The sequence below is a fragment of the Eptatretus burgeri genome, chromosome 3 (genome assembly GCF_056783735.1).
Source record: "Eptatretus burgeri isolate ZD-2024b chromosome 3, Ebu_testis_v1, whole genome shotgun sequence".
NCBI lineage: Eukaryota > Metazoa > Chordata > Myxini > Myxiniformes > Myxinidae > Eptatretus > Eptatretus burgeri.
This window is the reverse complement of record NC_140963.1, coordinates 30,797,935-30,942,113: the sequence shown is the minus strand read 5'-3', so window position 1 is coordinate 30,942,113 and position 144,179 is coordinate 30,797,935. Positions and strand designations below refer to the sequence as shown.

The window sequence follows — 144,179 nt, the reverse complement described above, 5'->3', positions numbered from 1 at the left end:
ACAGGGTTCGTCTCTTTGGAGCAGAAGATTCCCCTTCTCAAAAAGCTTGTTAGCATATCGAAGGAAGAAACAATAGAGTTTTGTTTGTGGAGACAAGAACATCCTGTTGACACGTTTTTCTAGATTCCTGCACAGTGTTTGAGGAAGATGCGCTTTAGTTGTAGAACTCGTAGTACACTTAGCCGCAGGGAGATCACACTTGCGTTTACTGCCAGCAGAAGAGGTCAGACTCGTAGTACCAGATCCAATTTTACGTTTGAGGAGAGAGCTTGAGGTAGGTGCAGCCAAGGAAGAAGACCTCTGATTCGAAGGTTTTGCTGAGCTTCTGTCAAGTGATTTGGCAAAAGCAGAACTTAACTTGGGTCCTTCTTTGCCTGTAGATGGGACTATCACAGTCTTTCTCGACTCTGAAGGGATCTGCTTTGTAGATGAACGTGATGAAGGGCCGGTGATGCTACCTGCTCTCAGCATTGGTTTTGGTGCTGTCCCTGCTGTCTTCTTCGCAGCAGATACTGCAGTGGTAGTGGTGAATGCTGCTCCACTAGTGCTTGATCCTGCAGTGCCAGTACTGGCAGTAGATACAGTGCCGTCCTTCTTGCTCGTTGTTAGAGTCTTGGCTACAGTTGGTTGCATTTTTCTTCGGACTTCTTCTTTGAAGAAGAGGCGAAGTGGCTCCCACTGTTCAATCAGCCTGTCTAGGCACTGACCAAGGGACAGCCACCTTGTTGCTACATGCTTCAGAATCTTGTGTGTCGGGGCATCACAGAGTTCTTGCAGTGCTTTCACTCCTTTGACGCGTTTACTACTTTTGTCCAAGTAGTAGTAAATATCGATGAGAAAGTCATCTAATTCAATGGGGAAGGCCTGAGCCGCTTTCTCTTGGCCGTATTGTGCATCATATGGCAAGGGCATCCCATGATGTAGCACTCTGGATTTTGTTTGTGGATATAAGCAGCGACTCCTTTGTGCTTCCCCACCATGACAGAGCCATTATCAGCACAAAAGGAAACACAATTTCCCCACGGAATTTCTCCTGTCACTGAACTCATGATCAAGCAGTTTGAAAATGTTTTCTCCAGTGGAATCTTGTTTGCACACAGGCAAACTTAGCAAACCTTGCTTCACAATCCCAGCACTGTTGTCATAGTACGAAATCAGGACAGGATATAGCTGGGCCTCACCACTGTCATTGCTACCGTCTGTAGCTAGGCTAAATGGAGCTAGTCTAGCAATATCGGCAATAGATGAAGCAGTAACATTTGACAACTCACCAATTACACTGGTCAACAACAAATTTGTTGTCTGCATTTTTAAGCTGATTTAGGACGAATCTGGATGCGCTGAATCCAAAACTCACATTAGTTTTGTTCAATCAGGTCAAGTTTTTGAGATATGGCCACATGTCGTTTTTTTACATATTTGTTCACATGTACGCATGTGTGGAGCATTTTAGAAGAAGTTGGTGGGGTAAATGTCATGTCAAATAATTGTTTTGATTGGAAATAATTATTTTAATGACAAGAAGTATTCAGGTACGATAGTTCTGGGTGATTATGTCGAAAAGGGATCAGTTTGAAGTCATAAAACCTCAAAATCTTCCAAAATTGGTGAGGCAAAGCATAAAGTTCGTGGATCAAAACGAAAGTTAATGGGGCAGATTTTGTAATAATGTGATACAAAAAAAGTTGTATTTCTTGAAATAACGAACTCTGAAGAATGTACAATACCTACATGCGCCTAATTTATGACATGCGCTTCTGCTCAAGCTTGGAGTGCCACAGTACGAACCCAAAGATTGAGACTGTTCATTGACAGCAGCAAGCGATCACTGAAATGTGTTCTTGCTACACAACGGCAACCAGTTTGCCTCTGTACCCATCGCTCACTCGACTACACTGAAGGAGAAGTATGAAGCGGTGAAGTACGTGCTGGAGAAAATTGGTTATGATCAGCATAAGTGGTTTATTTGTGTTGACCTGAAGATGGTGAACTTTTTGTTGGGACAACAGTCTGGCTTCACCAAGTACCCATGTTTTCTGTGCATGTGGGATAGTAGGGACCGTGCTCAGCATTACACGAAGAAGGACTGGCCTGTGCGGGAGGAATTGGTGCCATGCAAAGAAAGAAACGTCATCAACGACCCTCTGGTGGACAGAGACAGAATACTCTTCCCACCGCTGCACATCAAGCTCGGCTTAATCAAGCAGTTCACCAAGGCTCTGGACAAAGATGGTGACTGCTTCACTTACTTGTGCCAGGCTTTTCCAGGATTGACCATGGAGAAGTTGAAAGCTGGCATCTTTGATGGTTCTCAGATCCGTCAGCTCATCAGAGATCCAGAGTTCAAAAACTCAATGAACGAAGTGGAACTGGAAGCGTGGAATACATTTGTTTTGGTAGTGAAGAACTTTCTTGGCAACAATAAGGCCAGAAACTACGCAGAACTTGTCAACAACATGCTGACTGCTTTCAGAAACCTGGACTGCAACATGAGCATCAAGATGCACTACCTATTTTCACATATGAACCGGTTTCCTGAGAACCTGGGTTCAATGAGTGACGAGCAGGGGGAGAGATTCCATCAGGACATGAAGGAGATGGAGACCAGGTATCAGGGTCGCAGTCATGATGGCTGACTACTGTTGGAATCTGAAGAGAGACCTCCCTGCCGCTGAACATTCCAGGAGTTCGAAGAAACGGAAGTTCAAGCCCTGAAGTTTGAACAGTGGTGACGCAACATGCAATTTACTTGTACTTACCTTTATCAATGCCCACCATTCAGATGACAGTAATCGATGTTTCTATCATGTAATCAATAAATGTTGTTGGCAAAACATTTTTTTTTTCTTAAAAACATGTTTAGGATGATATGTGTTGACAAAAATCAGCTGATAATGCCACAAAAATGTAATTGATTTTGTCACAAGATCTGATTTTTTTCAAATCAACTTAGCACAAAAACCTGACCTGATGGAGAGAAACGGATGCCATTTCCTGATTCAGCAGTGCCAGAATACCCTAATTCACTTGTAGAAATCTAGACAACATTCAGAAAGTAAAAAATTGTTGACCAGTGTTCTTTTTTTCTTCTTTGTTCTTGTTCTTTTTTTTTTTCTTTTTTTTTTCTTGCTTTTTGTTCTTGTTTTTTTTTTTTTTTTTTTTGTTCTTGCACATCTTGCACATCTTGCAAGTTTTTGTTCTTGCACATCCATACTTTGAAGCAACTTTTGAATCTGGAAACATCTTTTGAAATAGAGGTCCAGCATGATCTGAGACTGATATGGGCAAGTTATGTTCCACAATAAATCCACTAAAGAGAAGTTCCGCACGGGTACCATCCTCTTCCTCGCTTGTCCCTTGTTTGGTGAAATAATTCAGAAGTGTACCGGTACTCGTGCTCGAAGATCTCTCCTTTGCAATGTCTGTGTGCCGTTTGCTTCTAACGTGCTCTCCGAATATCATCGCGACCTCCGTGCTCAACTGAAATATCAACGCTGCATACTGTACAATACGCATGATGAATTCCTCTTTTTCAGACTTTCGAATACACGGGTATTGGAGACTGTATTCGGTCTTGTACTTCTGAGACCATTTCTTGGTCTTCGTAAGCTTCTTTCTGCCATTTCGTAATCAACATCGAGGGCTTGAAGCATCGGTAACTTCGAAGTCGATGTTCCACAGCTGCAGCGCGACTCGTAGAACTCTAGCGGCTGTTAAACACCGCACGGTGGTCGCGACCGCCGGGCTGGTACGGGCCCAGCTGCATGCAGTGAGCGTATCGCATGCATATACACTGTGCATACATACCGCATGCACTAAATCTCAGTGCATGATCGCATAAGCGAGATCCAGACCCAATGTTTCGCTGCTCCTCATTTGAATTTGCATTTTTTTACGTACAATTTGGTAGCAGCGAACGTTATGGAGTTACCACATGCTATACGTAGCAGACGATGCTTTTCATTCAATTCTCATACTAGTACATTCTGATTAGTGAACAGTGCAAAAATATCAAAATTTCGGGAGGATAAGGATAGTGATCGTAAGGGCGGGAGTTTGGGTGAATTTTCGGAAGCCTCCCGATGAAATCGGGAGGGTTGGCATTGCTGAAATTGGTGCACGAGTTCCCAGATGTGTCCACATCTGCAACGCATTGGAGAAGCTTCCAGCAGTGCACTCAGGAACGTCAGAGCAGCATAAAGACCTGCGTCCAGCCAGTGAGCTCAAAGCCAACACTGATCTTCGTTGCTTCATTCACTAGCTTGAGGCTCATCCAACATTTGTTACCTCCACCAACGAAGGTGAAGGAGGTTATGTTTTCACCCCTTTGTTTGTTTGTTTACAAGACATCATAAAAAGTTGTGGACGGATCCAGATGAAATTTTGTGGACAGGTTCGCTGTGTGACAGACAAACTGATTAGATTTCGAAGATCCGGATTCAGATCCGACCACTCGGATTTTTTTTAAGCGATTCTTCACCGTTGAAAGATCGTGCTAAACCGATCTCAAAAAGTTGTGGACGGATTCGGACGGAAAACTTGTTGGACAGGTTTGGTATGCAACAAGGCTGAATTGATTCGATGTTGGTGAAGATCCGAATCCGGATCTGGATACGATAATTATTCAATTTCTATAGCGATTCTTCACCATTGAGATATCGGGCCAAAAAACGATATAGTGCTATGTAGCATGATATTTCAAAAAAGTATTGGGGCCGATATGTTCTCGTGGATCAGGCATTACGTGGTGGAGGTATGCCCTCTACAGAGTGCCCTTCTAGTTTGACATGAATCTGGGCTCTTGGTGAGCATCGCTTCTGAGATTGTAGCAGATAGTTCTGTGAACTGTGATAGTGCTGTCCAAATCGATCAGACTGCAAATTGATCAAAAAAGATGTGGAAAACAAACACCGAGATCACTCTTCACTGAAAGGATAAAGTGAAACCACTTGGTGCCATGAAAAACAATCAAAATACAGGACGAGGGAAGACATCACACAAGGATACACAAGTAAAGTAGCTTTAGCGCAGGAGCAGGCCATTCGGCCAATCATGCCTGCATTGTACCAACCCCGGTATCATCACCTATCCACATGCAAGCTACCTACCATCCACACAAGGAGATATCCCCACAAGCCTCGACCTCCAATGCATTAGCACTGAATGAAAGACTCCCACCCCTGCCTTTACCATCCTAACCCTCATCTTTTTTTTTTCACGCTCAAGCTTTCCCAAGGTCCGAACACCATCCACCCTGCTAAAAAACTGCACTCAACCAAGAATTGTAAACATCTCCATCAGGTCCACTCAATCCTTCCTTGCTGTAAAGTCGGATAACCTGTATTCTCATCGTAAGTTTGGAGTTGGAAACTATCCTGCAGCATGAACAAGTTCCATAACTGCCCATACAACCAATTCTCCCTCCCTTTTTAGATGGCCAGGTGCAGAAAACAAAAAGTGCTCTGGGAATGATGATGAAGTCCCTGGTCAGCAGTCATAAAATAAAAAATAAAAAAAATCCCAATTCCATTTTTGCGTTGGATGGGGGTGCATCTGTTCCACTACGTAGCTTGGCCACAACCTGTTACCTCCCAGGAAGTTTGTGCATCCTACGAGTCAAACAGCGAGTCGTTACATAGTCAGAGCAACTGTTGTTTTCGATGGTCATGATGGGTTGTGTCAACCAAGTCAGCAGAGCAGAATTGAAGAGCGTAGACCTGCACTCATGCAGATATCTTGGTTTTATCCAATTTGAAAAATACAGCATCACTGAATAAATTCCTTGGAAATGGGAGAAAGAAGATGAGTCTTCTCCAAGTAGCAACATCACAGAATGAGTTATTGAGAATGCTGAAATCTTCAGAAAACATGCAGAGTTAGATGCTGACACTTGCTTTGCTTACAGCACTTCAAACGATTCCCCAGTGGTGGCAGTTGGAACCCACAGTTATATATTCATCATGCTGGCAGCCCAATGACACCACTGTTCAATGCAAAGGGACTCCAAGATGCATTCAAGAAGGAAAACGGAATTTGAAGGAGGTGGGTTTGGGGTGGAATTTCTCAAAACTTATTTTTGAAAAAGTGTTTTCGGAGAGAGGGACATTTAAATGTGTTCCAATTTTTAAGCACTAGCATCTCCTCAACGAGTGAATAAGGAAGCCAAGTTTCGTCGAAACAGATCACTAACTTTATGAATTAAAGTGGCCACAGACACTCGTTTAATGGTTGACTGGCGTTGGCTTAATGGTTCAGGTGGTGGGCTTGGGATCCTAGGATCCTGAGTTCAAATCCCGCTCAGCTGTTGAATTAATACCAGGTGGGGTTAACTTGGCCTGTCATCCTTCCGAGGTCGGTAAAATGAGTGCCAGCATGCTGGAATCTTGCATCGGAGTGGTGACCTGTCCAGGATTGTGCCCAATAGCCAAGGAGACTGCTGAGGCAGCACCAACGCTCTGCACAGAGGATGGTCCCAATGGATAGAGGGACGCTCACAATGAGCCTCATTGTGAAGAAAGCACACATGGCAAATTTGGGGACTTTTTAAATGTTGTTCAATCGGGAAATTTGCAACTATGCCTCTAAAAACACAAAAATTGGCTACTGAAGTAATACGTATTTTCATGTTCAACTTATAATGCTCCTGGACAAGTAAAGTTTTGATGCCAAGTAAAGCCAAGAAACCAGGGACCTGATTCACCTTGAATGCAGCGCTCAGTCAACATTTGCACTGACAATGCAGGAACCAACGGTACATTCGATGTACAGGTTTATAGGCTTCTGCCATGTGATAAAACTTTATTTTGGTTCAAGTTTGTGCAGGTTTATACACTAAATTATTTGGTCGCTTTTGCAACAGCTCAGCGTTCGCTGGAAATGGGATTCCGACTTGTCAAATACATCAATCAGATAAACTTCCAAACATACAATACTGTACATCAACCGAACCCAACTTTGTAATAAAGAGTGGAGCAATTCCCCCCCCCCCAAATCATGGGCACTGTGTACAAAACTGCTTCCTACATGTCAAGAAAACATGATCGCCTTTGGTTTCAAATGTGACGAGTCCTTTCGTGAACAGTAGCAGTTCCTTTACAGGACCTTTCAAGTCTATTTCCAGTCCTTTGGCGCGTTAATATGGCAGACGGTCGGTCAAAGGTCTCCTGACAATGTAATTGTTGTAACACAGGGAAAGTCCAATACTTTGGTTGGACTTGATCACCCGAGAGTTCAGTTAGTTCTTTAGTTCTACCATGCCAGAGACTCATCCCCGTGACACTGTTCGAGACAAGTCGTTACTGTGGGCCCTCGTGAAAACACGCCGCAAAAAAAAATTCAAAAAAAGATTCTTGTACATCAACTTGGATTATTAATAATAAACTACAAACGGTTAATTTTCCAAAAGTGGGTGGGAGTTGGGAACAAAGCCAACGGAGGCAAACTACAAAAGGTTCTTTGCTTTCAAATGTCAAATGTTACATTTCTCATTGACTGACATTCCGGTTAACAGCGGGGTTGGAGCCTTGATTCGTGCATGGAATGAAGTATCCCAGAGAGACAGAGACAGAGACAGAGTACATTTTACACAATGACGATTCAACTTGCTATATAAATTCAGGTGATGTTGTGACAGGCAATGATTTAAATACATGGGAGTTGATGAAATGGAAAAGTTTTGATCTTTTTAAAAGCTTCAGGGATGACATTTACCATGCACTGTCTGGCCTCGTCACGTGTGTGCTTTTTTTAAAAAATGCCAGATTTAGGTCATGGTTAAAATGAAACATGCACGAGATTTCGAAAATGCAGACTTACAAGATCTGCTCATTGGCCTCATTTTAATTATACAACCGAGGAGGCTATAACATACTGAGGATATTTACTGGATTTAAAAAGGAGACTGCCATATCTGATCGATGACTGGCTGCGTGACATTCGTGTCCTCACAAATCGCTCAAAAGATTGGATGTTGTGAAAAATTATAGAATGCAGTCATTCGGTACAACCATCACGTGTTATACATGTCTAAGTTTTGTATAGCTTACATTCATCAACTTATATATTATTTCCGAGTTTGTGGTTTCGTGTCGCGCTATCTTCGACTTTGTTCTGCGCTCGAGTAACGTGATATTCGGCTTTCATTATCTCAAACACCATATGAGGTGCATGGTACAAAAAAAAAAGTAAATAAAATGGTTCTGAAACAGTGAAATTGTATTCCACTTAGTGCATTAAAGTAAAATTACTACTGATACTCTGCATCAGTTCCTTTCTCAAACACACCCACCCCAACATGTCACGCAGAGCGTGGGTTATGTTAGTTGGACCATTAAATACGAGGGGTGTTTTGAGAATTCGAGGAACAACGTATATAGAATACTGTACGAACAAATAGGCCAAGACATACCAACTCATATTTTTAGCCCACCCATGACCGTCAAGATGGGCTCGTAAAGCCATAAAGATATCCTTCAGGCGGTCGGTCGGTCAGTCCATTGAAAACAAATTTTCGGTTTTTTTCTCCATACTCTTCAAAAGTGGCACAACGGATCACTTTGAAACCTGGCAAGACAATTCATGTCATCCATGTGCAAAAACTCATCTAGGTCTGTTTTAAATTTCCATCCAGGTGGTGATTTAATTTGCTAATTAACCCAAAATGTGATTTATGCTTCTGTGTGCATTACATCACAAAATTGTTCATATTTTTAAAATAAAAAAACAAAACAGATGATTCGGCTAATTTTAACCTCTTAATTTGCTCAACGCTTTAAACCATAGCGGCCGTTTTACCAGACGCGATTCAAACATCAACATACCCAAGTGGATGGTATACCAGCCAGGAGTCAAGCATCAATACACCTGAGTGGATGGTATACCAGCCACGAGTCAAGCATCAACACACCTGAGTGGATGGTATACCAGCCACTCGTCAAGCATCAACACACCTGAGTGGATGGTATACCAGCCACTAGTCAAGCATCAACACACCTGAGTGGATGGTATACCAGCCACTAGTCAAGCATCAACACACCTGAGTGGATGGTATACCAGCCACTCGTCAAGCATCAACACACCTGAGTGGATGGTATACCAGCCACGAGTCAAGCATCAATACACCTGAGTGGATGGTATACCAGCCACGAGTCAAGCATCAATACACCTGAGTGGATGATATACCAGCCACGAGTCAAGCATCAATACACCTGAGTGGATGGTATACCAGCCACGAGTCAAGCATCAACACACCTGAGTGGATGGTATACCAGCCACGAGTCAAGCATCAACACACCTGAGTGGATGGTATACCAGCCACTAGTCAAGCATCAATACACCTGAGTGGATGGTATACCAGCCATGAGTCAAGCATCAATACACCTGAGTGGATGGTATACCAGCCACTAGTCAAGCATCAATACACCTGAGTGGATGGAATACCAGCCACGAATCAAGCATCAATACACCTGAGTGGATGGTATACCAGCCACGAGTCAAGCATTAACACACCTGAGTGGATGGTATACCAGCCATGAGTCAAGCATCAACACACCTGAGTGGATGGTATACCAGCCACTAGTCAAGCATCAATACACCTGAGTGGATGGTATACCAGCCACTAGTCAAGCATCAATACACCCAAGTGGATGGTATACCGGCCACTAGTCAAGCATCAAAACACCCGAGTGGATGGTATACCTGCCACTAGTCAAACATCAATGCACCTAAGTGGATGGTATACCAGCCACAAGTCAAGCATCAATACACCCGAGTGGATGGTTTACCAGCCACTATTCAAACATCAATACACCCGAGTGGATGGTTTACCGGCCGCTATTCAAACATCAATACACCCGAGTGGATGGTTTACCGGCCGCTATTCAAACATCAATACACCCGAGTGGATGGTTTACCGGCCGCTATTCAAACATCAATATACCTGAGTGGATGGTTTACCGGCAACTATTCAAACATCAATACACTAGAGTGGATGGTTTACCGGCCACTAGTCAAATATCAATGCACCTAAGTGGATGGTATACCAGCCACAAGTCAAGCATCAATACACCCGAGTGGATGGTTTACCGGCCGCTATTCAAACATCAATACACCCGAGTGTATTACCTGCCACTATTCAAACATCAATACACCAGAGTGGATGGTATACCGGCCGCTATTCAAACATCAATATACCCGAGTGGATGGTTTACCGGCCGCTATTCAAACATCAATACAGTATACCTGAGTGGCCGGTTTACCGGCCGCTATTCAAACATCAATACACCCGAGTGGATGGTTTACCGGCCGCTATTCAAACATCCATATTCCTGAGTACCGGTATTCAAGCATTAGACCCTCCCCCTCAAGACCCATTAGACTGCTTCCACCCTTTGACCTTGGACACCCCTTCAACATTTGCATCATTTCGATCCTTTGGAGATCCTAGAGACCTAGTAGTACATAAGCTAAAAATCGTTCACTTTATGATAAAAGCAAAAAATTTGGAGTTTTCATTTCGGTCAAACCTTCTCATGTTAGCGCTAGAGCCCCAATGAAAAATGATTTCAAAAAGGAACCCTTAACCTCCCAGAAACGTTTTGATTTTACCAAAAGCACACTAGTTTATGTGATAAAACAACCATTTTTGCAAACTATTATTTTTAGGAACATTCTATATTGCACACAGCCATATTGCACCAGTCTGGATTCTGTATTTTAAATATAGCATCATGTTTTACTGGGATGGAACCATTTAATTTTGAAAAGGGGGCCTTGTGGCCGACATTGATAAGCTGGAAGTTGAGGGTTCCACATTTTTAAATCATAAATGTCTTAGCATCAAAAACAAGATTGAGATGTTTTCAGTAAATTCATGTGCGAATGTACTTGTCTCGTGAACACACAATGAAGGCCTCTGCCATGATTGGAGTTTTCTGTTTTCTGCTTTAGGAACATGGTGTTAAAAGCTGGGGTCAGAAGTGACCTTCAATCCCAATGTATAAACGTACACCATAAGCATAATTAACCTATCCATTGCTAAACCAATTTGGAATTTCCTTTCACATATGCATGTAACTATCAAGCAAGGAAAGGAAGCAAAGGACAGAGGACATTAGTGCTTCGTGGTGGTGGTATCGGTGGTTGGGGTCATTGTTGTAGTTACAATCACATCAAATTTATGCCCAACTTGCAAAACCTAAGTGCCATAACCAGTCAGCTACTTCCCGTGCAACAAATAGAATGAGCACAGTTTTCTGTGCCAAGAAGACCAAAAAGACAAAGGTCCCTGTTATGTCCAGAGAAAGCTTAGACTCGGACGTCTGGCTCCATGTCAATTGCAAACAACTTGGAAAATTTTTTTTTTTTAAATTGAGAAGCGTGGCCTCGCCCCGATGGGAATCGGCCTCAGCAGGATAGACTATGGCGATGGCATTGCTGTTTACCATAAAACTCGTTACCGAAAAATCGAGACAAGCTTCAAAAGGCAAAAAAAAAAAAGAAAGAAAGCCATCTCTCCAAACATACATTATATGAACCCAGCCCAAAGAAAACAAGACACAGCCTTGATATTTCCACCAAAGTAAATTATCAGCAACCAAAGTGCTTCTTTTATGATCGAGGTCTCATGTGTAAAGCAAGGACATACAACATTGATGCCCATGTCAAAGAATGGCAAACAAAACTCCGCGATTCCAAGCTCAGGGCAAAGTTCGCATTGTCAGGTGTGTACACGAGATACACAGTGTGATAAATTGTCTGGTTGATGAACACAACCAAGCGCGTCATGCTGACAGCAAGGTGCATGGTGGTTCTTCCTCTTCCAGTGAAGCATTGTTACGGATCAGGCAGCTTTTGCACACAAACAGACAGCAGTCCCTAAGCTTAGTTATTTCGATAAGTATGTGTATATATAGTTAGAATCCATCCCCAATGTCTAATGGGAATTTTGTGTGTGCGCTGCTAGTTATTTTATACATCTACTCCAACAACAACGGCGTCGTCGTCGTCCCTCACTCAACCCGGTCACCATTGCCCACGTATTTTTGGCTGAAGGCATGGGCGGAGCCTCCATCGCCTCAGATCGAGGCTCTGCCTCGAGGAAGGGCAAGGAACATTTCCTCCAACCAATGAGCGAAGGGCGAGCATCGCACGCACGCTCCAGCCAATGGGAGGCAAGTGTGCCAAAAGCTACTACGGAGCCTCTTCGGGGGTGGGCCTCCGAGACGCCTCGACAACCCTCTCCTCCCCCCCCCCCCCGTGTTAAATGTTCCAGTTTGTTATCAGTGTTTTCTCCCATTGACCCAGCACGGTGCGTATTGAGAATTAGTAAGGCCGTTGGTGCCGTAAGTTGTCATTGGGACCGGCGCGGCTCTGGTAACTCCGCTCGGTTACACCGGATCCGAGTCGGTACCTGCGACTCGGTTTGGACAGAGTCGGCCGAGGGTGTGATTTCCCCGGTAATTTGACGACGTGGGTACTGAGGTATATTGAAATGTGGCTATTGACCCTACCCCATGCCATCAGAGAATTGGCGATCATGGTCCTTTAAGTGGCCCGTTGACTGCGGAGTTATCCGGGGTGACGACCTATTAATTCCGGGTGTTCGGTGGGAGACGGCTCGACTGCTCCACCGAGTGGTCGTTTATCGCCACCGAACCCCGGCCCACAACAGTATATGCTGAGGCCGTGGCCTTGGCAGAGTTGGTGGCATACATCAACGAGCAGTCATAACAAATACAATCCCCAGTGTTTAAACTGTCTGATTTACCCAAAATGCTTGATGCTACAGTCCAACAGATGAGTTCCGATTCAAAATCATCAAAAGCAAACTCAACCAGGCTCAAAGTAAAACTGTTAGAATTGTTCCCAAATTTCAAAGAGTTCCTCAAGGAAGGGAAGTGCTTTTGGCCCATGACAAAGATATCGGGGAAGCTTCGATGCACGTTTGTGACAATAGGGACTCAGATGCTGTGGTCCTGGACAAAGCAGCAAAGATAGTCTGAAAGAATATGATGCAGAAACAGGAGAATTTCTGTGGTTCCTTCTCCAAAGATTGGCAGAAGGAATCAGTGCCAAGTAACTCAATAACACTGGTCAAAATTATCTGGGAAGGGCCAAATATTGAGGACTAGACAAATATAAAAGGTGGGAGAAACAATGCAGACGAGAAGGCCACTCAGTAGAGGGCGTACCTCCGCCAAGCTGATTGGTTTACGTTTTGTATCCGTGTCAGGCCGGATATGGATTCAGACCTGAGATAAAATTTAATTGGCTTGTTCGTCTCGTCACCTCACCAACTTGTCCACCAGGTTTCATCTGAACCCGTCCGTAACTTTGAGATAACCTGTTCACAAACAAAGACAGACAGACAGACAGACGTGAAAACATAACCACCACCCACCTTCGGTGGCAGAGGTAAATATGCAACACATCAGCTATTAATCGACAACAGTGGAAAACATAGGTCATCCCATTCAAACACCGAGCAACAATGGTGACAGAGAAGCACATCTTGCAATACACAATTGCTTGAAACTGCAAATGAAAAGCAGAAAGGAGTCTGGTTGAAAACCAGCACAAACTGGGCAAGTCGTTAATCGTACAACCGCGATACACATATCCACAGACTTTGCCAATCGTGTATGTGAGCACTACGAGGAGGAAGCCATAGTCTGTCCACCTAACCTGCACAAGATGGTTTTCCAGTCAGGAGAACATTATTTTTCAAGACGGTATTACCAGAGATAATAATCCAAATAATCTACCGTAGCAAAGTGGTCATTTCATGCCACCGCCATTTCGTTGAGCAGCCACGTGGCTGAAGAATGTGCGAGGGAAAAGCGTGATGTGACCGTTTAGGGACTCTGCTCACCAGAAGACAGAAGCCAACTTGCCAGTCGAGTATGCTATTGTTCCTCCAGCTAGGCTACAAAATCACGTCGTCAGAGTCTCTCCTGTGCAAGGTCGCCTGAGGCTGGGTGGTGAAACTTACAAGCAAGGTGTTGTCACTTTGGTCATTAAATTCATAATCCAAACTTTATCATGACATTTCCACCATTTTGAATATTCAAATCATAATATTTATGATGCTGGATAACCATTTTTTTTTAAGGGAATCTAGAATGTTAGGATAATGTGATGTACAACTATATAATTTTTGATTTGGGTGATCGGAGGACTGGAGAGACTGACGCACCAAATTTTTCCAAAAACAACTGCCTTCGGAATCTTTTAACATTTGTGACCCAATTTCATTACGATTGGCAATACGAAGCTACAATTTGGCTCAGGGGATGTGTCTCCGTGATTTCAGTCCATTTATTGATATTTAGTCAAGAAAGACCTGTTTATGGGGGTGGGGGGGTCCAATGGAACATATTTGGATTGTTCCTAGTCAATGGAAGCCATTTTGAATATCTAATAAGGTCACGTGTCCCCAAAAAAATTTCCGCTGCTATTTTCATATTCTCTCGTCCTTGCCCTTTCTGAAAATATATAGTTTCCATGGGCTTCTTTGCTTTGTTTGGTCATTGTTAGCCTATTTCTCAAGTTGGTATTGACAGTGAAGGTTAAAAGGTGAACGAAGTACTTCCAGCCTTCAAAATGATATTTCATCATGGCTCTGTAGCTAAAATGAAAAGGAATGGCCAAAAGTACAACTCCACCAAATTTGCTTTCATCACAACTTGAATGATTCGAGGCATGTGGCCACTTGTGTACTCAGGCCCTTATACATGTCGACTCTTTAAACACTTTACTTTAGATCCCTTTTGGGGATAAAAGGGTTTAAGGGTCCGTTCACTGAACAAAAAACTAATGGAACATTTTTCATTAATTCAGGACCCACTCATCACAGTTTTCACTGCAAATACAATAATGTTATCAGGACTTTCAGCCCCCATGGACCCATCGCATCAAACTGAAAATCAACTTTATCACTGAATGCACCCCGACGAAGACTGCCCTCCATCGGGAGACGAGTGTCTGTCCCACTTGGGACTATCCATAGACTTCAATGGACTTTTGCTCAATTCGTCCTCCAAACTGTCTGCGCCGGTAAAACTGTTTTCAAATTCCACTTTCAACTACATCTGTGGCTTCGACGGTTCCTCGTAGTCGCCGAGTTGGCAGCTCCACAGGTTAGACTTCAAATTCCAAAACTGGAAATAGTCACTGGTTTTTGCAGAAGGCTGTCAAAATATTCCCACACAATTGCAATATTGCAAAGAAAACACTCAACTGGTAAGATTTAATAAGGCATTCTCCTCCTACCCCACCAAAAAAAAAAAAAAAAAATGAACAGGCAGATACGATGCTACATCCTTGTAATCTGAGATTTGGGAATAAAAATGTATTGGATGATGATTCCTGGTGTTTCCTTTACAAGGAGTGATAAATCTGGTTGGATTTCATTGAACATTTTGAGGACTCTTAACTTAACCGATATATAATGATAGTGTTGGTCTTTTATCGTTGTATTATACATAGTATATATATATATATATATATATATATATATATATATATATATATATATATATATATATATATATATATATATATACATATACATATATATATACATACATACATACATACATATACATACACATACATACACACACATACACATACATATACATACATACATATACATACATACATACATATACATACATATATATACATATATATACATATATATACATATATATACATACATATACATACATATACATACATATACATACATATACATACATATACATACATATACATACATATACATACATACACATACATACACATACATACACATACATACATATATATATATATATATATATATATATATATATATATATATATACATATACACATCTCATTCTAACTACTGATTCACTCATATTAAAGATTGGTACCTTACGGGTGATGTAGAAAGTTGAAATCGAGTTCCGATGGACATCGAAGCCAGGACACAAGAGAGGGGGGGAGTCATCACAGAACCGTCAGAAAGAATCCGTAAATGAATAAAAAAAAATAAAGAAAAAGAAGTAAATGAAAAAAAAATGTAAATAAAACTTTTCTCTTTTTTTCTTATGAATAATGAAAAAAAAATATTTTAAAGGCCAAAACACCTGACAATTGATCCGATTCAGTTGTGAATGACAGTCTTGATGTTTTAGAAGCATGTATGTTGGTGCAGCAATGCAGTCATTTACAGATGTGTGCGCAATCGAAGTTGAAGTCAAAAAAACAGACACAAATTTTTGTTTTGTTTTTTCTCGAAGCAAAGACCAGTGATGGATAAGCTGAAACAAATTACACACAAGGACATGCAGACAAATGCATGAGCCAACAGCAGATGAGCTTGCAGGATGTTGGGTAACTTCCCATGGCAATCCGAGTACCGGCAGCAACCATCTTATCTTTGTGACATCACTTTTCTCGCCATAGTCAGTTGTAAAATTGAGAAATCAGGCCACCCCTCCCCAAACCTCCCACCCAAACTCCAGGGGATTTATCCATACACTCTCTGCTCTTCATGCCAAACCTTTACAATATCATTGGAATTTTCAGTCATCAACAGAAGAACACAGAAAATCAGGGAAAACCATGAAAAAGAAAGTACAACATACAGACACCATTTCATATCCTCATGGAGTGACAGCAGCTACCAAATTTGGATTGTACCAGTGTGAATGAAGGGCTGCTTTGAAGGATAATTAAATAATGACACTCCAATCCCAGTGCATCATCATAATAATAATAATAAAATAAATCTCACCCCCCCCACCCCCTTCCCCTGGCCACCCCTAACCCGCTCTCGCCAAAACAATGAGATTTGTTGCATCTTGAGATGCTGTTTTCATTATCTGATGAAAAACTCAATAAAACCCGAAACAAACAGAAGTGATGAAAGAGTTCATGATTCAATCGGATTACTAAACAGCAAACATCCAATCGTGGTAGAATCAGGATAATAAAACCAATTAATAAATAATATTGTTTGGGGTTTTGTGAAGTTTTTATTTATTTGTTTGTTTGTGTGTTCGTTTCAGGTGGAAAGTGTTTGGGCAGCCGAAAACTATTCAAAACGGAACAGCACTCGGGGGAGTGCGTACCTCGGCCACGCTGAATAGTGTTGCGGGCCGGCGGGGTTGGGTGAGAAGACCACGAGGTAGGGGAAGCTACGTCAATTCCCACCAGACTCCCCAGAATTGTAGGCCGTCGCTCACGGATAATTCCGTGACGCGGCGGGTTGCTTAACCGACCGTGGACGCCACTAACTCAACCGCGTGACCTAGGGTCCTCCCGCCTATGGAATCGGGTTACCTAATTAACCACGCGGTTTAACCACCAGGGTACCACGCTGTCAGTACGCCTTGTCCAAACCGGATCAGATCACCTTTCCGGATCGGATGCAGCCGAGCGACACTGCCAAGGACGTACCGGCAAGAAGGAACGGACCATTGAGAATAAAGACCCGGCTAAACCTGGATCCGAACCATGCTGGACCAATGAGGGAAAAGACAAAGGCGAGCTGGGAACATTTCTACAACAATTATTTATTTACAATAAGCGAGGAAAAGCATGTGGCATAACAAAGGTTTATTGGGTATGTAACGCAGGGAAATATGAGAGATATGGGGTGCTGTAATTATACAAGCAACTTACAAAGCAGACAGTGCAGACTTGACGCGAGATTATTCACAGTAACAACAACAAAAGATGTTCTCCAGGCTTACTCATCAGATGGGCGCCAGCACACTCAGACAGACACACACACACAGAAAGAAACCCCAATGAAAAGGACTCTTGCAGCCAGGGAGGGAGGGGGTTGAGGTTGTAGTTTTTCGGTACCTGAGTGTTTCAGGGGAAGGGATGCTCCGTGGTGTGGTACTCGACAATGGTTGCGTAGTTCAGGCCACAGCCGCACGTGTCAAGATCGTGTCTGTAGGAGGAGCTTGAGTGGAGAATGGCGGAGTCCAGAGGGCGAGGGTGGAGCAATAGGAAGGATGCTTGGTCGACGTCGTGTGGTGGGAGACAAGTAGCAGGAACACGTACTTCACTCCTCTTTCAATTCCCTCAATTCACGGAGGACCCCTCAGTCTTGATAGAGTCCGGAGCTCGAGGAGGAGCCATGCCAAAACCGCAGTCATCGTCCGAGCCAGGCATTCTGACTGGCTCAGACCCTTCATGCGGTCCACCTTCCTGGGATGGGTTTCGGCCAGACGCCGGTATAGCCCGCCAACCTGGGTGCAAAACGTACGTGACACGTCGCGCATGTCTGGCCTTGGGCAGATGGATGGTGGTGCAGCTTAAAGCGTTTGTCCAGCCGAACGTGCGAGTCGGGATTTTGCCTCAGAAAATGAGACTCCGGGTAGACGGTGGTATGCTGTGGGAAGTGGGACGAGGGTAGCAAGCGAGGCAAATTTACCTCAGAAAATAAGAGGAGGGAATAAAATAAAAGGGAAAAATGATTTAATAACCTAACTCATAGCCCATCGCAACGCACTCCCTCGTCTTCCCACCAGACAAAAGGTCGGGACCTAACTACACTAACAAATCTAATACACAATAATATCTCGTTTTACCAGCAACATGCGTTGTTGAAAAGCAGTTCTTAAATTGAAAGCTCATTAAAAAAAAAAAAAAAATCGTTGAAGAGTTTGACTTTCAATGCAAACACTCAGCAAGCGCTCCATATTTTCCATTTGGAGAGCGTCAATGTCTTGGTGAATTTCTCTGCACGATCTCTGCAAGGTGTCACATTGAGCATGTACCATGATCTTTGCTTTGATGTTGAGTTTTGCAATCACTGTTATCTTCACAAGGCAGGAACCAACAAATCTTAGAATTTCCAGTTTACTTCCAACGACACCACTTTGCCATCTTTCTTTCCACTCGTATCACTGAGTGCTCACCTTCTTTTTATGAGCCGTAGTTGTGGACGGTTACAGTGTAGTACCGTGCTGTAATGCACGAGAACTTTTGAGGAAATAAAATGCACTTTAACTCTGCACTTCAGCACATACGTAATGACTTAGCTGCGTAGGCGAGAATGAGGTAAGCGATGCTCTGACGTCATAATCACCATACTGGATGTGAGCGCCGCTGTGCCGTTTAGTCGCGAGATTCGTGTTTATTTCAAATTACACGATAAAAAAAAATTTCATCTAAAAGATTACGAGGTCATGTTTTGAATTCGTAGTTGAAAACTTAGTCGACTGAAGTTGTAAAAAAAAAAATAATAATAATAATAAAAAAAAAATTTAGTTCGTAAGATTAAAAGTTAGTAAATCGGAGGTTCGTAAATCGAGATAATACTCTACACTACAATGCAATACCTGTCGCTTCCCTGACAGGAATACCAATCTTTTTGCAATTGCTTAAATAAATAAATAGAAATAAAAATAAAGGTTCTTGATAATGGGGAGGGGGGGGGAATTAGGCAGTGGGTAGATACGGTCGGAGCTATACAACTCGGAGCGAGGAGGGGGAGTGACAATGGGATGTACATCACAGCCTTTTTAGATGCTGAATTCCGAATAATACACAACACACGAACAGGAAGATCAAAAGAAAAAAGTTCTCGCCCCCCACCTCACCCCCCTTTTGATCAAACTGCCTAGGGTACATATTAGGCAGGGGCCATGCCAGGAAACAAGCTCATCATGCGTGTATGTGCTGCGTGTACGTTTGTGTACTGCCCGACTGCACATGTGCGTGTATGCTGTGATGCCGATTGTGTGGGGGTACCGTGATTGCTTGATTAGTGGTATCCCAATACTATAGGACAATTGTTGACAGACTGATGCATGCAGGCAGAGAGGGCGAAGTGATGGGCTGTACATTCTCGGATGAGAAAAGAACTGTCATCCTTTTCTTTTTTTGTACACATTGTCGAGGCTCATATGAGAGCAAACGCACAACGCACAGCAAGGGGGGCATGAGACAAGAGGGGTGGGAGAGGGAACGACAAAACAGTGGGGAACAGACATTAGATCTGTGGAAGGGAGAGGGATGGGGTGGGAAACACGGGGTATACAAGATGAACACTACAGGGACTTTCAGGAAGGAAAGCAGGGAATTTGAAGGAGGTGGGTTTGGGGTGGTAGAAAAGATCGAGGATTTGGATGGGGGATGATAGGTGATGATGGTGAATGGCTGTTTTAAAGGCCAGGAGGGAAGAATAAGAATGAAGAGAGTGTGGGAGTTTATTCCAAAGGTGGGAAAAAGAGGAATGAAAGAGTGAAGGTGAGCAGTGATTCCTGATTTTGGTAGTTTTACCAGGAGGGGTTTGATGGTGGACCTTGAGCACCCTGCAGAAATATGGTGGGGACATATCGCAGAGAGAGAGCGGGGGGGGGGGGGTGAGACCAGAGAGGAGACGGTCGAAGACAAAGACCACCGACCTGCCTGTGGTGAGAGAGTGAGAGGCCCAAAGACTAAGCCTCATCACGAGCGATATCAATGATCCTAAATGCCTTGGTTTCCACAGCAGAAGCCAAGAAAGGTGAGAGGCAGGAGCACCAGCCCAGAGGGGAGCACAGGACTCCATCAGTGAGATCTCTCCAGGAAGTGATACATCACAAATTTTGCAACAAGGAATGTTAGATTCCTTTTAAAGAAACAAACCAAGAACTGGACCCAAACCATTTTTTTTTTAAAGTATTAAAAGCAACAGTAAGTTGATGTCAAAGATCAAAACTGGAATGATCTGCACAGCTATTATGTTCATGAAATTTCAGTGCCAACTACATTGCAGCCAGATGCAATTTAGGTGGTTTTAGCAGATGCGGCTTGATGGTGGACCACGTGAGCCTTGCAGAAACCTGGGGGGGGGGTGAAGGGGGAGGAGTGGCACAAAGCAGGGAAAGAGCACAGGGTGCAATACTAGAAAGGAGGCGGAAGAAGACAGACCACCTACCTGTCTGATAGTGAAGTGATAAGCTCAGACTCAGCCTCAGCACAGCAGATTTGAATGATCTGAAAGGCCTTGGTTTACACAGCATCAAGATGAGCAAGGTGTGAGGAAGGGGAGCCAACCCAGGGGAGACAGCAGTACTCCAAGCTGCAGATTAAGGCCTTGCAGGTGGATAACAGTTTAGGAGTACTAAGGAAGGACTTTGTATGATGGAGGATGCCCAATTGGTGGCTGTCTTTGGAGGACAACTTTGAAATTGGCTTGCCGAAGAAAGATCCTATCTGATAGTCAGACCCAGGAGTTTGAATGACTGAACCTCCTCAAGAGGATTGTTAAGAAAGTATATGGGGTGGGGGGGGATGGTGTGCCAGACAGTCCTTTGGGAGAGAGATAGAGAGTGTGAGATTTGTCAGGATTGACAAACATATTCCAAGCCTTGGACTATCTTGTGATTTTTTTTTTTTAAAGGTCTGAAGAGAGGGAAGAGGCTGCAGCAACCTGACTGTCTGAAGGATGAGGAAAACAGCACAGGGTGGAATCATCAGTAAATAGATAAAGAGGATTTTCCAAAGAGTCAGAGAGATCATTGATGAATATCAGGAATCGGGCTGGTCCCAGAACACTGCCTTGGGGCACTTCAGCCTCGACAGGGAGAGGAGATGAAAGAATGCTGTTGAGTGCCACATGTTGGCTTCGAGAGTAGTGCAAGTCAGGAAGCTATGTGTGGAATTTACCTTGGATGCCAGAGGAAGAGAGTTTGGAGAGGATGCTAGACTATCAAAGCCCAATATATATCCAGAGAGATGGCCCTGAACTCGTGCCTGACATCGAGAGTTTGCATCCATTGTTGGGTAAGTGGAAGCACCATGTTCAAAATGGAGTGACCTGGTCTGAAACCAAATTAGTGACTTGAGATGAGGTTGTTGGAGAAAAGGAAGGTTTGCATATCAATTGCGATGAGGGATTCCACAATATTCCGAGTTCACAAGATTCGTCATAGTGAGATCACAAGATTCTTCTGCTGCCAATTTGTGTAGTTGCAAAACTGTTTCTCCATTTTGAAATGAGTTTCCTCATCTGGAGCAGTTGGGAGATTAAATTTTTTTTAATTGTTGGAAGTAAATCTGAGGACTGATTAAAGCTGAAACTTGGTACAAGTGGTATTGTGGTAATTTGCTAATGGTGAAAAAGTCAGCATCTCCTCACTTCTAGATAGAGGCTTTTTTTTTCTCCCTGGTCATGCAACCTCCAAAAAAAAAAAATTATTTCAATTGAATTATACACTTGAACAATGCAAGCAGGTAAGGTGTTCTACAAACTCTCCAGTTCACCACGTTTGATCTTTATATCGGTTCAGCGATACCACAGTGTAACTGAATACTGAAAGAACGGTTGGCTTTCATGAAGTTAAACGAGTCTGACAGTAAATTGAATGAGTTTGCCCATAAAATATGATTTATGAGATCCCTTTTTAATGCTCGTTCAATGTCCAATAATAAATAAATGCCGATTGGTGAGGCATATTTCTTCAGATCACACGACACAGGCTTCCAAGCCAAAGATACCGAATTGCTTCGCCTGGCTAAGAACGTGAACCCAATAAGCTCAAACATTTTTAAACCCTGCCGTCGCATCTCGTACTGCGGGGAATTTTTTTCCCCTCAAGTACTATTGTCTGCACACTAACGGACTGCCAATTTTGGAAGATTTATTTCGGATAATGACGGAAACATTGAAGCTCAAATTTATAGAAATTTACAGTGAATCATAATATTTTTTGATTGCAATCACTTTCACAGTTTTGCTGAACGGAGGATGCACCACGGCAAGCCTTCAAAATTGATTTGCCAGTCAGTCAAACTCAAGGAGGTCCACGATTCTCCAGAATTCCGAGCCCAAAATCCATTTTTAAATTGGGGAAAATACAGCAGCACTGTCTAGTGGATATTGGGGATAAAAAAAAAATTAAAAATAAAAAAAGGCATTTTTGCCTGGACATGACCGACTCTGACCTTGGCGTATGAAACTGGACACATTTCAGAGTTAAACTTTTTACACGTGGTCAGGCCTCAAATGATGAATATCAAGCAGTCCCCATAGTTCGAAACAAAACTCGTTTGTTTAGCAACATTTTCAAGTCTCAACTTGCGGCACGTATATGTTTATTGGATAAAAAAACACGTTTGAAGTGATGAGAATCTGAAGAATTTACCCAGCAAAACGATTTGAAGATTCAAAAATTGTCATTTTTTTTTCTTTTCTTTTCTTTTCCACGATAGAAATGCAACGATTCATGAGGCTTTGAGAATAGCAGTTCACTTAGGTAAGCTGCAAGCACATCTTCAGCTCAGAGAACAGCATTCTACTTGAGTACAAGTCAAGCATATCTACAACTCAGAGAATAGCAGTCTACACTGGTACATACACAAAGGATATCTCAAACTCTGAACAGCAGTACACTCTGATGAAAGCCAGACATGTTTTCACAAAAATGTGACTTATAATGGCTGCATTAAATTTTACAACATACCAAGAGTTGCAACATACTTTAACTGCATTGGCAGATGCTATATTTAACAATCACGGTATATTCACGGGTCCTCAAGATGCAGGGCTCGTGTCAATGTCAGATTATGTTGTGTGACAATCGTATCCATCCATCCAACAGGACCATACACTGTGCAGAGTGTTGGTGCTGCCTATGCAGTCTCCTTGGCTACTGGACACAATCCTGGACGGGTCGCCACTCCGACGCAGGATATCAGCAAGCTGGCACTCATTTTGCTGACCTCGGAAGGATGACAGGCCAAGTTAACCCCACCTGGTATTAATTCAACAGCCGGGTGGGATTTGAACTCAGGATCCTCAGATCCCAAGCCCACCACCCAAACCATGAAGCCAACATCAGGCAAACACTCGAGTATATCATCCCATGTTGTGCGACTTTTAGACCGAGATAAAAACCAGTACTCACCATGTCCTACTCATTTCAGGTGTAGGTGTGCGAGTGCGTGTTTTGAAAGTCAAATGAAGAGAGAAATGAGGATGGGGGACAGATGAAAAGGGAGGAGAGGGAGCATTTGAGGGAAAGTTTTGGAGGCAGGGAGGGGGGGGGGTGAGTTATCATTAATTTGCCCCAAAATCTGGCATTTTACCCACAAGACAAGGGAAACAAAACATGTTTATTAATGCCATCGTTGATTAAATTTGCAAAATTGTTGTCGTCTTCAAGACAGTGGGTAAGAAAAAGTTTCTCCCACATCAAAGTTAGAGCAAAGCATTTTCAGTTGACAAAAAGGAAGTCATTTGCCAGTTTCCTCGAGGAAGGAAGTCATTTGCCAGTTTCAGACAAACGCATGGCAGAATAACCCCGCATGTAAACACCGCCACAAGTTACGATTTCTTTAACACCAAGAGACAGCCTACCGTCGGTAAGGAAACGGAAGCCCCAGGATTGGTGGAAGCAAACGTCAGGAACTGTCAAACCCTCATTCAAGTGACATGGTAAGGTCAATGAGAACATTGCACCAAAAATAAAATAAAATTTATAAAGGGCCACTCTATTTTCATACACACCACACCTTGGTAGATGCAGCTTCTGTTAGCACACAAGGCCCACAGAAAACAATTACCACACTTCAACCATGATGCAATGGCACCCAGGCTGGTCTGGGGGTGGTTGGGGAGGAGGGGGGCGGTAGCATGAATGAATACACCAAAGCCACAGCCTGCGATGCACAAACCATGAAGACTTACAATTAAAAAGTCTCAGGAGTCATCTTGATGGGTTGAGGCTGCAATCGCCATGTGGACGACAAAGAAATGGACAAAAGATCCCCCCCCCCAAAAAAAAAATTAAATAAAAAAATAAGAGCAAAATCAATACTTGTTTATCAACGTTATAATAATACAAGTTCCCTTACAAGGAACTTCAGTGCAGGAGGAGGCCTTTCAGCCAAAAAATACAAAAACACACAATGGTTGCCAACCTATGGCTATTTTTCCATGCTTGATCCTGTTTAATACTGAATGTCAAGCAAAGTCTTTGGAATGACTCGGACCGACAACCTACTACACCCAGAGAGAGTCTGCTTAAGGAGACACAAAAATCCAAGCATAACATTTCTTTCAAATAAGGCTGACAAGATGGCCTCGATGTACGCACACTCGCCATTAAGCTGTCGAGCCCAGATTCGAATCACGGACCAGCGATAGACTGTCATCCGAGCGTTTTACAGGCAGGGTGGTTAATCCCTCGGATCAATGTGTGTATCATCCCTCGGATAGACGTTAAACGGGAATCCCAACAGCCGGCGTGCACTGATGGACGTTAAAGATCCCATGGTGTCCTTTGCAAAGAGTAGGCAAGCTATCACCGGCACCATGAACAAAGATCTCTGCCAAACAAGCCTGAAGAGGGCATTGCATCAGCGGCACAGCCACTTCCTCAGCCAATGATGCTACTCACAGCCTTGTGATGCACATGGACGAATAATAATAATAATAATTTTTTTTCAATAATGTATTTACAAAGCACGACTAAAAATAAAAACAAACTGGTTGATAATTTACGCAACCGATTTGAGCATAATGCTGCCACCATTTTTAGTGTAGAAACGTTTTGCTGCGGCGTTGCATTTGAACAAAACGTGCGACACCTCTCACCATGGAACACAAAAGCGATACATTAGGAGCAATGCGAAAGTTGTTTGTCCCAGGGGTAACAAACGAATAAAATGTGTACAAGATGCAATGCGTGCACAGACCTGCCATCAAAGTTTTGTAGTTTTACCCCACTGCCTCGCAAGTTAGCATTTCAAAAGGAAGGAGGAAAATCAGAACAAACGTACTTTATCAGGCAGGTGAACTGAATTTCCAAAAAGTGCATCAAACAGTTTTTTTTTTAAAAGGATAGAGATCATGTTAGAAAATTTTTTTTAATAAAAATGGCTGGGGGGAATATTCAATTAACCTACAATTTTTCATGTGCAGGTCAAAATTTAAAATATATCTATCAAACAAAATTTTAAAAGTTTGGAGACCAACAAATGGTCTTGCAGACCCTTCGAGGTTTAAGCATGCCAGAGGTTGCGAATCAATACTCTTCTTCATCCGTAAGCAGCACAAGGCTGCGAGGTCGGATCAAGATCACTGAGGGTATGGCTGCACCGGCGATGTCATGCCTTCTGCTAGTTGGGGAAGGAATTTGGGATTTAGCCAAAGTGCTGGCGATAGCTCGCCTACTCTTCACGAAGGACGACATGGGATCTGTAATGTCCACCAACGAATGCGGGCAGATGGGAATCCAGTTCAACGTCCATCCAAGGGGCGGCACACACATTGAGGAATCACCCCACCTGTGAAACACCAGGATGACAGTTTATAGCTGGGCTGAGATAAACCCAGGCAAGACAGCGTTGAGGCAAGTGTGCATACCTCTTGGCCATCATGTACGCCAAGATAAGGTTACGCAGGTTAACATTTCAAACGACGTACTAAAAAGAAACAAAATTTTCACAAGACCCTAACAAATCGAAGAGACTTGTCGAGGTTTTGTAGACGTATGACAGAGTTGTATTCCAGGACAATCAAACTAGTCAGCATGTCATTTATCACAGTGGTGGACTGGAAAGGGAGGTACTTAAAAGGAATAAACAGAATGTCAGGAAGTGACTGTGCACAGAGATTCCCCTCAAATTTTATCGAAAGGAAGAAAGCAGTTCCACTCCAGAAACACATTTGCTTTCCATCGTGACAACATGCAGGACTGATTCGCAACTCACAGGGAGGGTTATCTGTGGCCATGCAATGGGGAACAGTAAACAGTTTGTCGAGTTATTAACTTCAGCTCGCAACCTTAACACGAGAAAGGTCCACACACTCGGGAGTCTGCATTATTGCGCACACTCCAAGAAGACATGCAAAAATCAGTAGGAAAAACCAAAATACATTCTCAAGTATTATTGCAAGTCTAAAATGTTCAAAACACAATTGATGAAGCGACGTTCCGAATGACAAGTTTTGACCACAGTGATATCATCCAGGTTGTATGATCGAGGGTTTTATTGTTAACACAATGACATGTGACCTTGGACCATCCATGCCTTCAAAATAAACCTTTGAAAATAATAATTATATATTTAGATATATATGGAAACACCTGGGTAAATGAGGGATACCAAGCAGTCAAATATTGAAAACAACGGCTTCCACACAGGTGTGCAAATTCAGCAAATAACATTCCAGCATGCTTCGGGTCATGTATAAAAAAATGCTGCACAAGCCTGATTGCCTGTAATTATGGTTAGCGTGGCTGCAAGAGGAGACATCAGCGACTTTGAAAGAGGGGCGATTGTTTGGGCGCGTCTGGCAGGAGCTTCAGTGAAAAAGACAGCTCAACATGTTGATGTTTCACGAGCAACGGTGTCTCGGGTGACGTCGGCGTGGAACTCCGAGGGAAAGACGTCAGCAAAAGGCGTGAGCTGAAAAGACCAAACAGAAGCCACAAGATGCAAAGGGAATGCGTCCCTAACCGTGTGAAAAATGGTGGGTGGAATCGGGCATCGATGCATAATACCGTTTCTCAATCACAGTCGTTTAAAACCGAGGTGTACACGGCTTCCTTCCAAATGGGTACCCATAATATTTATTTTTATTTCATCAAATAACACAAGGACACACACATTTGAAGTTGAATATGGAACAGTTAGATTAACGTTTGAAGTTATGTTTCGTATTCGACATTGTCAGCTTCTCCTTCGTTACATGCCTGCAGACCCTGAACAAAAATTGTGCACGACTCTTACACAGATGGCAAGAGATATGTATGGCTTGAACAGCATTAGTGATGCCATCTCAAAGCTCATCCAAGGACTGTGTGCCAATGGCATACACTTTGTCCTTGATGAACACAAATAAATAAAAATTAATTTTTAATAATTAAAGCAGACTCAATCCAGGGATCTTGGCAGCCAAGTAATCAGTCCACCATGACCAATCCACTTGTTGGGGCATGTTGAATCAAGGAATTCATGAACAGCTCTTTCACAGAAGTCCCAGACAAAAAAAAAAAAAAAACCCTAAAAAAAAAAGTTTAAAATAAAATAAAAACCAGAAAGTTATTGAGAAAGAGAGGACGTCCATACAAGTTTCGACTGCAGAGGTTGTGGATGCTTACTCGATTCAACAAATAAAAATGTGTACCGATTTAAGGGACACCCATTTTTCTGCAGTCTGTGCTCGAGATCATTTAAGCCCATTTTCTGGCCATATATCAAGGGGAGCATGCATGGCTCTTTCCACAACTGCCTGGAATGAAAGCACGAATAAGTTACATCAGCATTCCACTAAATCCAGCTGTCAGCATGCATCGAGGGATTAAATATTGGCTACAGAATTTCCCTACATTTTTCCCAGCAGTGCTATCCACATCAACTCAGGAATAGTGGTGACAAGAATGCTGTATGAAACACTGAAGCAATCAAATTCAGGCTCACAGGATCGAGACGCAGCATCCTTATTCCTTACGTATTGTGTATTGTTGCGGCTCTAAAACCGCATGCTTCCAAGGCAATGGCACACAACATACAGCGATCCCAAGGCAGTTATTTCAACAGTATTCGTTCGTCCTTTCCGTATGTCTCGTGGGTAAAAGGGGAAAGATGCATTGCGTGGGACTCCTTCAGATTTCTTACACCTCTTTAATCTTCAACCCCAGCAGTTCTTCCACTCCTTCGCGACACGCCTTTCTCTCGCATGAAACACGCAAGCAAGAACACCAACCAAAAGGAACCAAGCAAGTGCGCCGCGAGCGCCTACTGTGCATTTGCGGCCAATTTTCCGTTCAAAACTGCTCGCCAATTCTCAACCACCATTTCGCCGAGCAGACCTTCATTCCACTCACCACAACCACTTTCTACGACTACTAAAAATATCCGCAACAACCCACGCTTACATTTTCCATTACGAACGTGACAATTATTCACAATCTCATGAAAAGGAATTTCCACCTCTTTCCCCACAACGCCACAACGTACTGGCTGGTACTTCACGACAAGCGACACAATGCGCTCCTGCTACTCGACAACCGCCTCAACTGCCACATCCTCATCGAACACTTACACAGACTCGAAGGGCACGCAGGTAGGTCGGGTTATTTTGAGGAACATCTCTAAGCGCAAACATGCGCGAGAGCTTGTTTAAAGACCTACGGGTGGCACAGGGATTTCCCTAAAATCGTACATTCTAATGAAGGACAGCACACGTTTGGGTCCAGAGAGCGCCTTCAAAAACCACGGCCCCATGGAAAGATCAGAAGCTGTTGTGCGTGGCTCTGTTTGGAGGTGACAGAGCCATTTTTTCACCTCTGGGGCCTGGCTACAACAGCTATTGACCAAAATGAGAGCTCAATTTCATTAGAGCTCCTTTTGATCCAAGGGTTGGATCCTCCGTCGCCCAGGGCTTATAAAAAAGAACGTATGCTGCTCATTCAAGAGAGACCATCTGGGGAGAGACCATCGCAGGAGCAGATCGTCGAGAGCATCGCAGGAGCAATTATCGCCAGACATCGGACGTGCTGGGGAGACAGATGGTGCAACGACAAGCATCGAGTCAGCGTGACCAGGTATGGGGTCACAAATTGCTACTAGGAGCCGGGACTGCTCTATTTAAACGCCACTCATTAGGTTACAACACTGACACGATAGGATCTTTTCTCTACCATCTATCTCTCATCTACTGTGGATGCAAAAGAGCAATCAACGTGGGCAAACCTGACCAACTGTTCTTTTCAGAGCAAAACCCAAGAGCGAACCAAAGTGACCTGCACCTCACAGTCTTCCTCTTAAACTTCTCAAACACACACCCCAAGCACCCTGAGCATTTCTCCCTCCTTCCCTTTCGTAAACGTCCAGGTGCACAGGTCTACCGGCCACACAAGGTATCGAGAGGTCATTAATCCTCGTGTGTGTGTGTCATAAGTTAAGACTGTATAAGAACTTTCAGGATAACCCTGCACTGTCTTCTTTTGCAATATTGTATGCCTTTTGCCACACCCCACAAATTCCTTTCTTTCCCTGATGAACATTCGCAATAAGCGCCATAACTTTCCTCACATCCTGGTTTAAATAAATGTTTTTAGGAATGTTCGCAGCTCGTATTTGTCTTCTCCTCCATTGGTCCGACATGGCCCACACCTGAGCTTAACCGGGAGGTTATTCCCCAAGAATCTGTTTCCATAGCCGGTACGTACTTGGCAGCTCCGCTCGGCTGCATCTGATCTCGTAGGTAATCAAAATAACCCAAGTACGTACCGAGGGCGAGATTTCCCCGATAAGGTCACGTGTGCTTAGGTAAACGGTTGTTAGATGGAGGACCTAAAGTAACGTGGTCAAGTTAATGGCATTTGCGGTCGATTAGCGACCCACCGCAACAAAGTTATTGGTGTGCGACGGCATGCCATTCCTGGCGAGTCTTGAGAGGAACCCGAGACAGCCCTCCATCATGGTTCTGTTGTGATGCTGGGTCCACGACGATATACTGTATATCTAAATGTTTGTGGACCATTATACAGTGCCTTCAGAAAGTATTCACACCCCTCGACTTTCATCACATTCCGTTGTGTTACAGCCTGAATTTAAAATGGATTATATTAAAATTGCCACCGATCTACACAAAATACCCCACAATAACAAAGTGAAAACAGGATTTGAGAATTTTTTCCAAAACAATTAGAAATGAAAAGCTGAAATGTCTTGTGTCAATAAGTATTCAACCCCTTTGCTTTGACACTCCAAATTGAGCTCAGGTGCATCCAATTTCCTTTGATCATTCTTGAGATGTCTCTCCAACTTGGAGTCCTCCTGTAGCCAATTCAATTGATTGGACATGCTTAAAAACATCTTTCTATACAAGGTGACAGTTGACAGTGCAAGTCAGAGCAGAAACTATGATGAAGTCTAAGGAACTGTCTGTTGAACTCCGAGATAGAATTGTGAGGAGGAATAGGTCTGGGGAAGGGTATGAAACAATTTCTAGTGTGTTGAAAGTTCAAGAATACAGTGAGCTTCAGCATTAGGAAATGGAAAGAACATGGAACTACCCAGACTTCTAGAGCTGGCCATCCAAACAAACTGAGCAACTGGGCAAGAAGGACCTTGGTCAAGGAGGTGACCAAGAACCCAACAACCACTTTGACAGAACTACAGAGTTCCTCAGCAGAGATGGGAGAACCTACCGGAAGGACAACAATCTCTGCAGCACTTCACAAAGTAAGGATGTATGGGAGAGTGGCCAGACAGAAGCCACTCCTGAGAAAAAGGCACCTGACAGCATGCTTGCAGTTTGCAAAAAAAGAGGCATGTGAGACCCCAACAGCATGAGGCAAAAGATTCTGTGGTCTGATGAGATGAAAATTGGACTAATTGGCCTGAATGCAAAGCGCTCTTTCTGGTGGAACAGCAGCACAGCTCATCATCCATCGAACACCATCGCCACCGTGAATCATAATCATGGTGGTGGCCACATAGTGCTACGGGGATGCTTTTCAGTGGCAGGGACAGGGAGACTTGTAAGGATAGAGGGAACAATGAATGGAGCCAAATACAAGCAAATCCTTGAAGAGGACCTTCTTCAGAGTGCAAAAGACCTTAGACTGTGGTGAAGATTTACGTCACATGACAATGACCGAAAGCATACAGTTAAAGCAACACTGGAATGGCTTCAGAACAAGAACATGAAAGTTCTCAAGTGGCTCAGCCAAAGATCAAACTTGAATCCCATTGAGAATCTGTGGAAAGATTTGAAGATTGCTGTTCACAAACACTCCCCATCAAACTCGACAGAGCTTGAGCAAATTTGCAAGAAACGATGGGAGAAAATCCCCAAATCCAAATGTGCAAAGCTGATACAGACATGCCCAAGAAGACTCAAAGCTCTCATCGCCACCAAAGGCTATAAAGTATTCACCCAGGGGGTTGGATACTTATTGACATGACATTTCAGATTTTCATTTTTAATTAATTTGTAAAAAAAAAAAAATTCTAAAAATATGCTTACATTTGGTCATTACATGGGGTATTTTGTGTAGATCGGTGACAATAAAAATTAAAAATTTAATCCATTTAAATTCAGGCTGAAACAAAAAAAAAACAAAAAAAAGCAACAAAAGTCAAAGGGTGTGAATACTTTCTGAAAGCACTGTAGATAGAAAGTAGACATGCAACTCGCAACTTGTTGATGGGCAGTTAACCTACACAATGGTACAATTTGTGCATAAACAAATTTGTATTCAATAAGCTGCATCAGACTGAGGTTACGTCCTGGCACAAGTCCGAGGTCAGAAAGCGTTGAAACAATGACAGGAACTGCGGCTAGGATTCCATATATCTCACTTCCCCGATTCAAAAACAATCGTGTGTGTATGTGTGTGTGTGTCGTGTCGTGTCGTCCCCCCTCCCCCTCCCGGTCTCAGTCTGTGTCCACATGCCAAGTTAAGAACTTCCACAAATGGTTGTCCATGTGGTAAGACACCAAAATAGGCCCAATTATCCCAGTCATACCAAAATTAGTACCCTTTCTAGGATGCTAAGCTCCAACAAGGAATAACAAGAAGTTCATTGGTGCAGGAAAAGGCCATTTAGTTCATCATCCAAACTCGACACGAACACCAGATACAATCACTCATCCACATGCAAACTACCTCCAAGTCCTGCCAATATACATGTACTTTTCAACCGCCAATGCTTCTGGGTACCTATCCAATTCAAATTTAAACCTATCTATTCTTTCTGCAGCCATGACCTTTCGAGGGAGACCATTTCATGCATCAACCACTCTCACTGAAAGATACCTGCCTTAATGCTGGGCCAAATCTCTTTAATTTCCAATCAACAAACCATTTGTGGAGTCACTTCAAAAGAGAAGAATACAAACTCCAAAAAAATAAAGCAAAATAAAAAGCTGCTTCGACCAATAACAAAAGGGGAATCTTTGCACCACTTTCATCAGGCAACAATCGAGAGGGGAAAAAAAACGTGTGCAGCGCATCACAGACACTGCTGACATGGATTTCAATGGAGGACTGGTGAAGCTTTAAACCAAGGACAAGCAAGCTTGTAAGGCTTAACTAAAGCCTCCAGAGAATGGAAAGAAGTGACATTTGAGAAATGATCTGAATGTGCAAATGTGAAATATCAGTTTGAGTGAAAATGGTTGATGGAACAAAAAAAAAAACAAATATATATATATATATTTTTTTTTTAAGAAAAAAGAAACGAGAAGGGCACTCAGTATAGCACATACCTCCGCCCTGTAATGCCTGATCCACGAGAACATATCAGGTCCAATACATTTTTGAAATATCATGTGATACAGTACGATATCATTTTTGGCCTTAACTCTCAATGGTGAAGAATCACTTAAATTCTGGTTGGCGGATCCAGATCTGGATCTTCACCAAAATCTAAGCAGTTCATCCTTGTCCCACACCAAACCTGTCCACAAAATTTCATCCGAATCCATCAACATTTTGAGATATACTGCACACAAACACACAAATGAAATTGCTCGTTGAGCAAGGAATTGCCGGAACAACTTTGTCATGTCTCCATGATCTCTGAAAAAACAAAAACCTGGAAATCAATTTGGTTCTTACAAGTCGATAGTGCTACTGTTTAATGAGTTATAGCACTTAGTTTGGTCATGATCATAACTTGGAAGTCAATCGGACTCGAAATGGCGTTTTAATCGCAATTTGAAAGTTTTGACCTGACACCTGACATTCGACCCCTGACCACTAAGGGTGTTGGTGTGACACCCCCAATGAGACATATGGTTGGATGCAGAATTGGAAGATGCACATTTTGGATTTGGTTTGAAGTCGATATGACCATTTTAGCGGACGTTATTGCGAAATTAAGAATTTCGGTTTTTCGGTGACCTTGATCTTGACCTTTGACCTACATTCACCAAAAAGGACAAGTGTCTAAGTTGGACGATGGCCGCCGTCTGTACCCAGTTTGGTCATGATCGCTGAAACGGTGTGGCTGCTACAGGGAAAACAACACACAAACAAACAGACAGACGCACACAACCGACCAACATAATTGCCGAAATCCGAAGGATTCTGGCAATTAACAAACAGACAGAAAGGCATGAAAACACAACTTCCTTCACCTTCGGTGGCGGAGGTTAAAATCCATCGCTTGGCTTAATAGGAAAAAGGCATGAGTAACAATTCAAATAATCATTCTCCTGCTCACCCCATTAGCCAAATAACAACTAGTAAATAATACTACCAACACGATATCTGCCATCACCCACGACCCAATAATGGCATATTTTGTTCGGACCGCCATTTGATCTTGACCTTCAACATTTAGTGATAGAGTGCAAATGAAGAAAATGCATCCCCATCTACAGTCTATCCAAAAAAAATTCAACATCATGAAAATCAGAAGACAATTATTCAAGTTGTGATCAAAAAGGTGTTTTTTTTTTTGTTGTTCATTGGGTCAGAATCCAAAAAAAGAGTCAGTACACGAATCAAATGTCACATGCACAACTTCAGTGCAGGTCTTCTATTACAATGTAAGAACATCTTGGAAGACAAAGCGGTCCTTGAGATTGAACGACAAAAAAGGTGTTATTTTATTCAGACCACCATTTGACCTTGACCTTCAACCTGGAAGGCTATTGTGTAAATTAAGCATAAATATGCACCTTGTGATTGCCGAGAGGACAATTTCATTCTGACAGACAAACCTCAGCCGAGTTGTGATGAAAAATGTTAAAATGTCAATAATTGCATCAGGATCTTATAATTGTGTCGAGGTCAAAAAATGTCAACCCAGCATACTTTTTATTTGCATCATCGATGCAGAATTTCATTCAGAAAGTCCCAGCCAGCTATGAGACAGCTCAGACATTGGAAGAAAAAAATAAATAAATAAAAATGAGGAAAAAAAAAATGGTGCTTTAGTATTCCAAGGGGTGCAAAACATTGACCTTTAACCCAGAGGGGTATGATGTAAATTAGGGTTAAACGTGCCTTGCCCGACGCTATCGAGAGGGGGTAATTTTGTTCTGATCAGCCAAACTTAAGTCAAGTTATGGTGAAAAATGTTAAAATCACTAAAATTTAGTCATGAACTTACAAATTAGGTCAAGTCCAAAATAATTAAGCCAACCCCACATACTTTCTATTCACATTAGCAGTCACCATGACAACCACAACCACTATTGCTGCAAAATTTAATTCTGATAGTCCCAGCTGAGTACAGATACAGCTCAGAAATTTGGTATGTTGAGAGTACAGGAAGAAAATAATAATAATTTTCTAAATGCCGGCTTTGTACTCTTCGGGGTCTAAAACTCTGTGGGTAGCATTAAAAATTGGGGGTGCCAATAGTAGAAATAAGCCTTCCCCTATGCTATGGGAGAGGCTTGACAAATTCAAGGTCGTGTATGTGTGTATGTATGTGTGTATGTATATATATATATATATATATATATATATATATATATATATATATATATATATATATATATATATATATATATATATATATATATATGCAGCAGTGATGGGAAAGTGTAAAAAAAAAAAAAAAAATAGATAATCCAAGGTTGTGTATCTTAGTCAAGCATCAGGCATGGTCAGCGGTTTGTGAAAAATTCGAGCCAAAGAACTTCCTGCAGTCAACCCAAGAACATGGGAATAATTGTGGCTGTTAATAAATAAAAAAAAAGAAAGAAAGGTGCTGGTATGTTCGTAGTGCAGATGGTATTAAAAAGTGTTTAAACCAATAACCAACTCAAGATGGTATGGAGGTTGTAGAATAGTAAAAGGTATGTGAATAAGTAATTCAGGGATACATGTCTGTCACGGTGATGATAAAGTAGATTGTTCAAAATTGTGTGCCGATAGTGAAGATGGTATTTGGTCTATATAAATAAATGTTCCCAAAAGCATATCCAATCATGTATTATTCTCTTCCAAGGATTAAAAATGGCCAAAATAATGATAATAAAATTAAAATAAATAACAATGTCCCATGACTTTTGGCTCAATCCCAAAATCATTGGAGTTGCCTCGTGCCCATATTTTATTGCATAAATATGCCAAATATGAAAGAAATCTGTCCGTCAACTTCGAGTAGAAGGACGCTCAGACTGACAGCCCCCAAAAGGTTTAACAATCATTGTTATTTTATTAGATAAATGCTAACGCAGCTAATCAGTCATTTACCTGTTGTGTCAACAATTTTTTTTTTATTGTTTTTAAAGGTACAAGCACTGCACCAAAATGCATAGCTATAAAAAATAGATATACACAGGGGGCTGCAAAAGAAGGTACACAGCAAGGATATATGTATATATTTTCATAACTGTATACCTACTTTTGCAGCCTCCTGTATATGAATTAAATAGTTAAAGAAACCAAAAAAACAACACATACCTCGATGGTGACGCATAGGTCGACTAATAATGAACACAACTCTCCCCTTATGACGCAGCGATGAAAAAAAATAAAAAGGCATATATGGCGAGGAGTAGACTTGGGACTGAAATGTCAACAACTGATAGCACATTGACATCAGCCTGAGCATGGTTGAGGACCAGTGTCACGTGTAAAGGAAGTGCTATTACTTGAGAGCACCCCACAAACAAAATACAAAGTAATAAAAAAGCAGCAACAGCATTGATAGGCTTGGATAACAGCAGCAGTCACCATGACAACCACTGAATGAAAGCCTTTGTTTGAGAAGAAGGATTGCTCATACTTCGGTCTGCCACCAGGCTGTTACCAACGCTCACAATGTCCTGCTGGCACCTCCTTCATACGTAATGATCCACAAGAATAGCAACAACTAGGACCTCGACGGCAAAAACCAGTATAATACCAGTTTTGAAGCGAAGCAGTTTGTCAATCGTTGCCATGCAAGTTGCACCAACATTACATTTGGCATAGTCATATTTACACCCACGTAATTGATTCATACAACACTTGTACAAAATATGAATCGCATTATCGCTAATCTGACCCAAAGACCTTCTCTCTTGTGAGATTTTGAACATCTGTATCACCTCGGATAATGAGCAAAAGCAAGTACCAACATTGTAGGTGATGCTAATTATCGATTTAAGTGCTTAGCGATAAATTCTAAATGCATTGCAACAAACATTAAAAAAAAAAAAAAAATTGCGCATTAAATATAAACAACTCGATGACTGCTAATGCAAAAGTCGTTTTCCCATGTTGAGTTTAAAACAAATTAAGCAAACTTTGACAACGTGTACAGGGGAAGAGGGTGGAAGTGAAGAGTGCGACGAGAACAATACTTGTACACAGCGAACCCTGCACAAAGCCCTGTCTCACTCTACACCCTTTTGGTATTGCACATGCTAAAAATAGGATACAAAAAAACAATAGGGAATCAGGATGTGTTTATAGCCAAGCCTTCAAACATGGTGCAATGGCAGGGTGTGGCGAAACCGGGAACAGCACAGAACAACCTTTAACCTCAACGTTCCCCGTCCATCCGTAAATCATTCCTTACTGGAGGCACGATGGGAATCTCAGGTGTGCCGACGAATAGCTACAAATATTAAGTTATAAACCAAGGGGATTCTCCAATAATAAATAATAAACAACACAAAGCTAAACCACTGATGCAAGATGTTCCAGAATTTGGCCGAAATAACCCAAAACGGACACCTTGAAACCAACAATCTTAGAGCAAAACAACTGGCTAAAAAAATAATTGTCAAAATTATGAGAAAGGATGGCGTCGGCACGAGTTAGTCGTGGACCTGCTTTCATCTGGCAAGAATGACGAAAATAATCATCCCACAAAAGTGGTGGGGAAACTGTGCAGTGAAGCAGAAGGTTTGGTTGGACCTCAGATGTCAGATGAGAAATTGGGAAGTACCGTACATTTTACTCCCAGCGAGCAAACAACATGGTGCTGTCGCCTCATGGGTAAGCGAGTCCGATGGAGACAAGTGAATCCGCTCTGTTCTTGTGTACGTTTGCTTTGGTTGTTGCCATCATTTCCTGGAGCGTGGCTGTGCCGCTGATGCTGTGCCCCTCCACCAGTACACTGGTACATATTTCGCCAACCTCGGAAGGATGACAGGCTGAGTCGACCCCACCTGGCGTTAATTCAGCAGCCAACGGGGCTCAAACTCAGGACCATAGGATCCCAAGCCAGTCACCCGAACCAATAAGGCAACACCAGGCTTGGTGAGTCCACTGTGGAACAGTGTGTGATGGACAGCACATCGTCTGGAGCAATGGAATAAATTTTGATAGGCAAGAACTTGGAGATAGATCGATCGCCAGAAAGACACGTGGTAGAACACCAAACAATGGATCCTAAATCTATTATTAAACGGAATTTCTAAGTTATTCGTCAAAAGCCCGGTGTTGGCGTAGTGGTTAGGGTAGCGGCTTGGGATCCAAGAGGTCCTGAGTTCAAGCCCCGTTGGCCACTTGAATTAATACACACCAGGAGGTTGACAGCCTGTCATCCTTCCGATGTCAGCAAAGCGAGTACCAGTGTACTGGGCCCAGTGTATGCCCCGGTTAAAACAGGTGTACCATATCGGTGTCGTAAGAGGTGACCAGGGTTGCGTCAGGAAGGGCATCCGGCGTAAAACCTGTGCCAAGTCATTATGCGGATGATCCACTGTGGCGACCCCTAACGGGAGCAGCCGAAAGAAGAAGAAGAAGAAGAAGAAGATCTAGATTATTCGTCGAGTGAAAGACAAAAGTCGGTTTTATGGATAAACTGACAAAGAAAACTGAAGTCGAAAGGAACTAATGAAAGATTACCCGGAGGTGCACACAATATCACACGAGGTCCCGGTGAGTGAAAACGCTGAAAGTCTGTGGGGAAGAGGAATGATGGAGTTGAATCAGGAAGGGTGTTCCAAACGTGGGAAACGAGAATGAATGAAGAGTGAAAAATGGGTGAATAACTTGGACATTGTTGGGAATGATACGATAGATATATATATATATATATATATATATATATATATATATATATATATATATATATATATATATATATATATATATATATATATATATATATATATATATATTACACACACAGACACAACAACAACGTCAGAACTTTACAGCAAAGTTTCGCACAAACGTGTTTACCTGGGGAACTGAAGCAGGAGAGGGTGGAAACAGCAGGTGGGGCAATTAAAGCTTGCATGAAGGTGACGAAGGTGAAAAAAAATTTTCAGCTCGATACCACCAATTTACTTAAGTTTCACAAAGTGTTGGTCATTGGATTTACCCCCGCAAGTCAAGATGTCTGAAGAAGACGAATAGCAGACCGTGTGCTTTTGTCTCAACAACTGACCAAACTCTTAACCATTCAATGCATCCTGGAATGTGGTGTGGGATCCAGAAACTCAATCTCACAAACAGCCATATCCAAACTCAGAACTAGCAAAAACCCCGTACGTCACGCAAAGCGGACAGGTGGAGGAAGAACTGTGTCAATTGAGTATCTCATCGTCCCATCAATTTCAGTGGAGCTCAAATGTTGAAATGAAGCAAACACTCAAGAAGATGCAAGTTTTCAAACAAGTTTACCACTCGTTAAAAACAAATGCCACTCATTCCCCCCGCCCCAACAAAAAAGCTGATGACAGTTAAATAATAAGCATCCTTCACAATTGTCTTCGTCTGAGCCGAGAAACAAAATACAGCATTTCCAACGACAATTGTATCGATTTGTTAAATTTGAAGCATCTTGATTCAATCAAAAAGATGAGCACTGGATCTGAATATATTCACCAGAACGAATAAACTTATCTTTGTACCGAAGTTTCATGTGTGCTTGTAAGAGCGTACAACGTATGCAACACTTTGTGGATATACGTGCCGAGGATGAGTGATGACGTGGAATGGAACGCGATAGGATGGGGGGGTCGGGGGGGCTCGAGATCAACAACAATCATGTGATCGTTTGGCAGGATGCACCACACACCAGAACGCACGACATCAGCTGGAATGGCAAGAGCTTCGACAAAAGTCTACTTTCGACCGGGTTGAACGGAATAGATGGACGACTTGGAAGTAACTTTGGATTCGGCAGGCTCGATGCTGCTAAGCGGCAGAAAAAATAAATAAAAAAAGCAAAGGGTAGTGCTGCTAAATTAGTTTTCTGCAGCATGTTTGCAACATTTAAATTCAAACGTAAAGCCTGGTGTTGGCTGAACGGTTAAGGTGGCCGACTTAAGATCTTCGGGTTTTGAGTTTTAGTCCCTGTTGGGTCGTTGAAATAACACCAGGTGGGTTGACTCGGCCATTCAAAAATGAGTGCTAGCTTCCTGGTAACAGGAGCACTGCATCAGCGGCACAGCCACGCTTCCAGCAGCCACAGCTGCATAACAAACAAGAAAAAAACAAAATTTACTTTCAGCTACAACTCAAAAGAAGCCCAGACGATGGAAGCAAATGGAATGTAAACATCTTGGAATAATACAAATTAATGACATAGTGGTGAAAGTCATTTGCAAGATTAAAAAAAATAAATAAATAAAAATACACAAAACTACCAGGCATTGGAGATCAGGAAATCAGAGAAATGTGCTGAGTGGCAGGCAAGAGCAGAGTTAAACATCACACAAGGAGAGGGTTATAAGGGATATCAAAGCACAGGCTCTGCGAGTGCACGAGAAATTGCCCAAAGTACAGTACCGAATGTGCCATGTGAGGACAAGACAATCTTGCGTGTGAGGATAAGATAAACATTAGTGATATCAAATGACTTTTTTCACTAATTGGGACAATTTTGCAGAAACGCAGAATTCCAACGGGAGCATTTGACGAGGGGAAAATTTGCCGACATCGAATCCGAGGGATTGGAAGAAAAATTCCGCATGCAATACAACAATGGACAGCAAAGAAGGAGCTGCATTATAAGAGCTGATGGAGAAGGACCAGACAGGATGCAAATGTTATGGAGACTTTAAAATCAATTAATGCTGAACACTTTGCATCGCAATCAGGCAACAGCTCACTGTGACGAGTTCAACTATTACACAAGTAGTGCACAGTGGGAAGCCAGGTCCAAGTCCCATTTACTGCGTGACCGTTTGTCCATGTTTCTCCAGTCTTGTAATCCATGCAACAGAACACCAACGTCCTCCATCTTCAACACATACTTTTATGGGCCTTGATAGTCCTGGTTATTAAAAAAAAATTTTGATAACAGGTTATAGGCGTCCACAACCATCCTTGACCAAGTAGTGGAATGTCAGCAGAGGCCCTTGCGCGAGCGAGATGAAAAAGGACAATCTCAAAGTTCCGGTCAACACGAAGTTCAGGATATTTTAGTGCTCATTACCTTCCATGTTGTCAATTGTGTCACACCAGCAGCAATTCCGCCACACACCGCTGACACGGCACGTACGATGGAGATTAGAGATGGTTCAAGCATAATTCGCTCGACTTAGAGATGAGAAAAGCTTTCAAACAAAGAGCCGAAGCTCGCATTTCTTCCCAGGAAATAGATTTGGGATTCCTACCTTTTCCCGGTTCAGGCTCAGAATATTTGGCCTCGAACCATCTCTATTGGCAAGTGTCGATGTACTTGTGTGGCGTGCTCTGTGCACCTCCTTTCCCAACAATATGGAAAAACTGATCAACTTGTAATTTTTGGCCTTCAAAGCCATCCCACAACCAAGTTCGTGAAATAAAAATGTGTGCAATGGTAAAAGATGCATGATTGGATGGAAAATGTGGCCAACATTCCAAAAAGATACATTTTTTTTTTTTCTTTAATCCGTTTTCTGCAGGCATGGGTTGCAGCGTTTCACGTAGCAGGAATTTAAACCACGCGGAGCCAACTAACTTTGCTCAGGCTCATTAATTATAAAAACAAGCAGTCATAGACTGGTACTTACGAAATAGTCAACTTGACCTCTGACCTTGTCTAATAAAAGCTGTCTCAAGAGAAGTAGCGACACAAACCAGAAGTTTCGATGATTATTCTGTACCAAACCATAAAAAAAAAAAACTGAATTTTTGACCTTTGACCGATTTTGACCAAAATCTAATCAGCACTCACCATCACCCTCCTGAATCACATGGTGTAATTTGACATTGGTAGCTTCTTCCGTTCGAGTTATCGTTCCGTACAAACACAAACACACAAACAGATTACGGAAGTCATCAATATACTGACGAAATCTTTCGATTTCGTAAGTAAAAAAACTAACTTGAAAAAAAAAAATGGTAGAGCATGGGACATCAGGTTAGAGGAAGGTGGGGGGGGGGCAAAATTTCTGCTTTTCAAGAAACCACAAATGAGCAAAGCTAAATGTAACAGACTCGTGACTACAATTTACAATACCAACAGGTACAACTCCGCTCTCATCGCTTTCACCTTAAATCAATGAGAATCAAAAACAAACTTGAACCCAGACATACAACCGATTAAATTCAATTGGACCATTCAGCAGAAAAGTGGAGGAAATCAATCAATAAGAGCCCAAGGCTGAGCTTGGTGGATGTCATCGGCATAATCATCACAGTCATCCTCATTCGTGACCTTGATCTGATCAAAACCTGGCTTTCGTGAAGCAGTGTGTGTGGACGAGCACCAACCCTGAAAGGTCACCGCTCTGTCGCAACATGTAAAAGGTTAGGGGAGCAACTAATAATGTCACTCAGGTACCGGTATACAATGGCCTATTTTAGGAGAAAATAATAATTTTAAAATGAAAAGGAAAGATGATCTTTTGAATCCATCAGCAGATGCGGGCAGATGAGACGCCTCACGTAAAACTCCAAAAGGAGGCAAATTCTCTGATGCAACGTGCTGCCTGTGAAGCTTGAGGATGAGAGTCTGGCCAGTCATCAAATGACCAATCAGGTCCATCAAACCCAGGACAAAAAGCTCAAAACAACAAGTATGCTTGCTACCTCCGAGCTCTCCCGTGAAGAAAATGGAAATGCAAGAGAAAGCAAATGCTGAGAGATCTTTCAGTGAACAAGTGAGCAAGTGAGCAAAATAAATGGAACATTGCTCATTAGATAGAAATTAACATGATCACCACAGTACCAACAATCACCAGAATAAGGCCAGGCCTCAAGGGTCCATCCCAATGGGAGGTAGGGAGGGGAGGGGGTGAGGGGGAGGACTTCCTAATGATCAGTAACATTCAAACCCTTTGCAGGGACATCTTCATGCATCTAAAATCAGTGCAAAATAAAATAAATAAAAAAACATCCACCATTGGCAAAATGCTTTACCTGCAGCGACTGTACAAGAGACGAGACAACCAAAGAGTTCAAATGGTATTTGTTATGCACACGTCCTCATGTAATCAATATTCTGCACAAATAACACTTTCAAAAGTTGTTTTAAAAAGAAATAAACTAAAAACCACCACCATCACCGATACACGTACAGACAAGTCTCAAGAGATGCTCGACTCGATCGGTCTATTTCGTCCACTGCAGGATGAAGGCCTCCATCAACATGGTCCATTTCTGTTCCACGCAATCTAAATCGAGGCCATTGTACTCCAGGAAACGGTTCATTCACATCAAGAACTGCATTCAATCCTATTCCTACATTTTCCAGAAACATCAGGATGGTTTCGGTGAGACAATGGAGGAAAATTAATCACAAATGTAACCCTGGTGCCAAAATAAGCTCCAACCTGACAAGATGGCCTCAAGCAAAAATAAATAAATACAAACAGGAACACAAACTGAATGAAAACTCCAGCTGTAAAGCATAATGAGCGGAACCAGCCAACAGAACATTAGTCTACTCACTTCCAGAAATGTGCCATCAATATTTCAACCGCTTTAACAAAAGAAAGAGAGAAGAAAAGAAAAGGAAAAAAAAAAAAAAAAAAAAAAAAAAAAAAAAAAGTAACAGTTGGTGCTGCTTAGTGTATAAATAATAGGCAGTGATGCCCTATTCGTCAACAGCTTGCATGACAGTTGGCCTGAGGAAAACGCAGCACAACGCCGCTGTAAAAATTACGGGAATGAAAGCAACTTCACACAATGGGCAATTTCATCTGGAAATGCATGTGCGGAAAATGGATTATTATTATTATTATGATGTTGATGATGATGATTACTGCAAATACCTTTGGGCAGAGTCAATGTGATTGAACAATGACTGGCAGGACAAAGGAGGAAGAGAACGTGCTCCGATCAAGTTATCGGTCAATATCAAGCGGGTGTTGTATGTGCACCCCCAAGCAACTGTATTGAACCTCGATTACAAAGCTTGACCGACAAAAAAATAAAAATAGGTAAATAAAAATGAAATCACTGCCCACACCAACACAGGGAACGCTCGACACAAACGGAATAAATTGCGAGTTTCCAAACTATTCGCCATCATCGAACCCAAGAAAGGGCACAGCAATCATGGGACGTGAACATGGTGGCCATGAAGGCACTCTGTCAAGGAACACTCAAAACTCCCCTTAAAATTATCAGCAAAAGACCAAGGCCTTCCTGCCAATTCTGGCTGTGCAGCAATAAAGAAAGAGGCAGCTCTTGCGTGGCATTAAAATGGTCTTGGTGTTTGGAAACTACATCAGGCTTGGAGTGCATGACAAAGCAGCATACCACACAAAGCATGCAATGACACCGGAAGAAGTAATCAATGGCCGACTGCAGGACATACAAGCTCATGTGCCGCAGTCAAATGACAGTTTGTGGCAGGAATATTATATATATATATATATATATATATATATATATATATATATATATATATATATATATATATATATATATATATATATATATATATATATTGTTACGGCTGTGGAAATTCGCATTGCACCATAAAGGGCAGGTAGGCGAGATATCTTGATAGGTGCATGTGTAGTTAGCCCTAACCCGTTGTCGAGAGAATTTATGCGATTCATCCGGGCTGCGACGCTTTGAGTCAGTCGTTTTTCTTTTTCTATCTTTTATTTCAAACACAACATTTCAACAACCACGCCATCCCCATCACAGCACCAACCACACTGCAACCACGGCACCTCCACCATCTACGCTACCACATCTTCGCCACTTGCCATTCAACAGGCTCAGTGCGGTTACGATCTCCGCGGAGGAGCAAACAAAAACCAACAAGGACGCGCGGTGGGCTTTTCCCGCCTGTTTCTTCCGTCGACTTCCCCGCGCTTGGAGTGGGAGGAGGGGCGATGTAGGTCAAAGGTCAGAGGTCATGTGAAGGTGGGGCCTCTTTTTGGGGGAATAATTCCCTGGCTCCTAGCCAAAAAACTAACTCCCTCAGCCCCCGGACAGAGCGGGGTGGAGGGAAAGCGTGAGGGCACGCCCCCTTCGGGAAGCTTCTCCAAGAAGCTCGAAGGGAGGCGGGGCCGAAAACGGGGCGGGGCGGAAGGGCGGAGTCCCGCGCAATAAAAGACGGACACGGGCAGGCGCAAAAAAGCTCCCCGAGAGGCTCCCAAAAAGATTTCCTAAAAGGCTCCCTCTCACGCTTCTTCTTCCTCTTCATCTTGGCTGGTGGTTTGGTTGGTTGGTCATCAGAGAGAGGTCCTGCGCCTTGGCGAGCGGGCCTGTCACAAAGGCATGGACGGGAGACGCGGCAGCGCCCGTTGCGAGGTGGACCTGTGCGTCCGGACAGGGAGTGCCGGAGAGAGGTCGGGGCCAGGTGCGACCACGCTGACGGTCGTGGGAGAGGGACTCACCAGAGACAAAAGGGAAGTCGCGACTTTCTTTCTTTCTTTTCTTTTGGGTTTTGGTGTGAATGTCCGTGGGTGGCGCCAGTCTGGCTAAAGACGAACCGTTTAAGTGTTGCCGTGTGTACGCGTATTTGGGTGTAGCTCTGCATCGTTGCTTTTATTGTTCTGGTTACTATATGTGCATTTTGATTGTGTATTGCTGTAAATACGTGCTTTACGTGCTTGTCTGTGTGTGCATGTGAATAAAATGCTTGCTTGTTGAACTGTGCCCACTCTGCTTCTCTCTTTTCCTCTTTTATTGACCCTCCATCCTGCTTCACGTAAAGGGTTCATAGTGGGCTTAATACGCCCGGTAATTAATCGGAACCGTCGAGGCCAACGATAACACCGCTCGGTTATCACTGTAGCACGAAACGGACCGCTTAAGCGGATTGTGTCCGGAGTCGGCCTGTGGCATGGTACGATCGCCCAGTCGACCATCCGCGCAGGTACTTGGGTAGATCGAATTTGGCGAGAAACCCTATCTTGCGCGGGTGGGCAATTGGCACGGTCGTGGTGGGGTTAAATCCCCACCCGTGACTCGCTCCCGGCGTTGTTCCGAGAGGGTCACGACTGAATTGTCCATCCGGTGGGCGACGCGGCAGTCCGCACGCCGGCGGGCGCGAATTCGCAACATATATATATATATATATATATATATATATATATATATATATATATATATATATATATATATATATATATATATATATATATATATATATATATATATATATATATATATATATATATATATGTATGTTGAAAGAAACTGATTAGATCGAATAACCACCACCGATTGTTCTGAGAATGTACCACTCAACAACAAAATGAGTAAAAAGACATACAAAAAAAAAATTGTGAAGCAAGTGAAAATATAAAAGCAGAGTATAAAACAAGTGACCTCCAAAAACCATTGTAACATGCGCTATTGAAGACAATCAATGACACAGGAAAACCTTCAATCTGTACCTTGGATATAAAATGAGCTGTACAATATGACCTGCATTTTCCCATCGGACCAAACGTAGCCTGCAGCACTTTGGAATGTGAAGCACAACAACAAAAAATAGATTTTAAAAAGGCATTCCAAGACTAGGCTTGAACGAGAAAGCTCCAACGATACAGCTGAAGGGTCAGCAACCTGTCAATCCAGAAATAAAACTGTTAACAAAATGCTGCAAATTTTGCTTCATATCCAAATCCTTTTCGTACATCTTCCAAGTGGAAAATATATAAAATGAGAACGTCACTCGGTAGAGCACGTACCTCTGCCAGGTTGAACAGTTTACGTTTTGTATCCAACCAATAAGCCAAATTTGGATCCGGACCTGAACCAAAATCGAATTGGCTTGTTCTGGTCACCTAACCTAACTTATCCACCAAGTTTTGTCTGAATCCGTTCACAACTTTTTGAGATATCCTGCTAGAAGTCAGACAGACAAACGTAAATGAAATAATAACCTCTATCCATCTTCAGTGGTGGAGGTAATAAAAAATTAAAATAAAATAAAATTTAAAAAAATGAATAAAGTGCCTCTTCACAATTTAGGAAAAGTTTCATATAAAAAACCACAATTATTAGCTACCAGTTTGATAAACAAAATCTTAAAATATAAATTCACATTTCAATGAGCAACAGGCAGAGACAACCTGCAATGTGGATTTTTCACAAATATATTGACACATTCCAACAGAGGATAACCAAAAAGACACTATGACGACAACAACCCTCCCCTTTCACGAGTCAACTCAGGAGTCGTGGAGGACAAAATTCAGAATGTCAACACTGCAACAATGTCAAATGCACCGAACACATTGCTAGTTAATCTTTCGTAGGCATTTTAGAACACGCAAGACCTCTTGCCATCAATGTCCCATGGCATGGGAAGGCCTTTCCATATTACCAAGGAAGCAGAATTGCTTTCCAGAACGATCAAAGTCTGGCCCTTAAACAAACTAGCAAAACGCTTTCACGAACCGAATAAGGAAAAGTTCCTTGTTGCCTTTGATTCTTGTCGCGACATCCATATGTGAGAAAGCAAATGGACGAAAGTGTTCCCACGACCAAAGCAACGCTCTGAAAATTTTATTGCCATGCAGGAGGCCCTGCCATATTGAAGCAAAAGGCAACTGCACAAAATAATAATAAAAATATAAAAATAATAATAATCTCAAAACTCTTGCCTGGGACATTTTCATGCTGTTTAATATGATCCAACATATGAAGGATACTTGCAAACAAAGCCATGAAAGCAGAATGCAGTATGTCCACTCCAACACTGGATTGAAAGATGGATACAAGCACAACCGAAGAAGCGTAGTCACCATTTGGGTCTCGACTCGAGAAAGTCTCCCCAGTTTATGACCAATATGCATCACAAAGTTGGTTCATTTGTACGTTTTTGTTTTTCAACTGAACTCAGGAAATGTTCGACCAAGAGACCAGCACGAACATCACGACTTCATGCCACCACAGGAACGATGCCCCCACAGGAACGGAATCAGTATATGGGAAAATAGTGAAAGCAGAGCACTGAAGAAATAATAAGTGGTCCCTTCAGAAACCACAACATATACTTGCGTTGCAAACAACGGATGGCAGGGCAGCTAGGTGGTGAGCGCACTCGCCTTTGGTTCGAATCTCAACAACAGAGCTGTAAACTGTCTTCCTGGTGTTTCACGTGCATTGATGTGCACGGCGTCCCTCAGAAGGAAGTCAAGCTCGAGGATCCGTCTCTCTGCACTGGTTATCGGTGGTCGCTAAAGATCTCGTAGTGCCTTTCACAACGAGTAGGCGATTATCAACGGCACCCTGAACAAATCACAAATTTCCTTCCCCAGTCGAACATCAGGTTGAGTAAGCTGGTTCCAGAAAGATGTTGACAGGATGGAACCGTTCCCACGCCCTCCACCACAACCCCTCTCTCCAAACCCATCCCCACAAGGTGGGAATAATTGGGACAGTTAAAAATGTTGACAAAGGAGATACTGGGTTACTAGAACGTGATTCATTTGAGAATGTTTACACGTTTTTCAATTGGTTCAAATGAAAACTGCTCACGAGAGTGAATACCCCCAACCGCAACTGACCCCCCCCCCCAAACCTATTCCAACGGACCCCGACATATTAGCTCCATAATCAAAAACAAATTTGAGAGGCCAATGCCGTCAGAGCTGAGGAATTTTGAATGGCGCACAAAACCACCAATGCTGTGTGAACAGGTCATTGCCCAATGATGTACACAGTCCTTTGGGGAGTACGACAAGGAAACAAACAGTCTTGGTGTGTAATCATGTGACGGTGAAAGACCTCGACACCATGCCTGTGCTAGCAACATGGCCAATGGATTATCGATTGGTAAGATGGCAAGGATGTGATTGGTCAAATACAGGAGGTGTTTCAATTCATATTGCAGCAGCATACATCATATCACATCATAGATAAAGACAATGTTGGGGAGGGGAGGGGAGGGGAGGAAAGTTTGTCAGAAGAATTTTGAACATACAGTAAAGCAATATTCATTGGACAAGTTCATATTAAAAGAAGGAACAGTTAATTTGGCCAGGGATCTCACTACGCCTGTTAACCGAGTTTTGCAACAAGGATCGAGACAGCAGCACGCGATGGTTCTTGTACAGGATAGGGCACGACAACTCCTCATACTGGGAGAGTCGTCCTTGACTTTCTCTATTAAGGTTTTGAAGACTGTGACATTTCTTTCAAGTTTCCAGACAGACACCAACGTGGGACGATACGACCCGCTCTCAGCCCCGACTTGAATTCCTGCGATTATATTTCCAACGGGACATTTCAAGAGACAAATCTTCAAAAGGAAAGGAAACAAAACTCATGGAGCCGAGCATAAAAGTCATGGAATTGTGCAATCAAATTGAAGAGGGCTTGCGTCACAGATGAGCGAATGATTCCATCCATCGACTGGCACGACGGAGTGCATACGCAAGTCGGTGGTCACAATGAATGCATTCATGATATATTCATCTCCATGATGTTATTTACACTTGAACACATCAGTGCTTCATGCACAAACCTCGAGAGAAAAAAAGAAAATGGTATCCTTTTATTTTGGGGGGTCATGATGAACGAGGTGGGTTTTTCTGTTTGTTTGTTTGTTTGTTTGTTTGTTTGTTTGTTTGTTTTTGGGGGAGGGTAAGCTTTTTTGCGGGCTCCATGCAATCATGGTTCCCTTCTTGAGGCAATGTTTTATGGTCGGACACCCTTCCTGACGCCAACCATGGTCGCCCCTTACGACACACAGGGATATGGTAAACCTATTCGAAATCGGGGCATACACCGGGACCAGTACACTGGTACTCATTTTGTCGACCTCAGAAGGAAGACAGGCTGAGTCAACCCCCTGATGTTAATTCAGTGGACAACGGGGCTGGAACTCAGGACCCTAGAATCTCAAGCCAGCTACCCTAACCACTAAACCAACACCAGGCTTGAAATGTTTACATCAATAATGGGGATAAAAGGGATGCGGGGTTGAAAATTATTTGAGCATGACTTAATTAAGGTCTTGACCTACTTTTTAAACAACTCGACTAAGGTTTGTCCAATCCAGACAAAATTACCCTCCCGAGATAGCTGAGAGCAGTGATCTTCACTATTTTTGAGAAGGGGGTCACTTTTGCCGACAAGACATCGGTGTGAGAGCTACCACACCACCTACAGGACTTTAATGGCTGCTATTAGGCCCCATCCCCACGGACTCTTATTAGTTGTGGGTAACTGGACAAACAAGCATCATTGTTTGTATACTGCCATCTCCTGATGTTCCTTCAATGCTTCGTGTTGGAACACTCATTCGAAAGCATCGGATCAATTTGATAACAATTATGGCGGGCGGATCATGACGGGATTTTTTTCATATTTGTGCATTATCGGCCACCAGGGGCCGTCAGTGGCTCGCAGGCCGTGCAATGAACAGAGGCCGAGAGCAAGGTGCACTGAAGCTTAATTTACATCATACCCCTCCGGGTTAAAGGTCAAGTTCAAATGACCGTCTGAAAAAAAAAAACATTTGTCATTGTTAAATTTTGACAAGGCAGAATCTCAAAGACCGCTCGGCCTTCCAACATGTTCTTGCATCACAACAGTGTACCTGCACTGAAGTTGTGCACTTGACCTACTGTTTTTAAATCGTGACCTCCAACTAAAAACACCTTTTCAATCACAACTGAACAATTCCCTGATTTTGATGATGTCTAGTTTCATGGATAGATTGTAGATGGGACACATTTACTTAATTTACAATTTCACCTGAAATGCTGAAAGTCAAGGTCATGACGGTCCAAACATAGTGCGGCCATCATTGGATCGCGGGTGCTGAGGGAGAACTACCCTCGGAGATCGCAGTTATCTGGTTTATAACTGCTGGGCAACCATGTTGAAAGAAAGCAATTTGTACTGCAAGTGTGCAGGAAAGTAATTTTACACAAATTTATATCGCTCTCCATCCTCCGATGAGAAAAACGTTTCTTGCACGTCAGTAAAGAACAACGGAAGCATACGCTGGGCAGAAGATGCCAGCAAAAAAGCACCTTTGTCTTTTCCAAATTCTGAACTCAGATGCAAGTCACACACGAGAGTACGCCACGTGAACAAAATAATAATAATAATACAAAAATAAAATAAAAAAAATAAAAAAAAAAATGTTCCACGCGTCTTTTGCAACTTCATTGGAAACGCACATTTTGTCGATTACCACTAAGCTCACAAACATCCACGCTGCTGCATTGGCATCACGCAACAATCACCGGGCAGGAGCATCCAAGCGACAGTGCAAAACTTCCTCCCGAATGAAATTCAAGAACCACGGATCCTGAGTTCAAATCCCACTCGGCTGTTGAATCAATACCAGGTGGGGTTGACTCTGCCTGTCATCCTTCCAAGGTTGCCAAAATGAGTGCCAGCTTGCTGGTATCCTGTGTCGGACTGTACGCAAGAGCCAAAAAAGACTGCTTAGGCAGCACCAATGCTCTGCACAGAGTATGGTCCCATTGGATGGATGAATGGATGGATGGGGCTGGCAAAGCAAGCCTCCATGGCGTGACCCCATTTGATACCTCCTCTAAGCCACGTCCATGCAAGATCCAAGGCTCGATTATTTGAAAAATAAATAAATTAGTACAACCGAAGCAACGACAGGCAACACAGCTGCAACAAAGTTAGCATAAATTATCCTTGGCAGATGCTCAATGTGCTCCATATGCCAAGAAGAATCTCAAATTACACTCGCAGTTGCTGCACCAGCTCCTCTCAAAACAAACCGCAATAATTTATACAAACCATGCAATAATTTGGAGGCAAAAAACCCCCAAAAGACACAGTAAATCACGCTGACCTTTTACCTGTTCGCACACGACGATGAATTCCCATGGCCAATCTGTGGCACATTAGGCTAACCCCAATACACCAGCTGTCCGTTTGCCTTTCCTTATCGTCTGCATATGTATACTGAGAAAAGGTACCTTTTTACCTAGAAGAAGAAGAAGTCAAAAGGTTGAGTCATAAATGGAACTCACTTTCAGCAGGTACCACCCAACTCAGATGATGGCAACATAAATTTGCACCACGCTTGGTATTTGTAAAAACTGTAAATAGGTATTTCTAAGAGCGTTCTGCAAATATCAATGCAATCCTCTCCTCTTCCGATTTTGAACCCAAGCCTTGTTCGTAATGCAGTACAGATAAATGACTTCGCTAATACTCTGGAAAAACTGTAGTATTCGTTTATGTCGAGCCAACTCCACGGTACGTCATACTCTATCCCACCGGCAAGGAGACAACAGCTGCTTCGCTCTCTGCCGACCTGGAATTGATTAGATGCTCGTCTAAGAAATGCAACACGTCGTTCAATCCTGGCAAATATCTCACCCTGTCGCTCAGGAAGGATAGTCGAGCAAACCCAACCATCCGTTTCCACGATCAGTCACTGGAAGAGGTTCTGTCTCACCAACAACCGCAACCTCCCCTGTCGACCATATAGAAAAGATGATCCCCAAAGCCACCGCAGACTGAGCACGATGTTCAATCATTCTGTTTTTTTGCCAAATCGGAACGACTCACAGCACGAGGCCTGTATTGGTCCATAATTCAATAGAATACTGATCGTACAGTCTGGGGTGATGCACCGACTTCGCAAATGCCTCTCATTTCTGAATAATCGAAAGCTCTCAACAATTACTGGCAGATCCCACAATAAGGAAAAGGCACAAGGCCCGTTGCTGCCATGGTGCAAACAGGTTAGTGGCCTTTATATTTAACTGCCTCTCCTTCCAGTCTTGCCTTCTCTGCTCGGATTCTCGATAGCTCTTCCACGACGCACATTCCTCCAGCAATCCCCTCCTGGTTAAACTTAAAATCCACAGACTGCACCACCTCTGCTCTTTTGTTCCTCTTAACCAGTTTGTGAAACTGCCTCCCTGAGGCTATCGAATGCCACTCTTCCCTCCAGGGCTTCAGAACAGTGGTGTGCCATCTCAGGTCACCCTGACCATTCCTACACACAATATTTTACACCACCATTAACCTTACTTGAACCCAACACTCTTACTTGCAGCTCCAGTTCACTCCACTCCACTTACATCAACCAGCTGCTTCACTGTCGAGTTGCATTTATACCATCTTTCTCCTCGCTCTTCCACAGCCTCGATTTCCATTCCACAGCCTCGAAAACACAGAACGAATAAATTCAACAACAACTTTAGTCGAAATGAAAAGTTTTGCCGGTTTGTCACTCCCAAGCAGCGAAGTAAGCAGCTCATCGGTAATGGGGAGCATTAAGCAGAAATTGGTCGATGCCGATAAGAACCACAGCGACGAATGGTGGACAGCCCCGCTGGCAGCTTGCAAAGCATGCCAAAAATTCCAGCAATGGCTGCAGAGTGCACAAAGAGGTTTTGGCTGTATAAACAATCCGCTTTCAAATATGCTTCCGAAAAACTCTCGGATGAAATCTAAAAGGCAAGAACGAATGAAAAGTTCGACGGGTCCATAATCCTATCTCTGAAGCTTGTTCGTGCACGAACGATCAGAACATGGTGCAAGAGGGCACATTGAAATAATACAAATAAATAAATTAACGAGACGACACAACTGTGCTCTTACCTCAAAGCCAAACGCTCCTGAAGAGCCGTTCACCTTTGCAGAAAGGAGCACACCAACGCCAATGAGACATAATGCAAACAAGGCATCGCGCACAATTTCCATCAAAATAGCCACTTTTCATCAAATGGTTTTTCTTTTTACTACACCATTCAGGCACAGAATGTCTTTACTACAAATGGGTCACACCGTTCAAAAGACACGTCCTTGAAGCTCAGACGCATGACAGGTAAATAAAAAACTCAAACTCACTTATATCCTCTCACATTCGAAGGAGCGCGCGTCGCCACCGTTTGCTCTTCTGTCGAGTTTCAGAAGCAACAAGGACACAAAAACACTTCATTAGTCTGACGTCACAGGCATCTGCCTCTGTTTGCTTGAAAAGCTAAGTGGTCTGGGGGTGGGGAAGAGACGAACTGAGATGCTTCAATGGTAGAATAGAGCAAATGGATCTCAAACAACAGTGGACAAAATGCAGAGTGGAGAATATTTCAGATCGGATGCAAGATGGCATGGGCAGGGGGGGGGGGGGTCAGGACAAAATTAAATGCATCATGTCAGCAAAGTTAACATGCATTTCAAATACACAGGTGTGCCTTTGATAATACATGACAGCGTGGTGTTATATTTAAATATGAACAGGTATGAATTGGATATTCACAGCAAGGGCTCCTCCACAAAATATGGCCATGAGCGATCAGGTAAAAACCATTACAAGCATCCAGAAATTTACACTGCCCCTCAATTACTGTGTGTGTGTGTATATATATATATATATATATATATATATATATATATATATATATATATATATATATATATATATATATATATATATATATATATATATATATATATAAATATATAAAATTGTATATTGTGTTCTACAAAGGCCTCAGTTTGCTACAACTGATTTCCCCTCCTGCATTATATTTTCATCATTCTCAAAAAACAACAACAAAAAAAAAAAAACCTAGTGATTAATTTGCTGTAAACAGATTTATCCGAAGCAAATACATGCAACACAAAGGCCTAATGCACTTGGATCAAATATTTGCATGAATTGTTTCTACATGGTCTGAGGCTCGTGGTACCAGTGAGCCAGGAAAAAGAAAGTGCGTCAAGTTTTCGTACGACTCATTATAAAATGGGTTCAAAACTCTCCAAATTCAACAGGCCCTGGCCAAAAGTCCTCCTTACAAAAGGACTAATTAAATAAATAAATAAATTTAATGTTATTTTGTTCACCTATGAGTGGTCTTACCAGGGTTCCAATCTCAGCTCAGCTATAAACTGTCATCCTGGTGTTTCACAGGAAGGGCGAGGCATCAATGGGCTTGTCCCTCGGATGGAGATCAAGCCTGGTGCTCAGTCTGCCGGCATTAGTTGGTGGATGTTAAAGGGTGTCCTTCACCAGCATCATGGCTAAATTAAATTCCTGCCTTGACCACAGGTAGCAAGCAGTCTGATGTTCTTAGAGGATCTTTTACACCAGGTTACACTGCTTGCTCTCTTCAAGTGTGGTTGTTTGGCCAGCAACTTATGCACAAAAACACAAATTGACCAGGTAGTTCACAGGTTACGTTACAGATAAACGGAATTCTTCACATACGAAGGAAAACCAATACATGGATTATTTAACAGCAGCCTATTTCAGTGTTGATGTGTGGACATTTCAGATCTTCCACATTTCACCAAGGAAATTAGGTCAAAGCTGTGACAGCCGAAGGTACACAAAAACAAAAAAATAGCTCTGCAAAGCGGGCGGAACCCCTCAGCCCCTCGACGCAAACCAATTTCGAGATGGTGGCCACATTGAAAATCGCAGCATGCCCATTTTGGAAAGGAACCTTCCTCTACTCAACCCCATTATACCTCGCCAGAATAAAATCAATGTGTGAAGCCGTTCAAGTTATTGTCCGGAAACCAAATTTAAGATGGCTGTTCTAGCCGCCATATTGGATATCGGATTGCACCGATTATCGAAAGGAACCTTCCTCTACTCAACCCCATTATACCTCGCCATAATAAAATAAATGTGTGAGGCCGTTCAAGTTATTGTCCGGAAACCAAATTTAAGATGGCTGTTCTAGCCGCCATATTGGATATTGGATTGCACCGATTATCGAAAGGAACCTTCCTCTACCCAGCCCCAACACACCCTACAAAAACGGCTTTAATCGGACAAGGCGTTCTCTAAATCGACAGAAACCAATTTCAAGATGGCTGCCATGGAGGCCACATTGAAAATCGCAGCGCGCCCATTTTCGAAAGGAACCTTCCTCACTCAACCCCAACATACCCTGCAAAAATGGATTTAATCAGACAAGGTGTTCTCCTCGAAATTGACAGAAACCAAAAGTTGACAGACGCCTGGACGGACAACGCCGATGACACAACCCCTTAGCCAATTCAGGCTGAGACGAAGTTGATGGCACACCATCGCAAATCCCCACACTTCCCACCTAAAGTTAAGTTCAAAAATGGTAAAAGGTTCCACCAAGACTGAAACATTAAATTTTGAGTCAAATAAATACAGCTTTGACCCCTGCGACCCCAAGTCCCCACACCCTGGGGAATGAACCGGTGGTCAAATCCCAAAAATAAGGAAATAAATAAATAAAAACTATCACATTTCAGGTATCCCCCATTGTTGATGTCACATATACTGTAAAAGTTCAATTTTAAATGTTTCAAAATGTGCCCACAATTGCATTTTTTGGTAATTGACCTTTTCACCCCACCCTCAGGGGTGGGGCCAAAATTTTTTTTTAAAGGATACGACTAACACCTTCTTGCCATGTGATCACAACTTCATTATGTTATTTATTTATCCCACACTTGCTTTAAGCCTGGTGTTGGCTCAGTGGTTAGGGTGGCTGCTTGGGATCCGAGGGTCCCGAGTTCAAGCCCCGTTGGCCGCTGAATTAATACACCAGGGGGTTGACTCAGCCCATCATCATTCTGAGGTCAGCGAAATGAGTACCAGTGTGTACTGGTGGAGGGGCACTGCATCAGTGACAGTCACTCTTCCAAGAAATGATAGTTACACGGGCAGCTAAGCTGCCACACACAAGACAACGGACACTTGCTTTATGCAGCTTCTTCGGCTAGAGTGTGGGAGGGGTCACTCATTAATATAATCCTAGCCACCATAACTAATCATATATATATATATATATATATATATATATATATATATATATATATATATATATATATATATATATATATATATATATATATATATATATATATATATATATATATATATATATATATATATATATATATATATATATATATATATATATATATATACATACACATACATACACACACATATATATATATACATATATACATACAGTAGACTAGGCATAAGTCGTCACCATCGGGACCGAGAAAAAAGTGACGACTTAGAAATGACGACTTACGCATATGCGAACATTCATGATGACTGTGGGCTGAAGGATGAAGTCGCGCGTGGCCTGGACATGTATGTGTGAGAGCCGGCTATTGTACCAAAAGGAAAACACAATCCTCAGGGCAGAGGTGGGGGTTCATTGGTGAGTTGGAAAGTGATCAAGCAAAGATGGAATTCATGAATCAGTTTATCAAAAGTAAAGATAATGAACAACTGTAAGACAACTCATATACCATCGGTGATGGTATGGTGACAAATTACATGACAGTCATCGTGGTGATGATTACCACTCAATGCCAATGTGTAAGTGAGTGCGGTAATGTACAAAACAAGCCAATATAAAACCATGATCGGACTTCAACACGAAGCTCGATTGATCCTTTACTCCTTCGCGAAGTAATCCGTTATGTTTGAGTGCCTCAAACTCTTGGGCATCTGGTGCATGAGAAAGGACTCAAAACCGGTCATTGTATTCCATGATGTTGTCTGGGCAATCCTCCACCGAAAGACAGTATCGGCACATCACATCCAGACAGTATCGGCGAATCCACGCTGCCCGATTCGCCGCACCTCTTGACCTTGCCAATTCCCCACCTGACTTTGAATCTGTCTATCCATTGCATCGGCAAGGTCTCGGCACCATCATGCCCGAGGTCCGCAGCGAATTTACGTGCCTTCAGCAGGAACATTTCACCATCCAACCGAATATTTGGCTGAGCCGACATTTGTCGAAACCAGATGATGAGCGCGTTAGACATCTTCAAAGGACACACATTTCACGCGTTTCACACTTACCACCGGCCTCGGGATCTTCTCCACTTGTCCAAATATCTTGCCCTTATTCTTCAAGATATTGTTCAATGTCTGCCGTTTGATGTCCAACTTCTCAGCTGTGGCTGTTTTCTTCATCAGTGGGTTTGCCTCGCAAAACTGGATAATGTCGTATTTTCTTGGTAGGTTTTAGTTGTAAGCTTAAGGTTAGTCACCATTGTCCTGCCTGCAGTGCGATCAACGTGTGTACGCAGTTATAAATAGCCTATCACTGACGGTGTAAACCAATGAGCGAGCATCACGATTCCATGAAATCAGGCTTCTCAAGAGGCAGCAGTTCCGCCTGACGAGTTAGGAGTGGTAATTTACTCGAGTTTCCATTACGTGGAAACGGACAACATCTGACGACTTAGAGAGGGATGACCCTTTATTCAAAGGGATTTAACATGAGATAAATTCGGGACTTTTTGACGCTGCCGACTTACGCCTAGTCTACTATATATATACACACACACACACACACACACACACACACACACACACACACACACACACACACACACACACACACACACACACACACACACACACACACACACACACACACACACACACACACACACACACACACACACACACACACACACACACACACACACACACACACACACACACACACACACACACACACAATACAGTACCAGTCAAAAGTTTGGACACATCTACTCATTCAAGGGATATTCTTTATTTTTACTATTTTCTACATTGTAGAATAAAATGAAGACACCAAAACTATGAAATAACACATGGTTATGTAGTAACCAAGAAAGTGTGAAACAAATCAAAATATATTTTAGATTCTTCAAAGTAGCCACCCTTTGCCTTGATGACAGCTTTGCACACTCTTGGCATTCTCTCAATGAGCTTCATGAGGTTGTCACCTGGAATGCTTTTCTAAGTCTGGAAGGAGTTCCCACATATTCTGAGCACTTGTTGGCTGACTTTCCTTCACTTTGCGGTACAACTCATCCCAAACCATCTCAATTGAGTTTCGGTTGGGCGATTGTGGTGGCCAGGTTATCTGATGCAGCACTCACTCTCTTTCTTGGTCAAATAGTCCTGACATAGCCTGGAGGTTTGTTTTAGGTCATTGTCCACTGTTGAAAAACAAATGATTGTCCCAGGAAGCGCAAACCAGATGGGATGGCATATCGTTTCAGAATGCTGTGGTGGCCATGCTGCTCAAGTGTGCCTTGAATTCTAAATAAATCTCCAACAGTGTCACCAGAAAAGCACCCCCACACCATTACACCTCCTCCTCCATGCTTCATGGTGTGAACCACACATGCAGAGATCATCCGTTCACCTTCTCTGGATCTCACAAAGACATGGCAGTTGGAACCAAAAATCTCAAATGTGGACTCATCAGACCAACGGACAGATTTCCACCGGTCTAATTTCCATTGCTCACGTTTCGTGGCCCAAGCAAGTCTTCTTCTTGGTCTTCTTCAGTCGTGGTTTCTTTGCAGCAATTCGACCATGAAGGCCGAATTCACAGTCTCCTCTGAACAGTAGATGTTGAGATGCGTCTGAAACTTGAACTCTGTGAAGCATTGACTTGGGCTGCAATCTGAGGTGCAGTTAATTGGTGATTTCTGAGGCGGGTAACTAATAAACTTATCCTCTGCAGTAGAGGTAACTCTGGGTCTTCCTTTCCTGTGGTGGTCCTCATGAGAGTCAGTTTCATCACAGTGCTTGATGGTTTTTGCAACTGCACTTGAAGAAACTTTCAAAGTTCTTGAAATTTTCCAGATTGACTGACCTTCATGACTTAAAGTAATGATGGACCATCATTTATCTTTGCCGAGTTGAGCTGTTCTTGCCATAATATGAATTACGGTAGTAGACAAAATAGTCCTTCACCAAATAGTGCAATTTACTGTATACCAACATTACCTTGTCACAACACAACTGATTGGCTCAAATGCATTACGAAGAAAAGCAATTCCTCAAATTAACTTTTAACAAGGCGCATCTGTTAAATGAAAAGCATTTTAGGTGACTACCTCATGAAGCTGGTTGAGAGAATGCCAAGAGTGTGCAAAGCTGTCATCAAGGAAAAGGGTGGCTACTTTGAAGAATCTAAAATATACTTTGATTTGTTTCATACTTGTTTGGTTACTACATAATTCCAAGTGTTATTTCATAGTTTTGATGTCTTCACTATTATTCTACAATGTAGAAAATCATTAAAAAAAAAAAAAAAAACCCTTGAATGAGAAAGTGTACCCAAACTTTTGACTGGTACTCTATAAATACATACATGCACAAATAAATAAATAAATATATATATATATATATATATATATATATATATATATTACAAAGATACACATATAAATTATGATTGTGAGGGTCGATGGAGGAATTTCATGTTAGGATTGAAAAAGAGGTGTTTGGTCCATGGATGTGCAAGGAGACATTGCAATGCAAGTAAGTAGGGAAACTGAGTTTAAGTGTTACGTGTGGTGTAAATTAGATAGGGATGAAGGCCAAGTTACCCAGTATGCGATTGCCCCCCCCCTGTGACTTTTCCTGATGTTTTTGTATTACAAACCAGCAATGGACCATTACAACCAAGCTGCATGACAAAGTAGGGAAAAGCCCTGCCTCCAAGATTGACGGCAGGCAAAGTCACACCCCTCGGACTGATTGATGGGTGTGATATCAGAAGTGAGGCAGGAGTTCCGAACATGAGAGAAGCCCCGGCTTCCCAGGCTGGGTGCGAGCAAGCCACACCCTGGGAGAAAACGGTGGTTTGGTGATGTCAGACAGAGTTCAGAGGAGGAACGCATGCGGTCGAGAGAACGTAGCTCGGAGATGGCCTGTAAGAACAGGGCATTATGGCTGGTTTTCCTTCGACGTATGAAGAAGACGGCACGATGATAAGGCCAAAAAAAATAAAAAAATGTTGCATTGGCGTAACCCGCCCGACCCTAAGTTTTTTTTTTTTGTTTTTTTGCTATCGAAAAATTATGCCGACCCTATTTTATTGCTATTTTTGTTGTTTTGCTTTCGTTTAAGTATCTTGTTGATTGCGATCGCGATCGCGATCGCAAAAACCCGGAAGTGTTTCGGACAGAACCCGCCGACAAAAAGGGTGGTACTCGAGCCGGGGGAGATTTTGGGAGGGATTTATTAGGGGGAAAAAAAAAAAAAAAAAAAAGAAAAAAGATCCCGACCGACCTACCCTATTTTTCAGTGACCCGTTACACCAATGCAACATTTTTTTTTTGGCCTAATCTTCATGCTGAGGAGAATCGGCTCGCATCGTGAGCAAGATGCTGGCCGTTGGCTGGTGGTTGGGTCATGAGAGACGGACCTCGGAAATCTCGGGTATGGCAACGAAGAGGATGGTGCCATTCAGCAAAGAGCGCATCAGCAGGCACGATAGATGAAGCTGCACGACAGTCAATGAGCCTTGGTGTTGAATACTGCTCACGAATTGCTTGACGAATGTTCCTGCTGTGAGAGGGTGGCTTGGCACCATTTTGTGTGTGTCTACACGGGTAAGACAAAGCGCCTCGATTCCACATTCCATAATGATCCTGTCTGACCAAGCTAAGTGCCAGAATAAAGGAAGGGTTTTCTTTGATTTTGTTTACCCCCGTCTGTATAGGCACCTTGATTTAGGATTAATTTACCTCACATAAAGATATTCTGATTGTTGTTCCTTTTAAATATTTTGATAGCCATTAAATTCCCGTGTTTATTTTAAGTTGCTGTGTCCATGTATTTGTCGTGGGGTTCGAGTATAAACCCCGTGCATCCATCTGTGCCTCTGTCGCTCTGCCAGTAATGCGCCCCACACATTCCCTGCATGTTATAATCTCTGAGGAAAAACCGCTCGGCTATGCAGGCTGGCAGTGTTAACCGCCGGTTACCACAATTTGGGTCGGTGGAATTAACCTGGACCGCCAGTACCACAACAATATCTTATATAATATTGCGGGCTGGCAGGGTCGGGCGAGAATAGAAGACCACTAGGTGGGGGAAACAACATAGATTCCCACCAGACTCGCTGGAATTGTAGGTTGTCGGTCACGGATAATTCCGTGATGCGGCGGGTCGCTTAACTGACCGTGGACGCCAATAACTCAACCGCGTGACCTCAGGTCCTCCACCTCTGGAATCGGGCTACCTAATTAACCATGCCCTCTGTACGCCTTGTCCGAACCGGATGCAGCCGAGCGACACTGCCAAGGACGTACCGGCTTGAAGGAACGGACCGTTGGGAATAAAGACCCGGCTAAACCTGTATTCGAACCATGGTGGACCAATGAGGGAAAAGACAAAGGTGAGCTGGGAACATTTCTAAGGATAATTATTTATTTACAGCAAGCGAGGAAAAACATGTGGCACAACAAAGGTTTATTAACCTCCATCCATCGAAGATGGATGGAGGTTACTGTTTTCACCCCTGTCTGTTTGTTTGTTTGTGAACAGTATTACAGAAAAATTCCGATGGATTTCGACGAAACTTGGTGGGGGGATTAGATATGGTCCAAGGATCATGCCATTAGATTTTGGACTTAGTCCAATGTCCAATATGGCCACCATTTTGACAAAAATATTTGAATTTCTACATGTTTTAAGTGATTTCCAGGGGCATGTTTAAGGGGCAAGGGAGGCAGAAGGCACCGTGGACCATCACGCTGTGGTAAACGAGGCGAGGGGGCAAGCGAGGAAGATTTACCTCAGGAGTGAAAAGAGGAAGAGTGGGAAGTGGAAAACGATTTAATAATACTAACTAATAGCCCATCGCAATGCACTCCCTTGTCCTCCCACTACACAAAAGGAAGGGGTCTATCTGCACGTATATTCATGGCATAACCGACTCGGGACAACTATCTGTTATATGCATGCGGTTCCGAGAACCGCAACAAAATATATATATATATATATATATATATATATATATATATATATATATATATATATATATATATATATATATATATATATATATATATATATATATATATATATATATATATATATATATATATATATATATATATATATATAGTTGCGAATTCGCGCCCGCCGGCGTGCGAACGGCCACGTAACTCGAATTGCGGCACGTCGCCCACCGGACGGACAATTCTGTCGTGACCCTCTCGGACTAACGCCGGGAGCTAGTCACGGGCGGGCCTTTCGGCCTCACCACGATCGTGCCAATCGGCCCCCCGCATGGGATAGGGTTGTTCGCCAAATTCGACCTACCTAAGTAACCACGCGAAGGGTAGACCGGGCGATCGCACCTCGCCGCAGGTCGACTCCGGACACGGGCCACTTAAGCGACCCGTTCCGTACTATCGGGATAACCGAGCGGTGTTATCGTCGGCCTCGACGGTTCCGATTAATTACCGGGCGTATTAAGCCCTAACCAACCCTTTACGTGAAGTAAGATGGAGATTCAATTAAAGAAAAGACGAAGCGAAACGGGAAAACAGTTCAACATAATTCACATTTATTCCGCGGCACACGGAGAGCACACATATACAATTACAACAATTATGCACCAAAAGCAGATGTTACAAAAGAAACACAACAATGCAGATCTACTACCGACTACGCGAGCACACAGCAACACTTAGTTTTACTTTATAGATGGCGCCGACAACACATTTACTCAAAAGCAAAAGAAAAGGGCCACCCTCAAAGACAAGGGGGCAGACGGGGCCTGTGGGCCACGAGACCGGGTGGATCCTACCCGTGTCGTGATGAGCCGCAAATGTCGCGGCGCCCCGACTCCGCGCTCCTTAGCGGGTTTCGTTGGCACTGCTTGGAGTGGGGTGGGAACAGGGCCCCCTTTTCGCACTATCTCAGCGCGGGGAGAAAAAAGGGGGGAATTGTTGATGCTCTGGGGAAAGAGGATAGCTGGCTTGCTTGGGTCCCGCGATGAGCAACTCCACTGCGACCTCGTCGCCGACCGCAGTCTTCCTTGCCTTGGACCCGAGCTATTCGACCTCCTGCCCAATTCTCCTCAGCCAACTGCAGCAAACCACCTCGACCACGCTCCAGGCTTCAGGCTTCCCCTCTCTGCAGCTCCCCGACAGACTCCGAACCCCGACAGACTGCTCCTCTCCAGACCCGACTTGACTGCCTCGACCTTTTCTCCAACTCCCTAAATTCGCCCAGCGCTTTATCGTCCGGCAGGAGAACCCATATGCAAATTTCTGGATCAGAACGAGCTTGGGGGTGGCACGCTCACCCATTGGACAGAGAAAAAGGGGCGTGAGTCTCCCCTGATCCTCGAATTTGCATATATCGATTCTACACCGACGCGCCTGGAGGCAGGGCCAAACCGCCCCGCGCTTGCTAATTGGACGGAACAGAAGTGGGCGTGTATCATTCCTGATCCGACTTCTCCTTGGAAAGGCCGCTATTTGCACCCGCGGCTCGGCGCGCGTCCCGCATGAGGCCAGGACAGCATGACGCTCGGTGCCCACAACCAGTGCGGGAATGGCCGCAGGAGAGGCGAAGGTGGTGGAGGGTTTAAAGTGCTGGTCCATGGCCATGGCGACGTTTGGAATGGCGGTGATGCGATGTTTGCGGGAGCGCGTTGTGAAGGTAAAGGTCGTGGCTGTTGGCGTTGTTGTGAAGCGGCGTTGCGGTTGGTGGTTGTTGTGTGATGGCGGTTGCGACGTGGTTGGTTCAAAATAAAGATAGAACAGAAAAACGGCTATCTCAAATGGTCGCAGCCCGAATGAATCACATTTATTCCCTCTAAACAATGGGTTTGGGGCTAACTACACATGTACTTACAGAGATATCTCACCTACGGGACCTGAATGGTGGTTTGCGAATTTCCTCAACCGTAACAATATATATATATATATATATATATATATATATATATATATATATATATATATATATATATATATATATATATATTTTGTTACATGATCCAAGGCTCATCGTGGAGCTGCATGCGGACAAATTCACGAGGTACCACAGGACTGTTAGATGAGACAAGCACAGCCACTGACTACAATATCGATACGCACGCGGCCGATATCGGCAAGTTCGAGTCGGTGCGATTATCAACTCCAGTACGAACTGTATACAACCCAGAAACCTCGAGTAGCTTTCACTGAAACACAACGTTGCATTGACATGTTTCTGGGATGTGTTCACAAACAGCTGCGTGTGACAGGTGGAAAAAAAAAAAAATTGGCTCCGAAATTTAGAAAATACGGCAAACGGCTCGCTCAGGGCGACAGAGCACGAACCACTCCCTCTGACATGGCGTGGCAAAAACGTCCGCAGAGTGTGAACAATTTGATTGGATCAGAAGTAGCGTGGTAATCACTATCGACAAGGACGCTCGGCAAGTGGCTTAAGCACTCATATTGAATGGTTGATAAGGAACAGTTGGCTGGGCTATCGTTGCATACAATAAAGGAACCCTTTAACTTTAAAGCCCGTCTTCACAGTGCACGCAGCAGTTGATGAAATAAAATAACTATCCACAAGTGTTGCAGCTTAATGCAGAACACTGGAGACACCACAAAGTTCAATCTCCCATGAAATAAGCATTGCAGAAATTCCATTTTGCCTGCTCCTGCCACGGGGTACATTGTTCGCGGTCTGCACAAACGTTACAACTTTTTTATTTTGTGTAAAAGCGTCCACCCCCCCCCCTCCCCAGATTTGCTTCAATTCCCTGGAGAGCACCTCGCGAAACCTCCATAAATATGGACACAGATCTGGCAGACGCTATCGATAAGAAATCTCTCTGGGGGACAGGACACGAGATAAGAGGTCTGGCAGTGAATGCATCAAATCATACAGGTCAATGAAGCTGGTCAATTTTGTTCGGTTCCTAATTTTTTTTTCTTGTTCACTCAATATAATTATCCAAACAGTTGAAAAAGATAAGTTTAATGCTTTGAAAATTTCACATTTTCTTGTGCATGGATGGTGGAGGGAACATAGCCTTGCTTGCTTCAAGTCAATAGGTATATTGGCTGAGTTTTAAGACTCGTTATTTCTTTAAATTATCAGATTTCACTCCAGATTGACACTTATTTAGTCTGGACGATATCCGATCCTCAAAACCAAAATAATATTTCGACGATGTACTATTAGTCCGTGAGAGTAGATTGTGGAAAATCATATCGTGCAATGCATGAAATCGTTCCAAGCTCCTAATTTGAAAAATATAGGACTGACAAAAGTGATACATACAACGGTTAATAGCTATGATGAACTGGCATTCAATAATATGAGTGAGTAAAGTGTGGGACGGGGGGGGGGGCATCAAGAAATCATTGGGGACTGTTCCAAGTCACGGCGTGGTTGGCAGGCCAAAAACCATGGCGACTTCAGGCCCCAAAGAGTTTACCCAGGAAACGCCTCAAGATTCCAGAGTTAGGTGGCGGAGGAGCGCCGAATGAAGGATATAATTAAATAAGGCCATTAATTATCTTCAAAAGGGGCATTTTCATGAACCCAAAATTTTCACTCTTGCACTTCCTTGGAGTTTTCTTTGTATGCATGCAAAGTTTCAGGCTGGTAGGTTTTATAGTAGGGCATCTAAATAGGTCAAAATTGTAAATGTCAAAATTGCATGGAATAGATGTTTCAATTGTATTTATAGCATGTTAGGTTCAAAAGTGATGAAAATTTGTTTTTCGATAATTGGGCATGTCAAAATCCAAGATGGCAGCCAACTCAACCCCAAGACCAACCTAATTTTCTTGTTAACATCTAGAAATGTTAACTGGACACCTTAAGGATTCTAAAAATGTATGTTTGGATAATTAATCGGGGGGGGGGGGGTGCACATGGGGCCTATTTAGCTGCCCTACTATTATGGTTTTGGAGTTATGGAGCACACGCACGCACCTTTATTAGTATAAAAGATAGGTAGGCAGGCAGGTACAATTGACGTAATTACCCCGAGCACACAAAAGCGAAAAGCAGAGTTAAACAATTTATGCATGTCTGTCCGTCGCTGTGTCTTAAAACGTCAGTTGATGATCGAGGAATATCTCAACTTAAAATGAATGTTATATTTGGAACACAAATCGGAAAACAAACGTGTAGTGAGTTAGCAGTGCTTTGGCTCTGAATTCAACCTGATGGCACATATGCAGAGAAGAGATTTTTAAAAAATAATAAAAAATTGCTCTGTCCACCTGTCTGGCAAACAAAATTGAAAATAATTCCAAACAGGAAACTTACTGAACAACATAAATCACCTTTTTCACTTCCATGAACCTCCAGCTTTACAGTACTTGGACGTGATAAATAGGGTGGTGTACAAGACTGCTTTAATACTACTAAAGTTCTGAAGAAAATTTTTTTTTTTTTAAGAACTTTTAAATCATTATTTTATTTCAAACGAAGTACTGTAAATATTTGAACACTGCATGGGATAACATGTTCTATGAACGATCGAGTTTAAGTGTAGTGTCGAAAAATAAAAAGTCGCCAACCTGGAACACAAGAAACTATTGACATTTTTTGAACCTCCTTAAAAACACTAACAAAAATTTTAACTCTTCTGGGTTTGCAGGCTAGTTTAAACAACACATTTGACCAATGAGCAATTGGAAAGTTGTTAAACAGGTTAATAGAAAATGTCAATTCTTATGCAAAATAGGAACAAAAATAAACTCTCAGTTTAATCAAAGCTGTGGTTGGTGAAGGAAGTTGTCATTCCAAGGACTATAATAAAATAAATAAAAGATATTCCTTGTGTGCGGGCAAAACAAGTTCAAGAACAAGAAAATATATTGCGGTTCAGTTTTCAGCAAATATATCACATCACGTGATGAATTCCTCTTCAGTAAAAGGCATGCAGTACCACACATGCCATTCCACAATGAATTCACATCGGCAGATAAGCTTTGGCCGAATTCTCAAAGACATGTCCAACTGCTCTTCCAGAGTTATTTTTCCAGCCACAGTAATTTGAGCAAGACAAATACTGTATATAAATATGTTGTTGTTTTCATCACGAAACACCTGTTTGAGTTTTTGAAAGAATTTTTTTTTTTTAAAAAATAAAAAGGTGCAGCTCCAGCCCAACAGGGAAGAACCTCGATTTGACCAGAAGTCATCTTGAGCTTACATAGATTGATGGACGTGATGTCAGAAGTGAGGCAGGAGTGCCGAACAGGAGAGAAGCCGGAGGTTATGTGAGCTTACCACCACACAAGGTAGACGGAGGTTATGTTTTCACCTATGTCTGTCCAAGCAGGATATCTCAAGAAGTTAGAAGGATTTGGACAAAACTGTGGACAGGTCGCGTATGTGACAAGGACGAATCAATTCGATTTTGGTGAAGATTAGGATCAGGATCGTATAATTTTTTTTTAATTTCCTAAACGATTCTTCACCATTGAGAGGAAGGGCCAAAAATGATATATGGCATGATGTTTCAAAACATTGTGGAAGGAGATGACAAAACTTGGTAGATGAGTTGGTTCGGTGACAAGAGCAAGCACATTCGATTTTGGTTCAGGTGCGGGTGCAGATCTGGCCTATCAGTGGGATACAAAAAAGTAATCCATGCAGCCTGGCAGAGGTATACGCTCTACCGTGTGCCCTTCTAGTTTACTGCAAGACCGATGGCTAAGAAAGGATTTACAGGATGAAGGTAAAGGCGTACACATTAAAGATATCGTTAAACAAGGAACTCCATCTAAAATGGAATTGAGCATTATAAAACAACCAGATGCCACTTGATAAGATCCAGGATCTTGATTATTGATTCCTTTCAACCAACTACATTTTTCTCCTTACAAACTGTGGTTTATTCAACTCAAAAAAGACAAGTTTTTTTGTTGTATTCTATTTCAAAAAAGGTTATTCAAGGTGATTGGTGTGACAGGTTGGCCTCAAGACAAAGCAGGCCACAAGAACCTCAGTTCCAAGTAAAAATCTATATATTCAAGCACCCTCATGGTTGCCCTTCGTGGCCAAAGACGGCCAATCACATGACCTGCTAACAACCTGGGAATGCGAATTTGTTCATAGAATTATCGTGTAGGAGCTGCTGCCCAGATGATAAATCAAAGCAAGCAGTGTAACCTGTTATCAAGGGATCTCCAAGACCTGTCCACTCTCTACCTGCCGTTTTAGGTAGGAACTTGATATTTGTTCAAGGTGACAACAATGACTCGCCCTCTGTTCTTGACAGGGACTGTGGGCTCCAACATCCACCAAAAACCAATGCTGGCAGAGTCGTCATCGTTAACATCGTCCTTGCAATAGATGGCCCAGACATCGATACCTCGCCCGACCCGCGAAACACCAAAGTAACAGTTTACAGGTGGGTTCGAGATTGTAACCCAGGTGAGACAGCTCAACTTAGGCAAGTGCACATACCACTCAGCTAACCTGCCAGCCCAGTCACATTATACAAGTAGATGCCAGATGTGCTCCATTCGGTGCAGTTGCAAAACGCATGCCAAAACTAAATAAATAAATAAATAATGCTACAGCAAATATCATTGTGTAAACTCCCATCTCTCAAGAGACAAGTCTTCCCTTCTTTCTCCAGCCTACTCCACCCCAAACAAAATTTCCATTGAACTCCCACACCAACACACTACCTTCACCTTCCTCATCACCAGCATCATTTTCACTGTGAATCATTTTGCATTTTCCAGAGCCCAACAGTCTGAGCTTTGCCATTTTTCTCAAATTTGTGCAATTACAATTGACAAAGTGGTAATGTTCCCTCAAGTTATCAGAAACTGAGTGCAGCCAACAGGAAGGGTCTGACAGATAGCCCAGCGATAACGATGTCAGCTTTGAGCTGACTGTCTTGGTTTAATCTTCAAATAAAGGACATAATGAAACTGCTGCCCGATACAGTTTCAGGAAGAAACTACAAGTGGATGAAATAATCCTTGGGAGGGGACAAAATTTACTTTTACAAAAATTTCATCATTCTTGGCTGGACAAAGTGCATATGGCTGGTAACATGGGAGCCAAAATGATCTTAATGAAACATACATGTAGAATTTGTAGATTGCAGACCATCAAGAGAGAAACTGAGGACTCCATTTTTGATTACTCGTTGTTTTTTGTCTACCTTGTCGAGGCTCATATGAGAGCTAACACAGCAAAGGGGGGGGGGCATGAGACAAGAGGGGTAGGAGATGGAAGGACAAAATAGTGGGGAACAGAGACATGAAGAGATAGGGATGGGGCAGGGAACACAGGGTATACAAGATGGACATTAGAGACTTTCAGGAAGGAAAGCAGGGAATTTGAAGGAGGGAGGTTTGGGGTTGATTAATGGGGGAAGAAAAGATCGAGGTTTTGGATGGGGAAAGATAAGAGGTGGTGGTGAACAGCTGTTTTGAAGGCCTGGAGGGAAGAATGGTATTGAAGTGCGAGCTCATTCCAAAGGTGGGAAAAAGAGGAATGAAAGAATGAAGCTGAGCAGCGATTCGTGATTTTGGTAGTTTTACAAGAAGGGGGTTGTTGGCGGACCTTGAACGCCCTGCGGAAATATGGTGGGGACAAATCGCAGAGACAGCAGGGGGGGGTGAGACGGAGAGGAGACGGTAGAAGACAAAGACCACCGACGTGCCTGCGGTGAGAGAGACCGACCCAAAGAATCAGCCTCACCGCGGGAGATGCCAAAGATCCGAAATGCCTTGGTTTCCACAGCGTGAAGCTGAGAAAGGTGAGACGCAGGAGCACCAGCCCAGAGGGGAGAGCACTACTCCATCAGGCTGCGGACGGAAGCTTTGTATGTGGTCAGGAGCTCAGGTGGGCAGAGGAAGGACTTTGCACGACGGAGGATTCCCAGTCGGCGACTGGCTTTGGAGGCCAGGTTGGAAATGTGGCTTTCCCAAGAAAGATCATGGCACATAGTTTTAGGAAACAGCGAATCTGTACAAAGATTGATACATTTGCAGCCGAGGGAGATCTCAAGCTGAAGTGTGTGTGTGTGTGTGTGTGTGCGTGCGTGCGTGCGCACATATATATATATACACACACACACACACACACACACACACACACACACACACACACACACACACACACACACACACACACACACACACACACACACACACACACACACTCCTAAAATTGTGCTTGGGAACAGTTACATTTGCTGTTAAGTTCCCGGATAAAGGGATTGACAACACGAGTGAAAAGGCAACAACATTTGTGGAACAGGAGGAAAGAACCAGAGTTTGTGTCAAAGCCACCCAATGCTCGCCTGTTTATACTGTTACGGTTGTGGAAATTCGCATTACACCATAAAGGGTCCTCAGGTGAGATATATTGGTAAGTTCATGTGTAGTTAGCCCAAACCCGTTGTATAGAGGGAATATATGTGATCCATTCGGGCTGCGATTCTTCAGTTAGCCGTTTTTCTTTTGCTGTAGTTAATTTGGTGCAAGAACAACGAACGTTGCCGCAACCAACATCTCAACGATCGCGTCATTCACTACACTACGCCAACAATCACGCCATTCACACCACAACGCCACCTTCCACAACTGCGCTACCACGTCTTCGCCACTTGACATTCAACGAGCACCATGCGGTCACGATCTCCGCGGGACGATTGAAACGGAGCAGAGTGGCAACAGCAACTCCCGCTTAAATATCTCCCGCCAAGATCTCCCGCCCAAAACGCCGCGCTTTGGCATGGGGGAGGTGCGATTTGAGCCAGGGGTCAAAGGTGAAAAAGGTGGGGGCCTGATTTTGGGGGAATAATTCCCTGGCCCCAAGCCAAAACTGACTTTTCCCGTCCCCGCACGGCACGGGGATGGGGGAAACGCAAGGGCACGCCCCTTTTTGGGAAGCTTCCAGAAGGGAGGTGGAGACAGAAATGGGGCTGGGCAAAGGGCGGAGCCGGCCCCTACAAAAGGCGTGGGTGTGGAGAGTAGGAGGCTCGAGGCTCTTGGTTCGTTCAAACGATTGACAAAAGGCATGGGCGTGAAGGTCGACGAGAACGTCGTTCCCTTTCCTGTTCCCTTGTCCCTGAAGGGGAATTGTGGAGAGTTGTGGTGATCGTTCCTGGTCGGAGGTGCTGTTCGTTCGTCCGAGCTGTCGGGCGGACGACACGTGCAGGCGCGCGGCACGAGCCAGTGGACCACGCCGGAGGGACTCTGAGTTATGGTCGCCAAGGACTCGACGCGCTCAGGGAAGTCGAGACTTCCATTTCTTTTGGGTTTTCGTATGAATGGTGTGGCGCAGTGTCCTGTAAGTGACTGTGCTGTGAATAATTGCTTATTCGGTTTTAACTCTTTCCCTGCTTTCTTTTGCTGTAAATACGTGCTTCCGTGTGTCGCGCATTAAATGTGCTGTCCAATTGTTCCCCCGTTTCGCTTCGTCCTTTCCTCTGTTGAAAGTTCCATTTCGTAACAATACGTTTATCGTTTTTAAAAGACTTGTCTAATAATAATTATTTTTTTATAAAGCATTGCAGTGAAGTCTGATCCAAATAATTTTAAAGCAATATATGTATATTGTAATCAGTAACAAGAGTGCAAGTGAGCACAATATATGCCCGAACAAGAAGGTATATACAGAATTGTGCGACTACATGGAAAACAGCATCCTGTTTGCCATGGCAACCACATTAGATGACGAACATACATCGCGACACACTGTCTCCACAGTCTGAACCAATGTACCAAATATGAAACGTGAAAGTTGAAAACTTTGGGAGTTAGAGCAGACAGACAGACGGACGAACGACACATATATATACATATATATATATATATATATATATATATATATATATATATATATATATATATATATATATATATATATATATATATATATATATATATATATGGCGTATAAAAAAATAGTGGTAGATTAAAACATTAGAAAGGAAAAAATAACTTGCACCAAAAATTTTAACATTTTCACGCTGACGCTCACGCTGGGGGTATCGCTATAGCTCTGTTCTTCGAACAGGTGAGCTATAAAAGTATGAAGCAGAGAGGAGGTGTTGGTACTTCTATCGAGCTGCCACGCTTTGTTTCAAGAGGTGCATATTCATATAAATCCGACAGCCACCAGGAAGGAGGATTGGGGTCTTCTCTATGCATACCTGTGAAGATTTAGCGACTCCGATTCCTTTACCACGGAGACCCAACATTAACCCGCTGTGGGCTGGTCCAGATGGGAAATTCAGCTTATGTGCACGTCGGCCATTGCACTTGTTATCTCAGTGACCATATAAACGTTGCTCCTTTTATTCCCTCGTTGGCACCATTTTGAGAAGGTACTCTGTGTTGACTGGCACATACTCCTCTCTGAGCCTATTCGTCCCTCCAACCAATTTTGGCCTTCAGCTGCATCGTCTTTTTCAGGTTGGAGCTCCAGTCTTCATTATCTGTGTTGCAACTTCAACGGCCGACTCGGCTTCTTCTGTACACTTCGGTCATTCAGGGATTCACCTTCTGAGGACTTGGTGAACATTACGGACTGACTGCCTGTGTTGGTTTCACCATTTGTGCGCATCCTCGGACTGATCCTTCCGGAGGGGCTCACCGCTGACCCTTCACCCATTTATAACCCGCTGGGGTTAATGTGCGAACTACTTGATTTAGCTGAATTGCCACATCGAGAGTTGAGAGTTAACTACAAGCTGCATTGCTGTAACGTTTGTACTTATTTAATCTGGGGAGTCTCAGGAAAGCCATTAATTGGTTCATTCAATTCATATTATTGTGCTTGAGGAAGACATTCGAGATTAATAAATATTTATTGTACGTCTAATATGTTGGATTTACCTTTAAAACACCATGAAGGGCTCATCAGTGTCTATTTTCTGCAATGACCCTCCAGGGTTATGGGCACACTCGTTGCAGTGCTCCAAGGTCAACACGTCCCAAATATATACATCAAGAGTTGTATATAGATCAAAGCCGACAACACCCCATCTCATCCTCACCTCCACCTCTTCCTCACCTCTCCAAGTTGTTGCTAGTCTACCAAATGAATTTTGTTTTTACTCTGACAAAGGGCTAGCACCCAAAATGTCAGCTTTTCCTAGCTTCCCACGACAATTATACCTCAATCAATGTCCGATTGATTTCATCCATTATCCCTGGACCCACAGATAAGTAAAGCGGTCCACCACACATACAGAGCCATATAAGAGTTAAATGCATAAGCCTTGGAAGCAGTCTCATGTGCAGGCCCGAACCAGGGTGTGGTGTAACTACGCAGCTTCAATTACAGCCAGGCAGACAAAATGAAGCCATGCATTCCAGGCTGCATCAAGAAGTGAAATCACTGCAAACAAATCAGATGTTCAACACTCGGATTGGCCGAAAGGACTCAAAATATAAAAATCTCAGAAGATTGCAATTGATGGTAGGGGACCAAAACAATGGAAAACGTTTTAGACAGACTATATATTTTGGGGATGAACCAGAATAACACACACACACGAGAGAGACGGACGGACGGACGGACGGACGGACGGACGGACGGACGGACGGACGGACGGACGGACGGACAGACAGACAGACAGACAGACAGACAGACAGACAGACAGACAGACAGACAGACAGACAGACGAGAGACAGACAGACGAGAGACAGACAGACGAGAGACAGACAGACGAGAGACAGACAGACGAGAGACAGACAGACGAGAGACAGACAGACGAGAGACAGACGAGAGACAGACAGACAGACAGACAGACAGACAGACAGACAGACAGACGAGAGACAGACAGACAGACAGACGAGAGACAGACAGACAGACAGACGAGAGACAGACAGACAGACAGACGAGAGACAGACAGACAGACAGACGAGAGACAGACAGACAGACAGACGAGAGACAGACAGACAGACAGACAGAGAGACAGACAGACAGACAGACAGACGAGAGATAGACAGACAGACAGACGAGAGATAGACAGACAGACGAGAGACAGACAGACAGACGAGAGACAGACAGACAGACGAGAGACAGACAGACGAGAGATAGACAGACAGACAGACAGACGAGAGATAGACAGACAGACAGACGAGAGATAGACAGACAGACAGACGAGAGATAGACAGACAGACAGACGAGAGATAGACAGACAGACAGACGAGAGATAGACAGACAGACAGACAGACGAGATAGACAGAGAGAGAGATACATAATAAACCAAAAGTTGACCGTTTAAACTTGTCCAACTATGTGCTGAACCATCTGGCAATATTCAGATCCGAGATAAAGCTGCAGTTTGTGTGTGTAAATCAACTTGTAGTATCACATGTGTTTAATGATTCTCGACGCATACGTGTGAAGCATCGCCAACACATACACATGAGACCTCGGGATGAGCGAGTTTCGCCACTGGGTCCATAGGGATAATCAAGCTGTCCAACGACCTCTCACTTTGTCCATTGGAACAACATTGCACATATACATTAAACGTGTGAACAACTTCACGCGTGAATCACGAGCGGGCACTCCTTTGGTCGGCAGGGAAGGTGCGACTACACATTCATGGAAATTCACTTTATAATTTGTCATTTTGGAAAGAAATTATAATTATCACAAGATATCATACTCCATCATAAAATAGACGATTTCTGGCTACCACCAAAACAAACACACCACACAAAGATGGACTGTGTATTAACAAATGTGTCAGAATTTATCGTTCCAAAGACAAGAGTTTCAGCCACGAGTGGCATTTTTAAATGGAGAACAGCAGCAGCATTAACCTTGTAAAACCCAAACCATCATGTTCACATCTGTGATGTTTTGCCATTTCTTTGAAGGAAACTTTGCGACAACTGCAACGATGGAACAAACATTCCTGGTCAATGTGCACAGACACAAGGATTGTACATCACAAGGAAACTCGACCGAGTCGGCCACAAACCCGACCCATTGGCACACACGCCATCGATTTATCGTCAAACTAACCCCATTAATCACATTTAACTAAATTTAATATCGACATCCCATTGCTGATGCCATTTCACCTCTAAGCAAGGAAGTTGGGCTGAACAGCACATCATGTTCGAGTCCAAGAAGGCGTGGGAATGTTTACAAGCCAAATGCAAGCAAAACAGCCAGCTTTACATTTCCCATCTGAAAGGTATGCTTCAAGATGCAACACCCAGGGCCTCAAAGTTTTAGTCTGACACTTGAGAGAACAAGTTCAGGGGTAGATAAACAAGCTCAGAGGCTGGAATGCCAACCAACCAACTAACATGCGGCCCTTGAACCATGGAGGGTTCGTCGAAGTACGAAGCAGGATAAACTCTGCTTGGCTTTGCATTTGACCCGAAGTGATCGACGTTCAATTCCACGGTTCTTGGAATGGGAGATTCAAAAAAAAAAAAAAACGGATAATTAAATTTTAAAAAAATCATGGATCGAGAGTTGGTGCAAGAAGAGAAAGACAAAGAAGAATCTTCAAAGAGCTGCAGAACTTAGACAGATTTGGATTCACGACTGGAAGCAAATTGCTACGAACGTGGCAATGCTGAAGAATAGCTGGCATGTGCAGTTTCTGCTTCGATGAAAGATTTTCTAATGAAATAAATCCCGCCCCGAGTATGCACACCTTGTGGGAACGGCCAGGAGAGTTTGTGGTGAAAGTCTGTGACCGGCTCGCCAGGCCTGACGTTCGACCGACTCCGTAACTTGTTCAAGATGCCGGTGAAAACTCACCTGCATACGCTTCACGAAAGACATCGTTACCATCCACCAAACGGTGCTCGCAGACGGGACACCCCATCTTAACATCCTCCCGATGGATGGCACACACACACACACACACACACACACACACACACACACACACACACACACACACACACACACACACACACACACACACACACACACAATTCCAGGGTGACAGTTTATAGTTTGGGCGAGATTCGAACCCAGGCTCAACAGCTCAAAAGATGAGCGCGCATACCACCGAGCCATCTGTGCTGCCAGGCACCATCTCAAAATGGGCCATCAATAGTAAAACACCAAATCCACCACAAGCTACATTTGATTATGCAGGTGAGAAACAAGCTAAAGGTAACCTAACCTGTCCTTGGCCGATTTGCTGCCTTGGCACATGCCAGTCTAATGTGCAATGACAAACGTTTAGAAAACAAGCAGGTTGGCAAGGCACACAATAACCTGTTTATATATTGATAGCTAACAGCAGACGCACGACACAGGTGCAACGAACCACAGCATTCTGAAAAAGCGGAACGGAAATACCTCCGCACGGACTCAACTCGGGGCCCAAACAGGTTGCACATGCTGATACGCCGACAATCATCTCTTATCGAGGACGTCCACATTTCAACTCTCCATCGTGACGGAGTAAAATCACCTCGACTGAAGATAGCGAAACTTGAATTGCACTTTTTAAATATGTCACTTAGACCAGACAGGGTTCTTCATCTTCTTTAAAAGCTCAAATTATTCATGTCTTTGAGGGGGTTGGGGGGTTAGCGAGTGGGGACATAATTCTGGACAAAGTCATTTTGGAACCGGCTGGCCATGTCTGATGTCAAGACTGTGGCAGGAAGTTGTCATTTGTTCAAGGTGCCGATAATAGCTCACCCTCTCTTTTGGGAGAGACACTGTGGGATCTTCAACGTCTCGTGGTGACCTGACGTATAATGAAAATAATGAGTTGTTCCTGTTGCAAAACAGAAGCAAATACAGATGACCCTTGCAAAAATAGAATAAAGAAATAAAAAAAATAAAAATACGAGCAAACTGAGGACATCAAAACCACAAGATAGATAAATAACCAAAATGAAATCCTAGTCAAAGCCCAAAGGCCTTGAGAAGACAGATGGCCAGACAAGAATAGCACGCCGAGACGTCAGAGTCGTGAGCACGTGGTAAAGCCAAAAGCTGATCAAAACTTGGGTTCTTCACTGCACAGACATGACGAAAACACGGGCTGACAATGTCGCACGGCAACAACAAACAGCGACAGAGTATCTGTTCGCCAGCCATCAGGTTCAAGAAGACGTTAACGATGAAGATGCGTAGCAGTCGAAAAAAACTTGCGCCACCTCGTACGGGCGGGGGGGAAAGGCAATGCCAATAAGTAGTTACGCACAAAGAATAGGGTGAAATGTGATAACGAGTTGCTCGGATACTTCCACGGTACAGTGCATCGATATCACCGAACCCGATACAAAAATTTCTGAAGCGGATGCATCTTTCTGCAAATCAAAACTCGGCCGAGGGGCCTTGTGCGGTGAGCAGGGCAGCCAAGTGTTTGATGAACTGGGTGACCAGGAGCGACACACTCGACCGAGGATGGGAATTTGGAATGTTCGCCAACTTTGCACGAGACACACCGAGGGACCTTCAATGTCCACCGACATGCCATGCTGGAGGACGGGTCATCCAGACAGCTTTGCGTTTGTCGGCCCTGTGGACGTGAAACACCAAGACGACAGTTTATCGCTGGGTCAAGATTCAAGCTCGGGCGAGACATCGATGGTTTGAGAGCGTACATGTACGCTACGCTATTCAGCAAGCCAGAGGAGTTCAGTTACTGTAATATCATTAACTTAATGCATCAGGTTTACCACCATTAATGACTTTACAGATACAAACATTCAGGTTTCAGTTCTGAAAATGCTAATGACAATGTCCAAGTGTCATTGCAGGTGCAAAAACATAAAAAAAAATAAAAAAATACAAAAGCCATACTTCACTGTGATTGAACATTGAGTGCTGCTTCCTCTCCAAGAGCAAAACATACACATGATGACCAGCAATGTGAAGAGCTTCGCACTCAAACATTTTAAATAAACATCTCAAATCCCATTCATTCCCAAATTCAAACCAAGACAAACTTCCTGACTTGTAAACAGCACTCGCATTCAACTTTCTTGACATCACACCTGGATAAAGTATTCATTCAAATTAATCTTTCTCCTGCATTACAAATTATTAAAATAATACAGATAGTATTAAGAATGATTGGTTTTTTTTTTTGTTTTGTTTTTTTTACTTTTGTCTACTTCATTTTGTTTCAAATCATGTCCAACTGAGCCAGAAACTTTTATTTTAACAATGACTCTGATCCACCTCTTATTTTCAACCCAATCACCTCTGCACCTCCTAAAGAAAATTTCCACAACAAATACCCATAGGTATAGCTGACTGGCTATCTCACATCTGTCATGTTATGCCAACATATCACACACACACACACACACACCCCCAACGACCTCCACTTGTCTGTGAGTGCCAACTCAATACCCACCAAAACTGTATGAGAACTCAATCACCCCTCCTCTCCACCTGTCTGTCGGTCTGCCACCTCAATAATAACCCCTTCTCTGCACACGTCTGTCTGCCGCCTCAATCACCACGTGTCCCTCTGCCACCTCAATCACCCCTCCTCTCCACGTGTGTCTGGCACCTCAATCACCCCCTCCTCTCCACCTGTCTGTCTGCCACCTCAATCACCCCTCCTCTCCACGTGTCTGGCACCTCAATCACCCCCTCCTCTCCACCTGTCTGTCTGCCACCTCAATAACCCCTCCTCTCCATGTGTCTCTCTGCCACCTCAATCACCTCCTCCTCTCCACCTGTCTGCCTGCCACCTCAATAACCCCTCCTCGCCACGTGTCTCTGCCACCTCAATCACCCCTTCCTCTCCACCTGTCTGCCACCTCAATCACCCCCTCCTCTCCACCTGTCTGTCTGCCACCTCAACACCCCCTCCTCTCCACCTGTCTGTCTGCCACCTCAACACCCCCTCCTCTCCACACGTCTGTCTGTCACCTCAATCACGCCGTCCTCTCCATGTGTCTGTCTGCCACCTCAATCACGCCGTCCTCTCCATGTGTCTGTCTGGCACCTCAATCACCCCCTCCTCTCCATGTGTCTGTCTGCCACCTCAATAACCCCTCCTCTCCACGTGTCTGTCTGGCACCTCAATCACTCCCTCCTCTCCACGTGTCTGTCTGGCACCTCAATAACCTCCTCCTCTCCACGTGTCTGTCTGCCACCTCAATCAAGCCGTCCTCTCCACGTGTCTGTCTCCCACCTCAATCACCCCTCCTCTCCACGTGTGTCTGCCACCTCAATAACCCCTCCTCTCCACGTGTCTGTCTGCCACCTCAATAACCCCCTCCTCTCCACCTGTCTGTCTGCCACCTCAATCACCCCTCCTCTCCACCTGTCTGTCTGCCACCTCAATCACCCCCTCCTCTCCACCTGTCTGTCTGCCACCTCAATCACCCCCTCCTCTCCACCTGTCTGTCTGCCACCTCAATCACCCCCTCCTCTCCACCTGTCTGTCTGCCACCTCAATCACCCCCTCCTCTCCACCTGTCTGTCTGCCACCTCAATCACGCCGTCCTCTCCACGTGTCTGTCTGCCACCTCAATCACGCCGTCCTCTCCACGTGTCTGTCTGCCACCTCAATCACCCCTCCTCTCAATAACCGTGCCCCGACCCCCTCCTTCTCCTTTCACTTGTATTACATTATATGCTCTCTACAAGTATTTACCCAACTCAGAACAACCTACTCGCACCACGATTACTCTGCCCGCTCTCCAGTATGGTTGAAACACCCCCCTACACCACCACCACCATCAATTAACCAACTAAGTGTAAGTCGCTCCCCACAACATCCCAAGTCGTTCTCGGGTTCCCATTCACGGCCCACGTTCACTTCTGTACCTTTTCCCGTGTCCCTCCCTCCTCCTCACCCTCCTCCTCTCCCTATCGCGTCGTCAGTTCCCAAAGATCTTTCTTTAAGATTTCCGACTCGCACACGCCTCCCCATCAGGCCCACACCGACCTGTTCACCTCCTCCCGTGCTCCGCGGCGCCGCCACCTTGCCGCCAAGTACCCGCAGGAGCGGGACAATCGACGATGGGGAAGTGAGGAAGCTGTGGGCCGGACGAGGTGAAGCGGCCTCGCACAAACGGCCAAAAAATCAAATAAAGAGGGAGAGAGGAGGAGAGGGGCCAAAGGAAGCGCAATGCGAAGCTTTTAATCGGGGCCCGGGCGTGGCACGGTGACGCCAGCGGGACCGGGTCGCTCCTCCCGACACGACGCTCGTGGTGTGCCGCTTCAATGAATCACGTGACGACGTCACGCACGCCCCCCCAGGCGTGTTGATGCTCACAGACTCATCTTAACCCTGATTAACTTCAGACGCTCCTTCTAACCGACGAAGGCAATTTTGCCACGAAGTTTGTTTTAATCGACGTGACGAGTTCTTCTCGGCCGTTGTGACCGAGTTTTATCGATCTCCGTGTTGATGCACGAGCTTTCCACACCTGAAATCACTGCAAACACCTGTGCTCGTGGGGCCTGAAAATGCTGAAATCAGTTCGAGCTTTTGCTCTCGATAATTAGTCTCCCCCGTGGTGTCGGTGACGAAGCAGACGCGGTTTAAACCGGATAACTGAAGGTTAGAATCCTGACCTCACGTGCTCTTTGGGCCCAAACACGTTGTGAGCCGAGGGCCCGAGGCGCAATCCTAATGCCCCCTCCATGCCTTTTCCCATTCATTTAAAAAGTACAATGATGACAAATCTCCGCAGTCATCACACTGCGTAGCAAATTTTAATTATCTCCTATTAAAGATACAACGATAAACCAATCACGTTCGGGATTTATTAAAATTTAATACAACGTTTGCTATTTCATTGATCCAATTGTTAATAATGTTGTGCGAATCGCACAGCATCACGTGATCATGGGTTTGGGGTGGCTCAGCGGGACGTGTGATGGTTGTCCCCTCCACGATCTCCCCCATCAGAATGAACTGAGCCCGCCACAAAAATCCGAGCTGTTAATGTGACGTCACCTGCGCCTTGTGGGGATCTTCTTCTTCTGCGTCGGGTCGCAGCTCAAGTCTTGGAGACGAGCGTCTCGTGTCGGCAGTGGTTTCAGAGTCTAAGGAAGAGGGAAAAAAGATAAATAAATCGGGAGGTAAAAAGGAGGACCCCCCCCCCTGCCCAGCTTATTTATAGACACAACCACTGTTCATGTTGGCGAGGGATTTTGCATGTTTGGAGATCTTGGAGAATTAGGATGAAAAGTAAAGATGTAAAATATGAGATTTCACCTTTCAATAATACTAAAATGCAAGACCCGTCACTTCACTCATGAGAATACCAATCTTTGCGCAATTGCTTTTAAAAAACAAACAAGCTCAAATGAGCTAAGATCCTCGTCCTCTTAATGATGACGTCATAAAAAACGAATATGACGTCATTGCGATGCATCAGGTTTGCGATAAATTATCTGTGCTAATGCCCGGCTTGATTCCCGCAAACAAAATTCAAACGGCTTGCCTAGTTTGGGAGATAATGCTATAGGCGATTTCTATTAGCGGCAATATTATGACGTCGACTTTTTTTTCTTGGAAGAATTTCCAAAATCAGAGATGGTTACTGCCTGCGCGTGGGCTTTCTGCATATACATGGCAAGTTTCACGAAGATCCGATGAAAACTCTGGGTTGTGAAACAAAAAATGTCAAAAAATAGGAATGACGTCATAAAAATTGATAAGACGTCATCGTGATGTATCATATGTGCGGTAATTCATCTCTGCTAATGCCCTGTTCGATTCCCGCAAACAGAATTTAAAAAGCTTGCCTAGTTTCGGAGATAATGTTTTTAGGCGATTTCCATTAGCGGAGATATTTTGACGTCATAACTTTTTTCTAGGAGGAATTTTCAAAATCGGAGATGGTTACTGTCTGTGCAGGGTATTTATACATATGTATGCCAAGTTTCAGGAAGTTTCGATGAAAACTGTAGGCTGTGAAACAAAAATGTCCACAAGAACAACAACGTGAGTAAGACTTGGAGATCCTCCACGAGGATCTAAAAAAAAGGGTTGTTAGTTGTAAAATAAAACTGGACCTGTAGCTTATCTGGGCCCTGGCCTAATGCTGGAACCCTAATTTGGTAGAATTCTAACTGGTGGGTCTGCTGAGGAAGATTTTTGAAGGAATTTCGATGTGATTTTCCAAAAATTATACTCTCTGCCATTTTGACACATTTCCGGTCATGTGATTGGCATGGCCTCCACAATTGAACATCACAACTTTGTCCTCATGTTCATTCTGATGGGTGGGTCTGGAGAAGAAGATTTTTGGAGGAATTAATGCGATTTTCCCAAAAGTTGACTAGGTCGGCCATTTTGACACACTTCCGGTCACGTGATCCACATAACTTCCACAATATAATTAACATCCCTGCCCTGGCTTAATGTTGTCACCCAAATTTGGTATCATTCTGACTGGTGGGTCTGGAGAAGATTTTTAAAGGAATTAATGCGATTTCCCCAAAAGTTGACCAAATCGGCCATTTTGACACACTTCCGGTCACGTGATCCACATAACTTCCACAATATAATTAACATCCCTGCCCTGGCCTAATGTTGTCACCCAAATTTGGTATCATTCTGACTGTTGGTCTGGAGAAGATTTTTAAAGGAATTAATGCGATTTCCCCAAAAGTTGACCAAGTCGGCCATTTTGACACACTTCCGGTCACGTGATCCACATAACTTCCACAATATAATATTAACATCCCTGCCCTGGCCTCATGTTGTCACCCAAATTTGGTAGCATTCTGACTGGTGGGTCTGGAGAAGATTTTTAAAGGAATTAATGCGATTTCCCCAAAAGTTGACTAAGTCGGCCATTTTGACACACTTCCGGTCACGTGATCCACATAACTTCCACAATATAATATTAACATCCCTGCCCTGGCCTCATGTTGTCACCCAAATTTGGTATCATTCTGACTGTTGGTCTGGAGAAGATTTTTAAAGGAATTAATGCGATTTCCCCAAAAGTTGACCAAGTCGGCCATTTTGACACACTTCCGGTCACGTGATCCACATAACTTCCACAATATAATATTAACATCCCTGCCCTGGCCTCATGTTGTCACCCAAATTTGGTAGCATTCTGACTGGTGGGTCTGGAGAAGATTTTTGAAGAAATTTACCAAGTCGGCCATTTTGGTATACTTCAAGTCATGTGACCGGAACGAGCTTTGTGATTCCTGTTACCAGTGAGGAGAGGAACTTTGATGAAAAAATTCAGCCGGATGGGCCCGGCGATTTGGCCAGAGAAGTCGAAAAAGGAGATCGACAGACGGACAGACATACTGCGCTCGATGACGACTTCTTATCTGGAATGTAAATTCCAGATAAGCTAAAAATAGGCGGTGTATGGATACCAACCGAGCCACACACTCAGGGAGCCAAGAGGGGAAGAGTGATAATGGGATATTCATCACAACTTTTTAGGTGCTAAATTCCGAATAGTATACAACACACGAAGAGGAAGATCAAAACAAATAAAAAAATTCTCACCCTCTCCCTCCTCCTCTCTTTCTTCTTTTGATTAAACTGTCAGGGATACGTATGAGGCAGGGGCCGTGCCAGGAAACAAACTCACCACATGCGTGTATGTGCAGCACGTTATATGCTGCGTGGACATAGATATGTATATGCGTGTAATGATATGCTGCACATACATGTGCATGCTGCGCTGCCAATTGTGTACAGGACAATTGTTGACAGACGGATGCATGCACGCATGCAGGGACGGACGCAGGCACGCATGCAGGGACGGACGCAGGCACGCATGCAGGGACGGACGCAGGCACGCATGCAGGGACGGACGCAGGCACGCATGCAGGGACGGACGCAGGCACGCATGCAGGGACGGACGCAGGCACGCATGCAGGGACGGACGCAGGCACGCATGCAGGGACGGACGCAGGCACGCATGCAGGGACGGACGCAGGCACGCATGCAGGGACGGACGCAGGCACGCATGCAGGGACGGACGCAGGCACGCATGCAGGGACGGACGCAGGCACGCATGCAGGGACGGATGCAGGCACGCATGCAGGGACGGATGCAGGCACACCGAGCTCCTTTTATATGCAGTAGTAGATTATGAGGATACAAAACAGGAGGGTATAGACTGAACATTTAATTGGTTGTAGTGTCGTTTTGAATCTGACTGCGGCGGCCACTTTTGCTAACGTAAAGAAGCACCGCTCTTCATCACTTGCTCCACTTGCTGAGCAGCGAGGCCAGCGGCTTGGAAAGTGCTTGATCCGGAACGACTGGCTTGGAAAGCGAGAGCAACTTGCTTGCGAACCGAAAACTCTGGGTGTGCATTCATCTGCTCCACAATAATGGCGGGTCTCTGGTGGTGTGGGTACAGGTTTGTTTTTTTTTAAGTCTAAGAATCCATGGGAAGGAGGAAATTCCTTCAGAGAAAATGCCCCACGAGGTGCAGTGAGAAAGGCGGTGCCATTGTTGTGACGTTGCTGGTGCCCAGAGTGCCTCAACATTGATGGTACTTCTCCCAAGTTCAGTGGCTTTGTTTATCTTGTCAAACGTGTGTGTGTGTGTGTGTGTGTGTGTGTGTGTGTGTGTGTGTGTGTGTGTGTGTGTGTGTGCATGTGTGCGTGCATGCGTGCGTGCGTGCGTGCGTGTCAGGCAGCTCCACCACAAACCTTTGATCCTGCATACAAAAAACACTTGAGTAATGTGCAAGGCAGCGTGAAGGTCACGTGTGTAATTTGTGACATCACAATGATGACATTCTCAGCTCTCTACTCTCAAGTCTCAATGTGAGTTTTGTGCCATCTTATTGTCTGTAATCATATTGAGAACAAACACCTCCATCCTCGATAGTCCAGCAGATGTGTGTTCCAATTATGCCATTATTCATGAAAGCATAAAACTGTAGAGAGGTATGTTGTGGTCCAGAGAGAATATCTACACGTGGAACCTCTTCTTGCATGTACATGGTATGTCAGCCAGAGCAGCCATATTTTAAACATGACCATCAGAAACCAACAGCAGTGTCATTAACGGGCACTATTTGACATGTTTGACAACTTAGTGACTTACATGTAATGTTTTATGTTTTTTTTTTCACAAAATATTGATATAAAATGTTAGAACAATGTTAGACAAATACATTTAAATGTGTTGGTGTCGCACTTAAACCCCCCATAATGGATTTATAATGCAAGTCCTGTATGGTACAGTTATTTGGAGAACACACGTGTGCTAACAGATATACTTTCTTCACTCTAGATGTTTTCTTGATACAGGAAGAATGCTCCAAGTCGTATGCACCAGATACTGTGCAAAAATGTTAAATCAACATTCGCGGAATGTATACGGTGACTGCACTAAAGAAAGTTAGTCACCGGTGAACACACACAATAAACTGTGATTGCACTGAACAAACAATGGCGTCGACTGGAGAGAATCGCATTCGTCGTTTAACTTTGAACACGTGCTTCGTCATCACCAACACAATAACACACAGAGCTGGACACATTCGTGTTGCTTTCGTACATCTGCGGTACGTCCTCTGCTGCCTTTCTTGCGGCTGCAGCAGACAAGTTCTCGACAGGACTTTCTAGTCTTGGGAATGGTGGTCCATAGTGGTTTCCAGTCCCCATAATCAGTCCAACCACATTTACCAGGCCAACTGGTGCTAGTGTGCTTGTCTCTCGTCGTGTCCACCTTTGTACACTGCACTCCTTACATGTTGCATTCTTCTCTCCTTTTTGCATATGGCAGCTTGGCTGCCGGGTAGCTCTCATTTTGTTGGGGCACGACTACACCGCTAATGCTGTGCCCCTATACCAGTACACTTGTACTCATTTCACCAACCCAACCTGGTGTTAGTTAATTCAGCAGCCAACGAGGCTCGAACTCAGGACCTAAAGATCCCAAGCCAGCCACCCGAACCACTAAGCCACCACCAAGCTTATACATTGCTGCATTAAAACTGCTTTTGTTGGTGGAACTGGATCAATTTCCTTGCGCACTCTATCTATAATTTGTCCAGACTGCTGGTGAGACCGTACAGGTGTAGTATTCTAGAACAGGCCGTATGCTCTTCTGGTATATGCCACAGTGTCTGGGCAAGGTTGACAAATTCTGCGGTGACTTCCTGGTATTCCAGGTTTTCTTCTTACCGACAATATTGCAAAAGCTCTTATTGTATCACAGTCAAAGTACGCGTGGAGAATAGTGAGTGCTTGAAACCTTTTAGGTCCTTGCGATGCAACAATTTCATGGACAGGTATTCAACAGAAATGCCTGCTAGTCCCAAATGTCACGACTTAATCTCATTACCTCCAGTCTGGACAGTGCAAACATGGCCTACAAACAGCTTCAGTGGAACAGTGAAATCTGTATCAACTGTTCATGGACAAATCTTCTGAAAAAAAAAAACTTGTTTCATAGCACCTCCGATGTGGACCATCATTTACATACCTGCCTATTCAGGATTATTGGGAGCTAGGCATGAAGTGGCACAGTTGGTGTTGCAACGGGCTGACAGGATAGCGTAGACCTCAGAGGTACACACACTCACCTCTGAGCTATCTAACCTGGGTTTGAAACCCGACTCAACGATAAACAGGCACGGTGATTCATCAATGTGTGTGCCGTCCCTCGGATGGACGTCAAATTGGCGTTCTGTCTGCAAGCATTTGTTGGAGGATGTTAAAACTGCCATGGTGTCCTTCGCAAAGAGGAGGCAAGCCATCACCGGCACGGTGGTCAAATTCCAAATTCCTGCCCTGACCAACAGAAGGCATTAGATCAGCGGCACAGCCGCACACTCAGCCATTGATGCTACCACGCAGCATTGTGCTGCATACGAATGAAGAAGTACTGGAATAAATATTTGCACCAAGAGTGGTGACAACTTGTTTGTGAGTTCCCAACCTTGTGATAGGTTTTGCAAAGAAGGCAAACAACTTGTTCTTGGTTTATATTAACTAAAATAAATCACCAACAGTTCCCAGGAAGTGTAGTTTTGAAATCCACTCTTGTTCGAATGCCTTTGCCTCGTTTCCATCAGGTGTGGAATTTTAGTCGTTTCTGATGCTAAAGATCACACACAATTTATGTGCAACTCTCCCGCTGCAGGTGACTTTGTATGTGCTGTGTGCTTTGAAACATTTTAATGCATCACCACCAAAAGTCTTAGCAGCAACAATATTAACAATGGCAGCTCCACCAAGGATGATTACACCAAGGATTTTGGGATTCTGCACAGCGTTTAAGACATCTCAGGAGATCAGACTTGTTTTAAGTCATGACTGGACATATTGAGCAAGGAAGGAGGACAAGCTTTGTCCTCATGCCTGAATAACTTTTCCAGGTTGCCATCCCGTGTTTGCCATGCAGTTTATCGACCAAAGATGGCTTGAAGTCACTTTTCAAGATAGAAACCTGCAACTTACTCTTTGACACCTCTCTGTGAAGAAGTCGACTGAGCAAGGTCAGCTTGTTCCTCTCTATTGGATCTGTGAAAGGCCTTGTTTGGTCCAGTGAAAGGCCTCATCAATTTGAAAGGATTCATATCCTGATGTCCTGTATCTCGGTTCGTTTTAAAGAGATCACCACATCGTCATCCAATACGTCTCTTGTATCCAGCGTGAGAATGTCATTGTTTTTTGTCTTGAAGTGTCCAGTTGCTTATATCTTCAAAGGCTGTGCTTTGACGTGCTGACCAAGCATCACCTGAGATCCCTTCACCTGCTCATGGTGTACTGTGTTTTTTTGACCAATTCCTTTGTGTCTTCCTTTCATGGTTGCTTACGGTTCTGTAATGAGTCGAGCCGTTCCTGGAAATTTGATTCATCAGGAAAGAAAGACATCATTGAAGTAATGACTGGCAAAAACCCTTGCGACATCTGCCGGTTCGCATGGACCTTGTCCAATGTCATGTCTGGTCTGGTGCTTCAAGTTGAAAGTTATACAGCATTCTACGTACAAGCGCTATCACTACCAACCAGCACTACATATACCGTACGACATCTATGTACAGTTCAGACATACCCACCACTTGTGTTAATAGTAACATTCTTCAAACAGGATCCATCAGCAGAAAATATATCAAGGTCGTTTAGTCAATGAAGAGCTGTAACGAAATATCAGCAAATAATTGACAAAACTGAAGAATAATGGCGAAACATATGGGTATATCATGTTGGCAGGCAAATAAAAATGGTATAAAGTGGTATACAATCTTTAAAATTATCAGACCCGTCTAATAATTATTTTAATATAGGAGCTTTTGCTCCACGAGCTCAGAAGTAATTGCAATACGAACAAGAAAAAGAGCAATCAGAGATTGCAGACCCACGCCAGGACTTCTATTAAGTGGTGTATTTTTATAGGTTTTAGGGCAAATCCAATATGGCTGCCAACCATGTGACCAATGATATTATATGTGTGAACCTTTTGTTCCTCATGGCCAGGCGGTCATACATATAAAGTTTCGCCTCAATTTGTTCAGCCACTACAGAGAAGATTTTTAAAGTTTTTTTTTGTTTTTTTCAACAATATGGCTGCCAAATCACGTGACCGATGACATAACGAAAATAATTTGCTGTGGACCATTTTATCCCTAGATGACCCTCAAAAATGTTCATGCTGATCGGATGTGGCATTCTACATATGCAATTATGATGTCATAACGAGTGCACATATGACGTCATTAAAATGAAACTCATTCCCCATGAGAAGTACTTGCTATGTGCCAAGTTTCAATTTTTTCCTTGGTGCGCTTTCAGAGATATAGAGGTCCAAATTTGTTCCGTTTTTCCAATATGGCTTCCACATTCTGTGCCCTATGACGTCATAATTACAATTAAAACATTCTACATGTGTAGTTGCACCGAGAGTGAAAATTTAGTCTCAGTCCAACAAGCGGTTGTGGAGAAAAATACGAAAGTTCTGTGCGGACAAACAGACCCAAATGCAATTCCCTCTCCTCTGGCGAGAGTAATAAAAGTGTGTGTTTGAATGAACATAAAATGCTACAGTGTCTGCTTGCAGTTGTTTAGTTGATGAACATAAGATCCATCCATTCATCCATCGGGACCATACTCTGTGCAGAGCGTTGGTGCTGCCGAAGCAGTGTCCTTGCCTATTGGGTACAATCCTGGACGGGTCGCCACTCCGATACAGGATAACAGCAAGCCAGCACTCATTAATGCCCACATCAGAAGGATGACAGGCAGAGTCAACCCCACCTGGTATTAATTCAACAGCTAAGTGGGATTTGAACTCAGATTCCTTGGATCCCAAGCCCACCACCCGAACCATTCTTGGATCCCAAGCCCACCACCCAAACCATTAAGCCAACGCCAGGCATATCATAAGATGGCAGGTTTTAATTCCTTCTAATACTGCACAGTATAAACTGGGACCTTTTGAATGTATTGAAAACTTTTCAAACTTTCTCCATTGACATTCATGGAAATATTAGCTCTGAGCTTCCACAATTAAGGGAAACAATCGCAACAGCACTCGTATCATGAACCGTGTCACATGGCAGCCATCTTCACCACATGGAGCTTACCAGGGGGGTGGCAGGATAACCTAGAAGTACACACACTCGCATTTAACCTCTCTTGCCTGGGTTACAATCTTAGCACAGCTATAAATTGTCATCCCGGTGTTTCACAGGTTGGGTAATTCATCAGTGTGTGTGTCGTCCCTCAGATGGACGTTAAACTGGGCGTCCCATCTCCCGGCATTAGTTGGTGGACCTCTCATCTTGCTTGCTGCATTTCTGAGGACAGTCTATATTTCCTATGAGCGGCCATTCAGTCTGAATCTCGATATTCCCCAATGCCAAGTGAGCGAGCGGCAAATTTGATTGGTCGTGATGACGTAAAATGCTGTAATATTTTGTCGAAGTGCTGCTAAACGGAAGAGTTTTGAAATTTCCAAGACGGCGATTTGTGTTCTGCAGTATTCAAGTTTATCATTACATTGAAGTAAAATGAAGGTTTTAAACGTTGTTGGAAAAAGAACAAAAAAAAAATTTTTTTTTCAGAAGTTTACCACCATTGATGCAGCGTCCTTCACACCGCCTTATTGAACACATTAAATTAGTCCTTTGTGCCTGTTGTTTGTGTCCTTTATAACGTCCCTAAAAAAACAGAACGTTTCCTGTTTGTTGCGATTTTCAATTTTGTTTGATTGCCAGACGGGCAAAGTAAAAAAAAAACATTACCTTACTATCGATCGGGAAGAGATTCTGAAAAAAAAAAATTCAAAATTCAGAGCCAAAGTACTGCTAAACTGCAGATTTGTGTTCCGATTAATGTTGTACAGTATTCAAAATCTAAAATTCAATTGAAACGAGAAGGGCACTCTGTGAAGTGCATACCTCCGCCAGGCTGATTAGTTTACCGTTTGTATCCCCCCCCGATTGGTCGGATCTGAATTCGGACCTTAACTAAAATTGAATCAGCTTGTTCTTATCACCTCACCAACTCATCCACAAAGTTTCGTCTGGATCCGTCCATAACTTTTTTGAGATATCCTGCTATATGTCATTTTAGCCCGATCACTCAATGATGAAAAATCACTTTAAAAATTCTTCGTTCCGGATCCAGATTCAGATCTTCACCAAAATCTAATCATTTTGTCGGTGTCAAATACCCAAGCTCTCCAACAAATTTCCTCTGAATCCGTAGACAACTTTTTGAGATATCCTGTTCACAAACAAACAGACAGGGGTGAAAATATAACCTCTATCCGCCTTCGGTGGTGGAGGTAATTAAGTAGTTTCTCGATCATAAACTGATGTCTGTGGACAGACAGACAGAGCAAGTAAACCAAATGCGTAATACCACTTGTCACTTCATGCGCGTGGTGTAATAATAGAAGAAAGAGTTGAACTATCGTTGCAGAACTCTCAGTGTTCCATCACAGCGTATAGTATGTCAGAACGGTGCGAACGACTAAATAAAAGATAAGGACTTATTTAATTTTGAATTTGTTACCTCCACCACCGAAGGTGAAGGAAGTTGTGTTTTCACCCCTTTCTGTCTGTTTGTTAATTGCCGGAATCCTTCGTATTTCGGCAATTATGTTGGTCGGTTGTGTGTGTCATTCTGTGTCTGTCTGTCTGTCTGTTTGTTTTTTTGTGTTTGTTTACCCTGTAGCAGCCACACCATTTCAGCAATCATGACCAAACTGGGTACAGACTTTGGCCATGGTCCAACTTAGACACTTGTCGTTTTTGGTGAATCTAGGTCAAAGGTCAAGGTCAAGGTCACCGAAAAACCGAAATTCTTATTTTCGCAATAACGTCCGCTAAATTGGTCATATCGACTTCAAACCAAATCCAAAATGTGCGTCTTCCAATTCTGCATCCAACCATGTGTCTCATTGGGGGTGTCACACCAACACCCTTCTTAGCGGTCGGGGGTCAGGGGAGTCAGGTCAAAACTTTCAAATTGCGATAAAAACACCATTTCAAGTCCAATTGACTTCCAAGTTATGATCATGACCAAACTAAGTGCTATAACTCATTAAACAGTAGCACTATCGACTTATATTCTTATAAGAACCAAATTGATTTCCAGGTTTTTGTTTTTTCAGAGATCATGGAGATATGACAAAGTTGTTCCGGCAATTCCTTTCTCAACGAGCAATTTCATTTGTTTGTTTGTGTACAGGATATCTCAAAAAGTTGTGGATGGATTGGGGGTGAAATTTTTGGACAGGTTGGGTATTTGACAAGGATGAACCGATTAGATTTTGATGAAGATCCGAATCCAGATCTGGATACAAGAATTATTTAATTGTTATCGTGATTCTTCACCATTGAGAGATTGGGTCAAAAATTATATCTAGCATGATATCTCAAAAATTTATTGGGCCAGATATGTTCTCGTGGATCAGGCATTATGTGGCGGAGGTATGCGCTCCACCGAGTGCCCTTCTAGTTGCCAATGAAATGTTTTGTTTTCCATTCTCAACATATAACATTGAAAATTAGTATTATGAACTCCTCGGAGTCTGCATTTTTGAAACCTTGAAAAATCGATCATTGGGTAAAACAAGTCGCAGCACGACAGTGTACAATGTGGAATATTTACTGGCACATCCAACAGCCAGGAAAAGTAACAGGTGGCTCACAGACTTCCATGGCCAGTATGTGTTGTCCTCGCATTTGTGTCGGAGACTAAATATTTGGCTGCATCAGTAAACTATTCGACAAGAGTAAAGTTGGCATGCACGCTCACTATCCATAAAAATGAGGACCTTCAAATCACACTGAAACTCCCTTTGCCACAAAATCCTGGAAAGGAGTTAGTCTCGTTTCCTGAAATGTCTCGTTTCATGAAAGTCCATCCAGGGAGGTTTTGCTATTGCAAGCAAATCAATCCTGTGGCAAATGTAACAATCAAACCGATTTGATCAAAGCAGCCTGCAATGAAAGAAAGATCATACTGTTGTGTTCCTCAGATCAAGCGAATAATACTCCCCAGAAACTTCTGAACAAGTTCCACGGATTTGGCAGAAGAGTGGCGTGTATTTTCAAATTCCTGGAGTAGCAGCTGTACGCTGCGGCAACTAAAATCTGCATTGGTACCATACTTGCCGAGGGGGTGTCGCGGGTTTGATTCCAACCTGAGTTAGATTTAACTTCTTTTTAAGCTGCAGTTCTTGAATTAACGTAATGCTAGGTGTCACGTCTGCATTTTGCTTTGCATTTTAAACATCCATCTCAATCGAATGGTTGGTGTTGGCCTAATGGCTAGAGTGGTGGGCTTGGGATCTCAGGATCCTGAGTTCAAATCGCACTCAGCTGTTGAATTAATACCAGGTGGGGTTGACTCAGCCTGTCATCCTTCCTATGTCGACAAAATCAGTGCCAGCTTGCTGGTATCCTGTGTCGGAGTGGCGACTCATCCAGGATTGTGCCCAATAGCCAAGGAGACTGCTTAGGCAGAACCAACGCTCTGCAGAGTATGGTCCCAATGGATGGATGGATGGATGGATGGATCTCAATCGTTAAGATCAAGTAATTACTATTTGCTACCTTTGCCAAATTGTCTCCTGATCTTGATAATTATAGTACTACCTGCAGTATGTTAGGAGTGGGATGGGGGAACATGTGGCTGGTAATGTTGCTCCAGATGGGCAGAGAACACATCACAATCCATCCATAACAGTGGGTCTGAAAATAAATTATTGGTGATTACACACCACTGTCACTGCTCTTCCCTGCACAGGTAGTGGCAGCAGCAAGTCGATGGTTTTGAAATTTAGATATGTATCTAAAAGTAGTGGGGATTGGGGGGGGGGTACTTAGATATTGGTAGGTTTGTGCAGGCTTGATAGGCCTAATCGTTTCCTCCTCCATTGAAGTTCCTTGTAAAAGTATTTCCAACTTAAAATACAGTTAGCATCCTCGCGATCTGCCAATAAGAATGCTGCCAGTAGACGACACCGATATCGAGCGACCATCGTCACACTGATCTCGGCGTTGTAAGCACACTCGAAAATGACATAATAGCAGCATCAAGTTATCCATTCCACTCCCAGTCTATATCCAGCAGGAGAGATCATTCAGGTTCCTTCCTGATTTACCAGACTCATTGGCTGTTCTGTTTGAGGACATCTATACTTCGAGCTTGCGCATTCTCAGATCGCGAACCACATGGCTCTGAGATTTTTTTTCATTTTAAATAAAGCTTCAAGATGAGGCCAATTTGCGACAAGACAGCATGATGGGACAGGTTGAGTTTTTTTATTTATGGATACAATTTTTCTGATTCGATGAAGAACCCCTCTATATAACGTATCTAACGGTTGAACACTATGTCGAAGAGTCTGGCATTCAGCTGCTGGAGCAGCAGCTGTTACCTCCCTCACGAGGATCAAAAGATGGGCCGGAATGATCTTCAATCCTGGAACAGGACATTAACTTCCCAGTAGATGCCATACTCTCATAATACCTCTAAGACAACGCATCTATCCACATTGACTACAAAATCCTAGAAGAAGTCCAGTCAGTCCCTTCATTTCCTGGGTCTCGTTATCTGCCATGACCTTCCCTGAGCTGATAACATGATCAAGCTGGCATTTTATCATATGCAAAATCTCAGCTCATGCAGTATAGCGGGGTGACAGAGGATAAAAGGTGATGCCTCCAGAAGGTAGTAGTGGGGTTAGGGTTAGGGTTACTATGAGAGAGAGAGAAGAGAGAAGAGAGAAGAGAGAAGAGAGAAGAGAGAAGAGAGAAGAGAGAAGAGAGAAGAGAGAAGAGAGAAGAGAGAGAGAGAGAGAGAGAGAGAGAAGAGAGAAGAGAGAAGAGAGAAGAGAGAAGAGAGAAGAGAGAAGAGAGAAGAGAGAAGAGAGAAGAGAGAAGAGAGAGAGAGAGAGAGAGAGAAGAGAGAAGGAAGAGAAGACAGAGAAGAGAGAACAGAGAAGAGAGAAAAGAGCAAAGAGAAAATAGAAGAAAGAAGAGAGAACAGAGAAGTGAGAACAGAGAAGAGAGAGAGAAAAGAGAGAGAGAGAAAAGAGAGAGAGAGAGAGAGAGAGAGAGAGAGAGAGAGAGAGAGAGAGAGAGAGAGAGAGAGAGAGAGAGAGAGAGAGAGAGAGAGAAACAGTAAACTGCAAGTCAGAGGTCAGGTTAATTGGGATAAAAAATATTATGCGAAGGGGTGGAAGCTTCTCGAGTTAGTGGCAAGTGGCATATCTGACAGAGGGTCTTTCCTGAAACCACTCAAACTGCTCGTTGCTGCCAAAGGTTATAATGCTGTAATGTATTTCTCTCCCTCAATGGTCTAGCATCCACTTAAGGAAACAGTCATGTACAAAGCTTTGGGCAACATCAGCAGCTCACGCCAAGTAGCCAAGGCTGACGTGCTGCTTGTGCACGGTCAAAGATAAGTTCTTGCTCTACGTCTCCACCCATCTTGTACCGGCCTTTGTTCCAGCATCAAAAATGTGTGCTAACCCCCCATTCAATTGCCCCCTTTTCTTCCTGTGTCCCTTCATCTGCTCAAACCCACTTTTCTTCATTGTTTCAAGGCTGCAGCCCAACTCCCCCTGTCTCTCAGCCCCGCCCCGCCCCCCATCACCACCCATGATCTTCATGACAGTAGACGCCGCAGCCTATCTCCAACGTCATACCATTACATTTCAGAATCCCTCGACGACCCTATATTGTGTATAAATCCTTTTGCACTTTTTCATTTTGCTCTTCCTTGAGGTTCAAATGTACAAAAAATAAATACATAACAGCTGCGTTTTAACAGAATGAATGGACTTGGTAGGCCAATCATTCTGACAGTGAATTAGGCTCGTACATCACAAGCATGTGATGAGCATCCCTTTAAATAAGTGGGTTTGGAGTCCACTGCGTGCATTGTGTCAAGTTTATCTTGATTGTGAAAATGTCCGAGAGTACGTTCTGGTTCTCTCCAATTCAAATGTGAAGCATGATGTGAAGTTTGTTCCATTAAACATCAGTTCAATGTTAACTTAATAAGATTATAAACCGAAACCATGACATTCCGATGTGTGATAATGCACTGTTTATAATTTGCAACAATTTAACACTATTTTCAAACGAATCACATTTTGTAGGCTTGGCCTTCAGTTCTTTGGAGCTGTAGCTATTGAGCTCCAGCAGCAAGTCATCATCATCTTGGTTGCATTTTGTAGCCGGAGGGAGTCGTTCACGTGTGATACGGGACCAAGCAATCGGTTCGCCGTGTCTGTCTGTCTGCAGACCTCAGCCGATGATTGTGGACCAACTTAATTGCAATTGATTGTTAGATTTTGAACACAAATCGGAACACGAACCTGCAGTTTAGCAGTATTACGGCTCTGAATTTGGTAACTTGCATGGAATCTCATCCCGATCGCGTATGCGCAGAGAGGAGTGACACAATTATTTGCCTCCGTCTGCCTGTCTGGCAATCAAACTGAATTGAAAATCATCACAAACAGGAAACTTACTGTTTTTAAGGACGTCATAAGGGACACAAACAGGCACGAATGACTATTGTAACGTGTTAAATAAGGTGGTGTAAAAGACGCTGCATCAACGGTGGTAAACTTTCCCAAAAAAAATTTCCGCAGCCTTTAAAGCCTTTATTTCATTACAGTTCAGTTGCACACTTGAACACAAATCGCTCTCTTGGTACTTTCAAAAACCTGTTTAGCAGTACTTGGACAAAATATTACACCATTTTGTGCCATCTGGACCAATCAAATTTGCTGCTAACTTAGCGTTGGGGAATATTGAGATTCAGACAAAATGGTGGCTCTTTGGAAATCTGGATTGTACTCTGAAACGCAAAGCAAGAGTTAAAAAAAAAAGATCCTTCCCATCCCCTTTTTCTTAAGACTGCACCGAGTAAGGTGTTCTATGATCTCTCTAATATTTCTAATTCATCAGATTTCAATTACAGATGTAGAAATAATTTCATTGGTAGAAGCTTAGGAAATGCTCAGGAAGTGATGCAACATTAGTAACATGCAGACTCGGTTTCATCATGGTTAGAGCATTCCCTCTGAGTTTGAGAGTTCAGTCGGTGAGATCCTGAACCCTGTCGAGTCGTACCAAAGCCTTTAAAAAAAATGATACAAACAACCATAGGTTACCAACCATTGGGTAGGCTTGATGGGTCAAAGGGAACTCATATTATTATAGTTCGTACTTTAAAAGTTTCTCATCAAAACATTAAATTCCATCAATTCATCTCCACCACCTGGCTCTTTTAGCGTTTCGCCGGGGGTGCTCATGAATGTGATGCTGCATGGGATCCCAGGTTGAAATCGGTGTCGATTTGTCCATCATCAACTGATGTCCTTGTCCTGCATACAATAACCGTGTCAGCTCCTTTCTTAGCTTCAGTCATTTTACCATAAACATAACAACCACTGCCACTTTGTGCAAACATGGTGTGAGCATTCATCAACGAGCTACATCTTTGCATCAATAGGAGAGAAAACCTGCACCATTTAACGCTCACTTGTTATATCATTATAAATTATGCACCAACTATTATTATTATTATTATTGTAATTATTGTGTCTTTATTTCAAACCTAACAGTGTTTATCCAATTGTGCTGCAATCTGGAATTTGCTTGGATATCAAAGAAGCCTGGTATCCTTTTCCGTAAAGGGTTTTCTTGGCTGGCTTTCATAAGAATCTGACTATTCAACGGAAAATGAATTCATGTTTAGTCGTTATGAGCAAATACTTTGGGTTTGTTTGGAAAAAAAATAATAATAATAAAAAAGGAGAAACAAACAATAGTCACATGTAGGGCGTTTTAGTTTGCCAGACATCTCCAGGTTTGCAGCTTGTTCGCCATCACAACAATGCAAGTGTCTTGTTCGACTCCAGTTATGGGCTTCATGAACACCAAGGGACAACTTAAGACTAGAACGGCACTGGGTAGAGCACATACCTACGCCAGTCTGAACAGTTGACGTTTTGTATCCCACTGATAGGCTGGATCTGGATTCGAACCTGAACCAAAATCTAATCGGCTTGCTGTTGTCACCGAACCAACTCATCCACCAAGTTTTGTCCGAACCCGTCCATAACTTTTTCAGATATCGTGCTATATATCGTTTTTGGCCACATCTCACAATGCTTATTTATTCATGGGCAGCCTTTGGCTGCTTGGCTGCATCATTTGCTTGGAGTGCAGCTGTGCAGCTGATGCAGTGCCCCCTGTTACCAGTAAGCTTGTTGTCATTTTGCTGGCTGAGTCAACCGGCCTGGTGTTGATTCAATGACACAACAGGGGCTACGAACTCAAGACCCTGAGGATCAAGCCAACACCAGGCTTGTGTGTATATCCTATGATGACATGAGAGATGGCGCTTGACTACGCCTCGTGCAATAAACAATTTCAAAACTCAATTGGTGCTACATGTGTGTTTTACCCATAAATTGTGTCTAATATGTGCCGGCGTTTCATCATCTCCAGGAAGAATGAAAGCAAAATTTTCTTGTACTTCTTCTTTTGTATGGAGCACGTTGCTGCGGGTAGCATTATTTGCTGGAGGTGTAGCGGTACCACTGATGCAGTGCCGCCGAAGGTGAAAGCATGAATATTGAATTTGGTCACGGTGCCGCTGATAACTCACCCAATCTCTGCCAAGGACACTGTAGAATCTTTAATGTCTACCAGCTATTCTGACAGATGGAATGCCCATTTTAATGTTCATATGAGCTCACATGGATGAATCGCCTCACCCGCAGAACTCCAGGATGACAGTTTATAGCTGGATCAAAATTCTAACCCAGGCTCAACAGTTCGGAGGCAAATTGGCAGACCATCCATCCATCCATCGGGACCATACTCTGTGCAGAACCCTGCCTAAGCAGTCTCCTGGGCTATTGGGCACAATCCTGGACGGGTCGCCACTCGAACACAGGATACCACCAAACTGGTACTCATTTTGCCGACCTCAGAAGGATGACAGGCAGAGTCAACCCCACCTGATATTACTTCGACAGCCAAGCAGGATTTGAACTCAGGATCCTTGGATCCCAAGCTCACCACTCTCACCATTAAGCCAACTCCAGGAATATTGGCATCCACGAAGGATGCAAATTGATTTTTTTCCAGCAATTTGACCACTTAAAAATGTATTATCATTTGGTACTCAAATTTACAAAATTGATGAGTGATCGTTGTGGCTGATATATATTTCCAGGGCTCAGATTAAAAGCAAGGTTTTTCATGAGGTCTCTGACATCATTCAAATTTTCGACTTGGCTCCTGCAAAATTTCAGCTGTTAAAAGAACACTGACATTTGTTTTGTATTCTCGAGAGGACACGATGGTGGAAAGGTAGCCCACTTACCTCTGAGCTGCCTCGAATGCATTTCATTTTCAGCCCGACGATGAACTGTCAGATTCGTGATTTGCAAGCAAGTGTTGCATCGCAAAGTGTGCGACCCATCGGATGGACGTTAATCTCAGTGTCTTGTCTGATAACATTAGTCAGTGGGTGTAAACGCTCCAACAATCGTTCACAAATAGGAGGAAAGGTAATACCAGGTAACCCTGAACAAATTCCAAATTCCTGTCCATATTAGCTCCATTCCAATGTCAGACTTGGGTAGTCACTCCCACGATGCACTGTCAATGTATATAAAAAGTGTAGTTCATATTTGGTCTTCTTTTATAATATTGCATTCTCATTGTAGGTTTCAACATCGAGGGACATGGGGACGTGTGCATGGGGATTGAGGCAAGATGTTCACATTTGCTCTGCAGTTCAATACCATCCCGAGAGAAGCTCGCTTGTTTGGCAAGCCCAAACAAGCCTCACATCACATGACGATCACAGGCAATTAGCAGCAATTTTCTTCAAGAACGATTACTTTGATAGTAGATCCTCACCCGAGTGCGCTGCTCCAGTTGGTTTGCTATCATGAAAAATAATCATTTTCATGGTGAACTCATGAACTCATGAGAAGGTTGAATGGCAAATCGCATACCAATTCAACACAGGTACCCAAAGCCCAATTGTTGGTTCGCGGGCGCCAGCAGTGACCACTATTTTCGTTGTGTCTGTGTGTCTCTGCCTGTCTATCTGTTTGTTTGTGACTCTCTCCAGAGCATAGCTCCGTGACGTTTGATGCGATCTTGATGAAACTTGGACGCAAGCGAGATATCATGGTCTAGTTGTGTCTTTTTGTATGAGGGGCATCCCACGCCCCTTGTGGGCAGAGCAACACCCACTTGAACTTTTTTTTTCTCGCAATTTCATTTCCTAGAAGCTGTGCGTAATGTCCATAAGTACAACATAAAAAAAATTCGATTTGATTTGGTCAATTTTGATGGAAGAGAAAGGTTTTTATGGTAGGGCTTCCTCAAAAGCTTCCACTAACTCAATTGTACCTATCGTGGCATTGTTCAATAATGTCCGCGAACCATCGTCGCCTCCCGGCTTGTTATGAAATTACTTTTTAAATAATAATTGTACATTATAGCTGACAAGGTAGCTTTGAGTGACGTACTCACTTGTGGGCTATCTCATCTGCGTTCCCAGCTATAAACTGCTATCCTGGTGTTTTGCATGCAGGGTGAAGCGACTACGGATGGACGGTGTACTGGTCAGCCCCTCGAATTGCAGTAGTTGGTGGAAGCAAAAGATCATACGGTAGATTTCACGAAGAGTATGTGAGTTATTACCGACACCCCAAATAAATTCCAAAAGCTTGAGTCAAGTGTCTTGCGTGAGAGTGCCGACCCGTCCAGGGATTGCTTCTAGCCTTGAAACGTTTGATGCCATGAACTCCCCAAAGCTCTGTTGGGAGTACAGGCCACCATTATTATTATTATTATTATTATTATTATTATTATTATTATTATTATTATTATGAGCCGATTACCCACCTCACTGGCGATGTTATTCCAAGAATGCAACACACTCTTCTGACAGACACTTTTATTTGGGCGGTTTATAAGTAAGTGATAGTTGCCTTGATCTCCAGTGAAAATTAAAAATAAATAACACATGAAGTTACATCCATGAAGCAAAAACATACCTACTGCATATAATTCAAAACTACACACAGCACTGAAAAAGGTGGGGTAGGAATACTGTACTGTAAATGGTGGACACTTGTAATACCAGGGAAAACCTGGAGGTGGCGTGACATGATACACATTTACATGGAGAATCTGTGTCCTCCCTCTGCTCTACCCACCCCCCCAAGACCACCGGCAAAGATAAAAACACCCCTATACACTAATTGGGGTCATGCTGATCCTTTGTAGCAAGTCTGGATGTAATTAGCCCAGAACTATAGGACAAGTAGCGCGACAAACAAACAAACACACAAACACCAGTTTGTGAATTATCGTAACAATTCTTCATTATACTTCGGATGGACAGACTATCTTCCAAAAAAAGCTTTCCACACAAAACCAACTCAGGTTTTTAACAGGGATTTCCTCCCCTGAAAAGCCTAATCAAATGAATACTGCAATTTATACAAACACCAAAAGGTTTGCTTTCAATCTTTATCACAAACAAACATGCTTGAGCCCACAAAGCCTCCTCAAGAAGAAACATGACTGAATGGCAGACAAAAATAAATTCAGAATCACTAACAATACTCACTATAGAGTCCAGTTCACCTATATCTGAATGGTACAGTTCACCCACGCGAATGAGTACATACAGAATACGAACAAGAAGAATACTTGACTAAAGAAAAGAAAACAATTAAATCAGCACGAGGAATAGGAGGATAGATTTCCTCAACTTCCAATGGAAGTGAAATGAATCAGGAATTATTCTGCCCTAAGATCTTGAGTCGAAAATTTACGTACGAAGAACAATGCACGAAGATCCATCAAATGTCGATAATGCGTGACTCTCAAAACACCCTATTTGGCAGACATGGTCCTCTAGATGAATTGTTTGATGCCAAATAAGTGTTAACCTCCTGGGAGATGGTGCAGCAGGTGTAGTGGCATCCATGGGTTGTGAATCCATGATGGATTTTGAATGTTAAATGATTGCGTCGGTCGGCATATGACTTCATACGCTCCTTTTGATAAGTCTCTGGAGTGAACTGATTGGTCGTGGAACAAATGTCCAGATGTATGACAAGGTAGAGTTGTGTGAATTTTCCTGCCTTATCATACTTCTGCTGGACTGATGTTGGGAGGGAGTGAAATATTGCTTCATGATGATGGAGAAAACTGAAGAGGTGTTGCTTTCAGTTCAGTCCCTGAACATTAGTAGTCCTGATTGCCTTGGACAAAGTTTACATGAATTAGTCAACAACATCATTTGCACGTTATTCGGATATTCGGCAAACTTCCGAAATATATTCGAGTTGAAAGATCATCCGTTGTCAGTGTGGACCACATGCGGTATTTCCATCCAAGCAAATATTGACATCAAGTGGAGAAATGGCAGTGTTTGAAGACATGGACCGAGGAACTTCAACCTCTGGAAATCTGCGATAGTCATCAATGATCACCATGGCGCAGTCACCACTGGGAAAATTGCTCACATAAGTCCAAAGACGGTTACAGCTACAGGCTCCCTGGCAGAGGAGACATTGTTAAAGGAGAACCCAAACAAATTTCTTTTTTGAAAACCACTGAAAATCATAAAGTATGCTCTAATTTGAAGTGAAAAAAAATTTCAATTTTATTTGCCAATCACGTCCTAAAAAAATCACGTCCCTTGTGCAGATTTCGCCATTGACGTCACACCTGCGGTCCATATTGATCTGCACGGCGGTTTACATGGAGAAACAGTGCATGTTGAGCTTGGATTCCGATATTGATTCCACCGTCATTAGCAAATCTGATGGTTCTCAGAATGTTGAAACTGATCAGTGGGATTTTGAAGAAATGATTGGAGACAACATTACTGATGGAAACACTTTTGGGTGAATTGTGGAGCCGTATCTTTTCAAGCCTTGTGCGAGAAATTCAGAGGAAGAAGGCAGAAGTGTCCATGAGTGTCCCTCTCGGTCTGCTGTATCTCGATTTGGCATCGTTCAGACGTTGACTCAAATATACAATCATATGAGTTCTGAGTTCTGACTTCTCTGCTAGATTGGAAAAAATTAGATATTAAAAAAAAAAGATATAAAAAATAAGAAAAAAATATTATCAACTGAAGAACTTTTTATTCCTTTGTGGTGAAAATAGGCGAATTCAAATCAATCAAAATAATCTCAAGCAAATAAAGAATTAAACGGAATTGATAGAAAAACAGACAAATAGCAGATGCTTATCACTCACGATGCCTCACTTGACAATTAAACACGAGACAAGGGCACCCAGCAGATCATTCGAGGGGCAAAGAGAAATCCGGTCTCGGCTTACCAAGGTAGAAGTCGTCGTGCATCCAACAAAATGTCCCAAAATGTGTGAGCATGCCTTGGTCCACTGCCAGCACCCGACCTCGCCGTGTACCCACTCACAAACGGGCTCGCACACCAATTGATGTCACGTCGTCATCCCTAGGAACCAGGGACGCCAAGAATCAGGTGCGAGCAGAACCAGCAGGAACGGTCCAACCGTCCAACCGTCCAACAACTGACCGTTGCTGTAAAGAACCGTCACCCAGCTGTCAGGAATTGTCACCAACTAACTGGAGCAACTGTCACAAACTGTCAGGAAAGCGGTCCTCCCATCCTTTTTATAGGTGACCAGTGTGGGCGGAGCCTCAAGCAGACTTCAGCCAAATCCACCTTGCCTATTGGCGCATCGCTGCACGTGATCTCCAACCGTCAATCTCGCGATCATTCCTTCCTCGTTCAGCCCGACACAAACAAGAGCCAGCCAGCATCCATAGAGCTGCCAAACAGGGCATCAAACATCGATAGAAAAAGGTGGACGTCAACGTCGGTGAAAGAAAGGTGGGTGAGGTAAATGATGCACAACCATATTTGACCATCAGAATAACCATTCAGGAAAAGCCTGCGGTGTGCTTAATCAAATGTCCTGTAAGTCCAAAGTGTGTGTTTCCCCCTCACCAAACCCCTTCGGCTGTGACTGCCGTGGCTCAATAGGGAACTGATACTGGGCTTGCGTCAGATCTATGTACAGAAGATTGAATTCATTGAAAAAGAACCCGGGCAAAGCCGGGCGCATTCAGCTGGTATATGTATACGTTACTAAAAAGTAACGGGACTGACTTCACAGAAATTTTATTCCAAAAAATATATTGAAATCACAGCTTGTCCCCTTCAAAATAGTTTCCCTCCAGTCTCACACACTTGTCCATCCTCTTCTTCCACGCTTCGATGCACCCCTGGAAGGCTTCTTCTGGAATCCTCCAGAGCTCTGTCGTCACAGCCCTTTTGATGGCCTCCACATCAGGAAATCGGGTCTCCTTGATCACCCCCTTGAGCTTGGGCAACAGGAAAAAAAAATCACAAGGGGCCAAGTCTGGCGAATACGGGGGTTGCTCCAGGGTTGGCACATTCCTCTCCGCCAGAAACTGTCGGATGCTCAGGGCACTGTGAGCAGGGGCGTTGTCATGGTGGAGCACCCAGGTATTGTTCTCCCACAGATCCCTCCTCTTGTCCCAGAATGATCTCATGAGGTGCCGGAGGATCTCCTTGTACACGTATTGATTTACTGTTTGACCCTGAAGTAAAAACTCGAAGTGTACGATGCCCTTGATGTCAAAAAATGTGATGAGCATCACCTTGACCTTCGACTTTGACATCCTTGCTTTCTTTGGTCTTGGTAATGCGGGACTTTTCCACTGACGACTCTGCTGTTTGGTCTCGGGATCGAATACGAATATCCATGATTCATCGCCACTAATGACTCTCCCGAGCAGGTCTGGATCGTCCTTGAGGCGCTCGATAATGTCTTGACAGACAGTGACTCTTTGCTGTTTCTGGTCCTCGGACAACAGCTTGGGGACCATCTTTGCACACACCTTGCGCATTTCGAGATTTTCAGTGAAGATGCTCCAGACCGTGTCCTTGTTGATGGAAAGTTCCTCAGCAATAATCCGCACCATGAGTCAATGATCTGCGCGCACCATCTGCTTCACACGCTCGATGTTGTCTGCTGTTCTGCTCGTTGAAGGTCTTCTAGACCATGGATCGTCTTCATCCTCCTCCCGTCCCTTTTTGAACCTCTTGTGCCATTCAAATGCATGTGTACGTGACATCGTTTCTTCCCCGTAGACTTGCTGCGGCATTCCGAAGGATTCGGAAGGTGTTTTGCCAAGCTTGGCAAGAAACTTCAGATAGGCTCTCTATTCACGACTCATAGCACGACGACTCAGACAAGACAACATGTAAAGCACGACCTGTAAAAAACATCACACAATGAGTGCAGTCAACCATCACCAATTATATATATATTGCTGGAATGTTGTGAAAGACTAACACAACCCGTTCATTCAAGTTGTGTAAGTGGAGCACACAGCAGGCTCAGTCCTGTTACTTTTTAGATGGACCTCGTGTGTGTATATATATATATATATATATATATATATATATATATATATATATATATATATATATATATATATATATATATATATATACATACTAGCATATACCTGTGCTCCGCACGGAGTTGAATGGGTGGCAAAAGGTGGATGAGGCATAATAGTTGATGTTATGGGAAGCTGGGGAGGGTGTCATTAGGGATGTGATGCACTATGGTTACCTGTCCTTAGTTTTCTAAAGGACCTCCCTGTAGATGACATTTTGGGTGAGTGTCTTGTTGCTGAATAGTCCTTGTGAGGAATTATTGTCCACTTTGATAGATATATAGGAGTAACCTCTTGCACGTGAATATGCAACATATAGTTGGCAATGGGAGAACACAGGGGCTGGGAGGTATATTCCGAGTTTGTCAAATGTTTGGCCCTGGGATTTGTTTGTGGTCATCGAGTATGCGAGTCTGACTGGAAATTGCATCCTCTGCAGTGTGACTGGAAGGTTTGCGTCTGATGGGGCAAGTTTAACATGATATAGGCCATTGGTCCCCAACCTGCGGCCCGCAGAGCCCTATACTGTGGCCCGCGAGGACTTTCCAATCAAAACACATTTCCATGTAGCAATTTTAAAGGGTTTACACAATGCCACTGCCGGCCGGCGCCGTGACCTGAAAAGCCTTACACAAGGCCGCTGCCGGCCACTGCCGCTTACCGCCGGGAGGAATCAAATCAATTTGAATTTATCTTGCGGCAGAATTTAAAATTAATTACATTAAATAAAAAAATTAAAATTAAAAATGCATCAAGTTTCTCATTGACTCTGGCAATATTTCTCAGTATCAAGTTTCTCAATAAAATGCATCAATTTTTTCTGGCTCCCAACATCCTTGGGAATAGTGAATGCGGTCCGTGGGATCAAAAGGTTGGGGACCACTGATATAGGCCTAACCCTCGATGAACAGGAGCAGTGGAGGGTGACCGAGAATCAGAATGCAAATTTCAATGAACGGCACTTTTTGTCGCACATCCGACGATCGAACACCGCTGGACGCTTTAATTTGAAGATCACACATGCAAGACACAACACAGGTAACGATGGCGGCTGAGAAACGTCAAATTACGCACAGACGTTAACAGAAATATTTTTTTTTTGAATAAATCTTTACTTTAAATACAATGTTTCTTGTTATATTTTTTGTGTCAAATTCACCTTCTAAGGTAGTCAGCATGTGCAGAAGAGGGTTTTACATTGCAGACGCAGTTTTCTAGGAGTGGCATTACGCCTCTCGGCGGTGACGGTCTGTCGACGACAGAAGTAATGACGTCAGCGAATGACCGATGATGTCATGACGGAATTACGCCTCTCAGCTGTGACGTCACATGTCGCCATGCAAACGAACGTAAAAATTAGAAAATCGCCCAAAATTCCCAAACGTGTCCGTCTGGCACGATCTCACATAGCCCATGCTGTTCATTAGACCACAGAGCACCCGCATGATGAAAATGGCGACAATCCGTCCAGCAGTTTTGGAGGAGATACGTCAAATTACACGCAGACGTTTACATTAAAAAAAAAATATATATATATATATATACATACATATATACATACATATATATCTTCTTCTTTCGGCTGCTTCCTTTTGGGGTCGCCACAGCAGATCATCCGTTATGATCTGCATAATGATTTGGCACAGGTTTTACACGCCGGATGCCCTTCCTGACGCAACCCTGGTCGCCTCTTACGAGGACAGGGATATGGTACACCTATTCTAACTGGGGCATACACCGGGCCCAGTACACTGGTACTCACTTTGCCGACCTCGGAAGGCTGACAGGCTGAGTCAACCTCCTGGTATGTATTAATTCAAGCGGCCAACGGGGCTTGAACTCAGGACCTTTTGGATCCCAAGCTGCTACCCTAACCACAACGCCAACACCAGGCTATATATATATATATATATATATATATATATATATATATATATATATATATATATATATATATATATATATATATATATATATATATATATATATATATATATATATATATATATATATATATATATATATATATATATATATATATATATATATATATATATATATATATATATATATATATATATATATATATATATATATATATATATATATATATATATATATACACATACATACTTTTCAGGTATGCCTGGTGTTGGCGCAGTGGTAAGGGCAGTGGCTTGGGACCCAAGAGGTCCTGAGTTCAAGCCCCGTTGGGACACTAAATTAATATATGTATGTATATGTATATATATATATATATATATATATATACATATATGTATATATATATATATATATATATATATATATATATATATATATATATATATATATATATAAATATATATAAAACCAAGTCGAAAACACCAGGGGGTTGACTCAGCCTGCCATCCTTCCGAGGTCGGCGAAATGAGCACCAGTTGTACTGGGCCCGGTGTATGCCCCGGTAAGAATAGGTGTACCATATCCCTGTGTGTCGTAAGAGGCGACCAGGGTTGCGTCAGGAAGGGCATCTGGCGTAAAAACCTATGCCAAATCATTATGCGGACAACAAAACGAATTTCCATACCGGATCGGTCGAGGCCCGGGTTACCAACGACCGCCACCGGTACCGGTGGTCAGCAGGATACCAGTGGAAATTGTGCTACTGCTGGGCGAAGGAGGAGAAGGAGACGGGGAAGGCGAGTCCGGAGGCAGTGGGAGAGGGGGAAGAGTAGAAGTGTGGAGGTGAGAGTTGGAACTCTGAATGTTGGGACGATGACTGGCAAAGGGCGAGAGTTGGCTGATATGATGGAGAGAAGAAAGGTGGACATACTGTGTGTACAAGAGACCAAGTGGATGGGGAGTAAGGCGAGGAGCATTGGAGGTGGTTTCAAACTGTTCTACCATGGTGTGGATGGGAGGAGAAATGGTGTCGGGATAATCCTGAAGGAAGATCATGTCAAGAGGGTATTGGAGGTGAGGAGGGTGTCTGACCGAGTGATGAGTGTGAAGTTGGAAATTGAAGGGGTGATGATGAATGTCATCAGTGCATATGCCCCACATATGGGGTGTGAGATGGAATATAAAGAAGATTTCTGGAGTGAGTTAGATGAAGTGGTGGAGAGTGTATCCAAGGATGAAAGAGTGGTGATTGGAGCAGATTTCAATGGACATGTTGGGGAAGGGAATAAAGAGGATGAGGAGGTGATGGGGAGGTACGGTCTCAACAAGAGAAATGTGGAAGGGCAAATGGTGGTAGAGTTTGCAAAAAGAATGGAAATGGCAGTGGTAAACACGTATTTCAAGAAGAAGGAGGAACACAGGGTGACATACAAGAGTGGAGGAAAGTGCACACAGGTGGATTACATCTTAAGTAGGAGATGCAACCTGAAAGAGATTAGTGACTGTAAGGTTGTGGCAGGGGAGAGTGTAGCTCGACAGCATCGATTGGTGGTCTGTAGGATGACTTTAGAGGTGAGGTTGAGGAAGAGAGTGAGGGCTGAACCAAGGACCAGATGGTGGAAGCTGAAGGAGGAAGACTGTTGCGTGAAATTTAGGGAGGAGGTGAGACAGGCGTTGGATGGTGGTAAAGATGGGTGGGATGATTGGGCAACGACAGCAGAAGTTGTGAGGGAGATAGCTAGGAAGGTACTTGGTGTGACATCTGGACAGAGGAAGGAAGATAAGGAGACTTGGTGGTGGAATGAGGAAGTACAGGAAAGTATAAGGAAGAAGGGGTTGGCGAAAAAGAAGTGGGATAGTCAGAGAGATGAAGAAAGTCGGCAGGAGTACAAGGAGTGGCGTCGAAAAAGCAAAAGAGAGGTGGCTAAGGCCAAGGAAAAGGCATATGACGAGCTGTATGAGAAGTTGGATACAAAAAAGAAGGGGAAAAGGATTTATACCGATTGGCAAGACAGAGGGACCGAGCTGGGAAGGATGTGCTGCAGGTTAGGGTGATAAAGGACGCAAATGGGAATGTGCTGACGAGCGAGGAGAGTGTGTTGAGAAGCTGGATGGAGTACTTTGAGGAGCTGATGAATGAAGAAAATGAGAGAGAGAGAGAAGGTTGGAAGAGGTGGAGATAGTGAATCTGGAAGTGGGGTGGATCAGTAAGGATGAAGTGAGGACTGCTATGAAGAAGATGAAAAGTGGAAAGGCGGTTGGCCCAGATGGTATACCAGTGGAGGCATGGAAGTGCTTAGGAGAGATGGCAGTGGGTTGTTAACCAGATTGTTTAATAAAGTCTTGGAAAGTGAGAGGATGCCGGAGGAGTGGAGATTAAGTGTGCTGGTTCCAATTTTCAAGAATAAGGGTGATGTGCAGAGCTGTGGAAATTACAGAGGGATAAAGTTGTTAAGCCACACCATGAAGTTGTGGGAAAGAGTCGTGGAAGCTCGGTTGAGAGGAGAGGTGATGATCTGTGAGCAGCAATATGGGTTTATGCCAGGAAAGAGCACCACTGATGCGATGTTTGCTTTGAGAATGTTGATGGAGAAGTATAGGGAAGGCCAGAAAGAGTTACATTGTGTGTTTGTGGATTTAGAGAAAGCTTATGATAGGGTGCCAAGAGAGGAGTTGTGGCATTGTATGAGGAAGTCGGGAGTGGTGGAGAAGTATGTGAGGATCGTGCAGGATATGTATGAGGACAGTGTGACAGCGGTGAGGTGTGCGGTAGGAATGACAGACCGGTTTAAGGTTAAAGTGGGATTGCACCAAGGATCGACTCTGAGCCCTTTCCTGTTTGCAATGGTGATGGACAGGTTGACGGACGAGATCAGACTGGAGTCTCCATGGACCATGATGTTCGCGGATGACATCATGATCTGTAGGGAGAGTAGGGAGCAGGCTGAATCGAGCCTTGAGAGGTGGAGGTACGCACTGGAGAGAAGGGGAATGTTAGTCAGTAGGAGTAAGACGGAGTACATGTGCGTAAATGAGAGGGAGGGTGGTGGTATGGTGCAGTTGCAAGGAGTTGAGGTGGGGAAGGTGGATTGGTTTAAATACTTGGGATCAACTGTCCAAAGTAACGGAGAGTGTGGGAGAGAAGTGAAAAAGAGAGTGCAGGCAGGATGGAGTGGGTGGAGAAGAGTTGCAGGAGTGATTTGTGACAGAAGGGGAGCTGCAAGAGTGAAGGGGAAAGTATACAAGAGGGTAGTGAGACCAGCTATGTTGTATGGTTTGGAGGCGGTGGCGCTGACAAAAAGACAGGAAGCAGAGCTGGAGGTGGCAGAGTTAAAGATGCTGCGATTCTCGTTGGGAGTGACGAGGATGGATAGGATAAGAAATGAGTGTATTAGAGGGACAGCGCAGGTAGGACGGTTTGGAAACAAAGTGAGAGAGGCGAGATTGAGATGGTTTGGACATGTGCACAGGAGCGAAACGGAGTATATCGGGAGAAGGATGTTGAAGATGGAGCCGCCAGGCAGGAGGAGAAGAGGAAGGCCAAAGAAGAGGTTCATGGATGCGGTGAGGGCGGACATGCGGGTGGTTGGAGTGTCAATGGAAGATGTGGAGGATAGAGCAAAATGGAGACAGTTGGTCCGCTGTGGCGACCCCTAACGGGAGCAAGCCGAAAGAGGAAGAAGAAGATACATACTTTTCAGGCCATGGGAGAACATGTACTCAACGCATTTATTATCATTTAAAGAGTGAGTACATTTTTTTGGGACACCCTGTATATATATATATATATATATATATATATATATATATATATATATATATATATATATATATATATATATATATATTCAATGAATATATATATATCTGTTGCGTATATATATATATATATATATATATATATATATATATATATATATATATATATATATATATATATATATATATATATATATATATATATATATATATATATATATATATATATATACACATATATATATATATATATATATATATATATATATATATATATATATATATATATATATATATATATATATATATATATATTCAATGAAAATATATATATATCTGTTGCGTGAAATTTAGGGAGGATGTGAGACAGGCGTTGGATGGTGGTAAAGATGGGTGGGATGATTGGGCAACGACAGCAGAAGTTCTGAGGGAGATAGCTAGGAAGGTACTTGGTGTGACATCTGGACAGAGGAAGGAAGATAAGGAGACTTGGTGGTGGAATGAGGAAGTACAGGAAAGTATAAGGAAGAAGGGGTTGGCGAAAAAGAAGTGGGATAGTCAGAGAGATGAAGAAAGTCGGCAGGAGTACAAGGAGTGGCGTCGAAAAGCAAAAAGAGAGGTGGCTAAGGCCAAGGAAAAGGCATATGACGAGCTGTATGAGAAGTTGGATACAGAAGAAGGGGAAAAGGATTTATACCGATTGGCAAGACAGAGGGACCGAGCTGGGAAGGATGTGCTGCAGGTTGGGGTGATAAAGGACGCAAATGGGAATGTGCTGACGAGCGAGGAGAGTGTGTTGAGAAGGTGGATGGAGTACTTTGAGGAGCTGATGAATGAAGAAAATGAGAGAGAGAGAAGGTTGGAAGAGGTGGAGATAGTGAATCTGGAAGTGGGGTGGATCAGTAAGGATGAAGTGAGGACTGCTATGAAGAAGATGAAAAGTGGAAAGGCGGTTGGCCCAGATGGTATACCAGTGGAGGCATGGAAGTGCTTAGGAGAGATGGCAGTGGGGTTGTTAACCAGATTGTTTAATAAAATCTTGGAAAGTGAGAGGATGCCGGAGGAGTGGAGATTAAGTGTACTGGTTCCGATTTTCAAGAATAAGGGTGATGTGCAGAGCTGTGGAAATTACAGAGGGATAAAGTTGTTAAGCCACACCATGAAGTTGTGGGAAAGAGTAGTGGAAGCTCGGTTGAGAGGAGAGGTGATGATCTGTAAGCAGCAATATGGGTTTATGCCAGGAAAGAGCACCACTGATGCGATGTTTGCTTTGAGAATGTTGATGGAGAAGTATAGGGAAGGCCAGAAAGAGTTACATTGTGTGTTTGTGGATTTAGAGAAAGCTTATGATAGGGTGCCAAGAGAGGAGTTGTGGTATTGTATGAGGAAGTCGGGAGTGTTGGAGAAGTATATGAGGATCGTGCAGGATATGTATGAGGACAGTGTGACAGCGGTGAGGTGTGCGGTAGGAATGATGGACCGGTTTAAGGTTAAAGTGGGATTGCACCAAGGATCGACTCTGAGCCCTTTCCTGTTTGCAATGGTGATGGACAGGTTGACGGACGAGATCAGACTGGAGTCTCCATGGACCATGATGTTCGCGGATGACATCATGATCTGTAGGGAGAGTAGGGAGCAGGCTGAATCGAGCCTTGAGAGGTGGAGGTACGCACTGGAGAGAAGGGGAATGTTAGTCAGTAGGAGTAAGACGGAGTACATGTGCGTAAATGAGAGGGAGGGTGGTGGTATGGTGCAGTTGCAAGGAGTTGAGGTGGGGAAGGTGGATTGGTTTAAATACTTGGGATCAACTGTCCAAAGTAACGGAGAGTGTGGTAGAGAAGTGACAAAGAGAGTGCAGGCAGGATGGAGTGGGTGGAGAAGAGTTGCAGGAGTGATTTGTGACAGAAGGGTAGCTGCAAGAGTGAAGGGGAAAGTATACAAGACGGTAGTGAGACCAGCGATGTTGTATGGTTTGGAGGCGGTGGCGCTAACAAAAAGACAGGAAGCAGAGCTGGAGGTGGCAGAGTTAAAGATGCTGCGATTCTCGTTGGGAGTGACGAGGATGGATAGGATAAGAAATGAGTGTATTCGAGGGACAGCGCAGGTAGGACGGTTTGGAGACAAAGTGAGAGAGGCGAGATTGAGATGGTTTGGACATGTGCACAGGAGGGAAACGGAGTATATCGGGAGAAGGATGTTGAAGATGGAGCCGCCAGGCAGGAGGAGAAGAGGAAGGCCAAAGAAGAGGTTCATGGATGCGGTGAGGGCGGACATGCGGGTGGTTGGAGTGTCAATGGAAGATGTGGAGGATAGAGCGAAATGGAGACAGTTGGTCTGCTGTGGCGACCCCTAACGGGAGCAAGCCGAAAGAGGAAGAAGAAGATATATATATATATATATATATATATATATATATATATATATATATATATATATATATATATATATCTTCTTCTTCTTCTTTCGGCTGCTCCCGTTAGGGGTCACCACAGCGGATCATCCGTATGATCCGCATCGTGATTTGGCACATGTTTTACGCCGGATGCCCTTCCTGACGCAACCCTGGTTGCCTCTTACGACACAGGGATATGGTACACCTATTTAACCGGGGTATACACCGGCCCAGTACACTGGTACTCATTTCGCCGACCTCGGAAGGATGACAGGCTGAGTCAACCCCCTGGTGTATTAATTCAGTGGTCCAACGGGGCTTGAACTCAGGACCTTTTGGATCCCAAGCCGCTGCCCTAACCACTGCGCCAACACCAGGCTTAGGCTGAGTCAACCCCCTGGTGTATTAATTCAGTGGTCCAACGGGGCTTGAACTCAGGACCTTTTGGATCCCAAGCCGCTGCCCTAACCACTGCGCCAACACCAGGCTTAGGCTGAGTCAACCCCCTGGTGTATTAATTCAGTGGTCCAACGGGGCTTGAACTCAGGACCTTTTGGATCCCAAGCCGCTGCCCTAACCACTGCGCCAACACCAGGCTTAGGCTGAGTCAACCCCCTGGTGTATTAATTCAGTGGTCCAACGGGGCTTGAACTCAGGACCTTTTGGATCCCAAGCCGCTGCCCTAACCACTATGCCAACACCAGGCATACATATATATATATATATATATATATATATATATATATATATATATATATATATATATATATATATATATATATATATATATATATATATATATATATATATATATATATATATATATATATATATATATATATATATATATATATATATATATATATAGGACATAAAACCGAAAAACACGGGAAGATGGTGAACCCTCATCAAGGTGAACACTTGGTCCACCCATGTGAGGATGTCTATTAATTATGTACTGTTTGAATTTGAGTTGGACCGTGAGTACGTCATTAATTACTTATTGTTGGACCTTGACTACATCTATTAATTATGTACTATTGGAACACGTGTCGACCTTTCGACCCATTGCACCTTTTAGACCCCTTTAGACATTTTGGAGAATTTGAGAAACTCTTCCTTAATATTTCTTTCTGCTTCCACAAAACGAACACACAGAGCATGTTATTCTTCAGTAAGGGATGTCACTTCATCTCCCCCACCTCCAACTTTTCAATCGCGATGGATGCCCTCCAGCAAGAAAGTTATTTTCGTAAAACGTACAATATTTGAATCACACGATGGATTTACTCATGGATTTTTAATCGAATCCAATTCCTTCTCGAATCAAAAACAAAAGAACAGAAAGTGAACATGGAATACACCAACTGTTCGCTCTACCATCAAACCTAAAACGTATTTCTCAAACTACAAAAAAATCCGACGATTGTTTGTGTCCCTTCCCCGAATATGTTGTTATCTCGTACAATCCCCGCTGACCTGCTGTGGTGGGCGGGTCGATGTTCCACCACCGAGGACCACATCACCAGCAGGACCAGCATGGACCGCATCACCACATCACCAGCAGGACCACATCACCAGCAGGACCAACATGGACGGCATCACCAGCAGGATCACATCACCAGCAGGACCACATCACCAGCAGGACCAGCATGGACCGCATCACCAACAGGACCACATCACCAGCAGGACCACATCACCAGCAGGACCGCATCACGAGCAGGATCACATCACCAGCAGGACCACATCACCAGCAGGACCAGCATGGACCACATCACCAGCAGGACCACATCACCAGCAGGACCACATCACCAGCAGGACCGCATCACGAGCAGGATCACATCACCAGCAGGACCAGCATGGACCACATCACCAGCAGGACCACATCACCAGCAGGACCAGCATGGACCGCATCACCAGCAGGACCACATCACCAGCAGGACCAGCATGGACCACATCACCAGCAGGACCAGCATGGACCGCATCACCAGTAGGAGCACAATGTACCGCATCACCAGCAGGACCAGCATGGACCACATCACCAGCAGGACCAGCATGGACCACATCACCAGCAGGACCAGCATGGACCACATCACCCTGGGGTGTAACTGAATACACCCCAGGATTTTTGAAAAAGTTCAGTTTTAAAAGTTCTGCACTGATGGTATCTGGCATTGCACAGCAAGGGGGATGGGCCCCATTGCTATCACTTGCCAAGCCATTTGTTTCATATCAACTGCTTTGAAATCTGCTTGGCAAGCAGAGCAAGCGATCAAGAGAGGTGCTTGGCAAATGGTAAGCAAGCCGCTTACTAACAGAACACACCCACTTATGTCAACAAAATGGCCACCATAGTCAGAATCAAAATGGTTGGTGGCTATTTCTTCAATTACACTCTCACAGAGGACGATATGGAAATGTACAGTTTATACTTTTGTACACAGCTTCTTCCCACTGCCATATCCAGGTAAATGCATGACATCATCGCCAGGCACCGAAGGAAGGGAGTGCTCAGTTTTCACTCCGTTTGTTTTCTTGTTTGTTTGTTTGTCCAGGCAATATCTCAGCCATCCTTCGAGTGAGGAGGGAAAGCATAAGGAAAACCTCCTGGGTCAGATTGCGGAGGTGTGCGATGGAGTGGTGCTGAGGTGTCATCCATCAGATGGTGGTCTCCTTGGGTTAACCTGAGGTGGTCCCTTCAGGTGGGTGCCTGGAATGTCCCATCCCGAAAAGAGGATGATCACCTGTCTCTGTTATCATTTGAGCTCCAGCGTTTGAACATCGGTATTGCACCACTCTCTGAGGTTCGGAGAGCAGATCGTCACGAGATTATGGTGGATGGTTACACCTACTATTGTTCTGGTCACTCTGATGGTTACCATGCCCAAGGAGTTGCTGTAGCTGTGTCCAATAAACTGACTCCAATAATAATTGAGGTAACACCGGTGAACGAGCATATCATAAGACGAAGGATTCGTCACTCCTTGGGTGTCGTTTCCCCAGTCTTTGTATATGCTCTGACTGACGTGAGTGATCTCACAGTGAAGAACGCATTCTATGCCATGCTCGAGTCCATGGTTGATCAATGCTCCAGTCGAGATAGTCTTCTTGTCTTGGGGGATGTCAATGCATCAACTGGCACTGATAGGGATGGTTATGAGACATGTGTTGGTCCCCATGGGTCTGGAACTGTGAACCAGATTTTGCAAACTTGACTTTACAATCGGTCATGGACTTACGGTGGCTGGTTCATGGTTTCAGTGCCTACAGGCTCATCGCTTGACTTGGTATTCCAACGCTGGTGGTATGGCAAAGGAGATTCACCATGTGCTCGTTGATGGTTGCTGGAGGATGATCCAGAACTGCAGGGTCGACCGGAGTGCTCAGTTCCTCGATACTGATCTCAAGCTTGTTGTAGCAACTCTGAGGTTGCAGCTTAAATCCAGGAGAATGGTACCATCCCAGCCTTGGCAGGATGTTGGCAATCTCAAGGATGTTCGGGTAGCTGAGGAGTTTGTGAACAGGCTGAGCAGGGATTTGGGGGATCTGGGTGCTTTGGAGAATCCTGAAGAGTTGTGGAGTGCCTTCAAGACCACTATCCTTGATGTTGTCAGTGGATATCTTGGAACTCGCTGTAGGGTGCAGAATATCCCTTTGGGGGCCTTTGAGGTGTTGAATGAGGAGTCTGAGCCACTGGGATTAAGGGTTTACTGGGTCAAAACAAAGATCCAGGCTTTCAATGACATCTTGGATGCTGCTATCTTGGCTGGACCTGATTGTGGTGAGGAAGTTGAGGTCACAGAGAGATTCACTTACCTTGGCAGTGATATTCATGTTTCTGCTGGCTGTGAGCCAGAGGTCAATAGATGTCTGGGTTTGGCCTGGGGAGTCATTAATTCACTGGATCATGGAGAGAGGCACTGTCGGTACCTGTGCAGGATGAAAGTCCGAGTCTTCAGGTCCTTGGTGCTTCCAGCCTTGCTCTCCGGATGTTAGACTTGAATTCTGACCAGGGATCTGAGATGGAGACTTGATTCCTTTGGTACTGGGTCTCTTCGGAGAATCCTTTACTATTCCTGGTCGGACTTTGTGTCCAACGAGCAGTTGCTGAGAGACTCAAATGAGATTTGTTGCCTGCTTTGTCCATGAGCGTCAGTTGCGGCTGTATGGACACGTGACTCGTTTTCCTGACGCTGATCCTGCTCACCAGATTCTCTCAGCGTGGGAGTCTCGTGAGTGGAGGAGGCCAATGGGCCGACCACATGCCTCGTGGTTGAAGCAGGTTGATCGGCATCTCAAGCAGATGGGGATGGGCCAGGCATCTGCCTGGGGATGGCGAGACGGAGGCTCCTGGAGTACCGGCAGAAAGTGGACGCAGCGCTGAGCTGCTCCAGCACATGCTCCCATATCTGACCTGGCCTTTGAGCTCGGAAGTTGAAATTTGGGGACAAAAGTGAAGGTGTGCTTTGGCAAAAACGTTATTTTTTTGATCAAACAATGAATTGATTAATTACTTATTTATTTTCTTTCTCATCCTGGCAATATCTCGGGCACCGTTGGAGCAAGGAATGTGGTATTTGGACATGACAGTGAGAGCAAGTGATTTGGCTCTAAAGAGTATTTTTACTTTTTTGATTAATCAATTAATCGATTCATTATCTTCTTTCTTGCTTTCCGGGCGATATCTCAGCCATCCTTTGAGCTTGGAAGTTGAAATTTAGGGACAAATGTGAAGATGGTTTTTGCAAAAATTTTATATTTTTATTTTTGATTAATCAATTAGTTGATTAATTACTTAATTATTATCGATTTATTAATTACCTATTTGTTTTCTTTCTCATCTGAGCAATATCTCGGTCACCTTTTGAGCTCGGAAGCTGATATTTGGATGTGGCAGTGAACAAGTGATTTGGCTATAAAGAGTATTTTTCATTTATCAGTTGTACATATTGACCACAGAAGTAAGCCGCTCCCTCCCAATTCTGTCTCCACGTGATGCATGGCGGCAATGTCGCATGCTGGAGGATTTATTTATTTATTTGGCATGGGGGCGGTGTACTTTGAATGTCATGCTGCTTATTGTTACTTTTACTTTTCATCCGAATTATATATTATGTACAACTCTGCAAAAGGAGGATCGACAGAACACAGCGATGCTCCTTGACTACGCCCCGCCAAGCTAACTTGATCCTATTGGCCTTCGAAAAGACAAGGGTGAAAACAGCTCGGTCCATAAGTTATTGGTATAAGATATTGAGATATCGTACAATGTATCGTTTTTGGCCCAATCTCTCAATGGTCAAAAATTGCTTCAAAGATTCTAATATCAAGATCCGGATTTGGATCTTCACCAAAATCTGAATCAGTTCGTCCTTGGCACACACCCAACCTCTCCACTAAGTTTTGTCCAAATCCATCTGTAAGTTTTTGAGACATCATGCGCATATACAAACAGACAGGGGTGAAAACGTAACGTTGGTCCACCTTCGGTGATGGAGATAATAAAAATAAAAAAACAGTTTATTGTGACGTCATAATTCGAACTTGTAATAATGATATCAAGTTTAGTTCGTAACTCCAATGGGCTCCACCGATTGCTTTTATCCAGACAATAATGCCGAAGATGTTATGAAGACAGAGAACAAGATAATTGATGATGTGAACCCACTTTGGCATGTTTATATCTTCTGCAAATCTCTAGTAACAACTGAGTGTGCTGTCCATTTGCATGATCCCAACTCCAATGCTAGTTTTCTATTTGTAATCTTTGTGGGTATTTGAACGTTGATGTGGGTTTGATTTTCTGGGAATTAATAAATACAGTTTGTGGTTGGTGAAACTTCATACATTTCTCAAAGTATTCCTTCACGACCCATTCGCACCTGTCTCAATGATGTGGTGGCACCTGTGTATAAATCTGTGTATAAATATTTGGATATGGTGGACAGTCGTTTCAGAACGAGTGCTTTGAGATCTTTATGGTTTGGAAACTCAATGTCACTAAGATGCTCGTTGAGTGGCTTAAATAGTTGGAAATCACAAGATGACTCGTCTGCATCGTATACATGTATGGTCAATGATTTACAACTTCTCAACCCATCTCCAGTCGAATAGCGGAGGCATAACGGAGCAGTAAAATCACACCTGGAGAAAGCACACCTGAATTTCTTGACTCATTAATTTCAGTACCAAGTTACTGTAGTACCCGGTGTTTATTGTTTTACCACATTAATTACATTAGAAATAATTCCATAAAACTGTGGCCATTCACAAATTTCCTCACGAATAGTTGAACACTGAATTGTTCTTTGGTAGTGGGGACTAAGAGTCTCCACTCCGTGTTGCATCACTTTCACTTTGACGTGAAATGATTAAATGCGGTCTCATCATACGTCACAATATTGTTCAATAAATAATCACCCTCCTTCCCTCTTGTCGTGTTCCAAGAGTCATGTTAAAATGGCCAGGTGAGTTATTTATTAATCAAATGGAAGGTCATTTCATCCCCTTATCTTAACCTTATTCAATATGATGTCATGAGACGTCATGATGTCATGAGAATGAATGGTTATATTTACTCGTATGAAGCCTGGTGTTGGCTTAGTGGTTAAGGTGGTGGCTTGGGATCCTAGGGTCCTGAGTTCAAGCCCCGTTGGCTACTGAATTAATACACCAGGGGGTTGACTCAGCCTGTCATCCTTCCGAGGTCGGCGAAATGAGTACCAGTGTACTGGTCCCGGTGTATGCCCCGGTTAGAATAGGTGTACCATATCCCTGTGTGTCGTAAGAGGCGACCAGGGTTGGCGTCAGGAAGGGCATCCGGCCATAAAACATTGCCTCAAGAAAAAGCCCAACCCCTGCACAGCAGGGAAAAATGGCTGTAAAAACGTTCTTTTTTTTTTTACTCGTATGCAGCCTGTAGCTGTTTGGCTGAATCATTTTCTGGAGCACAGCTGTGCAGCTGATGCAGTGCCCCCCGTTTCCAGTGCACTGGTACTCAATTGGCAAACCTCAGAAGGATGACAGGCTGAGTCAACCCACCCAGTGTAAATTCAATGGACCAAAAGGAGCTTGAACTCAGGACCCTAATATCTTAAGGTAAGCCACCCCAAACGTTAAACCAACACCAGGCTTAACGAATGGTTGTTTGTACACTTTGAAAACCTTCATCTAATTCTGCAATTTCACTTCTAGCAATTCAGCAATTTTCCAAAATTATCTGTTCAGCACATTTAAAGTTTGTTCGAGTGGCAGCAGTTGCTTGCATACGAGAATGCTCAACATCGCTCAACAATTCACGATAATTATTCACGAACTACACCATTTTAAAACACACAACTTAGAGAAAGTCATCCCTTACCACAGAGTCTCCGGTGAATTTCAGCTGGTTCGACATTCTTCACGTTGAACCGACTGGTAAATCTCTTCTCCATATTGCACGTGACTATGTTGGTTGCAATTTTGGCTTTACCATGGAATGCTTTCACCAGTAATGGTATCACTTCCAATGAAACTGTGATGCAATTTAAATGTGATTTCGGATATGCGTCGTTATATGAATAAAAATATGCTGTCTTCCTTCCCTCAATGTGTGTGTGTGTGTGTGTGTGTGTGTGTGTGCATCTAACACCGTCATCTTTTCATACCCTTTTTAATGTTCTTCCATTTGTAATCTCTCTTTTATGTACTTTGAAGCATCTTGACAGGCCAAGAGGTGCCGAGTTGAGGTGGGAAGGCCACCATCACAGCCTAGTATGCCAAATGGAGGGTGAAAGGTGAGGATCGGGTTTGTCCCACCAATAGCGACCGAGAGGGGAGGGGTTAAGTGCATCATGGCTGAATGTGGGGGCTAACTCTATATAAGGGCATGTCACAGATGGCATGATGTGAGATGGGCATGGAGCTTGCAGGAGATCCTGCATCTGAACTGCATTCGAGTTTCTCCCCAAAAGAGCCTTCGCTGCTGCAGCCTCCGGCTATACCCACTCTCCCCTTTGTGCCAACTCCTGTCTACGACCAGGGACCACTCAGTGCCTGCCCATGTCACCACTTGGAACTCGCTGTGTCCTGCCAGATGTAGCCTGCAGTATTAAATCTTGTCAGCCTCGATCTATTGTTTGTCTAATAAGGAGTGTCTGGGGTATTAAGGCATAGGTTAAATAAGCAATCTCATGTTCACTGACTCTGGGCATGTATTTGGGTAGAGTTGTTAAATCATTGCTTCTTTATGTATTCTCACCCAGTGTTTCAATGCACTTCATAAAATCAATTGGTCTCTGGGTGAATTTGAGTGTCTTGATCACAAGTTAGTTATACAAGTCTGTTAAAGGACAGGTTTGGTTCAGGCAAATTAGAGCCCAGGACAAGACCATGCCTGCATCCGGCGATTTCACTCAGTAGCTAAAAATGTGAATGGATACATGGAACTGATTAGTGTGCTGCCTGATAAGCTCGGTTATTCCATCGGAGCTCGGTATCGTGGCAAACAGGCCTGTGATCTGGATCGGAGCAACTGACCAAGTTGGTCGGCACGACCACCTTGACATGGTTCGTCAGATTCGGACGGGGCAACTGGGATGAGTCTGGCGACTGTAACATTGGTGTCAGGAGTGGGATGTAACATTGAAAGGATTACCGACAAACAGCTCAACGGATCTGCGAATATGGTTGTGAATGAAAACTACAGAAAATTGTCATTTGGCTACCTCAATCAATTCCTCAGCTCACAATTGCTGCCACTGTTGCTGTTGCTTTATTTGTCGTCACAGTTGTTGGTACAGTTGTCATAGCAATTGTTGCGAGAATCAATTCTGTCAGTTTTCAAAATTTTGGGGAAAATAATACAGTTTTCGAAAGTTGTCACATTGCAATGACAAAAAGTGACTTATATCCTCATATGATTAAAAAGTTTTAAAATATTAGTTTTTACCAGAAATCTGAAAATCTCTATTATAGTTTGCTTCTTAACCAACATAAACACTGTGTGACAGCATTTCAGAGTTAGATCAATTGACATATGCTCTTTCAAAGAAACGTCAGTTCACAAGAAGTGAATTTCACGTTCTTCTTTAGCATTCGATTCTCACTATATTTGATGCAATATCATCTGACTGACTGGAGGAAGTTCTCACAAGCAATGAAGTGCTCACAGTGAGCTCTTTCATTGCACCTGCGGTGTTGAACTCATCCCTTTTTGTTTGTTTAATCACATTCAGGCTGAAGGCTTTTGTATGATAATGTAATTCCAGCTAGTTTTATAAACACACAATGACTAGATGTAGAACGAACTGTTTGCACTGTAAATTGACATTTCAGAGGAGCAAATAGTTTGATAGTTGAGACGTTTATTCGGTGATTGAACCTCAGCTAAAAGCACTTTGGGCTGAAAGCAAATTTAATGTGTATTAAAGATACCCAATAGGATAATATTGCTTTCTATGTGGAGAGATCATATTTCCTGGTGGAATGCACTGAACAAATTACAAAACTCACATGAAGCACTGAAAAAAACAAAACACTTTGTTTACCCAGAACAATGTCTTTTGTTTTTTTTTCATTATTCAGCGGACGAAAGGTGATTAAAAACCAATGTGGAAAGTGCAACATTGATCTCTACACCGTTTTTACTCCAATTTTGAGCAACACAAGAAACAGCCCAAAAATTGTCCTCATCCCACAAATATTACAACTCACATAATTGTAAATATAAATAAATAGAATAAACAGACACCAAATAAAAATATTTTCTGAAAATAATATAATTTAAGGCATTGGTGGGAATTGTGGCAGTGAGGGTTAAAAATCAGTGAATCATTTTGTGTTATTAACAATTAGAATAGAACATTGGAGTAAGTGCCACATGATGTTGCTGCGACCTCCTCCTTGCCCCCACCAGACCTAATTATTACATCATGCCATGTTTACAGCAAGGAATTATGGGATATGGATAGGGTGAGTTGCCATACCAATGTGGTAAAGCGTAGAGGCAAAGAGCAACTCGGTTGATCCCGGGTCGAACTAGACAAAGCTATGAGAAGCAGCTGAAGGCAATTGCGAGGGGATCTGATAATCTATATGTTTAAGATAATGAAGGGTACAGACAAAATGAGAGCAGAATAGTTTTTCAGCAAAAGGGACACCAACAGGACAAGGGGGCATAATTAAAGTGTAAAGAACAGGAGAGTTTGCATTCAAGGCAGGGGTCTTTTAGTCAGAGTGGTGAATGCATGGAATGGTGTCCCTGCAAGAGTTGTGACAGGAGGGTCAGTTGATTGTTTTAAAATTGAGTTGGATGGGTATCTGAAGTAGTGGAGATGGGGGAGTACCAATTAGATGTTGGTATGATTGCACAGGCTAAGTTTGATGGGCCGAATGGCCTCCTGCTGCGTTGAAGTTCATCGTATTTCAATATGGCAGACGATAGTCTTGTTTCAAAGGAGAGATACAAATGATGCTATTTTACCATGTTTGTGATTGCCAAAATCAGCCAAATTTTTTTTCTCACCTCATAATGATTTTTAGATCCTCGTGGAGGATCTCTAAGTCTTACTCACGTTGTTGTTCTTCATCTTCTTCTTGTGGACTTTTTTGTTTCACAGCCTACAGTTTTCATCGAAACTTCCTGAAACTTGACATATATATGTAAAAAATACCCTGCTCAGACAGTAACCATCTGCGATTTAGAAAATTCCTCCTAGAAAAAAAGTTATCACATCAAAATATCTCCGCGAATGGAAATCGCCTAAAAAATTATCTCCGAAACTCGGCAAGCTTTTTGAATTCTGTTTGCGTGACTCGAACAGGGCATTAGCAGAGATGAATTACCGTGCATATGAGACATCACTATGACGTCATATAATTTTTTATGACGTCATTCCTATTTTTTGAGATTTTTTGTTTCACAACCCAGAGTTTTCATCGGATCTTCGTGAAACTTGCCATGTATATGCAGAAAGCCCACGCGCAGGCAGTAACCATCTCCGATTTTGGAAATTCTTCCGAGCAAAAAAGTTGACGTCATAATATCGCCGCTAATGGAAATCGCCTATACCATTATCTCCGAAACTAGGCAAGCTGTTTGAATTTTGTTTGTGGGAATCAAGCCGGGCATTAGCACAGATAATTTATCGCAAACCTGAGACATCACAATGACGTCATATTCGTTTTTATGACGTCATCATTAAGAGGACGAGGATCTTAGCTCATTTGAGCTTGTTAAACCATTAATTGATAACCTTTTAAGAAACTTTTTAAACACTACAACTGACTTTGGAATGACAGTGTGAGACTGAGATTTTCTCGTGTTGAAGGGCATGCGGTTGCATTTATGTTTATATTTTTTATGCATAAGTTTATCAAATCGTTTAGTCTACATAGAAAACAAAAGGTGGATGAGAGGGGTTATTTCCCTTTGCTCATTTTTAACAAAGTAATAGTGAACACTTCAAATTAAAGTATAATTATGTACAGTTTCTGCCTAATACACAATGGCCTGCAAAAGTATTCACCCATGACCAATAATGCCACATTTAGATGAATAACGAATTATGTAGAAACTATTTTTCCAAATGAACTTTTTGATTCATAAATGAAGGGATCAAACTAAATACTGTTATCGTTGAAGGAGGTTACATGTCAGGAATACCTGCAAAAAACATGTACAAATCAAAATTCACTGGTTGTGAAAGTATTCATCTCCTGAGATTAGCACTTGGGAGAAGCACCTTCTGCAGCAATGATTGCTACGAGCCTTTTTGGGTAGGTCTCTTCCAGCTTTGCACGGTGAGATGGTGACATCTTTGCCCATTCTTCACGTGAAAATTGCTAAATTTCTGCCAAGTTTAATGGGGATCGTCGATGGACCACAATCTTCAAATCTCACCATAAATGTTCAATTGGGTTCAATTCAGGACTTTGACTGAGTCACTGAAAAACATTTATTTTCTTCTTATTCAGACACTCCAGTGTGGCTTTAGCTTTATGCTTCGGATCATCATCCTGCTGAAATGTGAATCTCCTCCCCAGTTTCAGATTAATGGCTGACTCAAGCAGGTTTTCATCAAGGATTCTCCTGTGGTTTGCACGGTCCATTGTCCCTTCTATCGTGACAAGCTTGCCAGTCCCTGCTGATGAAAAGCAACCCCATAACATGATGCTGCCACCACACTTGACAGGAGGGATTGTGTTGATTGGTGTGCAGTCCTAGGCTTGCACCAGACGTTCACTTTGAATTTAGAGCAAAAAGTTAAGTTTTTTTCTCATCCCACCACAAAACTTTTCTCCTCATGCTTGCAGTATAATTTAGATGTTTTTTTCCAAACTCGAAATGAGCTTTTATAAGCGTCTTTTTCAGGAATGGTTTATTTCTTGCCACTTGTCTATAGAGGCCAGCTTTGTGAAGGGAATGGGATATTGTTGATTGATGAACACTGACCCCCATCTTGGACATAGAGCCTTGCAGATCCTTCAAAGTCATTGTTGGATTTACAGTAACATCCCAAACCAGTTTCCTGCTTGCACAGTTGCTGAGTTTGGATGGGTGACCTGATCTGGGTAGAGTCTGGGTGGTATGATACGTCTTCCACTTCTTAATGATGGATTTCACCATACTCAAAGGGAGAATGAGTGACTTTGAAATATTCTTCTAACCCTCTCCTGAATGGTACTTCTCCACCGTTTTATGTCTGACTTCTTTGGAAAGCTCCTTGGTCTTTATGTTTACCTTATTGGTTGCCCAAGTGAGTTGGATCTTTAAACTCCTTAAATAAATGGGGGAGCTTAATTTTTATTCTATTACACTTGCTCTGTATCCTTTCAAACAAATAAGTTGCTCCTGAAGTGATTTAGGGTTAATTCGGCAAAGGGTTTGAATACTGATGCGACTGAGAATGCAACAACTGAGAATCAGCTGATTTTCTCTGTTAATATAACTTTTTATCTGCATTTTTTTGAGCTTTATCACTTTGGAGTAGCATGTGAAGACTCAATGTATTAAGTTTAATTAAAAAAAAACATCATGAAACAAGCTCAGGTGGCATGAAAATGTGAAAACTTTTGGGGGGGGGGGGCGGGGTGAATACTTTTGCAGGCCACTGTATATATCATATTTTTCGGCCTACAAGTCAATGTAGAGTACAAGTCAAATTGGATAATTTCCCCCATTTTTCTTTCCTTCATTCATATATGTCAAATTGGAAAATAAGAGAAAGCAAGATCAAAATCAACGACAGTAGTTCACAAATAGTAATGGAGGTGTTAATTCCTCCCTGACACTGTCACAAGATATCACTGCCGACGGTACTTCCAGGGTTATGAATATTAATGAGCTGATTTGTGCATATTTTTTTAATTACTTTGTGGGACGACCTTTCGGATAAATTTGGAGTGTAAATCGTTTACAATATTTTTGTGATCATATAAGCATTTTTAAAAAGCCACATAATTATTATTAGCACTGGCTCGCAGCACATAACATTTTGTCACAGTTCACTACTCACTTCACTACTTAATAAATAAATGAACACCTGACACCAGGGTCAGACTGGCCACCGGGCAGTTCAGGCAAATGCCTGGCTGGATCAGTCCACGCCGAAGGCCGAGAGGCTGGTCTTTGTGTGGAAATTGCAAATGTGATCATGGTTACAACAAAAAACAAAAATAAACATGTACAATACAGTCCTCATTAAAATATTATTTATTACCCCGGTTTGTATGCTTCATCACTTATTTACACTCTCAGTTGGGATTATTATTTTTTTGGTTGTCCGTCCATCCATACAACCCTACGTAGGCACAGTATGTACGTCCGTCGATGCTAATTAACCTCCGCCATTGAAGATCGGAGATTACTGTTTTCACCCCTTTCTGTTTGTTTGTTTGTTTGTTTGTTATCTTGCCAAAACAAAGTTTTTGCAAGATATGTTAGTCAGCTTGTATGTTTTTTTTTTGTTTTTTTTTGTCTGTAATCACGTATAAAAAATTCTGCAGAGCTCAGTTATCATTGGAAATTTTTGTAACTTCGCATATCAGAGGCCTCTAGAGGTCCCTTTCAGTGCACAAAATTTTGAAGGGCAAGGTCAAAGGTCAAGGTCACTTTGTCGCAAATCAGGGGAGTCGACGAAACCTTTATTTTTTGAGTAATTTTGATCGGATCGTCTTCAAACTTCATGGGAATATAGTTCATGGTCTGGCGCTCAGTTGATTAATTTTTGGTGGCGATTGGCCTTGACCTTCATGGTTAGCGCCTCAGGTCAAACATATTTGACCCCAAGGTCAAATTTTCAAGTTTTAGGAACCATATCGTGTAGTACCTCAAATTGAACACCTCGATGAGTGCTTTCTAGATATGTCAAGCTTGAGACATTATGACGTCATTTGGTGACGTTATGAGGAAAAAGAATATTTTTCATGGTTACTCTGTAGAACGATTCTCATCGGAATCTCTCGTAGGCAGATATTCCTCAAGGAGTCGCTCCTGGTGGATAGCAGCTCTGTTAACCTCAGTGTGACCTTAAAGAAGTCACACGTGGTTACCTTTTGGCAAGATACGGGTCACCCTGCGGGTGACATTGGTTTATTTGTTTGTTTGTTTGTTTGTTTGTTTATGAACAGTATTACGGAAAAACTCCTCGACGGATTTCGACGAAACTTGGTGGGGGGGGGTAGGTATGGTCTAAGGATCATGCCATTAGATTTTGGACTTGGTCCCCCCCCCAAAAATAAATTGTAAGAGAAATTTTTTTTTGCATTTCTTCATGTTTTAAGTGATTTCCACCCCCCGCCCCCCCAAAAAATTGTTGAAGAAAAAAAAATTTTTTTTGCAACTTTTTTTTCAACAAAATTTCAATTTCTTTTTTTTTGCATTTCTACATGTTTTGAGTGATTAGGATTTCGACGAAACTTGGTGGGGGTTAGGTATGGTCCAAAGATCATGCCATTAGATTTTGGACTTGGTCCCCCCCCCAAATTTTTTTTTTGCATTTCTACATGTTTTAAGTGATTTCCACCCCCCCCCCCAAAAAAAAATTGTAGAGAAAAAAAAATTTTGCAACTTTTTTTTCAACAAAATCTCGATTTCTTTTTTTTGCATTTCTACATGTTTTAAGTGATTTCCAACCCCCCTCCCCCCAAAAAATGTTGGAGAAAAGAACTATAACTCTGTCAGCACTGTTGACATCATATTTAATGAATAGGATATAAGGTTCACTTGAGTGACCCAGCAATATTGGCGGCGGAGATTTTGCACTCTCCCGAGTGCTCCCCCTCTAGTTTGCTCTGTTTTCTCTGCAACCGCTTATCCAATTTAGATGAAATTTTCACTAGAGGTGTGACTACTCATATGGAATATTATAATGATAATTATGATGTCATACATCATGTGATGTGGCAGCCATGTTGGAAAAATGGATAAACTTTGGACCTCTGTATGTCCAAAACCGCTCTGTGGGAAAAATTGAAACTTAGCACATGTAAAGTACTCCCTATGCGAAACGATAGCGATTTTTGGACGATATCATAGATGGCTTTGTTATGACGTCATAATTTTATACATCGAATGCCTTATCCCATCAGTATGAAAATTTTGAGGGTCATATAGCGTTATATTGTATTGGAGGAAAAAAATTTGATGACGTCATCGGTTCCATGGTTTGGCAACCATATTTTTTTAACATAAAACCCTTCAAAACTCTACTTCTCCGAAACGGCTGAACAGATCGAGGTGAAACTTTACAGGTATGTTCGCCTGTCCATGAGAAGCAAAATGTTCTCCACCAATGACATCATAGGTCACATGGTTTGGCAGCTTTGATTTTTTGAAGAATAAGCCTTTAAAAGTCTTCTTCTCCAGAACGGCTTGTCAGACCGAAGGGAAACTTCACCCACATGTTCCCCAATCCGTAAGGATACCAGGGCATTCACGGATAATCAATAGGTCACACGGTCTGGTAGTCATACTGGATTAAATGAAAATCTTAAAAAAATTTTTTTATCTTGAACTGCTTTATCAATCGATGTGAAGTGTCACAATTATGATTTAGTATTCATGGTGAATATATATTTTAACTTTCAACCTGATTGGATGCATGGTCTGGCAGCCAGAATTATTGAATATTTTGAATCTGAGTTCAAGGATTTAAATCAAACTTGGTACAAGTATGTATAATGATGTAGTAATGAGGGCAGAGGCATATCTGGCGATGTCGTAATGTCGAAGAGTGCCCTTCTCATTCATTTATGCAATTCAATGTCTTAAACCATAGATAAGTCGATTCCGAGTTTGTCAAGGCCCTGACTTTTGGGGGAAAAAGTTTCGACTTATGCGGTAGCTTATATTCCAAACACATTACTCCTGATATTATTAATGTCTTCTAAGCCAGTAAAACAAGACACAAATGCCTACTTTGCACAAGTATATATTATAAATGATGACACTTCAATAGTCAGTTGTTCTTAGCTGTCATACGAGCCTCGACAATGTATACAAAACAACAACAACACAAAATTTCTTTTCCACAACAGCAATGACAATAGCAGTGCCCCTCGTTGGAAATGTTCAGAACACATTGGATGACAATGTGCTATTTATTGTAAGTTCCAGGGCCGTATTGAAGGTCTTGCACCAATATCATCAGAGGGGGTGAGGGGTTCTTAAAGTTCTAACAAGATATTCATAATAGTTCAGGAAATGCCAAGGTTTGTATTTTATTCATTTTCAATGTTTGAGTTTATGGTATTAGTAAGAAAAATATTCTTACTATGAATTCTACCTCTTGGACAAAAACATTGTTGGTATTCCTTGGATTATTGTATCTCATTCCTGGAACATTTTGAATGTCCCTTTTATCTGCCAAAATGATAAAATTCCAAGAAGTGATCATTTTTTTTAAAATGAGAAACCAACTATTTTTGAGGTCAAAAGGTCAAAGGTCAACTCGAGGTCAAACTTCTAAAATAAACAATTTCAATCAGAAAAATAATGGATTTTCATCCGATTGACCTGAGCTTTGATTAAGATTGTCAATTTTAATCTCAATGAAAAGGTCAATGTGATGTATCCATGGCAACATTTGGAGAGGGGGTGGATTTTACAAGTATCATGCTCTGCATGACATCTTTTTCTTGTTTGTTTGTTGCTTGTTTGTTTGATGTTTGTCTGTTATCATTTGTTGTAGTTTTTTGTTGTTTTGTTTTGGTTGTTGTCATTCTATGGCCATCCCATCCTATCAAATGCTATTCCATCCCATAACCTGTGCTTGACAGGTATATCTGCTAATATTATAATAAATGAAGTGAGAATTAAAAAGAGAAATTGAGCTGCTGACAGAAGCTTGTAATTCTATCATTCATTTTATAAACCACTGTAAGCCTTGATGTTGCTGTCAACACTTTCAAAGTGTTTAACAGCTGAACTGGATAATGTCCATAGTCATTCCACCAACAGCCAACAGTTCAATAACACCAAAGGTTTCTTTGTAAGTGGCAGCTTTGAAGTAATGTATAACTAGCATCACCTGCGCTCTGCGCGACATGTTGGGGTGGGTGTGTTTGAGAAAGGAACTGATGCAGAGTATCAGTCGTAATTTTACTTTAATGCAGAAAGTGGAATACGATTTCACTGTTTCAGAAGCATTTTATTTACTTTTTTTTTGTACCATGCACCTCATATGGTCTTTGAGATAATGTAAGCCGAATATCACGTTACTCGAGCGCAGAACAAAGTCGAAGATAGCGCGACACGAAACCACAAACTCGGAAATAATATATAAGATAATTTCCAACTACAATGGTGTCTGTCTTAAATATTGTATTGATAAAAAAAACGATTTTGGTGTTTTTAGTTTAAACGATGAGTTTAAACAGATTTGTTACCTCCATGAGCTTTCTCGTGCTCCAGTTTTGTGGTACAATGCCTCGCTTTCAACTGTTGCCATCAATGAAAATGCAGCATTCAATACTCTTGCTGTACCTCCTCATGTTAACTTAATCCCATAAATAACTGGTAAATGAGTCTTTGCAGCTTTGTGCTCAATCTGTATGGGATCTCTGAAGAGTACAGGACACAAAGGTGGTATAAGCAGGCCCATGGGTGCTTGGATAAGACTTGGAATAAGGCAACCATGCCTTATTATTGAGTTAAATAGTGGGTGGTAAGAATATGCCACCTTTAGTGTGGATACATAGATTTACCAGCATTAAGCTTGCTCAGGCCAGAAATCGATATGAAACAATAGAGCTCAAAGCTTCCTACCTGGTGTTGCACCAACGATATGCAGTCTTGGAGAAACCTTGTAGGACAGAGTGCAACCTTTCCAACTTGGATTGAGAAATATCAGGTCAGGATTTATCACCACCCTGATGAAGACAACATAAGAAACAGTTCGTTCAGCAGCATACATGCAAGCAGTAAAAAATATTGCTGGAATTGTGGGCAGCAAGTGAAGCCGATTCCTTTTTTTTTTTTTGATAGGTGATAGGATTTTGGCTAGCATTGCTTTTTATATGCAGCGTTTTAGTTCCCAAGTTGTCATGAGGGCATTCGCAATGAAACATATCTGGCAGCACCTGCGGCCTAAACCAGATAGGACAAGAAAATTACTTCCTTTCTGAAAGTCAATAAAACCCCAGCTGAGTTTTTATTAAAATTATAATAGTGACATGATAATAATCTGACACTTTTAAATTGAGTTCCAGAAAGTTAGAATCTGAATCTTTAATCCTGCTATGCTCAGCCAGACTTGTTACAAGGACAATATTCCAATTTCATTGCCACTAGGCCACCGCGGTGTTTGTCCCAAGGTTAGCCTTGACTACAGATGAAATGAGCCACCTGAATGTATGTCACATGACTGTACGGTGGCCAAAACAGCTCACACGACATTCAGAAGGTGAAGGAATGCCCTGTAGGATGGCAGAGCCAAACGATTCCCCTTTGGAGGATACTACACTCCAGTTTACCGAGTTGATGGGATGGCTCGGATGGCCGAATTAATTCTGCCAAACAAAAAAGGAAGCGAAACAGACATGGCCAATCATTTGCTGTAAAATGCCTGGTTACAAAAATTGTTGTATCATAGCTATAAAACCCCATATCAAAAACAAAACTGTGTAACAATGGAACCAGGTAAGCAGAACCTTAACTTTAATATTTCTTCTACTAGTTTTATTGAAACACTAACACATTCTACAGGTGTAGCAGTGTGCTTAAGAATAGTGATAGATTTGTGAGTGTCCTCCATTTTAGCATCTGTCGTGTACTGAATGCCACCGGATAATGACACTGAGTCAGTCCAGCTAATGACACTCTCCTCCACTCTGACCAAGCTCTGATTAGCCCTTCTCCTGCTCTGACAAGCTCTGACCACCAGCAATGTTGTGCACCACCTTTCACTTCGACGCTGTAGGTTTAGCATGTATTTACCTCAATGGATGAGTTTCCTACTCTTATGATCAAAACAGTGAGCCACGTTTCTGTTCAACCAGAATGCCATGCTCACATCACACACGACTGTGCATGCTATGTAGATATCTACAAACAAGACTATTTAGTAAGGTAAATAAGTACCAATTCCATCTACACTTGAAGATGAGACTACAATTTGACCTTGACCTTCAACCAAGAGGGGTATGATGTGCCTTGCTCTAGGCTATCCAGAGAGGGCAATTTCATTCTGAACGAATAAACATTAGTCAAGTTATGGTGAGAAGTTGAAATGTCTGTAATTGGGTCATGACCTTAAAAATTAGGTAAAAATCAAAATAAATTATGTCAATTATACTTCGTATTCCCATTATTGAGGCAAAATTTCATTCCAACAGCTCTCAGACATTGGCTGATAAAAATGGAAAAAAAAAACACTAAATAGTGGTTTAGTACTCCAAGGGGTGTAAGACCTTGACCTTTAACCTGCAGGGGTATGATGTAAATTAAACATAAATGTGTCTTATTCCAGGCTATCTGGAGAGGGCAATTTCATTCTGATCAGACAAACATGAGTCGAATGCTTTAAAAAAGCTTAAATCATCAATAATTAGGTCATGACCATATAGTCACATTATTGATGCAAATTTTCATTCCAAAAGTCTATGCCGGCTCTGAGATGCAGCTTGGAAATTGGGAGTGTGCAGGAAGAAGGATTTTCTTTATTCTAAATTCTGGTTTGGTACTCCTGGGGGGTCTAAGAAACTCTGTGGTACAATTAACCAGAGTTGGTGTCAAAGCCACCCAATGCTCGCCTGTTTATACATTTATCGTTTTTAAAAGACTAGTCTAATAATATTTTTTATAAAGCATTGCAGTGAAGTCTGATACAAATAATTTTAAAGCAATATATGTATTTGTATATTGTAATCAGTAAAAAATAGAGTGGTAGATAAAAACATTGGAAAGGAAACAACTTGCACCAAAAACTTTAACATTTTCACGCTGACGCTCACGCTCATGCCGGGGGTATCGCTATAGCTCTCTGTTCTTCGAACAGGCGAGCTAAAAATTGGGGGCTTTAATTGGGGAAGCTTAAATAGAAAACAAATGGTAACAGCTTTTTTTTTTTTTTTTTTTTTTAAGACCATGTCAAGGCTCGTATGAGAGCTAACACACAATGCACAGCAAGGGGGGCATGAGATAAGAGGGGTGGGAGTGGGAAGGACAAAACAGTGGGGAACAGAGACATTAGGAGATCTGTGGAAGGGAGAGGGATGGGGCGAGGAAAAGGGGGCATACAAGAGGGACATTGCAGGGACTTTCAGGAAGGAAAGCAGGGAATTTGAAGGATGCGGGTTTGGGGTGGATTAACGGGGGTAGAAAAGATCGAGGATTTGGATGGGGGACGATAAGAGGTGGTGGTGAACAGCTGTTTTGAAGGCCTGGAGGGAAGAATGGGATTGAACAGAGTGAGGGAGTTTATTCCAAAGGCAGGAAAAAAAGAAGAATGAAAGAGTGAAGGTGAGCAGTGATTCATTATTTTGGTAGTTTTACCACAAGGGGGTTGTTGGCGGACCTTGAGCGCCCTGCGGAAATATGGTGGGGACAAATCACAAACAGAGCGGGGGGGGGGGGGAGAGACCAGAGAGTTATTGCAAAAATTATCACATTGCAACAGAGTACCTGCCCTTTGGGCGATCTTGTTCCAAGCATGCAACACGTTCTTCTGATGCATACCTGTATTTAGGAGGTGTATAGACAACTGTCAGCCTTCTATAGGCAAAAACAAACTCAGGTTACGTGCATGAAGCAAAAACATACCTACTGATTATCATTCAAAACACCTCACTGCCTGTAAAAACGTGGGGACAAGAATTTTGTACTGTAAATGGTGGAGACTTGTAATACCCTCCACCACCTGGAGGCAACTCTACACGATACACATTCACACAGATAATTTGCATCCCCCCTCAACTCTCCCCACCCACAAGACCACCTACAATTATAAAAACACTCCTATACACAAATTGAGGTCATGCTGATTCTATGTAGTAAGTCTGGATGTAATCAGCCCAGCACTGTTGGAGGAGTAGCATGACAAGCAAATACACACACAAACACAAACACCGGTCCATGAATTATCATAAGGAATGAACTTTCATTGGCCTTAAAACGAAAGACAAGACTCAAAGAGAAAGATTAGAAGGGAAATTGAAACAAACCAATAAAAAAACACTTTCCTGCAGTTGTGAGTGGCATGTGAATGTGGCTTCCTGTACCAAACATGGCATGCTAGATATATAATACATGAAACCGTAAGTAAGTAAATGGAGACACTCAAATAGAAAGCATACAGAATTGGAGGGCAAAGCAGGAGAGAAGGAATGGAATCGGAGAAGAAAACTGAACATTCACAGCAGCAAGACGTGATGGAGATGAGAAAAAACAAAAGTTAAACAAGAAAACGAGCAATCAGGGATTGCAGACCCTCACCAGGACTTGTTTTGTGTCGGGTGCTGTGTGGTTTTGTGTGGTGTATTTTGTGTGGCATTTGTGTACTGGTGGGTTACATAATTAATGATAGGCATAACTACAACTGCCACTTTTAACTGCTGGCGGTGATGACCGGGTACCAAGACGTCAAGCGTTGATGCAACCCTGTTTTGATCGGACACCTGACCCTGACCCATGACCTTTATTATTATTCAATTGAATTCAGAATGGGATTAAAATTAATTCAATTCAAATCAAATTGAAGACCAAAGACTGCAGGTACAGTCCTGCATTGGAATCATCAGAAGGAAGCTGAACAAGCAAAAAGCAAAGATGAAGTCATCAGGAGGAACCTGGATAGGATTTGCGTTTCAGCTGCTACTCCTCTACACTCAATCCCAACCAGGCACAGCCAAGTGAGCCTTATTTAAAATAAATAAAAAAGAACTCAGATCAAAAAAATTAAATAATCTGGCTGCCAGACCATGCTTCCGATCTGGTTGAGATTTAAAACATATATTCCCCATGACTACTGGATTACAATCGTGACTTTCATGTCGATTGATGAAGCAGTTCAAGAGAAATATTTTTTAAAATAATTTTTGTTCAATCCAATATGGCTGCCAGACCATGTGACCTATCAATTACTTATGAATAACCTGGTGTGCCCAAGGCTTGGGGAACATGTGTGTGAAGTTTCCCCTCGATCTGTCCAGCTGTTCTGGAGAAGATTTTATAGGTTTAATGGTAAATTCGATTTGGAAGCCTGGTGTTGGCTTAGTGGTTACGGTGGTGGCTTGCGATCCAAGGGTCCTGAGTTCAAGCCCCATTGGCTGCTGAATTAACACCAGAGGGTTGACTCAGCCTGTCATCCTTCCGAGGTCGGCGAAATGAGTGCCAGTGTACTGGTCCCAGTGTATGCCCCGGTTAGAATAGGTGTACCATATCCCTGTGTGTCGTAAGAGGCGACCAGGGTTGGCGTCAGGAAGGGCATCTGGCCATAAAACATTGCCTCAAGAAAAAGCCAAAAACCCCTGTACAGCAGGGAAAAATGGCTGTAAAAACGGTAAATTCAATTTGGCTGCCAAACCGTGTGATCTATCATGGTATTTGTGTGAATATTTTGTTCCTCATGGATCGACGGTCATACGTGTAAAGTTTCATCTTGATCTGTCCAGCCATTTCAGAGAAGAAGATTTTTGAATGTTTAAAAAAAATAAAAATAAAAATATGGCTGCCGAACCTGATGACTGATGACATCATATTTTTTTTTCCTTTGGATGAATTTATCCTGAGATGATCCTCAAAAGTTTTCATATTGATCGGATGTAGCATTCTATGTATTCACTTATGACGTCATAACAAAGGCACCTTTGATATCCGAAAAAAAAATTACACTTATTCCCCATGAGGAGTACTTGCCATCTGCCAATTTCCAATTTTTTCTTTGGTGCAGTTTCGGCAATACAGAGGTCCAAAGTTTTTTCTTTTTCTCAACATGACTGTTACATTACGTGACCCATGATGTCACAATTATCATTCAAACATTGTACATGAGTAGTCGCTCCTATGGTGTAAATTTTGTCTCAATATGACAAGCGGTTGCGGAGAAAAACACTCATGTTCTGTGTGGACAAACAAACAAGAAAGATGTCATGCATAGCATGACGCTTGCGAAATTCATTAAACAAATTTGACCTGAAAAAATAATTGGCGGTTGAATTGAATAACTAAATACACAAATCCTCTTCAAATTTCAAGTCAAATGGATGAAAATTGACAATTTTAGGAATTTTGTCGATGTCGACTTTTTGACCTATGTTGACCTCAAAAACAATTGCTGGTTGAATTCAGTGATCAAAAATATAAATACCCTTCAAATTTCAAGTTAATCGGATGAAAATTGAGGATTTTAGAAATCCCACCTGAGTTATTAACCTTTGGCCGAAATTGACCTTTTGGTCCATGTTGACCTCGAAAATAATTGGCTGGGTGATATTCAGTGACCTGGTATGCAAATCCTGTTCAAATTTCTCATCAATTGGTTGAAAATTGAGAATTTTAGAAATTTGACAAATTTGTTGACCTTTAGCCGATGTTGAACTTTAGACATCAAAAACAATGGGCTTCTTGCTCATGACGAACTCCAGCACGTGGTGAAGTTTCGTGAAGATCAGTTTAAAATTGTGACCTACAGGTGATAAACATAAAACAAAAGACAAACAAAGAAATAGACAAGCCGGTAGGCGGCGATGGGTCGCCGAGCATGGAAACAATAAGATATAGAGCAAAATAGATGTCATATAGCGGATAGGGAATCACCTTAAGATTATGCATATCAAATCTCATCCAGTTCCATCGACTGATAACTACTCGGTATCCATTTGAATGAAAAGTACCGAAAATGCGGTTTGAAATCGGAAATCCCCAAAGTTCGAGGGGTGCTGTGGGTGAACAAAGATCTAAATCGAAAATCCGGCTCGATCGTTTGTGCACAATGTATTCCAGACGATTAGTGTGAATTTTCATGACCATCCGACCATGACCCTAGGAGGAGTAGCATTTGGCGCGAAGGCACCTCCAGTAATTGACTAATTTGTAGAGTAATTTGCACTAACTGACCTTTGACCCCTGACCTAAGCGAAATCGGTCAATATGTCCTGAGGCAAAGTTGTAGTACTCATTGAGTACCATGAACCTGCAAAGTTTCATGCGTATCGATGCACTCACCTGGTCGCTTGGGGGCCTTCAACTTTCGCCAATTTTCGCGCATACCCTAATTGTAGGGGGCGCTGCAGATAAAGTATTTCATATATCACAAAAACCGGAATATATTTGATAGAGCATCACCTGTAGATCATTCGTGCCAAATTTCATAACCCTACGTGGGCTAATGGCTTTCGGAATTGATTTCGCGTGAACAGTACCGATTTTGAATGATTTTCGGTTGTTGCTAGGGAACCAAAGCGTCCCTAGCAACCAATTGGTCATAAGATGTACCTCCCACCCGAGTTTGGTTTACTTCCAATTATGCTGATGACAAACGAACAAACAGACAGAATTACTGACAATGAGGGTCACCTATTTCGGCGACCCAACATACAAACAGAATAACACACACAACCAACCAATACACTTGAAAAATCTTCGATTTTAGTAAGTAACAAACAGACAGACAAAGTTACAAAAGTTTGGTGAGGGTTATTAATTTTGAAATAGTGATCCACATGAATATAGATTCCTTAACCTGAATATAATTAATGGGCTAGTGTGTGTGTGTGTGTGTGTGTGTTTTTGTGTGTGTGTGTGTGTTTTTGTGTGTGTGTGTCACACTACTCCTCCTACAGTTCTGGCCCGATTACATCCAGACTTGCTACATTGGATCAGCATGACAGAAATTCGTGTGTTGGGGTGATTTGCCGGTGGTCTTGGGGGGTGGGGGGGATGCAAATTCTCTATGTCAATGTGTATTGTGTAGTGCCACCTCTGGGTGGGAGAGGGTATTACAAGTCCCTACTCTGCAGAACAGTATTCCTGTCCCCACGTTTTCCAGTGCAGTAAGGTGTAATGAAATATGCAGCTTGAGTCATTTTGGAGAGGTATTTTGAATGATAAGTTTGAATAAGGATAATTGCATAACCCCCTGGCTGCTCCCATAAGGAGCGGGTGCTTCTAGTAAGTGCCAATTGAGGGTGGCCAGAGTGATGTGGAAACCACAAAGAACCCATTCAAAAATGATCTCTGCAGAGAGGCAGTTGAGAAAGGAAAAGGTCAGGACAAAGTATGGTCACAGCACAGGAATAGCACATGAGCCACTCAACAGATGAGGAAAGGTGGTCTTGCGCAAGTTGTCTTTGGCAATGGAACTTAAACCTCAGGAAAACATTTCATGGTGCTTATCATGTAGCACACACAATAGCATGCATGCTCAGCTACCATGCTTGTGGTGCTGACTTTTCATGATTCCATCCTGCTACCTTCATGACAAGTGAGTGGAGTTGATGAGACCAGCACGTGCTTGCGATTGGAGACACCACCTTTCGCGCCAACCTCAGGGCACCGCAACGAGCACACCTGTAACCCAGAGGGCGTCACAGCAGAAAATAAATAAAGAAACTGATGTGAACTCAGTGGTGTTTTAAGGGTGAAACCAACATATAACAGGAGACAGAAGGGTAACTTGAAAGTGGTATTTACTAATCGCTACTGTCTACTTTCAGCACAATAACATTCATAAAATGTAACATTTAATGACCTTCCAAAGAATCCATCCCTATCCATTGGGACCATACTCTGTGCAGAGCGTTGGTGCTGCCTAAGCAGTCTCCTTGGCTATTGGACACAATCCTGGACGGGTTGCCACTCCAACACAGGATACCGGCAAGCTGGTACTCATTTTTGCGACCTCAGAAGGATGACAGGCTGTCAACCCCACCTGGTATTAATTCAACAGCCGAGTGGGATTTGAACTCAGGATCCTCAGATCTCAAGCCCACCACCCAAACCATTAAGCTAACACCAGGCATCTGCTGTCAAAGCTGTTGTACTCCTATTTCCTGTTTTCCACGACACAGTGTTACTGTTTGGTTCTCTCTGTTATTGTATGGCACTGCAGGTGTACACGGGGCTGTTCAACAGGTCAGACCGCTTGCTTTTTTGAGAATAACATTCATGGGAGGAATGTCATTTTGCTTGTTGATAACAACTGTCTGTATTTAACCACTTTTGTTTTGAGAAGTTCTCCTGGAATCGATACTTTGTCGGATTTTGCTGCGATTTCAATTCTAAAGTTAAGCAGCAACTCACAAATCAACTCAACTCGCAGGAGTCTGACTCCGCAAGTATAATGCTGAGATGACCACAAGTTTTCAAAACAACCGGACGCTCATCTTTCGAGGAAGAGTTCTCAACTGAAAAAAGCATCCGCAGTCACTTGATAGTCCTGAACTCAAAGAAGTAGCACCACCTGCATATTAACGACAAAACTAACGCGTTAAGATTCCCACGTTGCTGATTTTTTTATCGAATAGACGCACATTTGTGATGAAGGTGGTTCACACTGACCTATATAATAAGAGGTTAGATCACTTATAGCTCCTTGTTTCATTGTTAAGTGTCCACCGTCAGTGATTTGCCCAAGAGGTGAGAATTCTTCCTTTCTCTGAAGTCAATGGCATGTCAGCAAGATGTCTGGATGTCGATTGTGTTTCTCATGCTGCTGTGCTGATTTGGGAGTTCATTGAGCAGATCTAAGCCACAAAAGCAGCGTAATGTTGACACCTTGGTTTGTGCCTTGTGCTAACTTGACATTAAGAATGGAAAACGAGTCTTTGTAAAGATTTGAGCGTCCCTTTTTTTGTTTGCTTTGAAGATGGGCGGCTCACCCCCAGAAACATTGCCTCACCTTTCCCACAGCGGTTTACCTCTCTCAACATTTGCTTGAAAAAATGCATAACTACACTAGAGAAGGAGCCGTGTGTGTGTCCGTGCACGCGTGTGAGTTCCGCCCATTGATTGGACAGTTTGCCTGACTCCACGCACAATTTACATTCCATGGCCACCATGTTTAGGAATCCTTTAGAATGACCTTTTGGAACCCCTTTAGAGCACAATTTACATCCCATGGCCACCATGTTTAGGAATCCTTTAGAATGACCTTTTGGAACCCCTTTAGAGCACAATTTACATCCCATGGCCACCATGTTTAGGAATCCTTTAGAATGACCTTTTGGAACCCCTTTAGAGCACAATTTACATTCCATGGCCACCATGTTTAGGAATCCTTTAAAATGACCTTTTGGAACCCCTTTAGAGCACAATTTACATTCCATGGCCACCATGTTTAGGAATCCTTTAGAATGACCTTTTGGAACCCCTTTGGAGCACAATTCACATCCCATGGCCACCATGTTTAGGAATCCTTTAAAATGACCTTTTGGAACCCCTTTAGAGCACAATTTACATCCCATGACCACCATGTTTAGGAATCCTTTAGAATGACCTTTTGGAACCCCTTTAGAGCACAATTTACATCCCATGGCCACCATGTTTAGGAATCCTTTAGAATGACCTTTTGGAACCCCTTTAGAGATCACCTTTTCTCTCAAGCAGTGCTTTTACTGCAGAGGTTATATGCAGGACTATTGTTTGCTGTTGTTTGCTATTGTTATATTCTATTGTTTGCGACTATTTTCTCAAGTTGCGAGTTGAACAGGCGACTGCGTCGACTGGTTTCTATAAAGTCGGTGATGGCATGACAGGGGAGCAGAAAATGTTACATGTTCCACTGTTTTGATGTGGGAATGTCAGTTTGCTTTGATGAGCATGAGGAGGGTGAGAGTAAAGATGGGCCAACTTCGGAAGAGGAAGGGGGGGGGGGGGTTGTCGAGGACTGTCTGTGTGGGTGGGAGGGGCTTGGGGGATTGAAGGCTTGAGTTCGTGGAGGGGATCGATGCCTTAGGGCTGGGAGGGTAAGGGTGAGGACTAGGGGTTGGGGGGATCAAACATGAGACAGAGTTGGGATGGGGAGGCTGATGCGATTTTGTTGAAGAGTTGTCAGAATTGCATGTGTGAGTTTACTCACAGTAAAAATGTGTGTGTGTGTGTGTGTGTGTGTCATTGTGGGAGGGTGGGAGAGGGGGCGGGGGTGTGACACAAGCACTCTATGGGTAATGTGTGAGTTGACACATTGACATTGAGTTGACACGTTCATCCAGGTGGATGAACAATCACTTTAAAAATGTTCTGTGCAACCCAAACAGACATATCTGCGAGTATATGGTCATAAAATGTCCTGGAGTATGATCATGGATTCTTCCATGGTGTTCTTTACTGGAATTCATTGCTCTTTGGCACCTGGAAGTTAAGTGAATGTATCTGCAAGGAGTTTGAGGTTTCAAATGTTTGTTATCTTCATCAATGAAGTATACTAAACTCTTGGGAGTGCGTCTGTGTTGTCAAACAGGTTTATGGGCAAAGGTTATGCCGGGTGATTACTCATTGCAGGAATTTGTTTAGGGTGTCACCGATAACTCACCTACACCTCGTGAAAGACACTGTGGAATCTTTAATATCCACCGAGAAAGTGCTGGCAGATGGGTCCTCCGGCTCAACATCCATCCAAGGGATGAGCGACTGCACGCACATTGTTGTGTCACCCTACACGCGAAAAAACCAGGGAGAGAGAGAGAGTTTATATCTGAGTCAACATTCAAACCCAGGCCAGACAGCTCAGGGACAAGTGCACACAGTCTCCTTCCAAGCCCTGTCAACTTATCCTGGCTTCGACTAAAAATCCTTCTTATCATCATGAGGTTCGTGTGACTTGTGTCACGATGATGTTATGACTCACCAATGACTTGTTTAGTATGCAATCAATCTTTGTGATGTACTTTCGAGAGATCGATTCATTAGAATTTGGTGTTCTCCATGGGAGTTGATTCTGCAGTTGACGTTGCATAACTAGGAAGATATAAAGCTTTCTTGATTCTGTGCTTTGACCATAAAATCCCTTCTGACTACAACCTTAACAATTGAGAGGTTTGCCAAGTTTGACTTCATAAGTCTGTTTGGTATTAGTTCATTTGCCAGGGAAGGTACGATGGATTGTTTTTCGAAAGAACGAGCACATTGATACTGCACTACATTTTCCCTTTTCAGATGTGTTCAAGATGCTCTCAGACACCCAGGTGTATTAAATGAATGCATCCCAGAGGTTGCGTCTTCAATTCCTTTGCAGCCATAAGCTTGGTTAACTCCCTCCTGGCCCGCCTTCCCAACCTTCTCCCCCTCTCACTCCCTTCCAAACACCACGCATTCCTATAAACCACAAATCTTCACTCCAACTCTTTAGTTGAAAGGGAAATTATTTTTTTGATAGTACCCATGACAAAAAAACACCTCCACTCATCAGGTCTTAAGAGAATGTCATTGGCTCTCAAGAGAAGTTTCTGCAAGAGTAGAACTGACCTTCAGGATTTCGGAATCGAAATATTAATTCGATAAATAGTTGGTTTTTTTCATGAAAAATAAGAGTTGGGCAAGACGTCTTTCCGCGCAACATTTTCGTCCGTCCGTTTTGTCAACTTTATGACAAATTTTTGGAGGAACTTTTGACCCACCCAATGTGTGTTTCTATTTCAACGAGAATGACACTCAGTCGAGCACATACCTCCGCCAGGCTGAACAGTTTACGTTTTGTATCCTACCGACAGGCCAGATCTGGATTCGGACCTTAACCAAAATTGAATCGGGTTGTTCTTGTTACCTAACCAACTCATCCACCAAGTTTTGTCCGAATCCGTCCATAACTGTTTCACAGTTATCATGCTGTTTATTGTTTTTGTCATGATCTCTCAATGG

At 43.0% G+C, this 144,179-nt stretch overlaps 3 long non-coding RNA genes across 7 annotated transcripts; all 3 read right to left on the bottom strand.

The window, feature by feature from the left end:
- Nucleotides 1-12,307: 12,307 nt before the first annotated feature.
- LOC147029629 (uncharacterized) lies at nucleotides 12,308-26,997 on the bottom strand. The gene is made up of 3 exons (XR_015055974.1): nucleotides 24,356-26,997; nucleotides 17,863-18,397; nucleotides 12,308-13,342 (listed from the first exon to the last, which is right to left on the bottom strand). It is a non-coding gene; the product is annotated as an uncharacterized LOC147029629 (long non-coding RNA).
- A 24,326-nt stretch (nucleotides 26,998-51,323) lies between these two features.
- LOC147029628 (uncharacterized) lies at nucleotides 51,324-81,346 on the bottom strand. Of its 3 annotated transcripts, XR_015055970.1 has the most exons (4): nucleotides 80,852-81,346; nucleotides 76,625-76,740; nucleotides 54,075-54,123; nucleotides 51,324-53,858 (listed from the first exon to the last, which is right to left on the bottom strand). It is a non-coding gene; the product is annotated as an uncharacterized LOC147029628 (long non-coding RNA). The 3 variants fall into 3 exon arrangements; XR_015055968.1 differs by having other exon boundaries at nucleotides 51,324-54,123; nucleotides 80,852-81,343; XR_015055969.1 differs by lacking the exons at nucleotides 51,324-53,858; nucleotides 54,075-54,123 and adding an exon at nucleotides 72,888-76,371 and having other exon boundaries at nucleotides 80,852-81,343.
- Nucleotides 81,347-81,420: 74 nt separating this feature from the next.
- Nucleotides 81,421-140,348, bottom strand: LOC147029627 (uncharacterized). Of its 3 annotated transcripts, none has more exons than XR_015055972.1 (5): nucleotides 140,074-140,348; nucleotides 139,796-139,892; nucleotides 132,153-132,256; nucleotides 88,923-89,000; nucleotides 81,421-81,957 (listed from the first exon to the last, which is right to left on the bottom strand). It is a non-coding gene; the product is annotated as an uncharacterized LOC147029627 (long non-coding RNA). The 3 variants fall into 3 exon arrangements; XR_015055971.1 differs by lacking the exons at nucleotides 81,421-81,957; nucleotides 88,923-89,000 and adding exons at nucleotides 96,879-97,720; nucleotides 103,734-103,870; XR_015055973.1 differs by lacking the exon at nucleotides 88,923-89,000.
- Nucleotides 140,349-144,179: the final 3,831 nt, after the last annotated feature.